This window comes from Phyllostomus hastatus, unplaced genomic scaffold (assembly GCF_019186645.2).
Source record: "Phyllostomus hastatus isolate PE091 unplaced genomic scaffold, TTU_PhHast_1.1 phas_contig_34, whole genome shotgun sequence".
Taxonomy (NCBI): domain Eukaryota; kingdom Metazoa; phylum Chordata; class Mammalia; order Chiroptera; family Phyllostomidae; genus Phyllostomus; species Phyllostomus hastatus.
In genome coordinates, this window is record NW_025333857.1 from 7517782 (window position 1) to 7661960 (window position 144179).

The following is a 144179-nucleotide window of genomic DNA, read 5'->3' on the forward strand; positions in this document are numbered from 1 at the left end:
TTTAATGTTGTTAAATGTGAGGCAGTAAATATTTTATTGAAATCGGTAGTCAGGAGTTAACTCAGTAGAGCTTTTCTAAAAACAATGAGAAGAAAAATTCATGTAAAAATGTGTGTATGCCTAATGTTTGGATTGCTTGAAAGCACACAATCTGACAATGTTTTAAGGTACAACAAGTTGCCCAATGTAATACAAAATATCTACTATAGTGAATGTCTCTTTCAACCAATTTCCCAAAATCAACTTTATCTGATATTTATTTATATTGATCATCTATTCCTTGCCTTCAAAGCACCCTAGGTCATCTTTCATACTGGTTTAGCCAAGTGAACCCATTCATTGGAAACAATAAACCTTCTAAGTGTCCCCCATACACTGCATTTAGTCTGCTGAGGCACTGATATGAAGTTGCATGATTTTAGCCTCTCTTTCCTGCTTCTCCCACAAGAATGGAAGGAGTTCAGGTCCAAAGGGAGCAATAAATAGACTCACAAACTAGTTTTAGCTGTAAGTCAACAAAGGGGCTTGCATCATTTACTAGAACCACCAGGTGCCCCTCAGCGTTTCCTCAAGTTTTCATCACATACTAGTTAAAGACATTTACACAAAACTAAGGGGCTTAATTTTAAATGAAAAGAAACAAGTTGGATTTTCCACTTCCTTAGGCAACTACTTCCCCCTTCCTTATGATAGTGAGTTGTGTTCATCCCCAGAAGTCATCTCTGTTTGGTAGGTTCATCAGACCTGAGTTAGCAATGTTTACAAAAGTATTCAATATGCTTCCACTGTTCTTTTCCTGTCAAGTTGGTTGAAATATTATAATTTGAAGTCTCTTAAATTTTTTGCTGATTTTTTCTATTGTATGCAATAAGTTATTATAGTTTTACTCATATATAGCAAATAGAAGAAAAATTCCTTAGAAAAATTAAAAGAATATTAAACAGCTGTCTAAATGAGTTTCCTTCCAAATGTAAGTATAATCATATATTAAGAATGAATTTTAGAAACCTAATGTATCTCCTCTAAAGTTCCAATTACAGAATTAGAAATTCTCAAATTTCCAATTCTATAATAATCACATTTATTCTAATCATTTCTCCTTTGACATTGCTGCCATAAAAATTCACTTCCTCTGGAGCATTTCTAAGTAATAATAACAACTCCTTATAAATGCCTTACGAATAATTACTTAGAAATCTTGATTTTTATAAGAATCTTTTGATAAACTCTTGATATCCCCTAAATTTCAATATAATATTCTGTATTTGTACACATTTTACTTTGAAATTAAACATTTGTAATTAAAATAGGGTTTGCTTCTACAAGTTAATTCAACATCTCCAAGATGTTTGGATTTTGGAATTTATAATGCATTCCAATGTATTTAACCTATTAGAGCTTATTCAAAACTTGGGTCTAAACTCTGGTCGCAAAACCAAGAGTACTTTGTGTTCAGACTTTGGGATAGATAAATCTCTTCTGGGATAGATATAAAAAGGTTTTTTTTTTTAAACCTACTTTGTGGAGTCATTTTTATTCCCAAGTTAGCACTGCATATCTGACAGACTTTTAAACAAATTTCATTCACTAACCTCCCAAAGGTAAATGTACAAGCTTACCTTCTGTATTTTCTGTAACTGCAACTGAAGCTAGAATTCTTCTCTCTCTTGCCCTCTAGTGCAGCTTGTCAATATAACATTGCTTATCCCTCATGCCTCCTTCACAAAGTTTACCTACACTGCATTTGCTGGGGCTTATTATTTATACACCACCCATGGCAGACAAGGGCCCAAAAATTAATGAAATGTGGTAGGAAAAAAAGAAGGGAGATTTTGCAAAGTAAAGGCACTGAGAGTTCAGGGGTAAAACATTCTGGTTGAAAAAAGTTTGTGTCACTCATTGTTTCTAAGAATACTGCTACCTACATGAGGGAAAAAATGTAAAGACTACAAATCAAGAAACGTCTGTTTGGATTCCACTTGTGTGAATAAAGGAAACAAAAGAGCATACGCTTGCAGAGAAGCAGGATCTCTCCTGGTTGCTACTGGTGCCACCACAACCACAGATTTCAACTGCAAAATGTTACTTTTGAGGATAAAAAGTCATGCTGATGTAACATATGAATATTTTGGACAGTGTTGATATTTTAATAAAGGTAAATAAATAGATAAATATCTCAGATTCTTCTGTTTTCTTTGATTTTCATGCAGGCTATCTCTGTCCTCTTGTTTTTAAAGTTTGCAATCTTCAAGGCATGGCTAAAATACATGGATATTAAACAACAACATAAAAACAGCTTTTATCTTCCTTAAAAGAAAGGTAAACACACAATTGTCAATTAAGCTGACATTAGGTCTTTGTCTCATCTGTGTCCCAGTGTAAATCAGTCACTTAGAATACTTTGACTACATTCCAGTTTCAATTGATACGAATAAAATACATGAGCTTATACAATAAATGATATAAACTCAAACTAATGTTTATAACAAAAGTTGTGCTAAGCTGAAGTAATTATGCTTTTAGCCATCCCTTGCAGCATTGATTCTCCATAATCCCTCTCATTTCCTGAAAATAGCTAAATTGAATGGTGGTGCGAAATACAAACCACAAAATAACTAATTCAGGTCAATGGGAGCTTCAGTTCTTAACTACTTAGCCAATTTGATTAAGAGGCAATTATAATTCAGACACTATATGACTCAAATGGCTGGAAATTTTGAGATACTTCTACTATGTTATGTTAAGGGCAGAAGCCATTTTCTTTAGCCTAAGACAAGATAACATAATGGAAAAGATATTCACTCTATTAAGTATAGATGCTTGTATCTAAACTTCTTGGAATCTGAAATAGTTCATTTGCATTACAAGTTTTGTTTTTCAAGAGAGTAATTTGACTCAAAATAATCTAAAGCAGGGTTTCTCAGTCTAAACACTCTTATAACCTTGGGCCAAATACTTTGTTGTTGGGGATTGTCCTGTGCATTGTAGGATGTTTAGCAGCATCTCTAAACTCCATGTACTGAATTCCAGTAGTACCCTCATCCCTCACCCAACTTATGACAACCAAAAATGTCTCCAAATATTAACAAATGTCTCTGAAGGGGGGGGGGGGGTGCATAAAAGAAAAAGAAAAAATAAAACAAACAGCAATAACAACCACAAATACCTCTCCAGTTTGAGAACCACTGATCTAAGTCAATATTTTCACTTATGCTAATAACAAGGACTTTGATACTGGTAATAAAACAGTACATGGAATGAATACAATAAGTATATACCATACTAGTCACTCTGCTTTTATGTCCTCTCATTCTCCTCATAATCTGATGTGAAGATTTTATGTTATATTATAGATAAGCAACGTAGAATATGAGAAACTGTTTCAATGTCACATGGTAAATGGAAAAGCCAAAAATTGAATCTAGGTCAGACAGACTCCAAAGCCAATATTTTTCCTACATACTTTTTAGACAATTGATGCATATCAATTCATTAAGCACCAAATATTATGAGGATCTCCAACTATAAATGAGGTCAGTACTTGGTACTGTCTCTGTCATTTTGAAAAGAATAAGGATTAAACAATTTCAAAGGGCTAATCCATAGTCAAGCATAAGTAGAAAGTCTAACACTTTATTCTGATTATAACCAAATATAGCAGCAGTTACCCAAAGATTTGAGGTATAACATTTATCAGGAGGGAGAGAGTGCTTGCTATTTAACTGATCCCACTCATTACCCTAATACTCAAACACAGAAGCTAATATGGGGAATGCTTACACTACAAATAAATTGATCAGTGTAAGAGGCCTAAAATAAGACATGCTTACAGCAGTTTTATGTAAAAATATTCCATCACCTCTGCTTCATGACCCAGAATTTGTGGTGTAAATAATTTACAATATAAAAGTGAGATAGCACCTGGTGTGTGTGGACCAGATATAAAATCTGTGTCCAAAAGGAGTGGCAAAACCCTGAGTGGCAGAGGAACATTCTATTTCTGATTCCTCTTTTCTCTGATATTGTCTGTTCCCAAAATTTCTGTTCCCCAAATCAATATTTTATTGATATTTATATACAGGAAATGGACAACCATCTTTTTAAGAGTCATCTGTTTTGATTTTGTTATTTCAATCACATATGATAATCTGTAGAAAAGCCGCATATATACTTGTGTTTATTGTTTCGTATTTCGCTTATTATAAATAATTCAGAGACTAGAAACTCATCTTTATATAGCATTTACCTTATCTTATGCATTGGCCCAAGTATAGAATTACATAAATTGTTATTCATTCATTTATTGGCTTATCTGAACACAGGTTAGGAAACATGTTAATTGATAGGCTATAAAGAAAACTAAAATGAAGTTTACTTTCACTGTATAAAACTCTAGTCCTTGCAGCAACCAAAAGCGAAAAAGTCAGGAATGAGATGAGTTGTTGTGCAAAGCTAACATGGTAACAAGTATCTTTCCTACCACATTGGCCTCTATTTCCACTGTTTATAGGAAACATCTTTATTTGACTACTAAACTGCAAGTAAGGATCTGCCCCTAGAAAATGTCTGACACAAACAGGGACACTGATGAGACAAAGACCAAATGTCATGACAATTAGTAACGCGATTTTACTCTTTATTTCAAAGTGTTATTTAAATATCTTCATGTACTGGCAACTAACTATCCATCTTAACTGACCTAAAGAACCTGGGCCATAAATATACAGGGATGAAGATGGCAAACATAAAATCAAAGAAAAACTGAAGATCCATCACTCACATAGGTTTTGAAAATTATGCCTGTTGCATGAAAGACTGTGTTTCTTCAAAATACAGAGACACAAAGTGATACACATTTTAAACACAAACACACACACAGGCCTTTAATGCAAATGAGTTTATTGACATTCATCCCTATGTTCTTCTATTATTCAAATCAACTGCAGAACAAATGGAGAAAGAGTAGAGTAATTGTTTCTGTATGTCATGTTTCATTCATTTAGAACATTAAAAGTAGTTCACATTAAATAAGAGATATGTTAATACATATATCATAGAATTTCTCACTGAAAGGAACTTAGCAATTATGTAGTCTAATTGTATTTTAATAATTTTGGCCATCTGAACATCTATCTATTAAAAAACATTGTTCATAGTAAATCTTACATGAAACAAATACAACAAATTATACCACAATTGCTATGAGAATAGAGACCCCTGGTCTACATTCTCTCCCTCTATGCCTCTCCCTCATTCAGAGAGGGAATGTGCAGAACCCCTAGTCTTCAAAGTGATGCTCTTTGACTATCAGTGATTCTAGACTTGATATTGCACTTTGTAATGGGAGACAATAATGCTCAGAAAAGTAATGGAGAATACCCAAGGTCATTCATTAGCAAACATAAAGACTGTAACTTAAATCAAGTTCTATTAAAGTTCGCTGTAATGTTGACTCGATTTACCCTGTTGCAAACCTGCTTTTAGAGATTATATGTCTAACATATGACTCAACAGTATGCCTTGTATTTTACCAGAGTCCAAAATGAGAATGGTCAGAATCATAAGAACCTTTCATTTTTCTTTATATCCAATTCCAAGTGTGTTCCAGGTCCAGAACTGGCCTAAAAGTTGTTGCTTCAACGTATAAATACTGAATAGTAGATCCAGGGATAGTTCTGATATCAGAAAGATCTCATAATCCAGTTGTTTTCCTGTGCTGTATATCATTTCTTATGTGAGTTATTATTTGTCTTGTTATTTTAGGGCTGGTTTATCCAACTGACACAAATATTAAGATAATACTCACTAGTGAGGATAAATCATTGCAAAGAAATAATATCTATATATCTTAGGAAGAAACACACATGTACACACATAGCTACCCAACCAAATCACATTTCTAACACCTATTCCATGAGTTTGAGTATTTGTCTTAACCCTCTCCAAATATAATTTAAATTGATTTTTTGGTTGTTTGTTTTGCTTGTTTATAAGTAAATTCCCCAAACTGAAAATAGATGTGTAGGAAACAAATATGACATTCAGACTACTCACTACAGCATTTTTCTTAGAGGAAAAAAAATGCTTGTTAGGAGTTTGTGTTCTAATAAACTATAGAAATTTTACTTCACAAATTTTTAACAACACCAAACTAAATTATGAAATGAGTGACAAATTAATCTTTTACTGCTACAGGGTATAGTGAGTTGTTGCCATTGGGCACTAAGAAGAATGCCCTGTGCTTTTGTGAGTGTGTGAGGGTGATGTGCATGAGTGTGCACATATACATGTCCATCTGAAGTTCACATTTTTCCACTTAAAGAAAACTCTCTTCTTCAGGTTTATTAAATTATATAAGCAGTTAGACATATATTTTCTTTCCCAACATTAATGTCAGGAAGAACATTTTGAAGTCCTCTAAAAGAATAATTTCTGCTTCAAACCAGAAGATCAAACTCTGACCAAATTCAACATCAGCCAGGAAATATAGCTGTTTTAGACACAGCACTGAACTAGGTAGAAAAACAAAAGCCCAATTGTTTCCTTATACTCAAGAGGGAAAACGTGTGTGTGTGTGTGTGTGTGTGTGTGTGTGTGAGAGAGAGAGAGAGAGAGAGAAAGAGCGGGGGGGGGGGCGAGAGGGGAAAAGAGGGAGAGGAAAGGTGGAGGGAGTGTGGAAAAAAGGCAATTAAGCTAATGCAAGTTGGGTGTCACAAGGTTATAGATATTTCAAGAGCTGAGCAATTTACCGTCTGGAAAAGGAGAAGAGCTCTTGCATAAAATGTCCCCCAGTTCAGATTTATTATGCTTTTAGTTGTGTTATATGTGATACAATTAGCAGGAGGTGCCAATAAGGCGTTCTCTCAAGGACGTGGTCATCCTGTGCCATCTGTTATTAATTGCATTGTCCTTTCCACATCCAGCTAGAGGGGAAAAAGTTCTCTGAGAAACACCTGCAAATTCTCACTGCACAATGACTAGAATTTAAAAATACTTAAACAAAGAAAGAAGGATAGTTTTAATCTCTAAAAACTGCCCACCCTGAGTTGAAAAAGAAAGAAAAATTTATGTAGTGGATCCTGATGCAGCAAAATTCTCTGTTACTGGCATTTTTTTTTCTTTTTTGTCACTGTATTCTGCTACATCAATAGCTTTTCAGGCAACATAACATACTATGTAAGTGAAAATGAATAATTAGAATATTCTCCTTGAAATACAGCCATCCTCTATAGGCATGAGTGAAAATTCAGATGTTTATGTATATTTTTTATAAAACCAAGAAGCAAAGATAGCAAAAATTAACTGCGAGATATATTTTTGTTTTCATTTTGTTTTTGTGTCAGATTTTGGCATTTGTGGTGATTCATCAGTCTCAAGAATCTTGTTCTGAAAAATTAATATTCTTATAAATATGCAAATATTTTCTCAATTTAGCATCTATTTTTATAGATATAATTTCAAAATATGAATAATTAAATGATGCTATTAAAATATAAATAGCTATTAAAACAATTTAAACTGATTTCAGAAGCACTAACTTGCTTTTAACCATCTGTGCTATCTGTTCTTTTCTGATTTCCACTGGATTTGAATCTGTGAAAGCAGGCAACTGCTACTGCCTGTCTTCCTTCCTGTTCTCATGTTTGAACAGGAACAAAAACTCAGTATGCTACAGGGTGAATCCCTAAAACACTTCATAAGAATGTTTTAAATCTCCTTTATGACCAGTAATTTGAAATATTTCTAATAATAGCATTGAAATTCTTTTCAGAGGTTGAGGAGAGGAGGTGTTTTAAAGGAAATGACTGCTATTTAACTGATACTTTTCTGGAAAAGAAACAAAGAGTTGTTACATAGCTTAACCACCTACAGGTTGCTTGACAGTTAAATTACCTACTTCATCTTGTGCACCTAGTTGTACCAAATCTATTTACAGAAACTTGACAAGGGAAAATAAAACCCTCCTCAAAAAAGTGTCACAAGTTATAGCTAATACAAGTAAATGTAAAACAAGAAAACATTTTCTTTATACAAGGTTTCAAATACCAAATTAGGAAAGTTCTCAATGCTTGCAACACATTGTTATATTAAAAATCTACAGTAAACTTAATTTCATGTATTAAAAAATCAAATATTAAAAGATTATTTTGAAATTTGCGTACAATTGATCATTTTATTGAAAAAGGCAATTCCCTTGCACCAGCATCCTCAGAAACTGTTCAGTTTCATATACTGAGCATAGTTTTCTGTTTGAGTATATTGATTATCTCTAGCTTCTCTCATCCATTGATTGGTTCTTCTGATATGTTTCATTTTTCCCTCAGTTTAAAAAAATATCTCTTTGCTGTCATAATTCCTATTATTTATTTCATTGTATATAATTTAAATAATGTGATTTAATGGTTATAGTATTAAATAATTCAAGGATATAGATAAACATTTCTCAATAAATATTAACAAATGAAAGACTCCTTTTCTCATGACCTGTATTTTAGATAGAATTATTCAAATTGCATGCCCAAACTGCTTTATACTGTTACTGCCTGTCTTTAAGAAAAAGAGTACATCAATTCCTTATCATTATTTTTTAAAGATAAAGAATATCTAAATAAAAAATTACATTCAGGAACACACTGCTTGAGTTAGTAACCACATTAATGCTGTCTAGATAATGATTTTCATTGGCATGGACCCTGCAATGATCAATCAAAATATCAGAGCATTAAATATTCTTCATTTCCTTTTCTTTGCTTCATGCTTGTATCCTGTTGCTATTTGGTACTACTTTCAGTTGATCTCAGAAGTGAATTAGTATAGACTGAATATGAATCTCTCCTAGGGGAAGATGCACATTACAGCAATGAGCTGATAAATTATTCTCTTAAGACCTAGTGTATAGATGCTTAGTCACAGAGGTACAAGATCTTAGAATGTCCACTGAACAGTTCATCTAAAAAATGTGTTTTAGTCAGCATGGATTAATATGTGACAATACTATGCCATGCCATTAAAAGTGCTAATGCAGTCTTAAATAGTATGCACAAATGTGGAGCAGACCTCTGATTATACAAATTCAATATCCTTGCATTTGCAATTCATGTATGACCAGGGAGGTACATGATGTGTATTAATTTAAATCACAATGCTAACACCTACCTCATAACTGAGAGTTGACTGAAATAATATATTTAAAGCCCCCATTCTGGATCGAAATCCTATTTAGTATATGGAAGCCTAATCCAATACTCAAACCCAAATTCTACTTCTTGGGAATTTTTTTAACTGTTGGTGGATTTTTAAGGTCTTAATCATATCTTCCAAAAATATAAAAGTTTACATTGTGATACCTAGAAAAAGGCAGAAAATATAGCAATAAAGTGAAGAGGTAAAAGCTAATTTTTTCTTGTCAGAAGAGACAAGGTTTTGAGATCTGGCTCTCTCGTGGCAATTTGCAAGTCCTTAGGCTAGACCTTAGGCTAGATATAACCAGGCTAGATCTCAGTAAGTAGAATTTCTGTAATGAAATCTGCCTTATGAGAGTTCTGAACAAAAGAAGAACTAAATCATCTACAGTCTCACCACAGTGCCTAGCACATAACAAGTGTTGAAATTTTGTTAGCCAGTGTAAAAGTAGTTATTAATAATTCCACTGGGAGTGTCACAGGTTCGATTCCCAGTCAGGGTACATGCCTGGGTTGCAGGCCATGACCCCTAGCAACCACACATTGATGTCTCTCTCTCTCTCTCTCTCTATCTCCCTCCCTTCCTTCTCTAAAAATAAATAAATAAATCTTTAAAAAAAATAATAGTAATAATAATCCCACTGGGCACTACTCAGATCTTTCTGAAATCTCTATTTTGTTCTAGCCAGGGTATACACAAGAAGACATTTACAAATTAAAATGATTGAGTAATTAGTTCTTGGAAAAAACAGGTTGATTGAGAACAAATGAAGGTTTTACACAGATAGTACTTTATGGAAGACTGATAGTCCCTGCATTCCAATGTTTAGGGTTAGTCTATGGTCAGTAGAAAGTGTAGACCAACTCAATGAAGTTCCAGAGGTTAAAGCTAGCACCAATAAGCAAATGCTGAATTTGTTCACATTTTACTTTAATTTTGCAGGACAATATTAATCCTTACAAGTTAGAGTATTGCCATATTAAGTAAGAGAATACAATAAACAACTTCTAATTCTAAATTTCTATAATTCCCTTGAATCTCATTCTTATGGAGATGCTGTGGACATTTTCTTTGTTCATCCATTAATTTATTGAGCATATACTAACAAAAGGCCCAACACTAGTGGGGGCTATGTCAGATAATATTAATATTTCTATAATATTAAGCAATATTTACTCTGCAATTACTAAGCAGGTATGCTTAATTGCGTTATATGGATTCATTAATTATCACAATATCCCTATTATTATGTCCATTTTAAAGATGTGAAATCTTAGGCACAAAATATTTGAGAAGCCCCTTGGCCCAAGCTTGAAGTTGGGAGACTGGAATATTTTAATGAAATTGAAAAAAAAATCTTGTCTGCAAGTTAACAGTGATCTGGACAGAACTTAATAGAAAATGCCACTTTCCCTAGCCCAAACCTACATTTAATATGGAATGCTCTTAGCTAATTTCAATTTTCTTCTGATTTATTTTGTTTTCCCCAATAGACAGATCTTTACTAAGAAAATATTTTTTGGTGTTAACCTCAACTTTCACAAAAAAACCCTGTCTTTTTTAAAAGTAATTTTTGAAAAAAAAAAACTTCTAAGATTTTGTTAAAGTTCCATTTTCTGTACTGTACAGAATGTATTAATTACTAATACATTGTTACAATGGCTTCAAGGTCTTCATTACAAACATCAATGTACATTAATGTAGTAAGATCTCCAGATGTTTGTAAATTTGTTCCTGAATATTTTTATTATTTCAATATTTTGTTTATTTTTTCTACTTGTTTTTTCAGGTGAAGTAAAGTAGAAATAAAAGTAAAAGGAATTTTAAATTCAGCTTCTGTTCCATACACTGAAAGTTTCCAGTATTCTTTGCTTTTCTGATTAATCCATTTTCTGAATTTTGTGGCTACCTCGCTTTATTATCTCCCTTTTATATAATAAGCGGGTTACAAGGCTCCCACTGCTCCCTTTGCATAAGCTCTGTGCATACTCTGCTTTTATTTCTTCTACACAGCTAGTTAAAACTTAAAGCCAGCCCTAGCTGGCATAGCTCAGTGGATTGAGCACGGGCTGTGAACCGAAGTGTCGCAGGTTTGATTCCCAGTCAGGGCACATGCCTGGGTTGCAGCCCATGGCCCCCAGCAACCACACATTGATGTTTCTCTCTCTCTTTCTTTCTCCCTCCCTTCCCTCTCTAAAAAAAAAAAAAATTAATTAATTAATTAATTAAAAAACATTAAAAAAAACTTAAAGCCAATTGAAGTTCACTAGAAAAGAGAAAGAGAAGAAATAATACTATGTCTGAAAAATATCAAGAATTTTATGACATTTATTTACTTTTTGTTTTATGGGTTTTGATTCACAAAAATCCCATACTGTTCTAGGACAAGTCTGTTTTTACCTTTCCCTCCTCGAACTAAAATGCCCTTTGATGGGGTTTTAGTATCAAGATTGAGGTTGGCATCTGGAAAAGGATGATGTAAAAATTAACCTCTGACTTTAAATAGATGCAAGTGTTGAAATGTGACTCGAAAATAAATAAATAAATGAATAAACCCAACTGGAACAAAAAGAAATGCTTCTGTCCCAAACGAAAAGATTGTTTAAGGACTAACACAGGAAATGAACAAGAGATCAATCAGTCCATTAACACAGAAGGAGCAAGTGAAATAATGTGCTGCAGTGAATGTACCATAGTGAATGTGCCACAAGGGACCAGAGGCGAAGACCTCGCTGTTAACATAGATAAGAACAAGCAACTTAACACCAGAAATACACGGAGATGAGCAGACATGAAATAGATCGTATCCCTATTCCTAACATTAACTATACACAAATCCTAATCATAATTCCTTACACAATAACCTCTCATTCTAACCCCAATAGAAATGCCAGCTTCCTGAACTGGAACACTAATTTCCCAAACAGATGTCAGACATTAGCCACTGGCCTTAGCTGCCATCAATATTAATCAGCTAATCTTAACATTAGCAAAACATATGCATCTTAAGGTTGACTTGTGCTACCATGATGTGGAGGACAATTATCAGCAAATTCAAATAATTAGGATGATGTCAGCACATATATTGTCAATTATAATAATCTTTTTTCTAAAAAAACACAAATGTCTCTCCTTGTTTTATTAAGGCCATTATTGTCACAGAGTTTATATGCTTGCATTTCCCAACTCCATGATACTGACATGCAAAACATTTCTTTCCCTCAATTAGTAAAAATCCTTTCTTGACTATAGCAAGAATATGTTTGTGTGCAAAAAATTTGCTACTCATCTGTGTATCGTTTTCTGTGTCTTTTCATTAATAGTTACAATTAACTACATGTTAATGTGTCCTGACAACTTTCACATAAAATATTAAGAAAAAAAATGAAATCACTTCATAGCACAGAAATGGAAAATTTTATGTGTTTTTAATCATAATGACCCAAATTTTGCCTTTCATCTGGTCTACCATGTCTAATTTGACATCAGAGGGATTTGTCATACTCCTTATACTTTGCACTTTTTCTTTACTTCACACACAACCATATATATGGGCAATCAAACACTTAGAAGTACTTCTGTGGTTATTGCTATTAAGGGCAACAATAAGCATAACACCGTTTCCTCTCATGATAAAACATGAGTAACATCCTAGTGCAATTCGCAGGCACACCCCTTAGTGGCTGCACTAAATAAATAGCCCTTGTTATTTGGAAGTTTGACATGTAATGAAATCACAGACAGTTACATTCATCCACACAACCAGTATATACTGAATGCTTACTATATGTTATATACTGTACTAGGCTCTGGGAATACATCAAATATTAGGATAAAAAAGCATTGCCTTACAGGACTTAGTCCAGAGAGCACAAGTTAAATACAAATGCAGCCCTCATTTCTACCATTCTGAACATCAGCTCTGCATACTGGAGGATTGGTCTCTATTAGGGATGATACAAAGAAAAGGCAGGTGCAGGAAGAATGTGTACAAAGGTTGTAAAATGCAAAGCAAAAAGGAAGAAATGGGCTAATAGTTTAGAATGGAAAAAAAGAATAAGAAGATGGTGGTAGATTAATGTGTATTCATAGGACCTATTCTTTTTTTTTCTTTTAATCATTGTTCAAGTACAGTTTTCTCCCTTTTACTCCCAATCCAGCCCACCCATCTAACCCTCCTATAGGACATTTTCCTGCACAGAGGAATTTGCTCAAATCAGAACAAGGTTTTGAAATAAAATCAAGGTCAAGTTCTAAGAGAAAGGACAGATTGGGTAGGCTTTGGTGTTCTCTGTCACAGTAAGTTTGGAGCCTCCCATGGTTTTCACTTATGCTAAAAATGCAACCTCAATTACTAGAGTGATAATTGAGAAGTGGTTTTATCTATAAGCATTGCAAGAGTCGTTAAGGATGGCCATAGTCTCAGGATGGTAGCAATACTAATTTTGGTCCTATGAATACAGCAAAAGCTAATAGGCTATCTATAGAATGTGTCACCTACCTCTGTGTAACCAAGTAGAATTTGGGAAGTGAAAAAGACATATTATAGCTTTGGCATTGTGCTATTCTGTTTCTTTTCTCCAAGAACATTGGTTTCAACTTGGAGTATATAGATGGCGAGGAAAGAGAACTTTGGGATTTCCTAGGCAATAACAAGGCACGGGCTTATGTAACACCTACCAACTTATTACACACAGCAATAAATTTTCTACTCCTGAAGTGTTTTCATTTGTAAACTTGTGTTTTATATATATAATTTTATTTACATATGTATATATATATTTATATATTTACTTTTATTTACTTTTACTCCCAGACTGGTAACCTTCTCTGGAGAGAAAGACTTAGGAAGGGTATATTTCTCTGAAGAATATTTGCCTGCTCTTACAAATGCTTCGATGTATCAAATATATGTTAATAAGCACCTACCTACAAAGGCAGAATGGGTTATATGGGCATTAGTCAAAAAGTCTAAATCAAATTAGGATTCAGAAGTCCTTTGAAAACAATAGGGAATAAAGTAATCTAACTTACCTTTTCTGATAAATGCATATTCGTCATACCAGTATTCTCATAAGAGTGTCAGCCTAAAGGTGCTGAGAAATTCTAATCTTTCAAGAGGGACAAGAGGAATGTTCAGATCTGTTTCTGTTTTCTGTATTCTTTAACAAGGCATTTCACAATCACCTATGTAAATTTTTCAAGAATGTAATTGTACACAGTTGCCTGACAGTGGATTTATTCAAATCAAAGATGGCTGTCTTCTACCAGGTCATATTCAGAGTCACTTCTTAATTAACTACCACATATCTAAGAACCACAAAAAGAAAAATACTCTTGCGACTTCCCATTTTTCAGACAAAAAAACCCAATCACATCCAAATACTTACTAGTGTCATAGAAACATGATATAAATATGCTTACAGTAGATAAAAGTAGTTCCTAGAATAATTAAGTGTAAACAGCCTGCCAAATCTGGTAAGATGATTAAGTATAAAGCTAATGAAACTGAATAGGTAAATAGCAATTGTCCATCTGTCCATCCACTTGCCAGATCGACAGAAAAGTCTGCCCGTATCACATTCCACCTCTGCATTTTTAATCTTTTAAATTGGAAACACATGGAGTCTTCTAAACAGACACCTAAATATTGCATGGGTATTACTTTTTGAAGTATTTATTCATTGATTTATTTAACACATATTTAATGAGCACTAATTATGTACCTGACACAGTTATAGACCACGGGTATGAAACTGCAACTAAGATAGTCATACACCCTCTCATCGTGGAGGTTACAATCTACTTAACACAGTTAACAAATTTTAGTTCTAGTTAAACACAGTTGAATTCCTATGCAAGTTTATTTAAAAAAAAATAGGTTCTTCAAATGTTCTACCAAAGTGATAGTAAAATGTAAACCTGAGAAAATATGAGAACAGAAAACAACAGACAAGCTATTTCCTTTGTTAGAAGGCACAAAGTATATGGAGAAGTAGCTGATTAAAAGAGCAGAAGAAATAATTCTATAAATGCCTAAGGAACAAGAGAAGCCAAGATATCTACCTTCTCCTTTTGGAGGAAATTGAGCTGGAGAGGCCCAGACTCATGGTAACTGGCCCAGTTAAGGGCAGATTTCAGCAGCAGTGCTGAACACAAAAAGATGAACTGAACAGTTACATTTTGAATTGCAGTAAATTAGTTTATTTTTCCTTAACCTCTTACCAGAATCTTGGCAGCAAGGTACTAATTCTACCTCACTAGGACCTGATCCAACTTCACCATCCAACCAGCACACACTCAGGAGATGGACTAAAAGATTATTTGGCAAGAAAATATGTAGCACTTTGGAAAGAAAGAAAGAAACAAAAATAACCAGACTCATACTGAATTTGAGTGCTCTTAATAAAAAGACCAACTCAACAATCTGTCATTTTACTGAAAACCTACACGATCAGACCTATCTCATGCAAATAAAGCTTCGATCAGGAAAATGCCCCACATGAAAGAGAAGATCCCCAGATTAAATAAAAACAAATAAATAAACTGAATAAAAGCCACATCACAAATATAAACTTTAGATAGATTCTCAGTTTCCTCAGAAAAATAAGATGAAAATGCAGCCGTAAAATAGAAATATGGTTATATAAGAGAAACATTCAAAGAAGAAGGAGAGGAGTGCTGGGAAATCAAAGATAAAACTGTATATATATTCTTTAAATCAGTTGCAAGTTTAGAAGATAAAATCAAGGGAATACTCCAAAAATAAAACTAAAATACAAGAGAAAAGATAAATCTTAACTGAGAAAGTCTAAATCTAAAAGACAGGGCTTCTAAAAAGAGCAAATAAACAAAACAGAATAGGGCAGTTGCACAAGACAAAAAATAATGTAAGAGAAGTCCTGGAAATATAGCATTTGTATTTGCAGAATAAAAGAGCCTATCATAAACACAACACAATAAATGAGAAAAATGCCTAAAAATTCCATTGTTGTGAAATTTCAAAGCCCTGAGTTTAAAGAAAAGTTTCTAAAATATCCCATAGAGGAAAAAAAGTAAGCTTTCAAACAAATGAACATTCTGAGGAAAAATAATTTTAACCCAAACTTTCTCTATTTGTCAGCTATTGTCACAATAATGCCTTGTTACAAGCTGTGCCACAATTCAGGGTTTTTACAAAAGCATTTATTTTTCACCCATGCTTCTCTAAATTGTCATGTCTATTGGATCAAACTCCTCTTAGCTAAGCTCAGTTGGGCTCATCATACATGTCCCTCATTTTTGAAAGAAAAAGACTACCCAAAGCATGTTTTTCTCAAGTTGCAGGGGGAAACAGAAAATCAGTTTCTACTGTAGGCAATTTTATATCCTTTACTTGAGTCACATCTGCAAAATCACCATTGGCCAAAGCAAGGAACATGACCAAGCCCTGCATCACTGAGGTAGAGGAATAAATTCTGTCTCTGATGAGAGGGATTGCAAAGTCAAACAACAAAAGGCTTATATACAGAGAGGTATAAAGAATTGTGAATGACAGTGAAATTTATAGCTGAAATAGGAGGGCATGGAAACTCTCAAAAATTTACTTTCTTTGTACTGCAGAACACTAGCTTTCAAAGTGTCATTCCAGAATCAGCATTATCGCCTGGAAACTGGTAAAAAAAAAAAAAAAAAGCAAATTCACACTCCCCATGCCAGAAATACTGAATGAGAAACTCTTGGGATTTAAGCTGGTAATCTGTATTTTAACATGTCCAGGTGATTCTGACATGCCTTAAGAATGAGAAACATTATGCACAAAAGTGTGTTTCAGCAAACGTAAAGACATAGGATTCAGAAAAGGGGAGAATGTAATATGTGAGGCAGGTGACAGAGACACAAATGACATCTGTGTGTCAGACCTAGACTTCAACCAATACATACTGGAATAATGTAGGCAAAAATATATCTAGAAAGAGGAACTCTGATAGACTGACAGATAGATTGATGTATTTGCAAAAAAAATCATATACAGAAAAGTAATACAAATGAAGCAATTATTAAGTCCAGTGTGTCAAGGAAGAAGAGAGGCAGTGGGAAAGGAAAGGTTATCAAAACAAACTACATCATTTAGAAGTAAACTGTATTTATACTTATCAAGAAAAGAACACATTCTATTAATTCACTAATCAATTTACAGATATCTAAGTCAAAAGGATGAGAGAAAGTAAAGCAGAGATATGAGTGTAGGTTGAGAGCTAAGTCTTCATCTACCATACCACGAAAGCAATAGTTACTAAAATCAGTAAATAAAGTAACTGAAACAAGCTCATTATTTTAAAATATGTGAGTAAATACTACCCTTTCCTAAAAAAAAAAAAAACCCTAAAAAAAAGTTGGAAAAGTGACACTATTTGGAAAGTAACCTGAAGGATAAAAAGACAAAATGCCAGTGGCCAGTGACTGACCTTTCTGACATAAAGTTCTTTAGTATCATTTTAATTTAAAAAATAAGACATATATAGTTTTGATAAAATTAGAAATTAAAGCAACTATAACCAACGAATTACACTGTGACATATACAAACAGAGTTCAGCACACTATGAGATCAGAGAAAATTCCAGTGAAGTTTAGGCCCCAAACTCTAGACTTGTCCTAGACTCATATTCTGTACCCAACCCATAGCCAGTTTCTACTGGCTTCAAGTTGAAAATATATCCCGAATCTGACCGTTTCTTACTATTTTCACTGCAACCATCCATCAATTCTTATCTGGATTTATTTCAACTGCTTTGGAACTAAAAACCTTAATTCTTTCAACTGTTTTGCAAGCTGTCTTCTCCCTGTGCAGGTCTCTCTTTTATTGTTTCCCTCCTACATGCCCCTCTAGGAATAAGACAAAGGCAATGGGAGTTAATATGGCTTGACTTCTGCCATTTGGCTCACTCTTTGGGTTGCTCTGTTTGTCATTCTCCATTTTCCTCCTAATCCAGCTTTCTAAATACAGTTCTATAGTCTATTTTCCTGCCATTCTTCTTAAAGCTCAAAAATATAAGTCAACCATCCTGGTTATATCTGAACGGGTAAATGTTATACTGGAAGTCTTATATTCTTCCTTAATAGATTATGTGTGTGTACATACACACACATACATATAATAGATTATGCACACACACTCAGTGCAGTGGGATAGGAAGTTTATTTGGCTATAGATGAAGCAGTGTGAATAATAGCATCCATATTCTTATCTCAATTGTTCTGATTCCTCTGTTTCTGTTATAAACAGGTGTAATTAATTATCATTATTAAACTCCAATATATAGCATAAAGTTTGACAGCTAAAATATCATATTTTTAATATTCTAACTAAATAAGGTAGAGGCAATAGAACTAACATTAAAAACAATGTCCAAAAAGCCTCATAAAGTGAAATTTTTATCTGAGTTTACTTTATATGGTAATTTTCTTCTATTCAATAACCATGTTTTGAAACATGATACACATCGTCCATTTTATAGTCTGCCAAAGAATGAGGTATAAATATTTAAATATAAAAGGAATTAAATAATAACATTAGTTAAATAGCATAAGTATTCCTAGAATACTAGCCAGATCCCACTTGACTTTAGTTTTATGATTTGGAACTGTCACACTGGGTTTATTCTTTTACATGGTATTGCAGAAGACCTTTCCAGCCACATAAGTCAGTGGGCCAGGCCCAAGCTAACCCCCTCAGCATTTGATAGCCTACATACATTTCCAACTGTTCCCCATGTCCTCTTGTTCCTGAATCTACTACAATCTGTCTTTTACTTTCTGCCTTCCCACAATTGTTTTCCATATTCAAAAATAATCCTTAAATTTCCCAATTATAAGGAATATTTTTAATTCTTATCTTACTGCCCTTCTCAAATTGTGTATATCACCTTAATCACAGCATTTATATTGAATGGCTCCCTATTCTTTTAGTTCATATGGTATCACATTCCTTAATTAAAATAGTTTAAATCTCTGCCACAATGAAGTGACAGTCAAGAAGTCCAATATGCAAAGTTATTGCGAACAAAGTAAAAGAATGCCTTTATTTTTCCCTCTTATCCATATACTTTAGAATTACAATCATATTTGTACTTACAACTAATCAACATACTACTTTTGAGATGTTGAGGATTTCTATATAGGGCATATTTTATAAGAACTAACAGAATAATCAACATCACTTGAAAATAGTGGACACTGAGAAAAGTTATGTTATGGTATGTTCTGGAAGTTACCATCAAATGTCTCCTTTTGGGAGTGAAGTGAATGTTAAGTGTTTTTAGTCATATTAGGACATGACATATTGGGGCATCTTTGGAATTGAAGAGTTTTTATATTTTTTCAAGCTAAATGATGAAATGTGTAAATTAGTGCAATCATTCAGAAAGACAGCTTTCTTAACTTAGTTTAAAAAGCCAGTTTATCATCAGATACTTACACTGGATAAATACACACTTTTTTCTTTTCTTTTTTTTTTTTTAGATTTCATTTATTTAATTTTAGAGAGGGTGAGGGAGGGAGAAAGAGAGGAAGAGAAATATCAATGTGTGCTTGTCACTTGATCGCCCCCTACTGGAGACCTGGCCCATAACCTAGGCATCTACCTTGACTGGGAATCAAACTGGTGACCCTTTGGTTTGTAGTTCAGCACTCAATCCACTGAGCCACACCAGTCAGGGCTAAATACACACTTTCTGACTTATGGATTCTAGTACTCCAAATACACCCCCCCAAAATATATATGTGTTTATTCCAAAAAACATTATAAAAATGTTGCTAGCTATATTTTATGAGTTTCTTAATGGAAACACTCAATGTCCATGAATAAAAAGATAAAGGTATATTAGAGAATATTCAGATAATACAGTAGTAATATAATGAAAATAAATGGATTACAGTGACTCGAAACAACATACATGAAGGGTAAAAATATTTTTGTATGAAAGAAACCAGACCAAGAAAATATATCCTTATAATTTCATTTATATATTCTTCAAAACCATATACAACTTTAATAAATGAAATGTTTGTAGTGTTTATGATTCATTGTCAAAACATCGAGGGAAAACAAGTAACATCACGAAAGTCAGGATAAAGCTCACCTTTTAGGAAGGAATAGAGATTAGAAGAGACACAATGGAGGCTTCTAGACATTACAGCTATTTTAATTCTTGACTGAGAATTTATCTGGCTGTTTACTCAGTGATAATTTATAACCTGTATTTTGTGGGGGGCATTTTTCATAAATTTATTATATTTTACAACCAAAACAAGTTTTAAAATATGGTTCCATTTACTCTTTTTTTTATATTTCATAAAAGGATTAAAAAGAGTTAAATAAAGATAAAATGTATTCGTGTTTGTTAATGTAAATGACTGAAGAACTGCGTTTGAATCAGAAGAGCCAGTAGAATATAACCTTTGATCACTTCTGTGTGGTTATGTGAAGCTTAGTATCTGCCAATTTCTTAATAGGTATTTCTAAATTCCAAAGGAAAATATTTTTCAAACTTTTTCAAGTATATTGACTATAGAAATATTTTTAGAGTTATTTCTAGAATACTCAAAGTATTTTAGCTATTTTAAAAGATGTGATTTGCAAGAAATGTTTTTATCAAAATGTAAGAAGTCTCACAAGTAAATGCAAACTTGGGGAAAGTATAGTTGGTCATTGAAAAAACGTGAATTTATGATATTTTAAAAGGTTATAGGATTATTATTTAAGTCAATTATTATGAAGCTGGCAATACTTTACTAATAGACTAAAATGCATCATTTGTATATATGCAAGGATTCATGAAAGCTGAAAACATTCTCCTTAGGACGAACATCCCTCTAACAATATGAAATTTCAGGTTGATCTCTGGTTAGGCTATGAGTAGGCAAACACATGTGCAAAATATAAATTGTTAGTGTTGTATTTAATATTTCATTTCATCACAAATATACAAGTATTCTTAATCTCCACAGAATTTCATTACAGTCTACATCTTAATACAAAACACATACTTATGTTTTTCTTTGAGGTACTTAATAAATTAGTAAACAATTAACCAAAAGGCATGTATAGATAGTAATTACCTGTGTTTAAATAAACAGCATTTGTGCACACACACATAAACACATTCACATACATATATATTTGGTAACCATATATATAAACTGTAAGCTAGAGATGGTAAGAAATTTGCCTGATTAAAATTAATATCCCTAACTATAAGTAATTCAATAAATTCAATAAAAATAACTTTTTTCTTATTATGTTATAAAGGAAAAACCTCCAACAAAGTGATGAATACCTTCTTGACTAGAATTATTATTTTGGTAATGAGCAGTGTTCTATGAAAATAAGGATTTAATATGTAACCGATTAGTAAAAAAAATAAGCCAATTAAGAAACACAATTTTCCATGTTAAACTTTAATTAAATTCTCTAGTGTTTTTAAATAAATATAATATAGAAAAAATGAATTAAAAGAAAAGGGAAATTTAACCTATTAATCAAAGCAGTGTTTATCATTCTACATAAATATATTTTTATCAGAAAACTGTTATACATGATAAATTACTTATGCATTATTTCTAAGGGGTAATTTACTAGTTGGAGTTTTAATCATAGTTTATGCATCAGAAAAATAGATGTCTTTTGTAATTAATGTTTAGATGACACACGGCTAAATATTATATGGAGTTATATGGTAGAAAGGCAACATGAACACTAAATCAAAACTTCATTCAGGTTAGTGAAAACTATGATATAATTACAGAAATTTGGACAAGGATCAAATATTACATTTCTGCTATAATGTATATGAGTGTAGCCACACACACTTGTACATAATATTAGTAAATAAATTTACATATACACACTCAAAAATTAGTCTATGAAGTAAGTATAAGAAAACTATGATCAGAATTAGTGGTGGAGACTAGTTGAAAGACGACGAAGGAACTAGCCAAAGAAAATACATATATATATATATATATATATATATATATATATATATATATATATATATATGCATTACCCATGGACATGGCCATGGTTTGAGGATCGCCTCAGGGAGGCAATGGGAAAAAAAATGGGACAACTGTAATAGTATAAACAGTAAAATGTTTTTTAAAATTTTAAATAATTAGTGGTTCTCAATTCTGAGCATTAGAAGCAATTGGGGAGAAACAAAAAGTGTGTGCCTCACCCTCATATTTCTGCTTTAGAAATCTCTAGAAGGGCCTGGTGAACTGGTATGTTTTACAAGCTCCCATCTCACATTTTCTAATTCAGAGGATAAAGATCATGACTGATTCATGGTAAGCCATCTACTCATCTGTAGTCCAGGATGCTGGAGCCTAGAGTAGCCATACACTTTTCGACCGGACCTGTGGGAGAAAGGGTATGGATAAGGCCGACATGAGGATGTCTGCTACATTATCATCAAAAGCAAACACATAAAATAAAACATAAAGAGAAACACAAGCTTGATTAGAAATAGCACAAATAAACCAGAAGAATAAACCCTCATATCATTCCTGCTTTAACAGTAACTACATAAGTGGCCTCAAAGCAAATCCTGCACAAACCTCACTACCTTTAAGTAGAAAAGGGGGCTTGGGTGATTGCCAAGGTAATCCCTACTTTGATATCCCCATTGATTCTATAATCCTAGGGTAGAAAAAATTTTTTAAAATGTTGCATGGCTGATGACTTTTGACAAGGAGGAAGCTGAAGCTCAGTGGGTATAAATTATAAGTGCAAGAGAAAGTGACTTCTATTAATTTGCTTTTCTATATCTAAACCTTGACGCATGGGAATGAAAGTAGATTATTTTGGAGGAGAGAGGTTTTCATTTGGGCAACATATGCATTTCATTTTATAGCCCAATGATATAAATGTTCCCCAGCAAACTTAATGTTATATATCTTTGTCAATTTTAATTTAATTCCTTAAGTAGTGAGTTGGCTTTCAGCAGATATGAAGCACTTTAGAAATTAGTAGCTTCTATAGAAAGATGAATGACAATTATGTTGTTCTCTCTGAGATCAAATTAATATGGAAAAATAGCTGGTTTCATTAAAATAGGAGAAAAATTAATCTATCAAAATTGGATTGATTTAATACACAGTGGGATTGTTACTGGGGATATTCTTTTAGATGCTAATCAGAAACATTCAAATAGCATGCAATACTTTATTAATTAGAAACTTTAGAAACAGGAATTAAAATGTGATAGATCTATGCATATTTGGCATAAAGAAACATTATAATTGAGTAGGACTGGGTAGGGGCTTGCTACAAGATTTTGAATCAATTAAGGTTGAATATTTAAATCATATTGAAGTACTAATATTTTGGAATAGTAAATAAAGATTCATTTATTAAATAATAGATAATGAATGCATTTGCAAAAGAACAATAAATGGGTAACTTAATTTTGGAATTTAAGAACTAAGTGAGAGAGAGGAGATGAATAGAGAAAATATTGCAAAGATCATATAGCAAAATAACACAATGTCAACTGTAATTGAAAAATATTTTTTTAGAAAAAAGATCAAGTTGGTAATTTCCTGAAAGTGGTTATTGAGTATAAGGTAAATATGTAACTAATAGAACTTATTGAAGATTTCAGCATGGAGGCAGAGTCAATGAAGAGTGACAATGGGCTCACTTTTTAAGCTTTTTTTCTTTGAGACTTTGGACCATGTCGTTATTTCCCATTTTTCAAATTTGCATAAAGCATTATCAAGATATTTTGTTGAACACCCCTAGTTTATTCTCAGAACAGTTATTCAGTCATTTTCTTTACCTTTTATAACTTTCTGGTTTACCTGTTTTTATTTTTAGTTATTGTTTGTAGACAAGAGTAATATTTATTCCTTTGAAACACATTTGTAAAAATGTATCAATAAGTCTAGAATCTTCAGAACACATTTTTTGTACACAGCACACACAGTGAGCTAATGTGGCATATATCTGTAAACAAACATCTTCCAGGGAGTTTATATGTGACACAGACTCCATTGTGCAGGGCATGCAGCTGAGTCCCTCCTTCTGTGTAGATTTTTGTGGTAACCAAAAAAATATCAGATTTTAGCAATAAAATATCTCAAGAGAAGTCAATACATTTTTAAAGGCTAATTAGGCCAAATTATAACTATGTATATAAAAATGGCATGGGAATTGATTTCACAAAAATCCTAACACAAAATATCTCAATCCTATCTGTTTAGAGAAACAATGTTTGACTTGTGGCTTGAAATGGGGGGAAATAAGTATTTTGGCATGAATCCTATCCTAAAAAACAACATATTAATTTCTAGTTCTACAAAAAGACTGTGGAAAATCCATACTACCCTAGTCTACAGAATGCTTTGGCACAACTTCATTAAAATCTTGTATGCTTCAATTTAAGCTACATGCAACTCATATTGCGTGTTGCTTTTTAAAAGAGTAATATGTAGGGTAAAAACCAACTCTCAAATTCTACAAATTCTGACAGTATATTTCCATAATCATGTCTTCTGAAATCATTATAGGTTACCAGGTTTATCTATTTTTAGATATCTGGGCTCATAACATTTATATTTTATTTTTTTTATTTTTTTAAAATTTTATTTATTTATTTCTAGAGAGGGAAGGGAGGGAGAAAGAGAGAGAGAGAAACATCAATGTGCAGTTGCTGGGGGGTCATGGCCTGCAACCCAGGCATGTACCCTGACTGGGAATCAAACCTGCGACACTTTGGTTCGCAGCCTGCGCTCAATCCACTGAGCTACGCCAGCCAGGGCTACATTTATATTTTAAATAAATAATAAACAATTAAGATGTAAATTTCTACCTGAATCTGATATATATTTTTAATAATCAAATATATTTGTAAATTCAATAAACATTTCTGGTAATTTAGAGATAAAATATAGATTTTCGTATTCAAGTGTAATTAAGATTAGGACTAAAGTTGTTATAAATATTACCAAAAGAATTAAAACATTATGCCAATTTGTACTGTAGGAAAACTGAGGAATCTGCATTTAAAACATGAGCAGGCAAGTAACTTTTAAATAGAACCTGATAAAATTGTATTTTCAGAAGTTAATTAATATAGTGTAATTAGAAGCAAATGGCATTTTCTCTCAAAAATTGAGAAGAAAAGTATAATCCACATATATCAAATATTGTTTCTGTGTGAAAATACACTCGCTAAACTTGTTAATTCTTATGTAGACTCTAGTTTTCTATGTACACAATCATTAACTGCAAATCACCACAATTTCAGTTTTCTTTCCTATCGCTACATTTTATTTACATTTCTCATCTTATACTGTATAGACTTCCAAAAAATATTTACTAAGAAGGGAACATACTGAATACTTGATCAGACCTACAACAAAAATATTCTAATACTTCTTCATTGCCATGTTATTTGATGAAGGTTTTTGAAGATACTCAAACAGACTAAATAAATTTATTTCTAGTTTACCAATAGTTTTTATAAAAGTTTAATGAATGAATGTGTCTGATCTCCGTGGTTTGTTTTACTATTCTCTTAATTTCTACTCTTTTACGTATTGTGCACTCCATTTGACTTTCATTATAGTTTATTCTTCTTCCCTAATTTCTTAAGGATACTTAGCTAATAGATTTTTCAACCTTTTCCCCCTTTAATGTATACATTTAATTCTGTAAAGGACCTTTAATTATGGCTTTTCCAGCATCATTCAAGTTTTTATTGGTAGTACTTTTATCATCCTTAAAAGTACAAAATATCTTCTACTTTTTATGGAGAGCTCTTACTTGGGCCCCAAAGCTTTGGGTTTCTAAGGCTGAATGGTTTCAAGAGTATCGGGAAGGAGAGGAAAATGGCCTTGGAGTAGGAAGGAGCAGATTTGGCTTCCCTCTGCACAGGAGAGAGAATCCTGGCCAATCTATGGAGTGGAGGAGCAAGCAACCAACACACCTCAGCATATGTGAAAATGGGGGACCAAGGATTGTGGTGGAACCAAAAAACCAGTCGGTGAGAGGAGTGCTGCAACACAGTAGGGTCCCAGGGACCAGCATGGGGTCTGGGGGCTGCAGCCCCAGGCCCAGTGCACACTGCTGGGTTTGACACAGAGTCCTTGGGAGAGAGCCAGGAGAACTGCCCCCTCCCCAGCCAAACAGGGTCCGAGTGGCACCGAGAGGAACCCAGTTGCTAGCAAACACACAAGGGCTGTGAGCACCCTCAGAGTCTGTGGACACCGGAGGTTGGGTTGCATAACAGGCCCTGACCCTCAGGGTCACCAGCCTGGTTGGAGAGTTGGGCTGCGGGAGAAGCAAAGCTGTGGTGTGGAGTGGCAAACTTGAACAGGAGGAGTTTCTCAAGAGGAAGGAGTGAAAAGACAGACACTGTTTGGGGAATGCTCCTACAGCAATTTCAGGCCTCCTTGCCACCCAGCCAGGCAGCAATCCCAAGTTAGCACAGAGGGTTGTGCTTGTGTGGAGGACCCTGTGCACCCCCATTGCGCTGGGAAGGGTGAGGCAGTTGGCCAAGGGTGTGCGTGCTCAGGCGTGGGAGCACATGGCCGCACCCAGTCCACAGCAGTAACCCTGCAGAAAGACCTGATTCCCACACCCAGGGCACAGGGCCCAAGAGCCATGATAGCTCCCCGGACAGTGCACGAAGCTGACCAAGTGTAGATCCCAAAGGAAGAAAAGCCATACCAATCACCCCTCAGTCTGCTGCAGCCAGCAAGACCAGAAAAACCGGTTTGGCCACTTTGAAACCAAGAGACTTTTTAATTTAATTATATTTTTTAACAATATTTAATTTTTTAATTTTTATTGTTTTTATTCTCTTTTAATTTCCTTTGCCTCTCTTTCCTGCTTTCTTCTTTTATTCCTTCCTTTTTTCTTTCCTCCAATTTTATCTCTCCTTCCTTTGTCTGCCTTTTTTACTTTTATTTTTTAAATACCTACAAGTGAGACAAAAACCTGGATCTGTGAAAAGACCAGAGTTGAATCCAAAGAAGGGGAATTACAACAGCAGTGAGACAAATTTCACTCTGCTATTAGAGAACCTGCAAGTTATTGCTTATTTGTATTATTACTATTTTTCTATTATTCTTACATCTTTTTAAATAGTATTTTTGTATTCCTCTTTTTTCTGTATAGTATGCTTTGCTAGGTTGGTATATTATATCACCTGACAGGTTTCCCCAATATCTCTTTTATAGGGTATTGCTAATGTCATGTCCTTCACCTCACCTGTGTCCCATTAGCACATTACTCAAGGTTCTATACTCCCTATTCTTGTTACCTAGATCTCATGGATTCTGTCATATGACTGTTGCTTTAATATTATTGTAAATAATTGCTGTTCCGTGCAATTGTAAATACTTCACAACACCTCTCCCAGACATTAGCCCACTTCAAAATTTCCTGAACTCTATTACTGTAGTGGTTAACTCTATTCTCTCACACACTACATCTATTTACTATATCCTTTACTCTCACCTTACCTCAGAATCTGACCTCCCACAACTTCACTGCTTTCTAGATCCAACTCACAATCCTTCCTTCCACAACAAGAGCCTTATCTTCTTCCCATCCTTTCTAAAAATCAGCTAGCTGGGTGGAAAATCACAGTTAATACTATATATAGCCAAAGGATCTCCTGTCTCTTCTCTACTGGCTGCTACTGTAAATGTCATAGAATACTCTCTTGTTGTCTTAAACCATTTTGCCTTCCACCTCCAACTGATCACAAACAAGTGTAGGTAGAAGCGGTGAACACCAGGACATCCACTGGAAGAGGAAACCCAACAACAAAGGAAACACTCACAGATAACAACAGAAGAAGGTGAAGGAGGGAGTAGTAACCACACAAACCTCAATCCAGGACCTATCTGGAAATACAACTAAACAGTAGAGACAGTGCCCAGTACAAAAAACTGAACAAGAACAAGAGAGAATCCTCAAAACCTTATACACACGGAAGAACCAGCTTCAACACAACCTGCCCTCACCAGCACAACAAAATACAAGAGGTGGTGGACAGAGTGACACTAATTTAACCAGCTGGTGAAAAGGAACCACCAAAGAAAGACCCAACAACAATCAAAACCCAAAGACAAACACAGAGCCAACTTAAATGACAGCCCAAGACCAGTGAGCTCAGGAGATCAAGGAAACTGCACTACTGAAACTCACTGGTATTCTACCACAGAACTTCACACCACAAATCCAGGGAGCAAGAACAGATCAATTTAAAAAGCTGAGGCTAACAAGAAGAGTCTCACAAACAATGAGAAAACAAAGAAACAATCCCCAATTGAAGGGAAAGGAGGAAGCCTCAGAAAGAATGCTAAATGAAATAGAGGCGACTCAACTATCAGATATTGAGTTCAAAGCAATGATTGTCAGGAAGCTCAATGAGCTCACAATGAGCTACCAGAAACTACAGGGAAGCTACAATGAGCTCACTGCAAACTATATAAACATGAAAAAGGAAATAGAAACTCTCAAAAAGGGCCAAGAGGAAATGAAGAATACAATTTTTGAACTGAAGAACAGAGTAGAAGGAATGAAAAGCAGGATTGATGAAGCAGAAGATTGGATCAGTGAGCTAGAGGACAAAGTAGAAAAGAACACCCAGAAAGAGCAAGAAAAGGAAAAGAGGCTCAGAAAGAATGAAGAGGGATTAAGAGAAATGCAAGACAATATGAAACATAAAAATATCCGTATAATAGGGATACCAGAAGGAGAAGAAGACAAAGAATAGAAAACGTATTTGAAAAAGTAATGAAGGAAAACTTCCCTAATTTGATGAGAAAAAGTCACACAAATCCAGGAAACACAGAGAGTCCCAATCAAGAGGGACCCAAAGAGGGCCACCTCAAGACACATCATAATTAAAATGGCAAAATTTCAAGACAAAGAGAGAATCTTAAAGGCAGCAAGGGAAAAACAGGAAGTAACATACAAGGGAGCCCCAATAAGGCTAACAGCTGACTTCTCAATGGAAACACTCCAAGCCAGAAGAGAATGGCAAGAAATACTTCAGGTAATGAGAACCAGAGGTTTGCAACAAAGGCTACTTTACCTAGCAAGGCTCTCAATCAAGATAGAAGGCCAAATAAGAAGCTTCCCAGACAAAAGACGTCTAAAAGAATACACCTCCACCAAACCAGCTGTGCAAGAGATTCTGAAGGGCCTGCTTCAAGGAAAAGAAGGAAAAGAGAGAGAGAGAGGTACAGAGGTACGAAAATGGCAATGAATAAGTACCTATCAGTAATACCCTTCAACATAAATGGATTAAATGCTCCAATCAAAAGACATAGAATAGCTGAATGGATAAGAAGATATGACCCACACATATGCTGCCTACAAGAGACCCACCTCAGAATAAAAGACCTGCACAGGCTGAAAGTGAAGGGCTGGAAACAAATCTTCCAAGTAAATGGACAGAAAAATAAAGCCGGGGTAGCAATACTCATATCAGACAAAATAGACTTCAAAAGAGGGCTATAAAGAGAGACCCAGAAGGTCACTTCGTAATACTCAAGGGAAGAATCCACCAAGAAGACTTAAACATTATATATATAATCACCCAACATAGTAGCATGCAAATACATAAAGAAAATCTTAGACGACTTCAAGAAAGATATTGACAGCAACACAATTATAGTAGGGGATTTTAACACCCCACTGTCAAAAATGGACAGATCTTCCAAACAAAATATCAACAAAGATACTGTGTCATTGAATAATGCCCTAGAGGAAATGGACTTAGCTGATATATAGAGCCCTTCATCCCAAGGAAGCAAAATACACATTTTCTTCAAATGCACATGGAATATTTTCAAAGATAGACCACATGATAGGATACAAAGCAAGCCTCAACAAATTCAAGAAAACTGAAATTATACCAAGCGTTTTCTCTGACCACAAATGACTGAAACCAACCCCAAGGGAAGAAACCCAAAACACTCAAAATCATGGAGATTGAATAGCATGCTATTAAATAATGAATGGGTCAAGAATGAAATAAAGGAAGAAAATAAAAAGTTTCTGGAAACAAATGAAAATGAACTCACAACAACCCCAAACTTATTTCCCTCACAGCAAAGGCAGTCCTGAGAGGGAAGTTCATAGTGATACAGGCTGACTTAAAAAAGATAGAAACATTGCAAACAAACAACCTAACCCTATGTGTATAAGGACTCAAGGAAAAACAACAAATACAGCCCAGAGCAAGCAGAAGGAAGGAAATAACCAAGATCAGAGCAGAATTAAATGACATAGAGACTAAAAGCACAATTCTAAGGATGAATGAATCCAGGAGCTGGTTCTTTAAAATGATAAACAAAATCGACAAGCCTTTAAGCAGACTCATCAAGAAAAAAAGAGAGACCTAAATAAACACATCAGAAATGAAAGAGGAGAGATTACAGCTGACATCACAGAAATACAAAGGATTGTAAGAAATTACTATGAAGAACTGTATGGCAAGAAATTTGAAAACCTAGGTGATATGGACAAATTTCTAGAAAAATATAATCTTCCAAAACTCAATAAAGAAGAAGGAGAAAGGCTGGACAGACCAAGAACAGCATATGAAATTGAAGCAGTAATCAAAAAACCTGACACACAGAAGTCCGGGTGTGCATGGTTTCACAGGAGAATTCTACAAAGCATTTAAGGAAGAGCTAACCCCTATCCTCCACAGGCTATTAAAAAAAAAACCAGAATGATGGAAGCCTCCCAGATTCTTTTTATGAAGCCAGCATCATCCTAATCCCAAAACCAGATAAAGACACAACAAAGAAAGAAAACTTCAGGCCAATATCACTAATGAACATAGACACTAAAATCCTCAACAAAATATTGGCAAACTGCATCCAACAGTACATTAAAAAGATCATACACCATGACCAAGTGGGATTCAGCCCAGGGATGCAAGGATGGTTCAATATTCACAAATCAGTAAATGTAATACATCACATAAACAAAAGCAAAGACAAAAATCATATGATCATATCAATAGATGCAGAAAAAGCATTTGATAAGGTACAGCACCCATTTATGATGAAAACACTCAGCAAAGTGGGAATAGAGGGAGCAGTCCTCAACATAATAAAGGCCAAATATGAGAGATTTACAGCCAACATCATACTCAATGGGCAAAAACTAAAGTGTTTCCCACTAAGATCAGGAATAAGACAAGGCTGTCCACTTTCACCACTTCTATTCAATATAGTACTGGAAGTTTTAGACACAGCAATCAGACAACAAAAGGAAATAAAAAGCATCCAAATCAGAAAGGAGGAAACAAAACTGTCACTGTCTGCAGATGACATGATAGTGTACATAGAAAATCCTATAGACTCCACCAAAAAACTGCTTGACCTAATAAACGAATTTGGCAAAACTGCCAAATACAAAATCAATATCCAGAAATCAAAGGCATTTCTGTACACCAACAATGAAACAGCAGAAGCAGAAATCAAGAAAAAAATCCCATTTTAAATAGCAAAAAGAAAAATAAACTACCTAGGAATAAATCTAACCAAGGAAGTAAAAGACCTGTATACAGAAAACTACACAACACTGAAGAAAGAAATTAAGGAAGACACAAACAAATCAAAACATATACCGTGTTCATGGATTGGACAAATTAACATAATCAAAATGTCCATACTACCCAAAGCAATTTACAGATTCAATGCAATACCTATTAAAGTACCAATGGCATATTTGACAGACACAGAACAAACTTTTCAAAAATTTATATGGAACCATAAACAACCTTGAATAGCTGCTGCAGTTTTGAGAAAGAAAACAAAGTAGGAGGGATCACAATACCTGATGTCAAACTGTATTGCAATGCCACTGTAATCAAAACAGCCTGGTACTGGCATAAAAACAGGCACATGGACCAATGGAACAGAACAGAGAGCCCAGAAATAAGCCCAAGTCTCTATGGTCAATTAGTATTTGACAAAGGGGGCAGCAACATAAAATGGAGTAAAAACAGTCTCTTCAACAAATGGTGTTGGGAGAACTGGACAGCTAGGTGCAAAAACATGAAACTTGAGCACCAACTTACATCATGCACAAAAATAAATTCAAGGTGGATAGAAGACTTAAACATAAGCCATGTCACCATTAAAGTCCTAGAGGACAACATAGGCAGGAAAATCTCTCATATTTCAGGCAGAAATTTTTTTTGCTGATATGTCCCCCAGAGCAAGGGACATAAAGGAAAGAATAAACAAATGAGACCTCATCAAAATAAAAAGCTCTGCACAGCTAAGGAAAACAGTATTAAAATAAAAAGAGAACCAACTGTATGGGAAAACATATTTGCCAATGATACCTCAGACAATGGTTTAATCTCCAAAATATATAAAGAACTTACATGACTCCACTCTAAGAAGGCAAGAAATCCAATTAAAAAATGGGCAAAGGACTTTAACAGACACTTCTCCAAGGAGGACATACAGAGGATCCAGAGACACATGAAAAGATGCTCAGTATTGCTAGCTATCAGAGACAGGCAAATTAAAACCACAATGAAATACCACTTCACACCAGTCAGAGTGGCCATCATAAACAAAGCAACAAACAAGTGTTGGAGAGGTTGTGGAGGAAAGGGAACCCTAGTACACTGTTGATGGGATTGCAGACTGGCACAGCCACTATGGAAAGCAGTATGGAACTTCCTCAGAATACTAAAAATGGATCTGCCTTTTGACCCAGCAATTCCACTGCTGGGGCTATATCCTAAGAACCCTGAAACACCAATCCAAAAGAACCTATGCACCCTAATGTTCATAGCAGCACAATTTCCAATAGCCAAGTGTTGGAAGCAACCTGGATGCCCATCAGTAAATGAATGGATCAAAATCCTGGTACATTTACACAATGGAATTCTATGCAGCAGAAAGAAAGGAGTTCCTACCCTTTGCAACAGCATGGATGCAACTGGAAAGCATTACACAAAACAAAATACTCCAGGTGGTGAAAGACAAATACCATATGATTTCACCTTTAATGGGAACCTAAGGAACAAAACAAAGAAACAAGCAAAATGTAACCAAAGACACTGAAATAGCGAACAGTCTGACAGTATTCAGAGGGTTGAGGGGAGGGAATTTCAGGGGAAAAAGGGAAGGGTTTACAGGAAGAAATATAAAGAACACATAGATAAAAACTAGGGGTGGGTGGAAATGGGAGGGAGAAGGGGAGGGCTGGGAGGGTGGGTTGGGATGGGAGTAAAAGGTAGAAAATTGTACTGCAACAACAATTAAAATAAAAAAATATTTAAAAAAGAGTATCAGGAAGTTTCCCAACAGTGTTTCTGCAAATGTGACTTCTGCCACAGTCTCCTCTCCTCTCCTTTGAGCCTCCAATTATACACACATAAGCACACACACACATAAACTTTTTACTGTATATTTATATATTACTTATAGATTTATAAACTTTATACTGTTTTCTGTGTTATATCTATTTTAATATTTTTCATTTTTTCAACTTTTAGTTTCATTTGGATAATTCACTGTTATATCACCTCTGTCTACTGGTTGTTAAACTCCCCTTCTAAATATTATTAATTATATTTTTTCATTGCTTCATGTTTTGCCATGTTCCTTTAACATAGTTTTTAGTTATTTGTCAAAGATTTGGGTCTCAGAATAATCTAGCTCTTGGAATATATTATAGTATTTTAGAAGTTGTGTCCAAAATGTCCAGTACCTGAAGGCTTTTTTTCTTCATTGCTTCTGTTTATCATTCAGGTTGTTTTGTCTATTTATCTGCCTTGTCATTTTTTGTTTTACCCATTGTACTTGAAAAAATATTTTTGATATAAGGACAGGAATGATGTTATCTTCCTCCAGAGAGGACTTTATTTGCATTGCAAGGCTCCCGAGAACAATAATAATCTGTGATCACCTTAGTTGAATTTCAAGCACTGAAGTCATTTCATGCTAGTCTTCAGAGTCTCCAAGTGCTTACCTACTTGTCATGGAGACTTACTTCTGTGGAAAAGCGCTCTGAAATTCCACCTCAAAGCACAGGTGTGTTAGTAGGACCCCACCAGGCCCTGAATTCTAACTCTGTGCCTGTGTTTTCACGAGCCTCTCAAAAGTACTTTTCTGACCCTTAAAGATCATAATCCCTTTTCAAAATCTGGACACATACCTGGACAAATTCCAGGTTCATCTCCCTGGCTTTCTATCTTCTCCCAAATTTTAGCTAAATTCTTCAACACATTGTTAGCTCTCAGATATCTTCAAACATATGTACTTTGTATGTTGTCTAGATTTTCCAGCTATCTTCTGGATATTTTCAGAACTAGAAATCATTAAACCATTTTGAACAGTCTTGTGTACTGTTAAAAATTAATATCAATCCTCTGTGCAATGAGGAATCACATATAGCCTATAATTTTTGACAAATTATATGAATAAAATATGTAGAAAAATGGTTTCAGAAAAGGACCAGAGGCAGCAGCTGTAAGTTGTAATCATCAATAATGGTCTAGGTGGAGGGTGTAAGAGAGAGGGCTGAAATCAGCATTCCAGAAGTCACTTCAGATTTTGGAAATGCAGTTGACCCTTCAACAACATATACTGAACCACATAGGTTCTCTTACATGTGGATTTCTTTCAATAAAATAAATATGTACTGTATTTTCATTTCAAAATGATTTTAATGCTATTTTCTGTTCTCTAGTTTACTTTATTGTAAGAGTACAGTATATAATACATATGACATAAGAACATATGTTACAAGGGGGGACCCCCAAAAACCCGGAATGATCTGGAAGGCAGGCCTCTTGTAGTACAGACTTCCCCCACAAGATGGGTGTTCCAGGAACCCATTCGTATCAGTGTACTAGCTGGTGTTGTTGTGAGAGGCTGGATATGGCTTCAGTGATTTTTTTGGAAAACTCTTCCAACATATCATGATGGGTGATTTATGAGTGCACCTGTCCACATCACACTCAGTATTCAGCAGTTTTTGACCAAAAATGGCATGGCCCCTTTGTCCCATCCTCCCTATTCATCCAATCTTACCACGAGCAACATTTTTTGTTTCCCTAGATGAAAAAGCCCTCAAAGGGAAACATTTTGCTGATGGGGAACAAGTGAAACAAAAACCAGCAGAAGCATTAAAAGGCATCAAAATCAGAGTTCAAAAAAACTTTTGAGCAGTGGAAAAAAGTCTGAATAGGTAGGTGTATTGCATCAAGTGGAGAGTACTTTGAAGTTGACTAAAGTGTAAACATGTAAGAATAAATATACTGTTTTTTCATAAATAAATTCTGGATTTTTGGGGTCCCCCTTCTTATTTGATTGTTATCAGTAAGGCCTCTTGTCAATAGTAGACTGTTAGTAATTAAGTTTTCGGGGGAGTCAAAAGTTATATATGGATTTTCTACTGCATGGAGGGGACATCTGGACCCCTAATTCCCACATAGTTCAAGGGTCAGCTGTAGATGAAGTTAAATGCAACAAATTTTGAAACTTTGTGACTACAAGAATGAGAAATCTAGATAAAAATATAAAGGGTATGGTGCATTGGCATTTTAATATTTATTACAAACAGCTATGTTTTTAATATGTTGTATTTGTAATACTAGTGTAATATTTTATAGAAATGTTAGCAAGGAATTTGAAATGAAAATCTAAAATTTTTAAGGAGTTGGATTAGTAGATCTGGAAATTTACTTTAGAGGCAACAGCTGAAATCATGGAAGTAGAAAAGAACATAGTTTTAGCCCCAACTGAACAACCATAAAACAAGTTATCCCCAACAATGAAATCCATAGGAAAATTGGACTACATGTTTCTAACCTGCACTGACTCACCTATAAAGCAGAATGTTCAGCTTTAATTCACAAATAATATGCTTTTCTTAGCACACCTGAAAAAATAAAACTCAATATTTCTATTATATAGATCATTCAATAATAGGAAACATTGATACTTCAAGTGATATCATTAATTCAGTGTTGTGATGTAAGACTATGCAGATTGGGATCATGGATCCTAACATATAATTTCCTTGCCATATACATTTGGCCTTATAACTTTGACAACTACATATATCAAAAAGATTTCCCTCTCCTCTGGAGTTCTTATCTCTTTAATAAAATGGCAGCTACTATTTCAACAAAACCACTCATTTTAATGCAATCATTTTTACTTTTTATTAAATTTATTAGGGTGACATTGGTTAATAAGATTACATAGTTTTAAGTGCATTTCCATGACATACTATCTGTATATTGCATTGTGTTCCCACCAACCAAAGTCGAATCTTCCATCACCACGTGTTGGACTCCTTTTCCCTTTGCTACCCCCAAACCATTCATAATTTTAAGTGATGTAACAGTTTCAAAGTGGTTAAGAGACTTGTTCAATGGTTAATTGATAGAAGTTTCAGCTCCTTGACCCAAATGTTGATGTACTTTCCACAATATCAACATAAAGGTGATGAGACTTGAGCAATACTTTAAAGCTGACAATGTGTGTACTGTATAGAGTAGATGGAATGCTTATATTAACAGAGACATCAGCAAAGGTGTGGACACCTGCATGTGCACAGCATGCTCTGGGGAGTAATTATGGGTGAAGGCCCATCAAACATGGAAGAGAAAAGTTTGTAGGACTTGCTCATTGCCTGGTTTAAACTGTGCAATAAAATATATGTGATAATAGCAACCATGAAAATAAGTTTAGGTTAAAAGAGCAGGAGAAACACATGAATATGCATCAGTTTAATTGTAAGTCTCACTTCTTTCAACACTCAGGCTTAAATTTTGAAGTCAATCTTTACTTATGGCCAATAAAAGACAAAATGAGCTAATTAATTATCTTCTTTAAAAGTGTTTTTATTGTTATTCTATTACAGTTGTCCTGAATTTCCCCCCTTTACCCTCCTCTGACCAGCCCAGCCTTGCTCCCACAGCCAGTCCCCACACTGTTGTCCATGTCCATGGGTCATTCATACATGTTCTTTAACTAGACCCTTCCCCTACTTTCCACATTACCCACCTCCACCCTCCCCTCTGGTCTCCGTCATTCTGCTCTGTTTCCATGCCTCTGGTTCTATTTTTCTCATTTGTTTATTTTGTTCATTAGATTCCTCATATAGGTGAGATCATATGGTATTTGTCTTTTACCAACTGGCTTATTTCACTTAACATAATATTCTCCATTTCTATCCATGCTGTCACAAATGGTAGGAGCTCCTTCTTTCTTTCTGTTGTGTAGTATTCCATTGTGAAAATGTACCACAATTTTTGATCTACTCATTTATTGATGGGCATTTAGGTTTTTTCCAGCACTTGGCTATTGTAAATAGCACTGCTATAGACATAGGAATACATAAGTTATTTTGAATTGGTAATTATCTTCTTTAATTTTCTGTTTTCATTTCATAGAATTAGGAGATTTGTATTCATGACTGCTATATCTTCTTTGCTCCCTGACATTTAATGACAACTTATTAGTCTTTCTCAAAAGCTGATGACCATTTAGAGTGCTCACCTGTGTAGTTCACACTTCCAACACTGACTGTGAATTGCATAATTACACTAGGAAAATAAACTTTCCCTAGGCTCCATCCTCTTAGTTTCAATCCTCCACTGTTGTATTCCAGACAAATCTGAAATGGTTTGGAGTTCTGTGTGTTTGTCTTTCCTTTATCCTCTTTGAGTTTCCTTTGGAGAATAAGTCACAGTTACTCATCCCTTATGGCAGGGTGTCATTAAAAAATATTTCATACCTGATGACCTTTCAGCATTTCTTATTCAAAGATTCATAATCCCTGTGTAAACACACTGAAAGCTCCCTCCTACAAAGGCACAGGCAGGTGGAAGACATTTTCGACACTCTATCTTCAATCTAAGCATCACTGGCAGGGCCTGACAGGTCTCATTTGCTAAATAAAGTACACTGTGTCAATTTGAAATAAATGTAAATTATCACCTTTCTACCTAGTTAATTAAGGTCTGATTAATGCAATACAGGCAGTTGTTGAGAGTACAGTAAGAGAATGGCTTTTGTTTCAAAAACAAAACAAAAACCCACAAATATAAATCATGGTCTGCTCCATCCACTGAACTTTGGGTTAAAAAGGTTACTTGAAATGATTTGTTTAGTTGAAACACAGACAGATGTTCACATCTCAGCCTTTTAATAAATGATTCCCAACAAGTACATAGTAAAAGGCACTGATGTTTTGGAAGTGGGAGTTGGCACTACAGAGACCTAGACTTATGATAAATAACAAAGGACTAAATTCTAAGCTCAGTTTTACGAAGAAATATCTAATAAACTTAACTCAAGAACTATGTTTTTATGTTATTTAAGGCACATTCTGGTAGGCTAAAATATTAATTTTTACATGCTTTAGAAATTATATATGAGTGAGGGCTAAAATGGTTACTGGATAGAAAGGCTAAGCTAGAGGCTAATTTTAAAAAGATTATCATTAAATGAGAAAACTTAATTCATTATAACCTAGAATTCCATTTGGTTAGTTGTATGATCCTAAAGTAGCTAACAATGCAGACAGAATATGTTCTTTGAGTCAGTGAATTTTTAGAAGTAAAAAAATACTTCCTAATTTATTTCTAATTTTGCTACTTCCCTGTTTTATAATTTTTTGCATAACTTGAATTTTTTAAAATATCACTTTTGAAAAACTATTTAGAAATATTCTAACCTTTTGTTAAGATATGTTCATATGTGAATATATCAGACAACTTCCTTAAAAATAAGATTTTATATGTAATAGTTAATAGGTTGCTTTATTTATTAGTATTATTTCCTTGGATAAAAAGGTATATTTTTACACCAAAATACTACTCTTTACAATTTTACATTAATGATATTTCATCTCTAATTTTTCTCTTTGTATTTCATATAATCCTTGTGAATTATGATCATATAATTATAATCACAGAAGTAGCAAAACCAGGCTTTAAAATTCAGATCTTTTGGAACTCAGAGCTGACAAAACAATAGCTTCACTTCAATTATAATGGATCATATTTTTGAACAATGAAAAGGTAAGAAGTATATTCATCCATTCATTAAACGAATAGGGCTCGAATATTAGAACCATGAAAAGGGTTCTGAAATTCTAGAGAATAATCAGTTGTAATGTTAGATATCTTTTATAGTGTAAATCCTATTATACTCCTTAGCAACATCATACATACCTTTACCACATTCCTTCTAGGTTTTCCTTAAAACAGTAAGAGGTAGTGAACCACAAAAGCAGTTGTCATAGGTTCTAAAAAGAAAGATGTATATGAGGATGGTGACCCTATAGTAAGTTCATTTAATTTGTTTGCTTCTTCTTTGGGGACATAAATATAATACATAAAAGTGGTCACAGATTCAGAGGTCTGCTGACCTTGGAAGCAGTTTCTTTTTCCAAAATGGCACCATATTCAATAAGTAGAAATGTTGATAGTGTTTTTAAAGTATCTATTAATAATAATGTTAGAAGTGGTAGAGATTTCATCCAATAAAGACTAAAAACTTATAGCAATTATAGTGCCTACAGAGAATAGTTCAGAACTATTCAGAGAATAGTTTTAATGACTCAGAGATGTATAGTTAAAAAACTCACCTATACCCACCCTTAACAATCATTTGGAAAAATAGCATGGTACTCTTAAAACAGTACAGACTATAAGGTAAAAAGTACTTTTCAGGGATTGATTCAAAATCCACTTCCACCATACATGAACTAGGCTTTCTTTTTTTTAATGTTTTATTGTTGTTCAAGTACAGTTGTTTCCATTTCACCCCAAAACTCCCCTGCCGCCCCACCCATCCCCACCTCCCATCCTCTATCCTATCCCCTTTGGCCTTGTCCGTGGATCCTTTGTATGTGTTCCAACTGGGCTTTCATAAAGATCTCTGAGAGAGGAGGAAATTAACCAAATAAATGTCTGCAACTTTACACTGATTACATGTTTCAATGCTCTGAAACACCTTGTGAAGTTGGTAGTGTTATTCACATGTTAACAATAACACTATGAAGGTTCAAATGAAGTTTAATAAATCCAGTTGAGAGGTTTGGGGAGGAAGATACTAATACTAACCATTTTAGGCCTATATCTCTTGAGAAAATTGTTTATTATGATCGACTTTGCAAAATAAGGACAGTGCTACATAGTTCCAAAGACTATTATATAACTAAATAAATAAGCAAATGAAAATGTTACCATTCCTTTTCCTTTCCTCAATCCAAATCCAAACCCACTTTCCTTGAAAACATGCATATTCCAGTCATTTGACATGGCAAGTTAACAGTTGGTCTGCCCTGAAGGACAGAATGTGTGAACTGAAGAGATAAGTAAAGAAATCATGCTAGTAATTGTTAAAATATTAAGGCAAGGGGAAGAAAAACAAAGAAATGTTGTGTAATAGCTATGATTCTTAATATGGTTGAAAAATTCTGTATCAAGGAGCTAAAGCACCGAGTCTAAAACGGAGATCCTTGGAAAAAGGACAGCAAACATAGATTGAATTTTATATAATATGCTGAGCTTCTTTTCAAATATGCATTTCACATTTTAAAGTTCTAGTTAATAATCATCTAGTTGTTGTTTATTAAGGACCAACTGCATGCAAAATATTCTTTTAAAGACCCAGAAGACATGTCCATTTGCTAAAATGTTCCTATTAGAAGCATGACACCAAAAGTAAGTCAAGATGAATCTATAAGAAAATAATGAGTTCCAATTCTGACTATGGTGTAATAATTTGTATTGAGTGTGTATTCCCACCAACTGTAAAAATGAACACAATATATGAGACAACTCTTATCAAACATTATGCACCAACCAGAAAAGAATGATGACCCTTGAGAGAGAAAAAACAAACAAACAAACATACATCCAACTTCTTTAACTGGGAATACCTTCTTTACCAGAGTGGGGAGATGGAGCCAAGAATCAGTCTTTTTAAGTGAGGGAAGAAACTCTTGAACCTGGTGGAATTTGTGAACAAACTATTGGCGAAGGTAAAGTTGGCAGAGGTGAAGAGCGTGGAAAACTTCACAGTGGTAACAGCATGTCATTTGCCAATGTGTAGATTGCAAATGTGTAAGTCAAAACTCTGCAAAAACAAGCAAAGTATACTTTGCCAGAAACAGAAACTGAAAAAAATATACCAGAAGTCTCATAGTGCTAGGAGATATTGGACTCCCAGCTCTGCAAGAGTGAAGAGACCCCTAGGAGAATTTTGTGTATGCAGTTGAGACCTGAGAAGTAAGGACCATATCCTGGAGAATGGCATGCAGTAGTACTAAATACAAAAGCGAAAATGTACATGCTCTCAAGAAATGTAAAAACCAAGCCAGCTACAATAAACAATTGCTACCAGTTTGTTAATTTCTTTTCAGAACAAAATTCAAACACATTTCATGGAAAATGAAATAATTCAGACTACCTACAACAATGATCATTATATTATATGATCATTATATTATATTCAATGATCATTATATTATAATTATGCAGGTGTGAAGAAACAGAAAAGGACAAAAAATCAAGAAAGGAAACAGTAGATAAAAAGATACTACAGAAAATAACTTTGAAACAGTTCATGTAAATATGTTTAAGGTCTTAAAAATGCTCATCATATACAAGCCCATGTAATTGGTCCTTTTTGTACAATTTTGTGATTATATGTTCATTAATAAGTGAAAATTTTAAAAGTCATTGCCAGCAAGCTGACATTGGAAAAAGCACAATGGTTAGTTCTGTAGGCTGAAAAATAATAAAATAAAATAAAATAAAATAAAATAAAATAAAATAAAATAAAATAGATAAAAATGTGACTCTACAAAGAAAAAATTAAATAAGGGAGCATTAATTCTCTAATTAATTAAAAGATAACTAGTTAAAAAATAACATTTTGGAATTTATAACATAATAAAATAACAACAATAACATAAATGAGAGGTGGCTAATAGACTACCACTGTTGTAACACTGTTAAATTTGATAAGAAGTATTACACTACACATTCTACATAGAACACACTAAGTTAGGATTGCATATTACAATGCTCAGAGTAATCTCCCATGCACACACACAGGCATGTAGGTTTAAAAGAAAATATAACAATGAAAATAAAGTAGTAAAAAAGAAAACTATTCAATTAATCCAGAAGAGAGAAGAAAAGTTGGAAGAACTAATACAAGTAGAAAACAATAGAGATAGTCAACATAAAAACAAATATATCAATAATTGTCAAAATACTCCAGTGAGAAGGTAGATTATAATATTAAATAAAGTGATTCCTAACTATATGTTGCTTGCAAGAGATTTACTTTCAGAAGAAAGAATAGAGAGTTTGAATACAAAGGGATGGATAAGTTATGGCATGCAGATGATGTAAAACAAAACTGGACATACTATAATATCACAGAGGGTAAACTTTTCAAGACACAAAATAGGAAATTTTAAATGTTAAATGTGTCAATTGTTCAGGAAGACAAAATTATCAGTATGTAGGCCATTAGCAAGGTTTCAAAATGAAGGAAGCAAAATCTGACAGTACTAAATGGATAGAAGGACAAAGCTTTAATCAGAAGAATAGGTTTCAGCAATTCTCTCTAAGTAATTGATAGGAAAATTAGACAAAATATGCAGTAAAGATGTAGAAGATTTGAACAACACTATCAATTAACTTGAACTGACAGACACGTATAGGACCACACCCTCAATAATGACAAACACACATTAGCTTCAAGTGTACACTGAATAATCACCAAGCTGGACAATATCTTGGGTTATAAACATGTCTCAACAAATTTAAGTATATGAACTCAATATGTACTCTGAACTGCTAATCTTATAGAAGTAATTATAGAACAATGAAAAGACAAAATGTTCAAATATTTGGAAATAAAGCAAAACATTTCTAAATTTATGATGGGTTTGAGAAGAAAACACAAAGAAAAATTAAAAAAATACTTCAAACCATGATAGTTAAAATAAGACTTAGATAAAATTTTATTATAATTTAAAATTTTATTTTAGAAAAAAGAACTTAAAATGAATAATCTAATATTCTATGTTAATATGTTTAAAAAAGAAGAGCAAATCAAACCTGGACTGGAAAAAGGAAATACAGTACAGATCAGTGATTAACAAAATGCAAAAAGCAAGGGAGAAAAATGACAAAAGTAAAGCTCTTTCTTCAAAATGATTAATTAAATAACTATTATAACAACAGTTATCAAACAAAACACAAACATAACACATTACAAACTGAGGAATGAAAGAGATTACAACAAAGCTTAAAGACATTCAATGATAAGGCAATATTATAAACAACTTTATATGAATAACTTTGAAAATTCAAATGAAATAGATTGTTCTTCAGAAGCAAAACAAAAAACTAGCATAAAAAGAAATAAAAATACTAATGTTTCATACCTATTTTTTAAATTTAATTTGTAATCAGATCCTCCCCATAAAGAAAACCCTAAGCCAATATGTTTTTACAAATGATTACTTCCCAAATTTTAAAAAATTAGAAAAATACCATGTTCCCTAATTGAAGGCAGAGTATATCCTATGACTGCTTTTATAAGCTAATCATAGGTCTGATACCATATTTTTAAAAAAATATATTAGAAAAAGTGCCCTGGCTGGTGTTGCTCAGTGGATTGAACACCAGCCCAGGAACCAAATGGTTGCCAGTTCTGTCCCCAGTCTAGGCACATACCTGGGTTGTGGGCCAGGTCCTCAGTGCAGGGTGCACAAGAGCAATCACACATTGATGTTTCTCTCCCTCTCTTTCTCCCTCCAACCTTCTCTTGTAAACAAATAAATAAGATCTTTAAAAAAATAGAAAACACAAGCATAGATTTACATCACTCTTGAACATAAACATAAAAATGTTTAAAAATCAAGAAATTATATCCAGTAATATACAAATGGGATTAGTAATATATGAAACAATGTTTATCCCAGTATGTAAGATTAGACTAGCATTAAAAGTCAATGTATTTTACCATTTAGAAGAATGAAGGAGAAAAGAATATAATCATTGAAATAGATGCCTATAGCTAATATTATATTAATGGTGAGGATTTTAATGTTTTTCCCTAAGACTGGAACAACATAAGAATTTATGGTCTTGCCACTTTAATCAATAATGTATTAGAAGTTTTAACCAGGTAAATAAAGCAAGTTGAAGAAATAAGAACTAAGCATATTTGAAAATTATAATAGTCTCTATTAACAGATGACATGATTATATGCATGGTACATCCAAAGAAATCTACAGAAAAAAAAAATATCAACAATTAATCAGTCAACTTAGCAAGAGTTCACTATAAAAAGCCAAACATTTTTAATCCTCACCTGAGGATATGTTTATTGATTAAAGAGAGAGAAAAAGTAAGAGAGAGGGAGAGAATATTGTTGTCTCTCTTTCTCTCTCTTTCCCTCTCCCCTTTCCTTTCTCTCTCCTTTCCTCTCTCTAAAATCAGTAAATGTATCTTTGGTGAAGGTAAAAAAAGAAAAAATAATGCATTCCAAATTAAACTCACAAAAGATGTTTTGTAGGAATAGATGAGTGTTATACAAATTGACATGAAAATTCAAAGAAACTAAAGACTGTCAAGACACTTAAAAATGTTCAAAATTAGAGTACTCACATTATCGTAAGTCAAAATTCAATGTAAAACAACATTTATCAAAAATATTATATTGATTAAAAAATAGACAAACAGGTGAATGGTGTATAACTGAATCTAGAAATATACTCACATACATGTGGTCAATTTCCTTGTTCCCAAGATCAATAATTAAAAAGGCAAAGACTTTTCAATAAATGATGCTGGAATACCAGGATAAATATATGAAAAGAAATTACTTTTGCCCCTACCAAACACTGAACCCTAAAATTTATTTGAGATAAACTAGAAAACTAAACAGAAAGCTACATTTTTAGCATCTAGAAGAAAACCTAGAATATCTTGATGACCTGTAAGTAGACAAATATTTCTTAGATGACAAAATGTATCTGAAAATGGATTGCATGCCATCAATATTAATAAGTTTGTCATTAACAAAGTATTCAAATATAGAAAATAGAAAAAGTAGTATAAACACTTACAGAAAATATTTGCAAAATACACATCTAACAAAAGGTTTTTAATTCACATTAAATAAATTGTTACAGCTCAGAACTACTTGACCTAATAAATGAATTTGGCAAAATAGAAGGACACAAAGTTAATTTCAGAAATTGAAGACATTTTCATACACCAACAATCAAATATCAGAAACAGAATCTAGGAAAAAAATACCCTTTACTACAGCAACAAGAAAAATAAAGTACCTAGGAATAAACTTAAACAAAGTAAAAAAAAAAAACTGTACTCAGAAAACTACACAACACTGAAGAAAGAAATTGAGGAAGATACAAATGGAAGTATATGCCATGTTCATGGATTAGAAGAATCCTCATTAAAATTTCCATACTTCCCAAAGCAATCTATAGATTCAATGTAATCCTTACTAAATATCAAAAGCATATCTCACAGATTTAGAACAAATATTTTAAAAATTTATATGGAATTAAAAATGACCCAGAATTGCTGGGAGCCAGCCCAGCCCTGCTGTCTGACACAGTCACAGAAGGAGCTGCACATCTGCACAGCAGACATGGAGGGGGAAAGTACCTGGCACTCCTCTGCTTAATCATTGTATTACTACCCATGCTTAGGGTCTATGTGATTTATCATGGGACCGGGACAGATGGCATTCTACAGAAGAAATATAGTTCTTCGGAAGTAAGCAAGAAAATGACAGCTCATTGGAAAGTGACTCCCCACCAGAGTGTCCTCCTAAGTGGGTTAGGAAGTTCCAAGAATGGGAATGGAAGAGACTTCTAGCATTACTCCCTACAAAAGCCCCTATACCCACCCTCATTACACAATTTCTTAAAACCAGGGCTCTGAGAACAAGAAATAGGTCCAAAAAATACATTTGGTCAGCATTGTATCAGTATCCATGGTCTGTTCCCCCTCAAACTCCTAGGCCCACTGATCCCTCTTGACCCTATACCAGAATCTATCATAAAGGGACACGATGGATAAATATAAATGAATATTGGAAAGATTATTATACACTCCCTTTCTCTGAGGCACTTAAGCAATCAGGGCCCCCATGGTGTTTGTTGCCAAAAAAGGTCAGACATCAAAGATGGAAACTAATAGAAATGCATCAACACTGAGGTGAATGGCAGGCAGATGAATGGACTGACCAACACAAAGATTATTACTTGCATAGAAAGACAGGGTTCTGGTGCTGAAGTGAGAAGTGAAAGACAGGTACTAACCACATTGACCATGAAAGCCCTCCGCATGACCTTTGCCAATGAGCCAAAACAATCCTGTGCCCATCTACGTGCCCAGCTTGTGGCTTTAGAATATATAGATTAAAATTAAGTTAAGCTTTAGGAAATTAAGGTGTTGTATAATGTGGTAAAACATGTTACTGATTAACTGCAAAGATTAGGAGCTAAAAGCTTGCACAGACAGCTACTATAATATGCAACAGACAGCTACTTCCTATTATGTCTGTGTCATATTTTCTGCAGAACAATGACAAAGCAAATATGCCCTGAGAACCTCATTTTGATTGCTTTCACATATGCCACATGTACACACCCAACTATATAAAAATAAAGAACTCAAGAGCCCAGCAGGGATGCCTGGCTGTTGAGCTTGAAACTGCACCTCTCGTGTCATTCCTGTGCCGACACCGTCCCTCCTCTGGGAATCGCTGGACCTGCTGGAGCTGGACCCCAGCACAGAATGACCCTTGAGAAAGAACAGAGTAAGAGGGATCACAATACCAGATTTCAAACTATATTACAAGGCCACTGTAATCAAAACAATCTGGTACTGGCATAAAAACAGACACATAGATGAATGGAACAAAGTAGAGGGCCCAGAAATAAACCCATGACTCTATGGTCAATTAATATTTGATGAAGGGGGCAGAAGCATACAATAGAGTGAAAATAGCCGCTTCAACAACTGAAGTGATACATGCAAAAAAATTAAACTAGACCATCAATTTATACCATACACCAGAATAAACTCAAAGTAATTAAAAGACTTAAACATAAGCCATGACACCATAAAAGTCTAGAGGAAAACATAGGCTGTAAAATTTCAGATATCCCATACAGTAATATTTTTGCTGGTACATCCTTTAGGGTGAGGGAAATAAAGGAAAGACTAAAAAAATGGAACTACATCAAATGGAAAATCTTCTGCATGGCCAAAGAAAACATCAGCAAAATGAAAAGGGAACCAATGTTATGGGTAAACATATTTGCCAATGATACCTCAGACAAGGATTTGATCTCCAAAATATTTAAAGAACTCATATGACTCAATACCTTGAAGACAAGCAACCCAATTAAAAAATGGGCAAAACACCCAAACAATTATCCAAGAAGAACACACAGAGGGCCCAGAGACATGTGAGAGGATCCACAACATCACTAGCCATCATAGAGATGCAAATTGAAACCTCAATGAGATATTGCTTTACACTGTTCAGAATGGCCATCACTAACAAATCAACTAACAATAAGTGCTGACAAGGACATGGAGAAAAGGGAACCCTAGTGCACTGTTGGTTGGAATGCAGACTGCTGCAACCACTGTGGAAAACAGTATGGAATTTCCTCAACAAACTAAAAATGCAGCTACCTTTAGACCCAGCAATTACACTGCCGGGATTCTACCCTAAGAATCCTGAATCACCAATTCAAAAGAACTTATGCACTTCAATGTTCACAGCAACACAATTTACAATAGGCAAGTGCTGGAAGCAACCTAAATGCCTACCAGTAAATGAGTGGATCAAAAAACTATTTACCCCTGGCTGGCGTAGCTCAGTGGATTAAGCACGGGCTGTGAACCAAAGTGTTGCAGGTTCGATTCCCAGTCAGGGTACATGCCTGGGTTGCTGGCCATGACCTCCAGCAACCGCACATTGATGTTTCTCTCTCCCTCTCTATCTCCCTCCCTTCCCTCTCTAAAAATAAATAAATAAAATCTTTTAAAAAAACTATTTACACAATGGAATACATTTACACAATGGAATACTACTCAGCAGAACAAAAGAAGGAGCTCCTACCCTTCAAAACAGCATGGAGGGAACTGGAGAATATTATGCTATGTGAAATAAGACAGATAGCAATAGACAAATACCGTATATGTCACCTATAACAAGAACCTAATGAATAAAACAAACAAATGAGTAAAATAGAACCAGAGGCATGGAAACAAGGAACAAACAGGGACCAGAGGAAAGGGGGGAGGGGCATAAGGCAAGAATGCATAGGAAGAGATAAGTATAAATGACCCATGGACGTGAACAACAGGGTGCGACTTGACTGTGGGAGCAGGGGGTGGGCAGGGCAGGGGAGAACAACAGGAAAACTAGGACAACTGTAATAGAACAACAACAACCAAAAATCTAACAGCTCCATAATAAAATGCAATTCAATAAAAAAAGTAGATTAACACGAAGAAAAAAAAATCAACCATGACCGTATAGGTACTTCATATATGAAGATATACAAAAGGCCAGTGGGTACAGGAAGAGGTATTCAACATCATTAATGTCAGGGAAACACACAGCAAAGCCAAAGTGAGGTACTACTTCACACTAAAGTAACTAAAATTCCAAAGATTGTCGATACCATAACCAAAATCCTTAATCATCTGGAGCAACTTGTATATCCCTGATGGTGTGTAAAATTATACACAAACTTTAGCAAACAGCTTGCAGCTGTTTTCATGTACATATCCCAAGACCCAGCAATTCATTCTTTTCCATCTGTCTGAGAGATTTAAAACATTTGTCCACAAAATACATATCCAAAATTACCATCTAAATGTCCACCAATAAGAATGGATACTCAGTGTGTGGTATATTCACACAATTAAATAATACTCATACAAAAAAAGAATGAACCACTGACATATGCAAAAGGTATGACTATCTAAACCATTTCTCTTACCAAGAGAAACAGATAGAAAACAGCACATGATTTCTAATTGTGTTTAAAGTTCAGTAACAAGCAAAACTCTATGGCTGTAGAAATGGGACCAGTGGCTGCCTTAGCATGAGAGTAGAGAACTCAATGGAAAGGGCCCAAAGTAACTTTCCAAAGAAAGGGAAATATTCTGTATCTTCAGTGAGGTATAGTTACACTTCTACATGTTTTTGTAGATGTGTACACTTAAGATCTCACCTTTTCTAACTCCATGTTCAGTGATATCATTTTGGTAGCTTGAAAAAGGTCATGGTGAAAGTATTCATACTTGGAACTCTAGAAATGCTACAAATCAGGGCTTTGTTTCATCAACAAACCACTGTGAAGATCCCTCTCTCTCAAAGTGATTGATATTATAACAAACAGAAGTTTGGGACTATTGGCAATTAGCTACCATATGGACTAAACAGAAGAAAAATACTGTCTGCAGCCAGTGAGGGGAGAAAATTGAAATATTCAAACACAACCAAAGAAACTGAACAAGATATCCAACAACATTGGGGAAAGGATAACATCACTGATAGAAAGGGGATGAACAGGAAATCCAGTACAATGACTTTGTGGTTAGCTGCTATCTTTCTTAACTCACTAAAATACCTCTGAGGAACCAGTAAAAGGTGACTTATGAGACTGAACACAGTGCTCAGAGAATAAAGCAATCAAATGCTATTACTATGTTATGAAAGGATCTAATTTTATTTTGGTCATGTCATTTTCTTTATAGCGTCTATCATTACCTGATATAATTAGAGTGTACTTGTTTGTTTTATTGCTGTCATACCTTTAGTAAGAAGGCAGGATCTTTGTCAGAACTTCACTAAAATAATGCCAAAACTTAACAATATATCTATTACATTGGAAGTGAACAATTAATATTACTGGAATGAATAATAAATGAAAGGGGGGAAAGAACTAGAGATGGGCACACAGATCCGTAGTATACATGAGAGTTGTCATCTAAGGGGGACTTATGGCAACAATTTTGTTCATTTTATTTTATTTGTCCATTTATCCTTAAAAAGAGTTTTGGGAGACTGATATTCACCCAAGCCCATTTTTCTTTTCTTTTTTTTTATTTTGTTTAATTAAAGAAGAAAACATTTTGAGCATGCACTGATGTGAGAAAATAGCTATCAAGTGATTCACTGGAAGGAATTTTTAACAACAAAGGAAGGGAGCAATCACACAGACTCATGGGACTACTAATTCTATGTGAACTCTAGAGAAAAGAGACTACAATAGAATCATTGGTGCTGCCAATTTGACTTTATACCAAAAGGGGAGAGATCTTGTTTTAAAGTAGACTAACATTTTCCTTAGCCTCAAGTGCAATTAATATTCACTTCAGGCATAACTTCACTTCCTGACAAAAAGCAAGTCAAACCCTAAGAGACAGTTAAAATTCCCAAATTTTCCAACATTGTGAAACAGTAATAGGTCAGTCTCTCCTATCCTTTACTCCCTATGTAATCACTTCCATTGCAAATCTCTCAATAAAAAGAAATCTTCTAGCAAAAAACATTCACTTTATTGACCCTAAGCTATGTTTTTGTTATTGATATTTGTTTTCAGTAAATATGTTATACATTTTTCAAAGAAAAAAATTGCCTCCAAAAACTAGAAAAAAGTTTGAGTGGAATATTTTCATCTTGAATAAATCATCTTATGTTACAAATACTAGAACTTTTCTGAGCAATATGTACATTTTATCATTTAATGGTGGGCTTGTGCTTTTTATATAAACTCAATAGAGAAGGATAAAAAAGTAAAGTTCACTTTTTCCCCTTCATTCAATGGTGAAAAGAGAAAAGTCTGATTCTGTGTATACTTTAATATCCTGGGCAATAGGTGGGTCACAATGAATGGACATTACCAACTATTATCTGAGTCAACTTCCTAAATTTCACATATGACACAACAGCTCATTCAATCCTCACAGTGAGTGTGTAAGGTAGTGGATAAGAGCATATGTCAAAATGGTGATGTCCATTGAGATATTTTATATACAGAAACATGGCAGAGATCCAGGAGCCCTGAAACAGTGTTTGATCTGCAAGCAACTACCCCTAGTGCTGACACCGGGGAAACATAAACAGACAGTAAAGTGGAAAAAAAACTCATGTTATATCTAGCAAATGTTTGGCTCCACATTCCAGGATACAGGATATTCTCTAGGGTGACCTAAACTAGTCCCATGTAGAAAAGTATTTTGCTTACACAAGCTGCAGAGAAATAATAAGCCAGAAAGAAAATTTCTCTATAGTCCTGGATTTTAACTGGCTTCATACCCTCTGAGGTTTTGGACCTGTATCCAGCCCAGTTACCTCCACATTTAAAAGACATGAAAAACTGCATAGATAGTCAAAGATGTCTGGATTTGTATCCAGAGAGAATTGGGTACATCTCTGGCTCACATCTCCATCTCTTCAGAATTAAGAAGATCAATAGGGAGGAAAATGATTGTGCAATTTCCAAAAAAGAGAAACTTTTTACATCCAGCCTCATAAAGAAAAGGATTAGAAAAATGACCCTCCCTTATGAGCTAACTTTTAACCTTTCCAATTATAAGTAAAATGATTTCAAACATATTTTAGCCAAATAAGTTGGGTTGGTTTTATTTTTACTACAAGCAATGTAATCACTGGATGCCTGAAATTAAGAACATTTATAAATTCATTGGAAAGATACCCTGATATTATATAGCCAAAACCCATGAAAAGATGAAATATGCCTGGTTTTCCAGTACTCCAATACCCCACAAGGCTCTTCATGGTCTGACTTCCACCATTCCCTCTTGAATATTTTTCTCCAAATTTATGGAATTCCCTGCAGAACTCCAAATGTTCACTATGCACTTTCAGCTATCACACTAACCTTTGGCTTTCTCTCTCTTATTTTTTTTGCCTTTACTAATCTCTCTTTATTTCTCAAGCACCAAGATGCTCACTACTTTGTCCCTTATTTAGAAAGTTTTCTGTGACACTTCACCTCTAATGTCCTCTCCCTTGTCCCACGTCACAATGTGTATGCCTCTATTATAGAATAAATGCCCACTTCAACAATAATGCAAGCTAACTTATTATGTCATATATTCACATTTATCACTATTTATTATAATTTTCTGCTTATTTTTCTGTGTTTATCCAGTAAATTGTGATAAATTTGAATGCATTAACTATGTCTTTTATATTTGGATTCCCAGTAGCTTGTGCATTACCTTGCCCAATAGATAAACATTAAAATATTCAGTATAAAGGAGTAGATTAAAAAATAATACTCTATTTCTTAAGAAATCTATTGCTTCAACTATTCTATTATAGAGTGTTAGAGGGAAATGGCGAGAACAAAAGAGAAATACATTAGGTAAAGGCAACAAGATCTACTTGATATTAAGATTCATATGTAGCACCTCTGGCCTGATTCCACCATTCTCTGAGGTACTGCCGATGCTTGGTGCATTGTTCCCTATCCTCTCCTTGCAACAGCAGCAGCAACAACAAAAAAAAAAAGCTGAAGAAGAAGCAAATGAGATAGAAGCTGAGGGGACTGTAGAAGAATTTCTGTCTCAAGAGAAGGAGTGCTAGAGATAAGGCAATGACCAAAAGAAGCAAACTCCTTCTCTTATGAGGCATCGCTATGACTGGGAAAAATTCCTGGAATTTGAATATGAGCAGTAAGTACAAGTTACACTAACTCCTTCCCAAGATCAATCTGGAATTACACTGGAATTACAGAGAAATCATCCAAAACAACCAACTGAACACTAGCTGGAGAAAAGCCTGATAACCATGGACAGACAGAAGAAAGCACTTCACAACATGACTGCAGGGAGTGCAGAGGAGATGTGTGAAGGATGACTGGAATCCCACAGCTGGCAGCTGAAGTGACTAGGGGTTCCCCCTGAGAAGTGTGGTATTTAAATCCCATTCTGGGCACCACAGCCTACAGAACTAGAGCTGGAAATGAACCAAGGTAACTCCCTGATGTGAAAAGCAGCAGGGATTCTGTCTGCAATGGACAGAAAGCTGGAGACACATAAAACCTCTTAAAGGTCTAAAGCACAAAATTTCATTTGCAGCCACTTACTGTGAGCACTGGCAAAAGGAGGGCAGAGTGGACTAGAGGGCACAGACACTTAAGGAGAGTTTGGTTGGTGGCTCTGGGGAGAAAACTGAAGGAATAGTCACCAGGATCCCTATATAGAAACATTTCCCATACTTCATGAGCCATTACTCTCAGGCAGAGGGGAAGTAATACCCCAGCCTGAAAGAATTAGTATACCCCACCATGTGGTACTTAAGCCAGACTGCTGAATGAAGTTTGATTAGGTTAACAACTGCTAAGTTCAGCAAGTTATACTTTAACAACTAAGCTGGAAAATACAAAGCAGCCAAAATGGGAAGACAAAGAAACAGAACACAAATGAAAGAATAAGAACATTCTGTACAAGAAGAACTAGATGAAATGGAGGCAAGTAATTCATCAGATGGAGAGTTTAGAGTAATGATTATAAGGGTACTCAACAGCATGAAAAGAGACATAGAAACCATAACAAAGGACCAGTCATAAACAAAGAATGAAATATGTAAAATAAATAATACAATGGAAGGAATAAACAGTGGGTTAAATGAAGCAGAGGATAGAATCAGTGTTTTGGAAAACAAGGTACAAAAAAAAACAGCTCAGTGGAGCAGCTAAATGTGGGGGGCAAGAATTTAAAAAATGAGGAGAATTTAAGATACATTTTGGACATGAATCAAAACAACATCTCCATCATGGGAATACCAGAAGGAGAAGAGAGAGAGCAAGGCATTGAGAACCTATTTGAAGAAATAATGACTAAAAACCTCCTTAATCTGGTGGAGGAAAATGTCACACAAGTCCAGGAAACACAAAGAATCCCAAACAAATTGGACCCAAAAAGTCCTACACCAAGATACATCATAATTAAAATGATAAGGCTTAAAGATGAGGAGAAAACCCTAAGAGCCTCAAGAGAAAAGCAGGGAGTTACCAACCAGGAAGCACCAATTAGACTGGCATCTGATTACTCAACAGAAACATTTCAGGCTAGGAGGGAGTGGTGTGAAATATTTACAGTGATGAAAAGCAAGGACGTACAACCCAAGCTATGTTACCCTGCAAGGATATCAAATAATTTGGAAAAATAAAGAGCCTCCAACACAAGAAAAGCTAAAGGAGTTTGTTAACCCCAAACCAGTACTGCAACAAATGTTAAAGGGTTGAGAAGAAGAAGAAGAAGAAGAAGAAGAAGAAGAAGAAGAAGAAGAAGAAGAAGAAGAAGAAGAAGAAGAAGAAGGCGGCGAGGAGGAGGAGGAAGAGGAAGGGAGAAGAAAGAAGAAGAAGGAGTGGGGGAAGAGGAGGGGGAGGATGGAGGAGGAGGGGGAGAAGAAGAAGAAGAAGAAGAAGAAGAAGAAGAAGAAGAAGAAGAAGAAGAAGAAGAAGAAGAAAGGAAAGGAAAAAAGAGAGGAAAACAGTTTAACAATAAAATAGCATTACATACATATCTATCAATAATCACTTTAAATGTAAATGGATTAAATTCTCAGACCAAAAGAGGATAGCTGAATGGATAAGAAAACAAGACCCATATACTGCCTCCAAGAGACCCATCTCAGATCAAAAGATACACACAGACTAAAAGTAGATGGTTGGAATAAGATATTTCATGGAAATGGAAAAGAAAAGAAAAACGAGGGTAGCAGCTTTTTCTTATATCCAACAAAATAGACTTTAAAACCAAGGTATAGTAAAAGGCAAAGAAGGACACTACATAATGATAAAGGTAACAACTCAAGAAGAGGATATAACCCTAGTAAGCCTTTACAAACCCAACATAAGAATACCAAAGTATGTAAAGCAAATCTTGAATCATAAAGAGACAGATAGGCAGAAATATAATCATAGTTGGGGACTTTAACAGCATATTGACTTCGATGGATAGATCTTCTAGGAAGACATCAGCTTTAAGTGACAAACTAGATCAAATGGATTAAATTGATATCTTCAGGGCATTTCACCTCAAATAAGCAGAATACACATATTTTTTAAGTACACATGGAATGTTTTCTAGGATAGACCACATATTAGGACACAAAACAAGTCTCAATAAATTTAAGAAGATTGAAATCATATCAATCATCTTCTCTAACCACAATTCTATGAAAGTAGAAATCAATCACAAAAAAACCCCTGAAAAACATGCAAAGACCTGGAGCTAAATAACATGTTATTAAAACAATGAATGGATAAATAGCAAGGTCAAGGAAGAAATTGAAATATAACTTGAAAAAAAAGAAAATGAGGACATAATAATCCAAAATCTGTCAGACACACGGAAAACAATCCTAAGAGAAAAATTCGTAGCATTACAGACTTATTTCAAAGAAAAGTTCAAATAAACAATCTAACTTTACACTTAAAAGTACTTGAAAAAGAACAAAAAACAAAGCCCAAAGTGAGTAGAAGGAAGGAAATTATAAAGCTCATAGCAGAAATAAATGAAATAGAGTAAAGAAAAAACACTACAAAAGATCAGTGAATCCAATAGGTGGTCCTTAGGAAAGATAAACCTTTATCCAGACTTGCCAAGAAAAAAGAAAAAAGGAAAATAGGCTCCCAAGTTCATTTACAAGATGAACATTATCCTAATTCTAAATCCAGATAAAGATACTACAAAAAAAGAAAATTATAGTTCAACATCTCTGATGGACATGGACGCCAATTACTCAATGAAATATTACAAAACCGAATACAGCAATGAATCAAAAAGATCATACACAATGATCAAGTAGGATTTATTCTGGGGTAGCAAGACTGGTACAACATTTGCAAATCAGTAAATGTGATTTACCATGTAAACAAAATGAAGGATAAAAACCACATAATTATATCAATAGATTCAAAATAGGCATTTGATAAAATTCAGCACCCATTTATGATCAAAACTCTCAGCAAAGTGAAAATAGAAGGAGCATACCTAAATATATATCTAAATATAATAAAGGTCATATATGACAAAACCACTGCCAGCATCATAGTTAACAGGTAAAAACTACAAGTGTTCCCCTTAAGATAGGGAACAGGACAGGGATGTCTTCTCCCACCTCTCTTGTTCAACATAATACTGGAATTCCTAGCCATAGCAACCAGACAAGAAGAAATAAAAGGCATCCAAATTGGAAAGGAAGAAATAACACTATCTTTATTTGCGATGACATGGTAACATACGTACAGAACTCCAAATATCCTGACAAGAAACTACTAGGACTGGTAAATGAATTCAGCAAAGTAGCAGGTTATCCAGAAATCAGTTGCATTTTTATATGCCAATAATGAACTAAAAGGAAGGAAAAATTTAAAAGCAATCCCATTTACAATTGCTTCAGAAAGAAGAAAATACCTAGGAATAAATCTAACGAAGCATGTAAAAGACCTATATCAGAAATTTATAAAACACTGAAGAAACTGAAAAATACACAAATAAGTGGAAGCACATACGGTGTTCATGAACAGAAAGAGTTAACATTATTAAAATGTCCATATTACCAAAAGCAACCCATAGATTATATGCAATTCCTATCAAGAATCCAATGACGTATTTCACAGAACCAGAACAAATGTTTCAAAAATTAATAGGGTACCACAAAAGGTCCCCCATAGCAACAACAATCCTGAGAAAAAAAAGAACAATGTTGGAGGAATTACACTATCTAATATAAAACTATACTGTAAGTTGAAAGCAATCAAAACATCATGGGACTGCCATAAAAACAGACACAGAGATCAATGGAACAGAATAGAAATCCCAGAAATAAAACCACACCTTGATAGTCAACTGATATTTGACAGAGGAAGTAAACACATACAATGGGCTAAAGATAATTTATTCAATAAATAGGCTTGGGAAAATATACAGAAAAATAAAACTAGACCACCTTCTTAAACCACACATGAAAGTAGATTCCAAATGGATTAATGACTTAAATGTTAAACCCAAAATCATAAAAATTATAGAAGAAAACATAGGCAGCAAATCTTGAACAGTGCTTGTAGCAATATTTATCAGATGCATCTCCTGAGGCAAGGAAAATAAAAGAAAAACAAATGGACTACATCTAATTAAAACATTTTTGCACAGCAAAAGAAAATGTAAACAAAATAAAGACAACCCACATAATGGAAGAACATATTCATTGATACACATGATAAAGAGTTAATATCCAAAATGTACAAAGACTTATAAAACTCAACCTCAAAAACAAACAAATAAGCAAAAAACAGACCAATTAAACATTGGGCAAAGGAGCTGAATAGACACTTCTCCAAAGAGGTCATACAGATGGCAAATAGACACATGAAGAAATACTCAAAGTGGTTAATCATCAGAGAAATGCAAATTAAAACCACAATAAGATACCATCTCTCAACTGTTGCAATGATTGTCATCAATAAGTCAACAAGAAATAAATGCAGGTGAGGATGTAGAGAAGGAGGAATTCTTCTGCACTGTTGGTAGGAATGAAGATTTGTTCAACCACTGTGGAAAGCAGTATGGAGATTCCTCCAAAAAGTTAAAAATGGATGTCTTTTGACCCAGAGATCCCACTTCTGGGAATATATTGAAGGAACCCAAAACACTAAACAGAAAAAACACAAACATCCCTTTATTTGTTGCAGCATTGTTTGTAATCACCAAAATATGGAAGCAGCCCAATGGTCCATCAGTAGATGAGTGGATAAAACAACTATGGAACATTTGCACAAAGGAATGCTACTTGGCAGTAAAAAAGAAGAAAATCTTACCCTTTAAGCTTGGATGGACCTGGAGAACATTATGCTAAGTGAAATTTTCCAGTCAGAGAAAGACAAATTCCAAATGATTTCATTCATAGTGAAATCTAATAAACAAACTGAACTATAAGAATAAGAAAGATGCATAGAGAGCATAATGACAGCTAGGTGTTGAGGGCAGGGGGGTATTTAGGGGGTAGAGGGATTGAGTAAAAATGAAAAAAGGACTCAAGGACAAAGGCAACAGTGTGATGATTGTGGAGGAAGGAGGTAAAAGGGGACTAAATGTTAGTGAAAAATTACAATAAAATTATTTTTTAAAAATTTAGTTATCCAAAGAAAGTTTTAAAATTATTTGTTGGGATTGAGTATGTCACACTATACCGATATTGCTTTGTTTTCTTCCCAGCAAGGTGAGAAGTGAGGTGTCCAGAAAAAGGTCAGACCAATGACAGAATATGAAGTTATGTCCCCGTTTTATATCTGAGAGTAGTGTTAATAAATGTGTGACCTTGCAACATGAACACCATAATATTTAGTTCTCAAGACAAGCCTGCATTACTATTTCTTTTTCATAAAATACAAGCCTGATGTTCAGAGACTCTAAGGAATGTGTTGAAGGTTTTACACTCAGTAAGGGAAACATTTGGTGTTGTAACACAAATTTGTCTGCTTTTCAAGTTCATGTGTCTCCAAATACCAGGATTTTTTTTTTAGTAGAGTTAATCTAGGGTATAATTATCACTGCCTCAAATTAGCAAAAACAAGTAACCTCAAGCAAATTATTTCTGATAGAAAAGAAAAATGATGTGTTACTTTACATTTTAATAAGTGGAGTTTATTTTAAATAACTTTTAAATAAATGGTGTTTATAATCTCAAACATCTTTCAATATTTCCCTCTACACCCAATTCTTCTTTTCTTCCTCCCCAATTACTTGTATAGAGGATTTGAAGACTATATAAGTCAGATAAACTGACTATATAAGTCAGATAAACATGAAGACCATGTTTATCTGACTTACCTTAAACAAATACTAGGCAAACGTAGTATTGCTTTTTTTCTATCTTCAAAGGAAACTGAAATACAGTCATAAAACAACTATAAGAACATAATAGCCAAAAATAATAAGTAATACATAGAAGTAAGTATTGAATACACAGTCTGTGTCAAATAGTGTGTTCTCTTTCTTACATGCATGGTCTTATAAAATCCTCATGCTAAATAGCTGGTGCTATCATTCCCATTTAGAGATGAGAAAACTGCAGCTAAGCAGTTCAGCATTTTGCTCTGACTCACAGAGCTCTCGCTCTCAAGTGGTACAGCTAGAATTCTTGATCCTGTTTTGAATGAGTCTTTATATATATTCTTTTAATTACTAAGCTCTCTCACCTTTCATTAATCCTCTGCCCGCCCCCAAACAAAACAAAAGCCTCTGCCTCAGTGCCTAATGAATTGTCAATTTTCTGAAAAACTAGCGCTTTCAGTGAGTAGGGCATTGTGGCCTGCAATATGGCACTATATTCAGTTCTAATTCTGGTGCCTGTAGGAATAGATTTCTCTTCCAAATATAGAGTCAAGGTAGAAACTTGTAGTTGAATTTGAACTTCATGGTCACTACCCTTTTAAAACGAATCTTATTGTTGATTTTTCCTTTGCTATCTTTCATTAGTAAAAACTTTTACACTTGGACCTTTCTGTATTTGCAGAGTTCTATTGTGTCCTTGAAATGATTGCATTTCCTCTTGATTATTTTATAATATTCTAGTAAATGTATTTTGCTTAAATACCTCTTTTCAACACTATAGCTACATTAGGTTATTTATCAGTCCATTTGGGAATTTAATTAAATTCCATTATATCTTGTAGGGTCTTCTGAAAAAGACCTCAATGAAATTTACTACCTATCTGTTTATTACCTAATGACATAGGAAGAAACTGAAAGGGTCAACTGTGAGGCAGAAAAGTTTCAATTCAATGGAGGAAAGTAAGTCTTGGTGGAAGGGGTTATTGACTTCATTGGAATAACCCACCAAAAAAGGTGTGGTGTCTCTGTTTCTAGAGATAAGAGGTCACCTTCTAGTGTTAGGCTGTCTTCCTAGGGTTTTAGGTTGTTCCTACTTGACACAGCTGCTATAATAAGCAAAATGAAAACTTAAAAATGTATGTTTCATATTGATTTTTCCTTAAATTTACTACAAATTTAACAGAAATGTTAATGCATTTTTTAAAGAATGGAAATTGTGGTATTACACATAATGATGGGAAGAATTTTTCAAGTTTCATATTTGATTAATTATTGCCATTTTTAGCATAAATATATTCACCAGGATGGATTTCAGGGCCTAGTCCAAATCTGTCTTTAGAAGGTAAGGGGAAATTTTGGAGAAAAATATAAAATGTTTTTCAGCTTGAGAATTTTATAATTTTATTTTTCCCCTGGTGCTCTAAGAAAAAACCTTTACAAAGTTTACGTTGACCACTTTTCACTTATGCCAGGTTTAGCTCTGTGTCTAAAGGGCATGTGTGATAAATAGGTCATACATTATCTCATTTGCAGTCTGAGGTTTATGAGCTCCCGTAAGACAATTACCATATATACACTTTACAATAAATGAGCAAAGTGGTTGCAAACAATATGGAAAAGTCAATAATTAATTTTAGATTTCCAAATGTAGCAGAAACACTATACTTTTCTTTTCCAAAGAGATGGTTTCTTTGTTAGGAATATGCAAGCATGTTAATTCATTACTGTGTGGTTTCTCTTTTTCCAAAGCATGTCAAAGGCCTAATTTATGTGCAAGACTGAAAGCTGTTTAAATGGATAATATGCCTCCTTCATGAGAAATACCACCCCTTTATGCTCCATTAAATTCAGACGTTGACTCTATAAGCTACATACCAATTATTTCTTTCCAGAAACAGCAGCACAGTTTTTTCCACAAAGGACAACAGATTATCACAGGCTGCTATTAATCTCCACATAGTCCACAAAATACACAAGATGCTAGGAAGAAAACAATTGAGTAGCTATTTTAACATTTGCAAAAATGCTGTATTGAAAGGAAATAAAAAGAAGATGCTTGTCTATTCGCTACTTCTAAATTATTTCAAATCACCCAAAGGAGATAGAAAAGGCCCTTAGGATAATCACCACTGACCTGCTGATGTTAAAGCAATGCCACGGATGAACACAGACAGATCTCCGTCTGCTTGATCTCTGCTTTCTTCATCATGTGTGGCTGACCACTGTGCAGTCCTACTACATGTTCCACTGGTCAGAGGGCACAGTGTGCAAAATCCCTATTAACATCCTAAAATAGGTTGTTTATTTATTTATTTACTGTGGAAGCTAGTCAAGTGCCCATCAATAGATGAGTGGACAGAATGGGTTATTTTATGATACAGCATTGATACATAAGAATGGGCCAATTCTCATAGTAAAAAAACAGAAAAATACATTAGTACCTTAGAATAACCTGCCATAAGCTAGAATTTAATGTATATACTATGGATCATTTGGGAGATGGGCTCTGAACTATCCCCAGGTAGCACAACTGTTTACAAAACTATTAACACATACTGGTTCATATACCAAAATCCAAGGAGAATTTCAACAATGAGAAGCCAGTAACTAATTATCTGTGTAAAAAAGTTGACTTTTCTCATTCATTCAGTCAGAAATATTTTAGTTTCTACTTTTTAACTGTCATTCAACAACTATTTATTAAACATTTATTAATAGTATCAATAAAAGGCAGCTGAGGACAGAAATGCCCCTACCTTCATAGAACTTGAAATTCAATATTGTGCTGATATTTTAATCTAAATTTTTTAATATGCTTTGGCGGCATTTTTCCTTCTCTCTTCCCTACCTCATTCTTTTCTTCCTTTCCTGCATTTATCTTTTTAAATTAGCAGTTTCCTTGTTTATGAACAGGAATCTCACTTCATTTTATTCAAATGGAGAAGTATTTGAGTGGCCTGGTCCAGAGATCAAAGAGATAGCTATGGACTAGCTAAAGCCAATTAATTTATTTCATTCCTCTAGAAATTGCATCATGATGTACTGGCAAATACTACAGGCAGGTTTTGTGGAAAAGGCATTTCCTATTCTTTCTTCAGGAGTTACCAGAAGAAACTCTGACTATCCCCCAAGACTTTGTGATATAAAACTATAAACCTTGAGCTTCAATTACCAGAGGTAAGTTGGAGCTGGCCTTTAACTGCCTCATGAGAGTGAGAGTTATACAATCCACTTTAAATTCAGTGACATCAGATTGGTAGTTTGAAAAGGCCATCTTGGAAGTATTTACACCATTTTAATAATGAATTCTACAAATGGAGGTGCGCTCTCTCTCTCTCTTTCTCTCTCTCTCTCTCTCTCTTCCCCCTCTCTCTCTGTAGCTGCAGAGATTCCATGGTATAGAAACAACGTAAGGCTAATGGGCCAATGGAAAGATGAGAGAAACTGAGTCTTGGTGATATAATTTATTCAACTAAGCTTTACTAAAACCCTCCCCTTCTTCTGGAATTTTTAGTTTTGCAAGCGTAACATTCTCACAAAACTATGACAGGTTTTATGGTCAGTATACATTTTTGAAGGTAGAACATTTTTTTTTATTTTTAAATATTTTATTTATTTATTTTTACAGAGAGGGGACAAGAAGGAGAAAGAGAGGGAGAGAAATATCAATGTGTGGTTGCCTCTCATGCGCCCCTTACTGGGAACCTGGCCTGCAACCCAGGCATGTGCCTTGCCTGGGAATCCAACCAGCACTCAGTTCACCAAGCTACACCAGCCAGGGCTGAAGGTAGAATATTTTAAATTAGCATTACTTAAAGTGTGTCATTAGACACTAACTGAACTTTCAGGAAAAAGGAACATGAGAAGGATTGACAAATTTGAATATGTAACTCTGTTTCTCAAGGTACATCTGATGGGTTTTAGGGGTTTGATAATTTGGGAAAGACAGTTTAATTGCTGAAGGCACGTATTTCCTACAGAGGTAAAGGTTAAATAATTACACAAAATATGTCATTGATCTAAGAACTGAATCCAGTAATCAGATATACTCCAGTAGAACTTAGAACATAAATTTGCTAACTATCACTTCAGTAAAATTTGCAAAGCCCAATTTGGGATTCTATACTAGTTACTAGCGATCTAGGCAGTGAGCTTAAGAGCTGAGACTAAAGGGAAAGAACAATTGAAACTAACAGTGTGGTCAAATTAAACCTTTTATTTCAACATGACCAGGAAGCAGCAGAGTCACTTGATTCAATGGAGGCTAAAATAAAATATTTATGAGTCTCAACAGTGAACAAATAACTTCCATCATATTTTTACTAATTTACTAAATGTCAAAACTAAAGAAACAAAAATTATGATTAACAAATAAATTACTAATAAAGAAACATTGGTCCACTTTCTAATGCTAATTTTGCAAAAAAAATTTCTTGTGAATTTATTGACAATGTTGGCACTAGAGTTAGATCATAAGTATTTTATGAAGTCTTGATATGTGTCAGTCACTTTTAGAAATAGTATGCCATTTCATTTTCATGGCAGCCTCATGGACAAAGATCTGATGTTCTCCATTTATTAAGTAAAGACATTGAACCTTCAAAAGGAAAAATTACTTGTCATAGCTCATGTGTCCTGTGAGGACAAGCATTTGGTTAGGTCCAACTCCAATGTACATGCATAGCTAAATTAGATCACACAAAATGAACCTCTTGATGCATGTATAATCTCTGCCCAGTCAACAGATAAATGGGTTCAAAAGGGAAGAAACTAAAGAAACTAAGTTTCTTAGTTTCCCTCCTATCTGACAGCCATCAAAATGCTTTCCATATCTATGATTCTGTTTCTGTTCTTGTTTGTATTTTATTATTCATAGTTGTGATCTTTTTTCTTAGGCAAGTCCCTTTAACATTTCATATAATAATGGTTTGGTAATGATGAACTCTTTTAGTTTTTTTCTTGTCTGGGAAACTTTTTATCTTCCCTTCAATTCCAGATGATAGCTTTGCTGGGTAGAGCAGTCTTGGCTATAGGTTCTTGCTTTTTATGACTTTGAATATTTCTTGCCAATCCTTTCTAGGTCACAAAGTTTCCTTTGAGAAATCAGCACACAGTCTTATGGCAACTCCCATGTAGATAAATAACTGCTTTTCTCTTACTGCTATTAAGATTCTCTCTTTATCTTTAACCTTTGGCTTTTTAAATATGGTGTGTCTTGGTGTGGGCATCTTTGTATCCATCTTGTTTGGGGCTCTCTGTGCTTCCTGGACTTGCATATCTATTTTTTTCACCAAATTAGGGAACTTTTCTGTCATTATTTTTTCAAATAGATTTCCAATTTCTTGCTGTTTCTCTTGTCCTTCTGGCTCCTCCATAATGCAAATGTTGGAGTGCTGAGAGTTCTCCCAGATGCTCCTTACACTATCCTTGTTTTTTTCTTTTGGGGACGGGATTCTTTTTTCTTATTGTTCTGATTGGTTGTTTTTGTCTTCCTTATGTTCCAAATCATTGATTTGATTTTCAGCTGCAAGCACTTTACTGTTGTTTCTCTGTATATTGTTATTTATTTCAATTAGTGTCCTTCATTTCTGACTGATCTTTTTTTATGCTGTTGGGATCCTCACTAAGTTCCTTGAGCATCCTTATAACAAATGTTTTGAATTCTGCACCTGGCAGATTGCTTATCTCTATTTTATTTAGTTCTTTTTCTAGAGTTTTGATCTGTTCTTTCATTTGGGCCATGTTTCTTTGTCTCCTCATTTCAGCAGCCTCCTTGTGTTAGTTACTATGTATTAGGTAGAGTTGCTGTGACTCCTTGTCTTGGTAGAGTGGTCTAATGTAGTAGGTGTCCTGTAGAGTCCAGTGGCATAGCCTGTTCTATCACCCAAGCTGGATACTCAAGGTATACCCTCCAGATGGGCTGAGTACACCCTCCTTTTTTGGTTGAAACTTGATTGCTGTTGGAGGTCAATAGGAGGGATTTACCCAGGCCAGTCAACTACAAAGACTGGCTGTGACCATTGACCACCAACCTTCACCCTCCATGGAGGATCAGCTATACAAGGGCAGGGTCACGGTGCTCTGACATGGTCTGTAGCTGTCCACTGTGTGAGCAGGCTCTGGGTTTTCCAGGGTGGTGCAGGCCAAGTTCTGCTGCCACCTGTCTTCTGCCTCTGCTACCTAGCATGAGCAATCTGTAGGTGGCTGCTACTCATTCTAGGCATAGAAATCTGCAGGAGAAGGCAAGTTGTGAACCTAGGCTGGCTGCTGCTAGTGCCAGGCTGGTGCCCCTTAGCAAGAGGTACTGGTCAAGGTGGAGGCATAGCTAAACACTGCTTGCCTCCTCACAAAGCCACATCAAAATTACAACTAAACTATAGGGCCACCATCACTCAGAAGTATCAGAAATCAATTCAATTGGAAGTCAGACAACTATGGAGTTAAAGAAACCACATCCATCCAGACTGACATAAGGTGGGTTGTGGAAACACAGTGACACAGGATGCACTGGTCCTACAACCATGTGGTGGATGAAACTTTGGGAGAGATATCTCAGGAGCAAGGAGTCCCAGCCCTACACCAGGATCCCCAGCCCAGTGTTCTAGTGCCACAAAGATACATTACCATAACTTCTGGCTGCAAAAACCAGCAGGAGTTGAGTCAGTGGAGGAAACTGATGGATTCTTAACCCACAGATGGACTTACTCAGATTCATTCCTTCTGAGCTCTAGCACTCAAGTAGCAGCTTAAAAGGCACCAGTGGCATACAGAGAGGAACTAAAGTGTTTGGCAACAAGGTGAGAACTGGAAGACAGCTTTCTCCTAGACAGAAAGGCAGGCAGAGGCCATTGTTTATTTTCTGAACCCTCCACCCACAGAGCCACAGAGCTGGCAGGCAGGTGCCATATCTCAGACTCCATCAACCTGGCTAAAACTGTTTGCCCCACACTATAGATCTCCTGAGGCTCTGCCTATCTCAACTTATGGATCCGCCTAAGCTATTAACAGTGGCTTTTTCATATGAATCCCTGGTCTTGTCTCATGCTTCACAACTTCCTAAAATCTCTCAAACAAGCAACAGCTAAACTCAGCGAGCTCCCAGCCCATCCATGCACATGATCCTTAATGTGTAGAATAAATAGGAAAGGTTGTTGTTGTTGTTGTTATTGTTGGGATGAAATAATCAAGTACTTTTATCTGACATCATCAGGCAAATAACACAAGGAGACAGAGGAATTTGGAAAAGCAGTATTGTTCCATCAAAATAACTTTTAAATTACTAGCTGTATGACTTTAGATAAGTCAGTTCACCCTTAATGTCCTAAGGTTTTGCATCTGAACATGGGGATAATAAAATATTCCTCATAAAGCCATTGTGAGGATTAAATGAGAGGATAATGAGCTAAGTATCTGATACTTATTAAATATAAACTTTCATATAATGTTGTTGTTATTGTTATTACAAGTAAAGCAAAAAATGTTTTCCTGGTTTTTCTTACTTAGTAACTGTAAGACCTTGAGTAAATCATTGGGTCTAAGTCTTAGTGTTGTTTTTTCTTGTTTTGTAAAAATTGTTCTAATATACCATCATACTGATCTTGTAGTATTTTGTTCTGAGAATTAAAGTGAAAAGAGGCATATAAAAGTATTTCATAAAGCACAAATTAGGGAAGGATGTCCTCACAACAAAGCCTTATGGATCTTCTCAATTCAATTTTTTTTTTTGGCTTCTGCACATTTGAAAAAAAAATAGTATAATTCACTTCTTTTTTTTTTTATCCTAACCCAAGGACAATTTTTTTCATTACTTTTTTAAAGATTTTATTTATTTTTAGATAAAGGGGAAGGAAAGGAGAAAGAGAGGGGGAAAACATCAGTGTGTGGTTGCCTCTTGCGCACCCCCAACTAGGGACATGGCCTTCAACCCAGGCATGTGCCCTGACTGGGAATTGAACCAGTAACCCTTTGATTCACAGGCTGGCACTCTACCACTGAGCCATACCAGTGAGAATTCATTACTTTTTTAAAGAGAGAAGGGAGAGAGAAAGAGAGAGAGACAGAGACATCAATATGAGAGAGAAACATTAATTGGTTGCCTCCATATGCACCCCAATTGGGACTGAAAGCGCAATCCAGGAATGTGCCCTGACCAGGGATCAAACCTGCAAATTCTGTTTATGGAACAAGTTCCAACCAACTGAGCCACACTGGTCAGGGCATAATTCACTTCTCAAATGGTATAATTTACTTTTTCCTTAATTTTATTTACTCATCTCTCTTTTGTTTTCCTATCTAACCAGTTTTTTATCTTCTTTTGCAGAATGTAGTTAGTTCCTTGTTTGACTGCTTAACTGCAAATGTTCCACAGGCTTCTCTCAAACTCCTACTATCCTAATTCTGCTTAATCTCTTCTACTCCTATGACTTTGACATCTAAATTCTTTTTTTATAGCCTACTCCTAGATCTGAATATCTTCAACTTAAGATTAAATTTCCCAAATGGGGATTGACAAAGACTAAATGGTTAGTGATTATCAAAATATATTGAATATAGAAAAGAAAAAAAATATGTTGAATAAATTTAGTAAAGTTCTTTCCAACCCCTTTATTACACTAGATATTGATAAAGAAATAACTTAGCTGTAGTATTGGGCACCATTAAAATGAGAAAGTTATCAAAATTTTAGGGTATAGATTTTGGGAGAAATGAGTAGCCTCAGAAAATAAACTATGCAAATCCAATCCAATTCAGTGATGGCAGAGTTCAGCCTGGCATTAACCTATAGCACCCCATTCTTTCTCATTCACTTTCTTCTACATGAAATACTTATTTAGCATTAATTGTGTATAGAGTACTGTGTGGAGAAACAGAGTGGTGACCCTCGGGTATGAAGATTATTTTAGTTTCAAGTTGTTCATATATTTAAAGTCCTATCCATACTCTTTGCTCTATCTTTAGTTTTGGGGGTATCATAAGTGTGAGTTACACTGAGAAACAAGAGTTCATTGATAAATATTCAAGTTGACAGACATTTTACTTCTGATTGAAGACAATGTGAAAAAAGAAAAAAATTAACTCCATCAATTGAAAATTGATACACAGGTATGAATTTTTTAAAAAGTTATTTTCTTCTAAATTGGAGGATAACTCCTTCCAGAAATAATTACCATTTGGAACCTGTTGACTTAATACAAGTTCATAATAAGAAATACATAAAAGTTAGATCAATATACAAATAACTGATCTGTCTAGTATACTGGATGTATCTTACTTCCTATGTTTAAAGAATTGAAATGTAGTTTTCAAACAGTTTCCTCATTTCAGGCTGCAAAACTCCGCAGACAGAAAGGATAACAAAATTGCCTCAGAAAAATCTGCCTGATCAATTTAAATTGAATTCCAAATGTGGGAGACTATCTATTTTTACTTAAATCTATATACACTGTATTTCTGTTCTCTTTCATGGGAATATTTTATAGAAAGTAGTTTTAATTTTTGTTACAAATTGGTAGTATATTGAAAAGAGAGATGTTAGATTATTTATTTACTTCCTTATTTATTTAATTTTATCCTTACCTATGGCCATTTTTAAATTGCTTTTAGAGAGAGAGGAAGGGAGTGTGGGTTTTACAGAAAGGAGAAGAGAGGAAGAAAGATAGAGCAAGAAATGTTGCGCGTGGGTCACCGGCCAGCAGTGACCACGGAACGCTGTGGATGGCTCGACAATAAACACGCGAGAGAAAACTGTGGCAGGAAAAGAAAACTCCAAAGGTTTCTTATGCTCTGTAACTATAACACTTGCAAAGTTTCACACAGGACTGTAGAAGCTGACAAGTCGTAACCAAAGCAACGGCCAGTTACTCAAGGTCGTACACACACTCCCATGATAAGCTCCTCGCTCCTTGCTTCTGCAAATTCCTCCTGAGTTTTCTCTTTGTCTCCCATATAAGGTAGCTGGACCTAACTTCCACATTTGGCTTCTGTAACCTTGCTTCGCCACGTAGGTAGGAAGCCTGGGACTATTTAAACCCTGGGAGAGTGAGGATCAGTGCTCAGAGGATTTGGATGTTAGCCACCCCCTCTGGGCCCCCGGGTAATAAAGTTCGTGCTTCATTATCTCCCCGCGTGTGGGTGGATTTTCCACAACAAAACAACACATGCACAGAGACAGACTAGTTTCTGTGGGGAAGTAGGGATGAAATGGCCACCCCCCCTAGTGGGGAGCGCGCTGATTTACCATCCATACCTGCTTTTATTAGGCTCATTTTGCATAATAATTCAGTTAAAGTACAGTACTCATTAGGGGAAGTAAGGAACTATAGAAAACAAAGAACTCTGCCGGTCTATTGAGTTGGGGGTCAAAGAGCTGTAAGACTGAGGAACAAAATAACTTCCTCCTAAGACCCTTCTCATTCAACTGAGAGCATTCTAAACAAAGGAGGTTTCACAGTAATTTACATGTTCTTTCTTAGGCCTGATCACCCAGGGAATCCACACTTCTCAGTACCGAGCTGCACCACCCTGTCATTGTTTCAGGCTTATGTGGAGCAAGGGAACTAGGTAACCAAGAGATAAGGAGATTTTCTTCCAGACGCTGAGAACTCAGACTTTGTCAAAGCCGAGGAGTGAGGGTCCATCACCCCCTTTTGCTGCAGCCCCCCAAGTCCTTCTTTTGGGGGGCCTCCCAAAAGTGATCGTGCCTGGCTTAGGTCGTTCCCCCGTGGGGAATCTTACCCGTCTTTGGCTAACCGACCAAGCTTTTTGGGGGTTCAGTCATGAATAAAGCAGCAGAAGCAGCATTCCTGCCAGGGAGATAAGCTTTTGTCTCCTTGCTGGCTTACGGTTCCAAGGGCGTTCCCTTAGCCTTAGCTAGGCGGGGGTTTCAGCCTCTGATACCAGTCAGGGCGGTTCCCAACAAAGAAACATTAATGTGAGAAAGAAACATTGCTTGATTACCTTTCATATAAGCTCCAAGCAGGGATCAAACCCCAAATCCAGGCATGCACCGTGACCAGAATCAAACTAGTGATCTTTGGTCCATGGGTTAATGTCCAACCAACTGAGTCACACTGGTCAAGGCAGAAATATAAGATTATCTAAAGAAAAGAAACTGGCAAAAGAAACTGGCAAAATATAATCAATTATTTGAATTTTTTGATAGAAAATAAAGGTTTTAATTGCTGCAGATGTAAATGGAAAAGTATCAATATGGGGACTGAGGGGTTAAGATAAAACCAAAGTCACAGCTAATCACTGATTGATTCAGAATGATAGAATCTACTATGGATAATTTTATAATTGTTGGAAAAATCAGTTATAATATTAGGTTTTATATCTCATTTAACCTTCTTTATAATTCTGAGAAGAATGTATTTCCATTCTTTATTTTTGCAGGTAAAACATTAGGTTTATGAATGTGAAGATTCTCTCTCATGGCTATATGATTGGTCCATGGCAGAGGCAAGGTTCAAATCCAGGACCGTCTGATCCCTGGGCATGTGCTCTTCCCACTGTTCTGTACTCACATCTCATTACCTCTCTATAGAGTAAAGCAACATTATTAAAATATTTTATATGATTTTGTGTGATTTAACACTAAGTAGTGAGTAATTTTGTATTAATATACTTGTAAATTACTCTCTCTTCCCTATGGTCCAGGCTATGTCTTTATGGGACAGATGATGTGATCTGAGGTCATGAAAGAATGATGATGACTGATTCATGCAGGAGTTATCAAGATGTATGACTAAAGAATCAGTCCTTAATAGAGTTTATGAGCATGAAAAAATATAATTTGTACACAATTTTTTAAAGAATATATTTATAAAAATATTTTTAACCTTTCTAATTAATATAATTCTGAAATGTTTAACATTAGGATCAGTTTAAGGATGGTTTTTTTTAATAAATAGAAAGTTATATTAACAGGTATTATTGCTTAAAGAACATATTATTGTGGTTAATTTATTCAGTGGAATGGAATATTCATTTGCTTTCTGTAATACATCAGCTGTCAAACTAGGTTCTGGGGATATATAAATGAGTGACCATGCAGAACTTCCATCACAGTCTATACAAGGAAATAAATAATTAAAACTGATGTAAAGACCCTAAAAGATAGGAACCTGGTTTTAAGAAAGCACAGGAACCTTGTTTATAATGCATCCCGAAGGGAGTATTTTCATGATAGAAATAGATTTGAGCTGAATGTGAAAGTTGAAAAGAGTTAACTAAGATAAAGAATTTTGAGAGAATATCCCAGAAATAAGGAGAAGTTTGTGCAAAGATTCTGAAGCAAGAGGAGTGCAATTAATTCAAGGAACTAAAAAAAGTTTGATTAAATCAATGCAGAGGGTAATGTGATGAATTTGCAGAAAGAGATAAGGTCTAGACTACACAAAGCCCTACAGGACAAGTTAAGGATTTAGGCTTTGATCTTGGGATAGTGACTGTCCACTCAAATAATTTAAGCAGCAGCTAATCTGATCAGATTTATGTTTGAAAAGATTACTCAAATTTCAGTTTAGGAAACCTTCAAGAGTGCCAAGGTGTATGGAAGGAAAACAGTAAGTTCTTGAGTAATAATGAAGGTGAAAGAAAATGTTAGATTGGACCAGAGTTGTGGAAATGGAGGTCATGAAAGTGATTGAGTAGATTTTGATTTTCTAACTATGACTTGGGCTTTGGTATTTTAACTAGTAAAATTAGATTGTGTGTGTGTGTGTGTGCATGTGTGTGTGTCTTGAGTGAACAAATAAGTTATGGAGTAAACTGGATATTTTTCCAAAAGAATAAGAAGAAAATTGTTTCTACATAGCATAGTTGAACAAGCAGTTAAACAAAGTGGAGGAAGAATGAAATTATTTCTCATTGAAACCTATGATAGGTTACCAGCAAAATACCATTCATAGATATGAATAATATAGGAAGAAGACCAGATCTAGATAGGAAGATTTGTAAATGATATAGTATAATGGTTAAGAAATTGATCTGTACCCAGGAGGCCTGGGTTCAATTCTTGGATCTGAGATTTGTTAGTTGTATGGACTTGGACAATTTATTTATATTTTTGTGCCTCATTTTCCTCTCTATAAAATAAGGAAGATCATGAAGATATTACCTAACTTACTGAGAGTATTACATGGACCAAGACAAGAATTTAATAGGTTACCATTATTATTATGAGTCATTGGATGCATTAAAGTTCAGGTCCTTTTAAACACCCATACAGAGATACTGAGTAAGCTTTTAGATATAAGGGTGTGGAGTTCAGAGGAAAGTTCTGGACTGCAGATAAATTTAGGAATCAAAAATTGTTTAGATAGTAATTGAAATCATGGTTGCAGCTGAGACTGTGCTCTTAAAAACATGAAGTGAAAACAGGAAAGGAAGTAACAGTAAGATTTCACTCCAAGGAGCACCAGCATTTAATGGCTCAGTAGAAGAAAATGAGTCTTGTTAAGAGATAGAAAAAAAATAACCAGATAGATAGGAAGAATATTTTTTTAAATTGTATCATATATATCAAGGAAAAAAATGTGTGAGAAAAAGAGGGGATGGTTACTATTGTTCAATGTAAGTTAATATGAGACAAAAACAGAAAGATGGCTATTGAATTTAATCACATGGGGATCATCATGTAAAATCAAGGATAAGCTCACTAAGGGTCATTTCTATGGACATACAAGGTCAGATGTCAGAGTACAGTAATCTGAAAAATAATTTGGAGGCAAATAAAAACAAAAAGAGAGGAGAAAAAAGATGGCAGCTTTGCTCCAGGGAGCATGATTCTCGGCTTCTGTGCAGGGGAGGAAAACTCTCAGATCAGCGAAGGGACAGAGCAAGTGGCCTAGGTTACCGAAACATTTTTGAAAACAGGACATCAAAAATTATAGTGGACATTGAAAATCCAGACGGTAAGGAGACTGCTTCAGGACAACAGGGACCCAGGGATCAGCACGGAGACCAGGGGCGTTGCAGTCCCCAGGCCCGGTGCTCCCGGGCCTGCTTCAGGGCACAGGGGAGAGTGGAGTGCTGCTCCCTTCCCGGACTATGGGGGTTGAGCAACACCAGGGGCTTGAAGGCACAGAGAGGGGAGTTGCACTGGGAAACAATTGCGCAGGGGCTGCAAGCACCCACCCATAGCCCAGGAGAGGTGAGGGCCTCCAGCCGGCAGGAACAGAGGCGGCCTGGAAGTACGCCTGCACTCCCAGCCTGGTGGGAGTGTGGATTGGTGAAAAACCCAGACCTCCTAGCCCCTATCAAGGAAAGGGTGTGGGCACAGCTTAGAGCATTCCTAGAGCCCAAAACTGAAAAATTTGGTGGATGGGCACACCCCTTTACCATCCCCAGAGATTGCACCATGAATCCAGAAAAGTTACTGGTGCTTCCCGAGAATATAGCGCCTGCCACGGTGAAATTTAAGGGAAGGGTATGTCTCCCTGGAGCTTGCATCTTGAAACCAAAAAGACACAGGAGCCATATGGGCCCCCGGAGCCCGGAGACCCCGGCAGTGAGCTCCAGAGAGAGTGCTCTGGAGCGCCCTGGGTTCTGTAGGGAAAAGTCATATTGGCTCTAGGGAGAGCGCCCTGCTGGCCCTGGGGATAGTAACTGAGAGACTTACTGATTTTTTACAGGGAAGAGTGATTGATAAGCATTTCACACGCCCCACAGCCTACAGAAGTCAGCAAGACCAGAAAAACTGGTCTGGCCAGTTAGAAACCAACAAGAGGTTTGTTTTGTTTTGTTTTGTTTTGACTGTTGTTGGTTGATTGATTTTGTCTTGTGTTTTAAGGGACTTTTTATTTTTCAATTCTTATTATTGTTATATCTCTCAATCCCTTAGGTTTCTCTTCCATTCATCCTAGTATTACTCCTTCCACTCCAAATTTATCTCTACTGCACTCCATCTTCTGCTTTTTTCCCTTTTTTTTAAGCTTGCAAGTTACTGCAAATTTGTATTATCTTTTCCTCACTCGTCTGACATTTTTTATTTTAATAGTATTTTGGTATTCTTTTTCTTTCTGTATAATCTTCTTTGCTTGGCTGGTTATACCGTCATTTGATAGGTTCCCCCTGGTATCTCAGTCACAGTGTGTTGATAATTTACTATTCTTCATCTGTGTTCCATTAATCCACCACTCAAGGTTCTATACTCCTTATTCTTGTTATCTAGATCTCACAGATTCTGCCACAAGATTTTTGCTTTAGTATTACTGTAAATAAGACCTAGTTCATACAATTGTAAATACTACTCAACACCCCCTACCTGATCTCAGCCCACTTTGCAATTTCCTGAACTATACTATTGTGGGGGTTGTCTCTATTCTTTTACACACTACACCTATTTACTAATCTTTATTTCAACCCTACCTCAAAATCTGACCTCCCACAGCTTCACAGCTTGCTAGATCCAACTAACAATCCTTGCATCCCCAATAAGAGTCTTACCTTCTTTCCATCCTTTCTAAAATGTGGCTAGTGGGGTGGAGGATCACGATTAAAACTGTAAGGAGGCAAAGGATAACCCATCTCTTCTCTACTGGCTGCTAATGTAAATATCATAGTATACTGTCTTGCTGTCTTAAACCATTTTGCCTTACTCCTCCAACTGATAACAAATCAGAGTAGGGGGAAGTTGTGAACACCAGGATACACGAAGGAGACTGCACCAATGAATCTCACAAGTATTCTACCACAGAGGTTCACACAATAATTACAGGGAACCAGAACAGATCAATTTAAAAAACAGAGGCTAACAAGAAGAAACCCACAAACACTGAGAAAACAAAGAAACAATCCCCAATTGAAGGGAAAGGAGGAAGCCTCAGGAAAAATGCTAAAGGAAATAGAGGCAACTCAACTATCAGATAGTGAGTTCAAAACAATGATTATCAGGAAATTCAATGGACTCACAATGAGCTATCAGAAACTAGAGGGAAGCTACAACAATCTCACAGCAAACTATATAAACATGAAAAAGGAAATAGAAACTCTCAACAAGGGCCAAGAGGAAATGAAGAATGCCATTTCTGAACTGAGGAACACAGTAGAAGGAATGAAAAGCAGGATTGATGAAGCAGAAGATCGGATTAGCGAGCTAGAGGACAAAGTAGAAAACAACACCCAGAAAGAGCAAGAAAAGGAAAAGAGGCTCAGAAAGAATGAAGAGGGATTAAGAGAAATGCAACACAATATGAAATGTAAAAATATCCGTATAATAGGGATACCAGAAGGAGAAGACCAAGAGCAAGGGATAGAAAACCTATTTGAAAAAGTAATGAAGGAAAACTTCCCTAATTTGATGAGAGAAAAAGTCACACAAATCCAGGAAACACAGAGAGTCCCAATCAAGAGGGACCCAAAGAGGCCCACCTCAAGACACATCATAATTAAAATGGCAAAATTTCAAGACAAAGAGAGAACCTTAAAGGCAGCAAGGGAAAAACAGGAAGTAACATACAAGGGAGCCCCAATAAGGTTAACAGCTGACTTCTCAATGGAAACACTCCACCCAGAAAAGAATGGCAAGAAATAGTCCAAGTAATAAGAACCAGAGGTCTGCAACCAAGGCTACTTTACCCAGCAAGGCTCTCAATCAAGACAGAAGACCAAATAAGAAGCTTCCCAGACAAAAGAAGTCTAAAAGAATACACCTTCACCAACCCAGCTCTGCAAGAGATTCTAAAGGGACTGCTTTAAGGAAAGGAAGGAAAAGAGAGAGAGAGAGAGAGGAAAACACATACATAAAAGACACTGAATAAGTACCTATCAATAATACCCTTAAACGTAAATAGATTAAATGCTTCAATCAAAAGACATAGAATAGCTGAATGGATAAGAAGACATGACCCACACATATGCTGCCTACAAGACACCCACCTCAGGATAAAAGACCTGTACAGGCTGAAAGTGAAGGGCTGGAAACAAATTTTCCAAGCAAATGGACAGGAAAAATAAAGCTGGGGTAGCAATACTCGTATCAGACAAAATAGACTTCCAAAAAAGGTCCATAAAAAGAGACCCAGAAGGTCACTTCATAATACTCAAGAAAAGAATCCACCAAGAAGACATAAATATTGTAAATATATATGCACCCAACATAGGAGCACCTAAATAGATAAAGAAAATCTTAGAGGAATTCTAGAAAATATGGACAGCAAAACAATTACAGTAGGGGATTCTAACACCCCACTGTCAAAAATGGACAGATCTTCCAAACAAAATATAAACAACAATATTGTGGCATTGAACAATACCCTAGATGAAATGGACTTTATTGATATATACAGAGCCCTCCATCCCAAAGAAGCTAAATGCACATTCTTTTCAAATGTACACGGACATTTTCAAAGATTGACCACATGATAGGACACAAAACAAGCCTCAAGAACTTCAAGAAAATTGAAATTATACCAAGCATTTTCTCAGATCACAGGGGACTGAAGCTAGAAACCAACCCCAAGGAAAAAAACCCAAAACACTCAAAATCATGCAGATTAAATAGCATGCTATTAAACAATGAATGGGTCAAGAATGATATTAGGGAAGAAATCAAAAGGTTTCTGAAAATAAATGAAAACGAACTCACAACAACCCAAAACTTATGGGACACAGCCAAGACAGTCCTCAGAGGGAAGTCCATAGCAATACAGGCCTGCCTAAAAAAATTACAAACATTTCAAACAAACAACCTAACCCTACTTCTACAAGAACTCGAGGAACAACAACAAATACAGCCCACAGCAAGCAGAAGGAAGGAAATAACCAAGATCAGAGTAGAATTACATGACATAGAGACTAAAAGCACAATTCTAAGGATCAATGAATCCAAGAGCTGGTTCTTTGAAAAGATAAACAAAATAGACAAGCCTTTAAGCAGACTTAAAGAGACTTAAAGCAGACTTTTTTTCTCATCGAGAAAAAAAGAGAGAAGACCCAAATAAACACAATCAGAAATGAAAGAGGAGAGATTACAACAGATACCACAGAAATACAAAGCATTGTAAGAAATGACTATGAAGAACTGTATGCCAAGAAGTTTGAAAACCTAGATGAAATGGACAAATTTCTAGAAAAATATAATCTTTCGAAACCCAATGAAAAAGAAGCAGAAAGCCTGAACAAACCAATAACAGCAAAAGAAATTGAAGCAGTAATCAAAAAACTCCCAACACACAAAAGCCCTGGACCAGATGGTTTCACAGGAGAATTCTACAAAGCATTTAAGGAAGAGCTAACCCCTATCCTCCACAGACTATTCCAAAAAATCCAAAAAGATGGGAGAGTCCCAAACTCTTTTTATGAGGCCACCATCATCCTAATTCCAAAACCAGAAAAAAGACACAACAAAGAAAGAAAACTTCAGGCCAATATCACTGATGAACATGGACACTAAAATCCTCAACAAAATACTGGCAAACCGCATCCAACAAAACATTAAAGAGATCATACACCATGACCAAGTGGGATTCATTCCAGGGATGCAAGGATGGTACAATACTCACAAGTCAGTAAATGTAATATATCACATAAACAAAAGCAAAGACAAAACCACATGATCATATCAATAGATGCAGAAAAAGCATTTGATAAGGTACAGCACCCATTTATGATAAAAACACTCAGCAAAATGGGAATAGAGGGAGCATTCCTCAACATAATAAAGGCCATATATGAGAGACCTACAGCCAACATCATACTCAATGGGAAAAAATTAAAATCTTTTCCACTAAGATCAGGAACAAGACAAGGCTGTCCACTTTTGCCACTTCTATTCAATATAGTACTGGAAGTTTTAGCCACAGCGATGAGACAAGAAAAAAGAAATCAAAGGCATCCAAATCGGAAAGGAGGAAACAATACTGTCACTGTTTGCAGATGACATGATAGTGTACATAGAAAATCCTATAGACTCCACCCAAAAACTGCTTGACCTAAAAAAATGAATTTGGCAAAACAGAGGGATACAAAGTCAATATCCAGAAATCAAAGGCATTTCTGTACACCAACAATGAAACAGCAGAAGCAGAAATCAAGAAAAAAAATCCCATTTGAAATAGCAAAAAAGAAAAAATAAAATATCTAGGAATAAACCTAACCAAGGAGGTAAAAGACCTGTATTCAGAAAACTACATAACACTGAGGAAAGAAATCAAGTAGACACAAACAAATCGAAACATATACCATGTTCATGGATTGGAAGAATTAATATCATCAAAATGTCCATACTACCCAAAGCAATTTACACATTCCATGCAATTCCTATTAAAGTACCAATGGCATATTTCACAGACATAGAACAAACACTTCAAAAATTTATATGAAACCATAAATGACCCCAAATAGCTGCTGCAATTTTGAGAAAGAAGAGTAAAGTAGGAGGGATCACAACACCTGACACTAAACTATACTACAAGGCCACTGCAATCAAAACAGCCTGGTACTGGCATAAAAACAGGCACATGGACCAACAGAACAGAACAGAGAGCCCAGAAATAAACCCAAGTCTCTACAGTCAATTAGTATTTGACAAAGGAGGCAGCAACATAAAATGGAGTACAAATAGCCTCTACAACAAATGGTGTTGGGAGAACTGGACAGCTACGTGCAAAAAAAAATGAAACTCAAGCACCAACTTACACCTTATACAAAAAATTAATTCAAGGTGGATAAAAGACTTAAATATAAAACGTGACACCATTTAAGTCCTAGAGGAGAACGTAGGTAGGGAAATCTCAGATATTTCACACAGAAACTTTTTTACTGACATGTCCCCTGGAGCAAGGGACATAAAGGAAAGAATCAACAAATGGGACCTCATCAAAATTAAAAGCTTCTTCACAGCGAAAGAAAACAGTATCAAAATAAAAAGAGAACCAACTGTATGGGAAAACATATTTGCCAATGATAGCTCAGACAAGGGTTTAATCTCCAAAGTATATAAAGAACTTACACGACTCCACTCTAAGACAAGTAACCCAATTAAAACATGGGCAAAGGACTTGAACAGATACTTCTCCAAGGAGGAGGTACAGAAAGTCCAAAGACACATGAAGTGATGTTCAATATCGCTAGCTATCAGAGAGATGCAAATTAAAACCACAATGAGATACCACTTCACACCAGTCAGAATGGCCATCATAAACAAAGCAACAAACAACAAGTGTTGGAGAGGTTGTGGAGAAAAGGGGTCCCTAGTGCACTGTTGGTGGGACTGCAGACTGGTACAACCTCTGTGGAAAGCAGTATGGAACTTCCTCAGAAAACTAAGAATGGATCTGCCTTTTGACCCAGCAATTCCACTGCTGGGACTATATCCTAAGAACACTAAAACACCAATCCAAAAGAACCTATGCACCTCAATGTTCATAGCAGCACAATTTACAATAGCTAGGTGCTGGAAGCAACCAAGATTGCCATCAGTAAATGAATGGATCAAAAAACTATGGTACATTTACACAATGGAATTCTATGCAGCAGAAAGAAAGAAGGAGCTCCTACCCTTTGCAACAGCGTGGATGGAGCTGGAAAGCATTATGCTAAGCGAAACAAGCCGGGCAGTGAAAAACAAATACCATATTATCTCACCTTTAACAGGAACCTAAACAACAAAACACAGAAACAAGCAAAATATAACCAAAGACACTGAAGTGGAGGACAGGCTGACAGTGACCACAGGGGAGGGAAGAGGGAATTTCAGGGGACAATGGGAAGGGTTTACAGGAACATATGGACAAAAACTAGGGGGAGGGTGATAATGGGAGGGAGTTGGGGAGGTTTGGGTGGGTGGGCGGGACTGGGAGCAAAAGGGAGAAAACTGTACTCGGACAATGATTAAAGTAAAAAAATAAAAAATAATTAAAAATTTAAAAAAAGAGAAAACTTTAAAAGATTAATAGAAATAAAAGGAGAGATAGAGTTAATAAGATATGGAATAAAAAACCTGAGAATTTTAAAATATAATATGAAAAACTCAAATTATTCCACTAGTAATGGGCCACATATTATAATTCCAATTAGGAACTGACAGTTTTACAAAAAAAGGAAGTCATCAGGGTATCCGTACTGAAAAGACAGAACTCAAATATTAGCCTTACATTATTAAACTTGGTCAGCTGCTGATTCCTTTAGGTAGCTAGCAGTCGAACCAGGCACACATATGTCTGTCTTGTTCAAACATCTGCATATACCAAGGTGCTGTTCACCACAAATATATTAGACTAACTTGATCCTCTACAGGAAGGTTTATATGACTATAGGAATTTCCCTACATACAAGAATAAATGACTACTCTGATTCCATATCTTAGCAAGTTCCTGCTTGCTTCTACCTAATTCTCTATTAATAGGTCTTTATTCAAGACTCAATACAGATTTTGACCTTCACTCCATTTTACCCTTAATAGCTCCCATTCTTTGGCTGGCAATTTTTTTATGTTTCATACATTTACATTTCCTGAGAAGCAGGCAGTCTATTACCATATGCTTATAGAGTGCCTAATGTGTTGCAGTCATTTTTCTAAGCACTAGGACATAGGGAACAGAAAAAACAAATCCAAGGCCTCAAGAAACTTACTTTATAGTGAGGAAGACAGGTAAACATATACATATCTATATGCATAACTCTGTGAAGTAACTTATTCAAGATCACACAGTGGTTGAAATTTTTGTACACTTGTGATTCTATTTCATTCTACTTAGGAGCTTTAGAATAATATCCCAACAAAGCCCAGCAGCAATGCCTACATTTTATGAAATTCTAAGAATTACGTACAAAAATTACTTAGAAAATTATTCACATTATACTTATATAATTTTTGTGGTGCCATTGAAACATCTTGCAAGCCTGTCAGAATATGAGGTCTGTCCAGAAAGTATCCAGCTATGTACTATGAAAAATAGAGACATTTACTGAAGATGATACAAGATACAAGAAACATTGTACAGAGGACAATGACACCTTAGTCCTCTTCAAAGTGGGCACCTTGGGACTTCACACAGTTCTCCCAATTGTCATAAGCTGCTCCATCATATTTTCCTGAATCTCACCTACGGTCTGAAACCTCTTCCCTTTCAAAGGTGATTTTGGTTTGGGGAAAAGCCAGAAGTCACAGGACATTAAATCTGGGCTGCAGGTGGGGCTGAGTCATGTAGGTGATTTGATGTTTTGCCAGAAAACCTCTGCATGAGATGTGATGCATATATGGGTGTGTTGTGATGAAGCTGAAAATCACCATTTGCCTATAGCTATGGTTTTGTGAATTACTGAATAATTTCTCTGGAGAAATGCTCAAGCTTAAAGCAAAATTTGATGTAAATTCATTGCTCTGCTCCGTCATTTTGAATGTGACAGCCACACAGTACACATGCTCCATCAATGGTGTCTACCACCCTCACTGACTGTGAGGTCATCATTCTTCATGCATGCACATTCCAGTCCATTCTTCTGAGCTGCCAGTTTACATTAATGTCACGTAACCCTTTCTCATGAAATTAACAATGGTTCAACTTTTTCCAGATAGACTTCATATACTTATAGTTTCTTTGCGTCATTTGCTATATTTCCAAGGCTGTTTCACCCACAATTTACCCAAGTAGTCTGACCATCTTTAACCTGGTCACAAAATAAAGGCAAATTCTGGAAAATGGTCTTTTATTAAAGATATTTTCCTGCTGCTACTCTAATGTAGTTCTGAGTATGCTCCTGTTTTATGTCATGTACCAGCTTGGAGCCTGGGTATGGGAGTCGATTGCATCTCACTGGGTCTGATAATGTGTTTTCTAGACCTTCAACAACCATTCCTTTAACTGTTTGTGAGTGGAGAATGGGAAGGAATGGAGATGAGGATTCTGGGTGAGCCTAATTCTAATGTTTAAGCTACTTGACTGTCCCAGTTTGCTGACAAATATACAGTGATGGGAAAAAAGAAGGTGCTTAATGCTGGCCTACACATGAACATATAGAGCAGCATAAATATATATGTGTGTATATGTATATATTATTTTTTATTCAATCCTTATTGTATTTTTCCATTGCCATTTAGTACCCTTATACTCTCTTCCCTTCAGCAATCACCACACTGTTGTCTATGTCCATGAGTCCTTTTTTCATTTTTTGTTCAATCCCTCCATCTCCTACCTCCAACCCCACAAGCTTTCATCTGCTTTCCAAGTATGAGTCTGTCTGTTTTGCTTATTAGTTCACTTTGTTCATTAGATTACACACAAAAATGATATTATATGGTATTTGTCTTTCTCTGACTGGCTCATTTCACTTAGCCTAATATTCTCCAGGTCCATCCATACTGTTGCAAAGGGTAAAATTGTCTTCCTTTTTTTTTGAAAAGTAGAATACAATATGTAAATGTCCCATAGTTATTTTATCCACTCATCTAATGATGGGCAATTGGGCTGCTTCCATATATTGGTTATTGTAAATAACACTGCAATGAACATAGGGTGTTTATATTCTTTCAGTTTAGTGTTTTGGGTTCCTTCAGATATGTTCCCAGAAGAGAGATTGTTGGTTCAAAAGGCAGGTCCATTTTTAGCCCTGCTGGTATGTAACTCAGTGGACTGAGTGACAGCCTGAAAACCAAAGGGTCATGGTTCAATTCCCAGTCAGGGCATTTGCCTGGGTTGCAGACCATTTCCCCAGTAGGAGGCATGAGAGAGGCAACCACACATTGGTGTTTCGCTCCCTTCCTTTCTCTTTCTAAACATAAATAAAATTTTTTCAGAAAAGATAGATCCATTTTTAATTTTTGGAGGTACATCCACACTGCTTTCCATAGTGGCTACACCAGTGTACATTACCACCAACAGTGCAAAAGGGTTCTCTTTTCTACACATCCTCACTAAAATTTGTTGTTTGTTGATTTATTGATGACAGCCATTCTGACAGGTGAGAGATTACATCTCATTGTGGTTTTAATTTGCATTTTTGTGATGATTAGTGACACTAAGCATGTTTTCATGTCTGATGGCTACTTGTATGTCCTCTTTGGAGAAGTGCCTATTCAGGCCCTTTGCCCATTTTTTAACTGGTTTTGTTTGTTTTTTTGGTGTTGAGTTTTGTCAGTATTTATAAATTTTGGATTATAACACCTTATAAGTTGTGTCAGTGAATATGTTCTCCCATTCTGCTGGTTGTCTTTTTATTTTGTTGATGATTTCCTTTTCTTTGCAAAAAATTTTTAGTTTGATGTAGTCCCATTTGTTTATTTTTCTTTTGTTTCTCTTTCTGGGGAGATATATCTGATAAAAAAATTTCTATAATCAAAGTCTGAGATTTTGCTGCCTATGTTTTCTTCTAGGATTTTTATGGTTTCTGGTCTAACACTTACGTCTTTGATCCATTTTCATTTTTTAATTTTATTTTAATCATTGATCAAGTACAGTTTTCTCCCTTTTGCTCCCAGTCCGCCCACCCACCCAAACCTCCCCAACTCCCTCCCATTATCACCCTCCCCCTAGTTTTTGTCCATGTGTTCCTGTAAACCCTTCCCATTGTCCCCTGAAATTCCCTCTTCCCTCCCCTGTGGTCACTGTCAGCCTGTCCTCCACTTCAGTGTCTTTGGTTATATTTTGCTTGTTTCTGTGTTTTGTTGTTTAGGTTCCTGTTAAAGGTGAGATAATATGGTATTTGTTTTTCACTGCCCGGCTTGTTTCAGCTTAGCATAATGCTTTCCAGCTCCATCCACGCTGTTGCAAAGGGTAGGAGCTCCTTCTTTCTTTCTGCTGCATAGAATTCCATTGTGTAAATGTACCATAGTTTTTTGATCCATTCATTTACTGATGGCAATCTTGGTTGCTTCCAGCACCTAGCTATTGTAAATTGTGCTGCTATGAACATTGAGGTGCATAGGTTCTTTTGGATTGGTGTTTTAGTGTTCTTAGGATATAGTCCCAGCAGTGGAATTGCTGGGTCAAAAGGCAGATCCATTCTTAGTTTTCTGAGGAAGTTCCATACTGCTTTCCACAGAGGTTGTACCAGTCTGCAGTCCCACCAACAGTGCACTAGGGACCCCCTTTTCTCCACAACCTCTCCAACACTTGTTGTTTGTTGCTTTGTTTATGATGGCCATTCTGACTGGTGTGAAGTGGTATCTCATTGTGGTTTTAATTTGCATCTCTCTGATAGCTAGCGATATTGAACATCACTTCATGTGTCTTTGGACTTTCTGTACCTCCTCCTTGGAGAAGTATCTGTTCAAGTCCTTTGCCCATGTTTTAATTGGGTTACTTGTCTTAGAGTGGAGTCGTGTAAGTTCTTTATATACTTTGGAGATTAAACCCTTGTCTGAGCTATCATTGGCAAATATGTTTTCCCATACAGTTGGTTCTCTTTTTATTTTGATACTGTTTTCTTTCGCTGTGAAGAAGCTTTTAATTTTGATGAGGTCCCATTTGTTGATTCTTTCCTTTATGTCCCTTGCTCCAGGGGACATGTCAGTAAAAAAGTTTCTGTGTGAAATATCTGAGATTTCCCTACCTACGTTCTCCTCTAGGACTTAAATGGTGTCACGTTTTATATTTAAGTCTTTTATCCACCTTGAATTAATTTTTGTATAAGGTGTAAGTTGGTGCTTGAGTTTCATTTTTTTTGCACGTAGCTGTCCAGTTCTCCCAACACCATTTGTTGTAGAGGCTATTTGTACTCCATTTTATGTTGCTGCCTCCTTTGTCAAATACTAATTGACTGTAGAGACTTGGGTTTATTTCTGGGCTCTCTGTTCTGTTCTGTTGGTCCATGTGCCTGTTTTTATGCCAGTACCAGGCTGTTTTGATTGCAGTGGCCTTGTAGTATAGTTTAGTGTCAGGTGTTGTGATCCCTCCTACTTTACTCTTCTTTCTCAAAATTGCAGCAGCTATTTGGGGTCATTTATGGTTTCATATAAATTTTTGAAGTGTTTGTTCTATGTCTGTGAAATATGCCATTGGTACTTTAATAGGAATTGCATGGAATGTGTAAATTGCTTTGGGTAGTATGGACATTTTGATGATATTAATTCTTCCAATCCATGAACATGGTATATGTTTCGATTTGTTTGTGTCTACTTGATTTCTTTCCTCAGTGTTATGTAGTTTTCTGAATACAGGTCTTTTACCTCCTTGGTTAGGTTTATTCCTAGATATTTTATTTTTCTTTTTGCTATTTCAAATGGGATTTTTTTCTTGATTTCTGCTTCTGCTGTTTCATTGTTGGTGTACAGAAATGCCTTTGATTTCTGGATATTGACTTTGTATCCCTCTGTTTTGCCAAATTCATTTTTTAGGTCAAGCAGTTTTTGGGTGGAGTCTATAGGATTTTCTATGTACACTATCATGTCATCTGCAAACAGTGACAGTATTGTTTCCTCCTTTCCGATTTGGATGCCTTTGATTTCTTTTTCTTGTCTCATCGCTGTGGCTAAAACTTCCAGTACTATATTGAATAGAAGTGGCAAAAGTGGACAGCCTTGTCTTGTTCCTGATCTTAGTGGAAAAGATTTTAATTTTTTCCCATTGAGTATGATGTTGGCTGTAGGTCTCTCATATATGGCCTTTATTATGTTGAGGAATGCTCCCTCTATTCCCATTTTGCTGAGTGTTTTTATCATAAATGGGTGCTGTACCTTATCAAATGCTTTTTCTGCATCTATTGATATGATCATGTGGTTTTGTCTTTGCTTTTGTTTATGTGATATATTACATTTACTGACTTGTGAGTATTGTACCATCCTTGCATCCCTGGAATGAATCCCACTTGGTCATGGTGTATGATCTCTTTAATGTTTTGTTGGATGCGGTTTGCCAGTATTTTGTTGAGGATTTTAGTGTCCATGTTCATCAGTGATATTGGCCTGAAGTTTTCTTTCTTTGTTGTGTCTTTTTCTGGTTTTGGAATTAGGATGATGGTGGCCTCATAAAAAGAGTTTGGGACTCTCCCATCTTTTTGGATTTTTTGGAATAGTCTGTGGAGGATAGGGGTTAGCTCTTCCTTAAATGCTTTGTAGAATTCTCCTGTGAAACCATCTGGTCCAGGGCTTTTTGTGTGTTGGGAGTTTTTTTGATTACTGCTTCAATTTCTTTTGCTGTTATTGGTTTGTTCAGGCTTTCTGCTTCTTTTTTCATTGGGTTTCGAAAGATTATATTTTTTCTAGAAATTTGTCCATTTCATCTAGGTTTTCAAACTTCTTGGCATACAGTTCTTCATAGTCATTTCTTACAATGCTTTGTATTTCTGTGGTATCTGTTGTAATCTCTCCTCTTTCATTTCTGATTGTGTTTATTTTGGGTCTTCTCTTTTTTTCTCGATGAGAAAAAAAGTCTGCTTTAAGTCTCTTTAAGTCTGCTTAAAGGCTTGTCTATTTTGTTTATCTTTTCAAAGAACCAGCTCTTGGATTCATTGATCCTTAGAATTGTGCTTTTAGTCTCTATGTCATGTAATTCTACTCTGATCTTGGTTATTTCCTTCCTTCTGCTTGCTGTGGGCTGTATTTGTTGTTGTTCCTCGAGTTCTTGTAGAAGTAGGGTTAGGTTGTTTGTTTGAAATGTTTGTAATTTTTTTAGGCAGGCCTGTATTGCTATGGACTTCCCTCTGAGGACTGTCTTGGCTGTGTCCCATAAGTTTTGGGTTGTTGTGAGTTCGTTTTCATTTATTTTCAGAAACCTTTTGATTTCTTCCCTAATATCATTCTTGACCCATTCATTGTTTAATAGCATGCTATTTAATCTGCATGATTTTGAGTGTTTTGGGTTTTTTTCCTTGGGGTTGGTTTCTAGCTTCAGTCCCCTGTGATCTGAGAAAATGCTTGGTATAATTTCAATTTTCTTGAAGTTCTTGAGGCTTGTTTTGTGTCCTATCATGTGGTCAATCTTTGAAAATGTCCGTGTACATTTGAAAAGAATGTGCATTTAGCTTCTTTGGGATGGAGGGCTCTGTATATATCAATAAAGTCCATTTCATCTAGGGTATTGTTCAATGCCACAATATTGTTGTTTATATTTTGTTTGGAAGATCTGTCCATTTTTGACAGTGGGGTGTTAGAATCCCCTACTGTAATTGTTTTGCTGTCCATATTTTCTAGAATTCCTCTAAGATTTTCTTTATCTATTTAGGTGCTCCTATGTTGGGTGCATATATATTTACAATATTTATGTCTTCTTGGTGGATTCTTTTCTTGAGTATTATGAAGTGACCTTCTGGGTCTCTTTTTATGGACCTTTTTTGGAAGTCTATTTTGTCTGATACGAGTATTGCTACCCCCAGCTTTATTTTTTCCTGTCCATTTGCTTGGAAAATTTGTTTCCAGCCCTTCACTTTCAGCCTGTACAGGTCTTTTATCCTGAGGTGGGTGTCTTGTAGGCAGCATATGTGTGGGTCATGTCTTCTTATCCATTCAGCTATTCTATGTCTTTTGATTGAAGCATTTAATCTATTTACGTTTAAGGGTATTATTGATAGGTACTTATTCAGTGTCTTTTATGTATGTGTTTTCCTCTCTCTCTCTCTCTCTCTTTTCCTTCCTTTCCTTAAAGCAGTCCCTTTAGAATCTCTTGCAGAGCTGGGTTGGTGAAGGTGTATTCTTTTAGACTTCTTTTGTCTGGGAAGCTTCTTATTTGGTCTTCTGTCTTGATTGAGAGCCTTGCTGGGTAAAGTAGCCTTGGTTGCAGACCTCTGGTTCTTATTACTTGGACTATTTCTTGCCATTCTTTTCTGGGTGGAGTGTTTCCATTGAGAAGTCAGCTGTTAACCTTATTGGGGCTCCCTTGTATGTTACTTCCTGTTTTTCCCTTGCTGCCTTTAAGGTTCTCTCTTTGTCTTGAAATTTTGCCATTTTAATTATGATGTGTCTTGAGGTGGGCCTCTTTGGGTCCCTCTTGATTGGGACTCTCTGTGTTTCCTGGATTTGTGTGACTTTTTTCTCATCAAATTAGGGAAGTTTTCCTTCATTACTTTTTCAAATAGGTTTTCTATCCCTTGCTCTTGGTCTTCTCCTTCTGGTATCCCTATTATACGGATATTTTTACATTTCATATTGTGTTGCATTTCTCTTAATCCCTCTTCATTCTTTCTGAGCCTCTTTTCCTTTTCTTGCTCTTTCTGGGTGTTGTTTTCTACTTTGTCCTCTAGCTCGCTAATCCGATCTTCTGCTTCATCAATCCTGCTTTTCATTCCTTCTACTGTGTTCCTCAGTTCAGAAATGGCATTCTTCATTTCCTCTTGGCCCTTGTTGAGAGTTTCTATTTCCTTTTTCATGTTTATATAGTTTGCTGTGAGATTGTTGTAGCTTCCCTCTAGTTTCTGATAGCTCATTGTGAGTCCATTGAATTTCCTGATAATCATTGTTTTGAACTCACTATCTGATAGTTGAGTTGCCTCTATTTCCTTTAGCATTTTTCCTGAGGCTTCCTCCTTTCCCTTCAATTGGGGATTGTTTCTTTGTTTTCTCAGTGTTTGTGGGTTTCTTCTTGTTAGCCTCTGTTTTTTAAATTGATCTGTTCTGGTTCCCTGTAATTATTGTGTGAACCTCTGTGGTAGAATACTTGTGAGATTCATTGGTGCAGTCTCCTTCGTGTATCCTGGTGTTCACAACTTCCCCCTACTCTGATTTGTTATCAGTTGGAGGAGTAAGGCAAAATGGTTTAAGACAGCAAGACAGTATACTATGATATTTACATTAGCAGCCAGTAGAGAAGAGATGGGTTATCCTTTGCCTCCTTACAGTTTTTAATCGTGATCCTCCACCCCACTAGCCACATTTTAGAAAGGATGGAAAGAAGGTAAGACTCTTATTGGGGATGCAAGGATTGTTAGTTGGATCTAGCAAGCTGTGAAGCTGTGGGAGGTCAGATTTTGAGGTAGGGTTGAAATAAAGATTAGTAAATAGGTGTAGTGTGTAAAAGAATAGAGACAACCCCCACAATAGTATAGTTCAGGAAATTGCAAAGTGGGCTGAGATCAGGTAGGGGTGTTGAGTAGTATTTACAATTGTATGAACTAGGTCTTATTTACAGTAATACTAAAGCAAAAATCTTGTGGCAGAATCTGTGAGATCTAGATAACAAGAATAAGGAGTATAGAACCTTGAGTGGTGGATTAATGGAACACAGATGAAGAATAGTAAATTATCAACACACTGTGACTGAGATACCAGGGGGAACCTATCAAATGACGGTATAACCAGCCAATCAGATCCATTTTCAATTTATTTTTTTTGTGGTGTAAGAATATGGTAGTTTCACTTTTCTGCACATATTGATAGTTGATACATAATTAGTTCCATTATATTGTTTGACTATTTTTCTTTTTTTCTCTTTCTCTCTTTCTTCTTAAACCAAGCCCTTTATCATTTTTTGCAGTATTTTTTTGGTGTTAACAAACTCCTTTAACATTTTTCTTGTCTGGGCAGCTTCGTATATATCTTTCCATTTAAATAGTAGCCTTGTTGGTTAAGTAGTTTCGGTTGTAGGTCCTTTGATTTTTATCACCTGAATATTATATCCTACTCCCTTCTGACCTGAATGTTTCTGTGAGAAATCAGATGACAATTTAATTGGTGCTCCCTTGTATGTAACTACCTGCTTTTCTCTTGCATCTTATAGGATTTTCTCCTTATCCTTAAGCCTTGATGTTTTAAATTATGATGCATTTGAGTGTAGGCTTCTTTTGATCCAACCTGCTTGGGATTCTCTGAGCTCCCTGGACTTTTGTGACTTTTTCCTTTTCCATATTAGGGAAGATTTCAGTTATTGTTTTTTTTCAAATATGCTCTCTATCCCTTGCTCACTGTCTTCTCCTCCTGGTATTCCCATGATGAGGATGTTGTTACACTTCATGTTGTCCAAAATGTCTCCTATTCTCTCATTTTTCTTTACTTATTTTTTCTTTTTGCTGCTCTTTATGAGTGTTTTTTTCTACCTTGTCTTCCAAATCACTGATTCCATCCTCTCCTTCATTTAACCTACTGTTTACTCCTCCCACTGTATTATTTACTTCAGTTATTGCATTCTTTATTTCTGACTGGTTCTTTTTTATTGTTTCTATGTTTCTCTTCTAAACTATTGAGTATTCTTATAATCATTACTCTAAATTCTCTATCGAGATAAATTGTTTGCCTCCATTTTATTTAGTTCTTGTACAGAATGTTCTTGTTCTTTCATTTGTGTTCTGTTTCTTTGTCTTTTCATTTTGGCTGCTTCTTTGTATTTGTTTCTATGTATTAGGTAGATCTGCAATACTATGGTGATGTCTAAGTCAAACCCTGCCTGTGACTGGCCCTGGGCAACCTGTTCAGAGCTATCAGTGATCCACAGTGTGTGGCTTCCTCTGCTGGGCCTTGGTGTGTGCACAAAGAACCAAGCTGTGTACCAAGACCTGCTTTTACCAATACCAAGCCTGGAGGTAAGTCAGCTGAAGCCTCAGAGTCCCTAGTGATTTGCCCCTGCCTGTGGGATTTCTGTAGGGTTAAATAGTGAAAGTCTTCCAACTATACTGCTCAGCAGCAGGGCTTAAGCACCACAGGGTGGGGCAGATTAATTACTGTGAGCAGGACCACTGCATCTCCTCAGGCTAATGTTACTCAGAGGGGAGTGCTCTGCCTGAGAAATATGGCTCCTACAGTATGGGGAATGCCTCAGCACAGGGATCTTGGCAGCTGTTCCTTCAGTGCTATCCTGTGAGCCACCATCCCTGGATTCTTCTCATGTGGCTCTAGTCCAGTTTGCCCTTCCACCACCAGAGTCCAGGGTGAGTGGCAGCAAATAGAATTTTGTGCATTGGCCCTCTAAGGGGCTCTCTGAGTCTCCAGCCATCTCTTCCTTGCAGATAGAAACTGCACTACTTTCACAGCTTTGTTATTTTAGTTCCTTTCCCAGTTATGGTGCTGCAGGCTGGGGAGCTCAACTTGGAGTTTAGACCCCACACTTCTCTGAGGGAACCCCCAGCCACTGACCTATCCCTTCATGACTTCAGCTCCCACCCGTGGGAGCCCAGCCAGCCCTCTTGTGCCTCCTTTGCACTCCCTACCAGTCATGTAGTGATGTTGCTTTTTTTGTCTGTCCATGGTTAGAAAGCTTCTCTCCAGCTAGTATTCAGTTGATTATTCAAGGTTATTTTTCTATAATTATTTGTTATTGTAGTTTGATCCTGGGAGGTGATTAGTGTAGCTTCTACCTACTCCTCCACCATCTTGGGTTCTGTCCTAAAGTTCTTTGGAAGAATAATTCTTTCACACTCACATTCCCTTCCCCTTCCCTGATTCTTTCTAAAATAGGATATGAGAAATAGGGGTAGGAAGTTAGGCTAACTCCTGGAGGCCAATGTTTGTAGAGCATGCAAAAGAAAGTTTTCCACTTATAGAAGCACTTGCCTAGGAGACATGAAACTGCTATTTCTCAACATTGGCACTAACCTGCTGAATCTGATAAGGAGTTATGATTGCTGGGTAACTCTGGGATGCTTCATCTCCATTGGACTTAATTAACATATCTTCCTAGACCTTGAAAATCAGGCTTGTTTTAACTAACTAGGAGTCCAACAATAAACTCAATCTATCTTATCTATCACACTAAAATTATATTAAGTACAGCATAACCACCATGAGCACTTTCCAGTATTTAAAATGCCAAGCTTTTCCTCCTGAGTGAACTATGTAGTGAATTTCCTCACTGATGTGTGTTCCCTTTGCATGGCAAGAATCCTTTTTTTAATTTTGAGGATGTTTATCTTATTCTTTGACAATGTGTTCATGTCTTCTAAGGTTACTATCACTCCATCTCTGACTCTTCTTGTGGTGTTGGCTGGGTAGTTCTGTGTGAGCCTATTCTATATTTGCTCAGGGTCTGGTGGTGTTTCCTGACAATTAGGCCCCATTAGAGTCCTGGGGCTGACTGTGGGTGTTTCTTCTCCCAGTCTGGAAGTTTTCTGTCCAGCTCTCAGACAGGGACCCTTTGCCTGAAGTTTTGATTATATATACTAACGAGTTTCCCAGTCATCTACTGACTTTATTCACACTTCTGAGATGTTGATACTTTTCCTCAGATACAGTCTCTGTATGTGATTAACTGATGTAGATTTCAGGGATTCTAAAGGATGCAGGGCCAAAGCTTCTCCTACCTCAGAGTTTCCTTTAACCCATTTAAATCTAATGAATATTCTGGAACACTATTCCAGAGAGAAGAGGTTATAACACACATCTGCTTCCATCTTGCCTTTCCCCTCATTCTCCTGACAGTCTCTACGATGTGATTGCCTTTCCTTTCAGTTTTATTTCCTATCAGATAAAGATTCCCTCAAAGTCTTCCAGGCTCCAACCTTATAGGACTTTTCCTAAAGGATGAATGCAATATATATAGAGAAGATATTATGCAATAGCTTAATGGCAATGGAATATAAGTGAACAGCTATATAGGAAATGTTGAAATTGTTTTATGTATGACATATATTAATTATTTCAACATTTATAACTATGATCATTATGCTAACTAGACATACAGCTTATAACATGGCCCAAAACCAAGTAGTGGTTTCCTGCTCTCCGATTGCAGTCAAGAAAGAGGTTGATCTCACCTTGACTACAAGAGGTATCATGATTATTTACCAAACTTCTAGGGAATACTGTGAAGTGATAGAGGTAGAAAGCAATGTATCAGGGCTCAGCTGGAATAAGTAATCCACAAAAAAAGAAGTTATAAGAAACTTGAGCCAGAGAAGTCAATTATCTTTATTTTTTATGAATCTGTGAAGAACATCTTCGACAGAATAAGGGAAAATTATAAGAGGCTTCTTGCTCTCTATGAAACTTATTATTCAGATTTTTTAAAATTATTGAGTTTATTAGGGTGGCATAGGTTAATAAAATTACATAGGTGTCAGGTGTTCTATTCTAAACTACATCAACTGTATATTGTACTGTGCATTCATCATCCGAAGTCAAGTCTCCTTCCATCACCATTTATCCCCCTATAACCTCTTCTACCTCCCCACTTCCCTGTTTTTCTGGTGATCACCATACTATTGTCTATGTCTATGAGGGGTTTTTTTCTGCTTAATCCCTTCACTTTTTTCAGCCAGTCTCGCAATCCTCTGCCCTTCTAACAGCTGTCAGCCTGTTTTCTGAACCAATAAATATGTTTCTATTTTGTTTGTTTTGTGGTTAGATTCCAAATATAAGGGAAATCACATGGTATTTGTATTTCTCTGAATGGCTTATGTCACTTGGCATAATATTCTCCAGGTCCATCCATGCTGTCAAAAAAGGTAAAAGTTCTTTCTTGTTTACAGTTGAGAACTATTCAATTGTGTAAATATGCCACAGCTTTTTTATCCATTTACCTACTGATAGGCCCTTGGCTATTGTACATAACATTGCATTGAACATAGGAGTGCATATGTTCTTTTGAATTAGTGTTTTGGGTTTCTTTGGATATATTCCCAGAAACACAACCAGTGGGTCATAAGAGAGTTCCACTTTTAATTTTTAAGGAAACTCCATACTATTTTCCACAGTGGCTGCATCAACCTGTGTTTCCACCAACAACGCAAAAGGGTTCCTTTTTCTCCACACCCTCACCAACACTTGTTGTTTGTTGACTTATTGATGATAGCCATTCTGACAGGTGTGAGGAGATATCTCATGGTGGTTTTAATATGCAATTCACTGGTGATTGTGATGTTGAACATCTTTTCACATGTCTATTGGCCATCTGCATGCCCTCTTTGAGAAGTGTTTATTCAGGTCCTCATCTATTTTTCAATTGGATTGTTTCTGGTGTTGAATTTTAAACGTTCTTTAAATTTTTGGATATGAGCACCTTATCAGTTATATCATTCACAAATATGTTTTCCTGTTCAGTGGTTTCTCTTTTCATGTTTTTAATGGTTTATTTTGCTGTGCAAAAACTTTTTAGTTTGATGTAGTCCCATTTGTTTATTTTTTTCTTTTATTTCCCTTGCCTGAAGAGACATATCAGCAAAACCATTGCTATGAGAAATGTCTGAGATTTTACAGCCTGTGTTCTCTTCTAAGATTTTTGTGATTTTGAATGTACATTTAAGTCTTTAATCCATTTCAAGGTTATTATAGTGTATGGTGTAAGAAGGCGGTCTACTTTTATTGTTTGCATGTGTCTGTCCAGTTTTATCAACACCATTTATTGAATAGACTATCCTTATTGCATGCTCTTGCCTTCCTTGCCAAACATTATTGATGATAAAGATGTAGGTTTATTTCTGGACTCTGTATTCTCTACCATTGATCTATATGTCTGTTTTTATGTCAATACCACATTGTTCTGATTACTATGGCCTTGTAGTATAGTTTAATATCAGGTAGAGTGATTTCTCTAACCTTGTTCTTCTTTCCCAAGATTGCTCTGGCTACTTGGGTTATTTTGTGTTTCCATATATATTTTTGGTATGTTTGTTCTAGTCTGTGATATATGTTATTGGCATATTAATAGGAATTGTGTTTAATCTGTAGATTGCTTTGGGTAGTATGGACATTTTAATGATGTTAAGTCTTCCAATCCATGAACATGATATATGCTTCTCATTTGTATCTTCTTCAACTTTTTTCTGCAGTGTTGTAATTTTCCAAGAACATGTATTTTACATCTTTGATTAAATTTATTCCAAGATATTCTTGATATGATTGAAAGTGGGATCATTCTAGTTTTTCTTTCTGATAATTTATTTCTGTATAAAAATGAAAATGATTTCTGGATCTTTATTTCGTATCTGTTACTTTATTGAATTCACTACTAGACTGAATTCTAGTAGTTTTTTGGTGAAATCTTTAGGGCTTTCTATGTATAGTATCATGTCATCTACAAATAAGGACTGTGTTACCTCTTTCTTTCCAATTTGGATGACTTTATTTCTTTCTCTTCTCTGATTGCTGTGGCTAGAATTCTTTTCAGCACTTTGATAAATAAGAGATGTGAAAGCATACATTTCTGTTTTGTTCTGATCTTGAGATAAACACTTTTATTTTTTGCCCATTGCGCATGATGTTGGCTGTGATTTGTCATCCATGGCATTTAATACATTAATGTATATTCCCTTTATTCCCACTTTGCTGAGGGTTTTTCTCATAAATGGATGACGGACTTCATAAATGCTTTTTTGTATCTATTAATATGATCATGTGATTTTTATCCTACATTTTGTTTATGTGATGTATCACACTTAGTGATTTGTGGGTATTAAACCAACCTCGCATCCCTGGAATAAACCCTACTTGATCATGGTGTATGATCTTTTCAATGTATTACTGGATTAGCATGCTAATGTTTTGTTGAAGATTTTAACATTTATGTTTGTCATGGATATTGGCCTATAATTTTCTTTGTTTTTAGTGCCCTTGTTTTTTTTTTAAAATAAGATAATACTGTCCTCATAAAATGAGCTTTGGGATTTTTTGCAATAGTTTAAGAAGGATAAGTATTAATTCTTCTTTGACTGTTTAATAAAACTCACCTTTAAAGCCATCTAATCCATGACTTTTGTTTGTTGGGAGGTTTTTATTTTTTTAATTGCTTCAATTTTATTACTTTTGACTGATCTATTCTAATATTCTAATTCTTCCTGATTCAGTTTTGGAATATTATATGTTTCTAGGAATTTATCTCTATTTTGTCCAGATTGTTCAATTTGTTAGCATATTGTTTTCCATAATATTTTTATTGTTTTTTTAAGATTTTATTTATTTATTTTTAGAGAGAGGGGAAGGGAGGAAGAGAGGGAAAGAAATATCAATGTGTGTTTGCCTCTCATGTGTCCCCCACTGGGGATCTGGCCAGCAACTCAGGCATGTGCCCTGACTGGGAATCAAACCAGCAGCCTTTTGGTTCACAGGTCAGTGCTCAATTCACTGAGCTATACTAGATGGGGCTGTTTGTAATATTTTCTTACAATCCCTCTTATTTTTGTGGAGGTAGTTGTTAATTCTCTTTCATTTCTGATTTTACTTACTTTTTTTAAAGATTTTATTTATTTATTTATTTTTAGGGAGGGAAGGGAGGGAGAAAGAGAGAGAGAAAGAAACATCAATGTGCAGTTACTGGGGGCTGTGGTCTGAAACCCAGGCATGTGCCCTGGCTGGGAATTGAACCTGCGATGCTTTGGTTCACAGTCCGCGCTCAATCCACTGAGCTACGCCAGCCAGGGCTGATTTTACTTATTTTGATTCTCTCTCTTCTTTTCTTGATGAGTCTAGCTATTCTTCAGAGTTTAAATCTCAATACATTATACCGGTGATTTTCAATCTTTTTCACCTCATGGCACATATAAACTAATTATTAAATTTCTGAAGCATACCAAAATTACACTTTTTACTTTTCTGACAAAAAATAGTTATGATTTTGATTCAATCAAATTGCATGGCTATTGTATTGGCTGCTGTCATTTTTTTTATTTGACAATCTAAGGGAAAAGAGGTCTGTGTCCCTAAATAAACAGTCAGGTATTACATGTTTTAAAAATTCTTGCAGCACACTGGTTGAAAATCACTGCATGATATGATCTCTAATAAAGCCCAAACACTGCAAACAACTTATTATGGCTCTTTAAAAGCAGACTTGAGTTGTTAGGACTGTCTAATTGTTTCATAGAACAAAAACAAAAAGCATATACAACATTGCCCATGGATATTTTATTCATATAAGCACCACAAATTAGCAAATATATATCTGGGATAATATTATGAATGCATGTTCTACTTTGTATGTTATACCATTTTAAGCTATTCTATAGATTCACACTGACTATATACTTTCCATGCCAGTCCAAACCAAATAGTATAACCGAAGGAGGATTTGGGTGTTAGTCTTTTGCCTCCCATGCAAGCTTTCTCTTTAATCTATCCAAACCATAAGTAAAGATATGTAGTGTTAAGTGAAAAGTATTTCATTTATAATGTGTATGTCTCTAGAAGAACAGTTTTTCCTTACACCTTTCCACCTGCCTGTCAAATTTCTGAGCCCTTTAGTATCCAACTTTGGTATCCAGAGTCAAATATTCCCATTATTTTCATTATTCCCATTATTATGTGCCTATATACTTCAACATGTGAAAACCATTTGGAGGACCATCTAAATATGAAGCCATCTAGCCAAGAGCAAATAAAATCAGAACAAAGAGGTGCTGATTTTGGAGCATCAAAGGATTTGAATTGCCCCCTCTCCAATCTTCTGATTATCAGATTCCAAGCGTTCATTTTTGGTATCATCCCAGAAAATTTTGAGAAGCAATGGTTGAAGGTTATAGAGTCTGAAATCAGACAGATTTGAGTTTGAATCTTGATTTCGTAACTACTAAATTATCTAGCAATGAGGTTTGTTTTACATCTCAAAGCCTCAGTTTCTTACTATAAAATAAAGATAATTTCTCAAAGTGTTTCTGTGCTATGAGGACTTGTAATAATCTATTTGATATGTTTGGCACATATCTGACACATGGTAGACACAATAGTATTGGTAGTTCTTTTAACTTGTCCCATAACCTTCTGCCCCATGAATCTCCCATACCTTAGCTCTAAATTCTACTACTTTTAGGATTTCCTAGTTTCTATAAGGGTTTCCTAGTTTCTTTAGTTCATAGCTATACAAGGAAAATATTAGAAAAGAGGTAACCAGTGCTCTAAAATGTCTGCCAAGCAGCCTCAATTGCTTCAAGTAGCAAAGAATATTCCTATTCAAATAGCCTTACATGAAAGGAAACAGATGTTTATTTGGCCACTTTCCATGTAGGTAGCCTAAGAGATCAGTCCCTGATGACTTTGGTTATTTCCTTATGCCACACACCTTATCATTCATGCTTTCAAGATGAGCCTGCAAAAGTATCCTGAGTGTTACTGTATTTTTACTTATCATATATCCCACCACTGTTGTTTCTAGCCTTCTTTATTCAGGCTCTTTACAAGACAAATTATATAAAAAGGTTATTTAGCATGACTAGAAATATCATCTTACAAACAAAGGCAGCTTAATCTAAATTTCTAAAAAATAACCAATGATATCAAAATTATTATCATCAATGATATTAATTTTATCCAGTCACCTACTGCTAATGATACTGCTGCCATCAGGGACTGGGACTCCAAGGAACTCAATATTCTGGGCTTTTCTTACCTCCTCCAGAGAAGCAGAGTTTTGATCAAATGGTCTCTGTGCTTATATATCTCTCTTCCTTGAGACACTACGCAATGGACAGGAGGGATATGGGAATTTACTAAGGACACAAGTAAGGGTGAGACCTAAAGAAAATCTTTTTCTAAGCTACCATCTTACACGGAACTAGGCTTGTGTGAGCTCAAGACTTTCCCTTTGTGTTCCATACTTGGAACTCATGTATCTGCTCTCTAGCTGGCAGTTCCTTCTCTCAGGAATGAAGGCTCAAATTCAGAAAATGACTGAAAATCCATAGGGAAATAAAATTATCCACAGGTGGGATGAAAAAGGAGGGGAAAGTGGAGTCAAACTATTTAGCACAAGGCTCTTATTCCTGGATTTTTGAAGGGAAGGGAACTAAGTGGACTAGTTGCCGGGACAACCTACTGTTGATGAGAGTAAAGGTCATGACAAGGAAATGGGAGACCTATGGTTGTTGCTGCTCCTGCCTCTGTACCTGGCAGCCTTCCATGGAGTCAAAGGCTGCCTGGAATGTGACCCCAAATTTAAAGAGGATATTAAATCATTGTTGGAAAAGCTGGTACCCTCAGATGTCCCTGGCCGAACTCAACTACTTGAAGGGCAGATTAAAGAGGTGATCAACTTAAGCATCAAGGTCACCCATAGAAATAAGATGTTTCGGGTGTTAGGTGAGGGAAGCTTGAGTCTCTAAGAGTTTTAGGGGTTAAAGGGAGGCAGGGAAGAGAGCACCTGGATCTTCATAATATCCACTACAGATATAATTATTCCCCCACATGTACATTTACCTCTCTTTTCTAGCTGTTCAAAAGGTTGTCAGTTTTAAAACATGGCTGAAGAACGAACTTTATAAAGTGGGCAATAAAACATGGAAAGGTGAGGTACTATTTCAATGTCAAAAGATTGTATTACACAAGAAAAAATGAGAAAAGATCACTGGGGAAAACAAGGCAAAATGATCAGGATTAAATCCTGAAGAGAAGGGCCAACTTTATATTCTATCCCTTCCACCCCTTCTTAGGTGTCTTTATCCTTCAAGGCAAGCTTCTCAATGTCTGCCAAAACTTGGAATCCAAACTGAAAGAAATATTAAAGCACTTCCCTGAACTTGGTAATAAAACATGTCTATCTAACAACACCAAAACTATGTGAAAGGAGTAAGGAAATGAAGGATGAGAAGAGGAATGTGGTTTCATATTACAGTGACTTAGAATGTGGGAAAGAGTAGTTGGAGGTTAATGGGTAACTGAATAACTACTTAGGTATAAATGTGACAAACTCCAAGTTTATTGATTCTAAACTCATTAGACTTTCTGATTCTCTTTTAGCTTGTTCTGAAGATTGCAGTGAGTATATTACACGTGATGCCTTGTGGTTTTACTTCAATTTTCCCATCTCCTCTTCTCTCTATGACTCTACTCATCTCTCCTACTTATCTCACTGAGAACCCACGTCCTAGAGTTGTGGTTCTAAGAAAGAATGTCAATGATATCTGACAACAAAATCTAGCTTATAAAACCTTAGATCCCTCGCAGAGTTTGGAGGTGCTCAGAGGCCTTCTAAAGAATAGTTTACAACCCATAGCACCTGTGTAAACTAAGCCATCATTTTTCCCTCTTATTTCCCTAAGACCGAATTTAACTTATAGAGGGTTTTGATCCATCAGAAAATTTGATTGCTAGGGGAGAAAGGGATTCACAGATGTCTGACCTAAGAAAAAGCCAAGCCATGGCTTTTCTCTAATTTATTTCTTCTCTTCATCAGTGGTGACTGAAGGTCCTATCCTGGATTGTTGGAATTGTCTTCATATCAACACCCGGTGCTTCAAAGGAGAGTATTGTGGAGGTAACAAAGACTTTGATGTGGTACTTTGAGGGGTCAGTGACCAAGGTAATGAGCTGTTCATTTATTCATTCAATAAACATTTGTTGAGCATCTTCTATGCATATCATGCTTTTGTTACAAATGTTACAAATAAAAGCTAAAATGTTGGGTAGAATGTGTATACCAGTATGAATTACTGGGCACTGGACCAACTGAAGGGATGAGCAATACAAAGTCTGTACTAAAGACAGGGAAATTATGCTAGCAGGATCAAGGGCAAAATTTTCATAGAGCCTAAGGATCTAAAAATAATAAAGATCACAGTAATCAGAAACAGTGATGGAAGTGGTGAACAGAGCAAACAGTTTGAGATTAAAAAGAATCTTCTATTTGTGTAAAGTTCTCAAGTTATTATTTTTCTTCTCTAAAACTCACTTTCTAATTTCCCTTTTCTCCTTCCAGAAAAGGATTCAAGGAAGTCTGAGAATCGAGAAATTGCATTATTTCTGATATTGATAGCAGAAGCTATAATATTGGGAACTGCTGTGTTTCTGTGAGTTTTCTTCTTTCCAAATGAACACTGGGTCAAGTATTCCTTTGGCAAAAAGACTCCCATTGCAATCTCCTCCTTCCTTCTGATGGAAGTAAGGGAAAAATCATTTTAAACTTTAGAGTATGATACCAACAGGGAGGAAGTGAATGTAAGTTTGATGGGATAAAAGTTGAAGCAAGAGAAATGAAGGCGGTTCAATGAAGTATGAGGAAAACTTTTGGAGAGCTGCCTAGAAAAAGGAGAAAAATAATTGTATAATTATTTTTGGAGAATTAGGATACTGATATTAAAGTTGGAATTATCTTGTTTCTCTACTCCAGATTCCATATTTGTGTAACTCATCAGAAGAAAATGAAGACAATAAGAAGGTTATTAGAGAAATATTCAGAGAAGAAACTTGAAAAATTAATGAGGATCAGAGATGAGAAGAACAAAGACTTTGGAATCTGAAAATAAATATATATAGAGAGGAGGTCTTTCATAATTCTCTAAAGTGTTGACCCAGAGTAGAAAGCTGGGAATTAAGTTGTTTTGTGGTCATACAATCAGAGTATTTTGAAATTGAAATAGAACTTAGATTTTCTCTAGTAAAGATCCTTATTGATATCCTGAGGCAATGTAACAATGAGATGGCAAAGTATTTACCTGGTGATGTACAGAAAGTAATGCTGGTATGTTGCAATGCACATTAAAAAATGATACTTTGTATGATTTAATAAAAATACATGGTTGGTAGCTCTCATTTATGGTTATAATTAGAATAACTTTAAATTTCTAAGGCTACTTTTTATTTCTATATTTTCATTTTGTTTCTGTTTATATATATATATATATACACACATATCATTAGGCTTAGTATAGAAAATTTTCCTGATAATTCATAACATTTCTTCTTCTTTATGATATCATACACAGACACCACAATGTCCAAAACATTAGTTCTGAGTAGGTAAGGTTTACCCAGTCATTTTCCCCTAACTCCGTGCTCCACGATTGAATTGTATATGAATTTCTGATTGTTTAAATTGTTTCTATTAAACCCTTTTTTGTGTATAGTGCTTTAATTTGTGCTTTGCATCTTACCTAATTGATTTTTTGTAATAACCTTGTGAGTAATATTATTAATCTCCACATTAGAGATGAGGAAACAGGAAATGTCTAACTCAAGGTCACACAACTACTAATCTGGGCTATGACAAACTCCTCTGGTGGCTGATCATCTGATTAGTACTGACAGCTATCACCATAGACACAATAACTGGATTAATGGTGAGAATAAATATGGGTTTATTGTCATAAAATATTATTTATTATGGATAGTAGTGGCAAAGCCTAGAGTAAAACTGAAAACTGAAACCCAGCTAAGTCTAAAGCATGAGAACTTTCCACTCAATTTTGTTTGTTTTTATTCTGATAGCTTATTTCAAAAGATAAACACCACAGTATAGCAGCAGGGATAGTTTTAGCAGTCTTGCTTCATTGGTGGGTAGAATTGTTTATATATCTTTCACCCCTCTAGAACTTTAAGTGCTTACTTGATGTGCTGCTATATTAATGAAATACTGAATGAATAAGAAGGAAACTGGGAGGGACCTGAACACTGATATCTCTCAGTTACTAAATTTGAACTTCATGTAAAACATTCTTAGAGTGTTGTTTACCAAAATTTAAAGCTCATTTCATCAAAAAATCTTGAGACATTAATTTCATTCATAGTATTAATTAAATTATTGTCAGTACATTGTTTTATTTTTCATTGTAAGTAATTATATAAATGGGATAGCATACTTGCTAAATTTTGTGTGATTTTATGTTTGTCTGTTTTAGTACAACCTTTAAAATTTATTGTCCCATCAGTTTATTGTCCCCTCCCCACTCCTTTCCTACTCTATTCTCATCATTCCACTCTAGAAAATATAGGTGAACAAGTTAGAATATATATTTCATTGTTTTACAAAACCTAAATAGCTATAAATTAATGTATACCACATAGACAATATATTTACACCTGTAAATTTTTGTAACAAAAAAAATCATGCACACTTTAATGAATGTTGATTTTCACACCTACTTTGTAGAAAGTATTTAAGGCTAACTGGTATAAATCTATTCACTGTTTTCGGCAGTTGTATACAATATCATTGTGTGATGGCACCATAATTATTCCAACATTCTTCTCTTTGGGATACTCTTTTCATTTACTTTTTTGTCACTATGAATAATGCTGCAATAACTTTTATATAGGCATATTCTAACGTATTTTTTAAAGATTTTATTTATTTATTTTTAGAGAGAAGGAAAAGGAGGGAGAAAGAGAGGGAAAAAAACATCAATATGTGGTTGCTTTTCATGTGCCCCCTACTGGGGACCTGGCCTGCAACCCAGGCAAGTGCCCTGACTGGGAATGGAACCAGTGGCCCTTTGATTCACAGGCCCATACTCAATCCACTGAGTTACACCAGCCAGGGCCATATTATAACTTACTGATACTTTCTTTTATAAGAGATAGTGTTATAGAATTCAGACACCTGAAGTGAATGTTGTACACATTTCACAATGTAATAAATATGAGAGAAGGCTGTAATAATTTTCAAACATACCAGTAATATCCAATAATCTATTTTTGCCACACCCCCACTAGCAATAGGTTGTATGTGTCTCATGTTTTGCCAGTTTGATTAATTGGATAATCTACCTCTATCTACTAGTGCTTCCACATCTTTTCAAGTGGTTCAGTGGCTGTGTCAGTAGCCTTACAGTGACCTATTTATGTATTCTGCTAATTTTGAGTTTCCTTTGTCTTGTCAACTTAAAAGAGGTCCTAAATTCTATCATATCCCTTGCAAATATAAGCATTTTCCAAAACTTATCCTTTGTTGAATGTTTTAAGGGTTGTTTTAGCTATCTACCTACTCATTTTTTCTACTTCTAAGACTTTAATACTTATATAACATAAACTGAATACTCATTGATTTTTGGATAGTCATTCCATATCCAGTTGCTTAATAAATCTGTTTCTTCATTTTCTTTTTTAAACTAAAATCTTATCTATTTTCTAGGTTTTTAAATTTATTACAGAACAAATGTTTTATATTTTGTTTTCTACTATTTACTCCAGTTATTTGGCTTTCTTATCTTAGTGCATTTGCAAGAACTTCTAAGAGAGTGCAGAAAATAATCAACAATTATTTTAATGACAATAAGAACTCAAACACTGCAAAAACACAAGTATTTAATTAAACAGCAACTGTCAGAGAAAGTTAACACATTGACTCTTAAGGAAATTACAAATTGTTATATTGCACTTAATCCTAACAACTGAAACTGTATTTGAATACTCATTATGATGGCTTCTTTGAAGTTAAAAAATTTTAGTCCTGTAGAAAACTCTGATATGCAATTTTATTTGGATAATTTCACTGCCTTTATAAAGCAAAATCTCAAATCCCTTCATTAACTGGCTAAAATATTTCAAAATAAGGGAAAGGAATTCTTTTCAGTAACATTGTCTTCTTGGTCCCAGAAACTACAAGACTATCCAGAAAACAAAATACCTTGGAAAATAAGAAAGAAGCACCCAGGAAAGAAAATATCACAAGGAAGAAAAACTTTTTTTTTTATCCCTTGAACTTGCCTCAGATGTTAAGGATCTCATTATTTTTCTTTGTGGCACAAAAGTTTATGTAATTATAAAATTATAAGGTACAAAGTTTCAGAAACATAAACATATGTTAATATAATTAAATATTTACTATAAAGTAAAATCTATGTGTTTAAAAGAAAAGGGAATTAAATATTTGCATTTAAAAAGGAAACAAAATATAATGAATGATCAGAGGCATTTAGATAAAAGCAATAATTGCTAAGAGTATGGATCATACACAAACATCTGATAACTTTATACTTTGTTATGAAATACTTGTGGTTTGAGTGTTGTTCTTAATCAAGGAAAATGGAATAAACAATACCCACATTTGCAAAGAGAGAAAAAGGGGATAAATAAAATTCCATTCATCCAACAGAAGTAATTAATACATTTGTAAAAAGTAGGGTACAAGGCAAATAGAAAACACTATAAAAATAAAAACAAATTAAAAATAAAATGAATAAATTAATCAAAAGATCAAATATTAGACTGAATATTTTACATTCTAATTATAAGCTACTTATAAGAGATGATGCTAAAAAACATATGGTGCTAAATGTGCAATAAAAGAATTGACTACCAAGCAAAACCTAACCAAAAGAAAGCAGGTATTACATCATTGATATTAAGTATAAGAGCATTTACACCGAAGAACATTAACAACAATAAGGAATGATATTATATAATAATAAAAGTAATAAATAGCAGAATGTATAGCAACAATAAATTGTATGAACCTAATAACAAGACCTTGGTATAAAGAAAGGAAAAAAATATCAACACAACATCCACAATCATCATGGGAAAGTTAGGCACACTTGTCTCAGAATCTGATAAAGCCAAAGAAAAAAGGTTAACACAGTTATAGATTTGTAGAACACAATAAACAACCTTAAACTATTTTTTTAAATTTTATTTTAATAGTTGTTAAAGTACAGTTTTCTGTCCTTTACTCCCATCCCAGTCCACCCACCCATTCTTCCCCACCTCCCTCCCATTTCCACCCCCCCTAGTTTTTGTCAATGTGTCCTTTACATTTGTTCTGGTAAACCCTTCCTATTCTCCGCTGAAATTCCCCTAAAATTCCCTCCCCTCTCCCACCTGGTCACTGTCAGCCTGTTCTCTATTTCAGTGTCTTTGGCTATATTTTGCTTGTTTGTTTTGTTGTTTAGGTTCCTGTTAAAGGTGAGATCATATAGTATTTGTCTTTCACCACCTGGCTTATTTCACTTAGCATGATGCTCTCTAGATCCACCCATGCTGTTGCAAAGGGTAGGAGCTCCTTCTTTCTTTCTGCTGCATAGAATTCCATTGTGTAAATGTACCACAGTTTTTTGATCCATTCATTTGCTGATGGGCACCACCTAGGTTGCTTCCAGCACTTGGCTATTATAAATTGTGCTGCTATGAACATTAGGGTGCATAGGTTCTTTTGGATTGTTGTTTCAAGGTTCTTAGGATATAATCCTAGCAATGGAATTGCTGGGTCAAAAGGCAGATCTATTTTTAGTTTTCTGAGGAAATTCCATACTGTTTACAACCTTAAACTATTAATACTAGTCATATTAACCCTGAATCCATCTCTTTCTCTCTCTGATTTGTATTTTATTTATATATAAATTTTCTTCATCCTAATACAGGTGGATCATTTATAATCATTAACAATGCACTTCACTTGACTTGGCAGACAATAGCAGATTTTCTCCTAAATTCCCATTTCCTCTGAATATGTAGCTAGACTACATCTCCTAGTCTTCTCTATAGTTAGGTGTGGCTACATAACTGAATTCTGACACATAGACTGTTAGTTCAGGAAGTCATATAGCTGTTCCTAGGTCTGGCATGTATCAATTTAAAGGAACAATCCTCCAGCCTCTTCCTTTCCTGTCTAATAGTGGGATGTCAATATCCAGGGGTGTCTTAGAATACCTAAAACACCTCTAATTTGATGCATCTATTTTTGTATTTCATAAAGTTTTCATCTGGAAGCTTATTTCATTAAGCTTCTGAGATTTTAGAATTAGCATTTTATATTTACATAATTATATTACACAAAGACCAAAAAGAAAATTTCAGCAAATTCCAAAAAATATTTTGAAGAATCGTTTTCATATTGTGGGCAATAAAATTAAAAACTAACAGCAAATGATAAAAATAGTTCATATATTTAAATTGTAAAAATCGTATTTCTCAATAACTCACAAATTGAAAATTAAACTACAAAGCATTAAACTACCAATTGTATACTCTTAGGTCTGGCCTACAGAAAGCGATCACAGCTCCTCAGGGATGCTGAGGCCCCCACACAAGTTGGTTCCTCAAACAAAGTGTTGGTGAAAGTTTGTCTTCAGAACCCATCCTGCTGTGGTTTAAGGAAATCAGTTTTGCTGTGGGTGGAGAGACCCACAGACACTGACAGAAAAGGCTCATCAAGATTTAAGGGCTCAATGTCCCCAGTTCAACCAGGTTTTCTCACACATCCCCACACCACTTTACAGGATCTATTCATTCCTAATTAATGTCCTCGCTTTAACAATAGAAACCTTGCAAGGCTGGGAACTCAACTCTCCTTGTAACTCAGTCAGTGTCAGAATGAGGTGTTTGCTTTTCAGCAATTTCATCCCTGCTGTTACAGGAAATAAGGTTTTTCCTAAGGGCACACCTTGAAGCTCTTAGGTCATGTATGCAAGGTGTGAGCTGAGAATTTGAATCCCTGAGCTCATCCTTCCTTTCACTCCATTGTTCGGAAACATAGGGGCAACCATTCAACATCACTGGTTTCCCTATTATTCAAAAAGATGTTTGGAGATATTATATACAGAATCACCTGACTTCTTGTTTCTTATACACACTTGATTAGGAATATCTAATGCAGATATTTTACATGTCTCTATAAATAGTTAATGCCATGGACTATCAGTGCTCTTTTTACTCCCAGAAAGTCATTAGTGTCTTTACATCTAATCAGATTGCAGTCAATTCCAGAAATCCCACAACCAGTTCAGAAAACTCATCCTTATAATTCTGTTACTCTAAATCTTTCATTACCCAAACCTGTATTAGTCTGAGTTCTTCAAAGAAATAGAACCAACAAGACATGTAGACTTAAATATGCATGAGGAGTTATTACAGAAATTAAATCACACTATTATAGAGGTGGAGGTATGCCACAATGATGGTGTGACCTCCCACATTGGTGAAAGGAGGTACTCTTTACTCAGGCTATTGATTCAAATGGTAATCTCTTCCAAAAACACTCTCAGAGACACACTTGGAAGGAACATTTTACCAGCTACCTGGGCATTCCTTAGCCCAGTCAAAATGACACATAAAAATAACTACCACAGAAACATGACCTATCAAATCATAAAGATCAAAACAGCACAAAAATATTGAATAGGACATTCAAAGTAAGAAGCTAGGAAAACAACAAAAATGTATAACTAAAAAATGTATAAAGAGGGAAAATTAGATTACATTATAAATCAATGAAATAGAAAGCAGAAAATACAGAGATAAGAGTAGATGCTAACAAAAATGTCTTCATACATGCCAAACAAAAAAGGTATAAAAATATATAATAAAAACAGGAATAAATACAGCAAAATTATAGATAAAATATTTTTTATCTTAAGAGATTCTTTTAAACAACTATATGGCTAAAATATTAAGACTTGGATGAAATGGATACTTTTAATGAAAGTACAAGTTACCAATATTGACATAGGAAAAAAAAGTAACCCTAAATTGTCAATGTTCTTTAAAGAAATTTAAAAGTGCTATGAGCACAACTATTGAAAACAAATGTCATGCTTAAGGAAAAGTGTGAGATGAAATATAGCATTTTGACTTTGACTTGAATAGTGAAACTATGATTTATTCCCAACTTAAGTGTCTGTTGCTTAGTTGCATCCTTCATTAAAGTATGAAATACATGAGTGTTACTGAATGGGCCCATGGGGGGCCAAAAATCTGTTACTGAAGAGTACCCATTGGAAAGCCCAGATACTGCTACCAAAACAAATCTCCTCCCCCAGGGTCTGTCTCTTCTGGGTTCCTCTCGCCTGCCACCAGGTATTAGGAACTGTATCTCTCAATGCCAGAGTCTGGTAAAAAGGAAAGGAACTATTAGTTCAAAAGTTACACAGTTTTAGAACAATGGCAGAATGTCATCATTAAAATCCCAATGTCCTTTAAAACACACACAGTCCTTCCTTCCTTCCCATGCCCAGATAGGGATACCATATCTCAGGAAAAAGAAATAGAAGTCTATACCTTGGCTAGACTCCAGGTTCCTCCCATTAATCTGAGCTCAACTGGCAGGTCTACTGTGGTTTCCAGAACCATCAGCTGTGTTGAGGTGATCTCCAGTTCTTAATCCAAAATCACTTCCTTATGGTGAGCTAGGGAATCCTTCTGTGTCTTTTGAAACTGCTACATCTTGCTTTCCTTCTTCCTAAACTGTATGGTCAAGGGAGTCCTCTCTCCACTCCCGAAACTATGTAGGTCAGCTCCAGCATGGCTGCAACACCTGGGTTTAAATTCTGGTGTAGATCTTGCTCTGTACCTCTATTTCTGACTCCTTCCAAAACCAGCTATACCTGCCATCACTCCCGCATTTTCAGCCTTTCTTGGCTGCCATAGTTAGTCCAGGCAGGCGTGGCCCCATGGTATGGAAGGAACCATCTCCAAGCTCTCACTCAGGTGCTGTAACCAGGGGGAGCTGCCTCCCAGTTACATCACAGGTCAAAGTCACCCCCATCTTCCTAGCTAGACTTGTTGATATGCAAAATAATTCTCAATGGCTCTGTTCCATGTGCCCCATCCCCCAGCCAGACTTGTGGGGGTGAGGATATCCTATATTCCCTGACACCCCAAGTTGTGGACCCCATTAAAAAAAACCCCTTTGGAGGGCATTGACTGTACCCCATTACATGAGGACAGGTAAGTTTGATAAAAAGGACTCAAGCTCAGTTTTGAAAATACTAAATATCGATACTGTTGGTGCATCAAAACATCAATTCTGTGTTTAGATTTATATAAAGGAATATAGCAAGAAGAGTGAAGCTAATGAAACATTTCAAGCACTTAAACAACATAAGTAGGGAACCTGAAATCTGACACAGAATACCAGGTAGAAGGCAGAGAAGTGATGGAACCAAGGATAGGATAAAAAAGATCCCCACATTATGGTAAAATTAAAATAATAAGTGGAATGAGAGGAGCCACCAGCAATATTATGTTATTAAATATCTATAATAAGTATTTAATATTAAAATCCAACTTGTTCCATATAGTCCTTTGAAAGCCTTTATTTGAGATTCTGACTTTGGATTGATTCCCATCAACTTTAAACTATATGTTTCAAATGTGTGATACTTCTATCTGCACATTTTACAGAAATTGTTTTATTATTAAATACAAAAGGTGGTTTTTATTATTTCTAGAATCACCATTATGAGGAGGGGCTGGTTGTTTTGTATTTTTAGTGTTTTGTAATACAATAAAATGGACATGATCTAATTAAACTATGTGCTCATCTACCAGGAAAGGTCTTGCTGTACTTCTGTTTCCAAATGTAAACATAATACAAAATTAATTGCTTACAATCCCAATTTAAGCTTAAACTAACAGTTAGCATAGAAAAATAAAAATATGTAAAAATATCTTTCCAACAAGGAAATGCTCCACACCAAATTCATTTATACCAATAGTGAAACAATGCAAATCATTTTATTACTGGAACAATTATATACTAAGAGCTAACATATACTCCAATGTTCCAAATATCAAACATGCACAAAGTTAAGTTGTAAAATTACCCTAAGATATTTAAGTCATTAGAGGAGGATATTTCTCAGATAGTCTGAGACCCTGGCACCAATGGAGCAAATTTTTAAAACCTCATCATTCTTGGGGTTACTTTGTTTAGAATCAGTATTTTTCAAGGTTTTCTTTTTTTCTTCAAATATAAAGATGATAGAGGTAAGTTTTTACTTAGCTTTTTTACTAAACAAAAATTTATTAATTCATTTTATCTAGAGATAACATTAAAAGGTGTTAGCCAATCTAATTGAGGTATTCAAAACATAAGTTATTAGAACACACACACACACACAAAGAAAAAATAACAGGATACAAACAACAACTGGGTTAACAGAGGAAGCTTCCTAATTTCCATTTATTAAAAGTCTTTATAACTTTATTTCCTTTCTTTCTGACTCAGAGAGGTTTGTGCCTTCTTTATCTGAGGCAAATGCTTTCTTTCCTGACTTATATTTCCTGACCTTCAGCCTCTTCCAGCATATTCCTTCATTCTTTATCTATCATCCTCTATCTACCTCCCCTTCCTCAATAGTCAGTCTTTAGCCTCAGTGTCTACTACTATAAATTAAAACCTCTTTTTCTCATCCTGTACCACTTCCATCAACCACCCCGCCCTCCACACCAAACTTCTTAAAAGGGAATTCTGTGCTCCATGCCTATTTCTTAATTTTTAGTTCTCCCCTCAATTCACCACAATCTGCATTCTGCTCCTTACCACCATAAGGACACTACTCTGAGGTTATCAGCGGCCTGTTAGTTGTTATATTCAAACAGGTCTCTTTATTCCTTAAATTACTTGTCAGTTCTAAGACTTGTCCGAGTTCCCTCATTAAAGTATCCCACCTGTAAAAGGAAGATTTCATTTTAATTTTCAAAGTTTTGTTCCACTTCTTCTTCCTCTGCCTACTTATTTATATATTAAGCACCAGAGAAAATTCACTTAAATTCTTTTCTTAATTTATACTTGGTAGAATTTCATTCATGCATATTATTTCAACTGTCACCTAAATAATTTTATTTCCAGGTTCTTAGGCTTTCATTTGCACCATCCCCAAAATCCTCTACCTCTATTTCTGAATACATACTAGATATATCCATGTACACATAAAAAACACCAACATTAAATTTAGCATTCCTGAAACTGAACTCATTATCTTAAACCATTTCTGATTCTATAAAATTTATCCTAATCCAGAATGTCTTTCAATTCTCATGAAGAAAATATATATTGAATGTAAATTATAGATAAGGCACTTTGCTAAGCACTTTCATAAATTTCTTTCCATGAATTCCACAAAAATTATTAAGCCATGTTTGATAAGTAAGAAAACTAAGTCTCAGTTAGTTTAAATAACTTCTTCCAAGCAAGTGGTTAATTGGTGGTAGAGCCAGAATGCAAACTCCAACTCTTAAGACTTTCCATGAGCTAGCACTGGGTCCATGGACACCATAAATTATACATAAAGTAGAAATCTCCATGTATTCTGTGCTCCTCTCTCTTTCATCTAACCTAGTCAGTCACTCTGCAATCAGCATTGATTTTCACTCAAAAATATCTCTTAAACGTCCCTGGCTACTGTCAGAACTGCAGTCCTCTCCTCTCTCAGTTCCTACTGCAATGGTCTCCTAATCAGTCTTCATGAGTTCAGCCTCCCCAGGAGCCAACTCCATCCTCCCCTTTTTCATTCAGATGATCAGTCTAAAAACACAAATGGATTTCAAACTTCTAATGAAAGTACTCCAGTGGCTTCTCCCCTCTTAAAAGAGAAGTACAAACTCTTTCTTTTTTTAAGATTTTATTTATTTATTTTTAGAGAGGGAAATGAGGGAGAGAGAGAGAGAGAGAGAGGGAGAGAGGGAGAGAGGGAGAGAAACATCAATGTGCGGTTGCTGGGGGTCATGGCCTGCAACCCAGGCATGTACCCTGACTGGGAATCAAACCTGCGACACTTTGGTTCACAGCCTGTGCTCAATCCATTGAGCTATGCCAGCCAGGGCTAGAAGTACGAACTCTTTCATACAACACTTTGTATGCCTTAAATTTTACCATCATGCTCTCTATGTAATCTCACCTTTGGCCAATTGTCTTCAACTCTTCTCTTCTACTTAGGGTTTGCCAAACACACTTTTTTTTCTTTATACTAGCCATTCCTTGCTATTCTTCCCCATCTCAAGATTGCCTGGTAATCTTACTCAGCCTTCAAAACCCACATCTAAAGAAATTTCATCTCATAATGCTTTTTTTGAGATGATCAGATACAATTAATCACCCACAACCTTTAGGATTCACCACAACTTGTTAGCTTCTATAGAGCACTTATCACAGAAGACTGTTATTACTGGTTTGTGCATATCTTTCCTAGACACCAGAAAGACATATCTTTCCTAGGAGTTTGTATTTGTTTACTAGAAGAAACAAATTCTAGTTTCATATTTGTAGTTTTCTTCTAGTAAACAAATACAGACTCCTCAGGGACAGGGACTATGCCTTGCTTATCCTCGTATTGCCAACATCTAGCAACATATCACAAAACTATTCATCAGCTTAAATATCACTTACTCACGGAAGATTTCCTGAAACCTCATGTTATTTTAGCACTTCCAACTACTCTGAATCATCATCCATTCTTTTTGTTTTTTAGGAGTCAGGAATATTATGAGGTCTGCCCAAAAGTTATGCAGCTAAGTAATATGAAAAACAGAGATATTTATTGAAGAAGACACAAGATAAAAGAAACATTGTACAGAGAATGATGATGCCTCAGTCCCCTTCAACGTAGGCTGTTAGGAACCTTACCTGGTTCCCTCCAATTGCCCTTCAGCTTTGTATCTTCCTGAATCTCCTCAATGGTCTGAAATCTCTTCCCTTTCAAAGGTGTTTTTAGTTTGGGGAAGGCCAGAAGTCACAGGGCACCAAATCTGGGTGTAGTGGGTCTGAGTCACCTGGGTGATTTAATGTTTCACCAAAAAACTCTGCAGAGACATGATGCATGAGCGGGTGCATTGTTGTGGTGAAGCTACCGATCACCATTTGCCCATAGCTTCGGCCTTCTGAATCATCCAAATAGTTTCCACAGAGAAATGTGCAAACTTAATGCAAAATTTGATGCAGATTCATTGTTCTACTCGTTCAGTCATTATGAATGTGACAGCCACGCAGTACACAAGCTCACTCAGTGGTGTCTACTGCCCCCACTGACTAGTATAGTGAAGTTGCCACTGTATATGCATGTGCATTACAGCCCATTCTCCTTGGCTGCCAGGTTACATCAGTGTAGCACAAACTATTCTCATTATATTGACAATGGCTAAACTTTTCCTGGACATACCTTGTATATGTAACTATGAATTAATGTCTTATTCCTAGAAGTCAGAAATCATATCTGCTGTTTACTCAAAGAGCTCATCGCAACACCTGGCACAGAAAAGTCAAACATATTAGTTTTTTTACCATTGAATAATGAGCTCATGAATACGTAAATAACAACATTGATGAATGCTGCTATTTGGAATTAAGTATACCCTAAATATTCTCAATACTACTATACAGACTTTGTCTACCCTATTGTCTACCTTTGTGTCAATCTTCATCTTTAAAATCCCTTGGAGCTTTATGTCCAACACTGCCATTAAATAAGGGCTAACTTAATGTTGTTTGGAACTAACACATTCCATAATGTTTAGATAAGAACTGGGTAAGTACTAAATTCCCAGATCAAGCACATTGATTTCTAGTGCAAAACCTAGTTCAAGAGCATCCATGAGTTCTCAGGACTTCATTTGTACCTTAGTGGAACTCAATTAACAATTCGCCACCTGCCTTCCTTATTGCAAATAGTATCAGAAACTTGAAGAAATCTCAAAATTCCTTAGAGTTCTCAGAATTTTTGGCATTGATCTAAATCCAGAAGTTATCTTAGAAATGCTACAAATTCCTTAAGTTATCCTGGTTGTGAAGAAAAGGTAGGAGCTGAGTAAGGGGTACAGAAGTGTTAGCATTCAGGTACTTAATAGTCTTAAAATCAATAAACACAGAAGGAACTGAAACATTATACTGGGCCTTTGCTTTTCCTAACTTCAAGATGCATGTCTTTCTTTTTCAACTTACCTAAATATAGGTTGAATAACAAGACTGAGCAAAAGGACAATAGCTAGAGGAAAGTCAGAGAATGGAAGTAAATATTGTATCTGAAGAATAGATAAAAGACACTTCACACTCCATTTCATCTCAAAGAGCCTGCCTACCTTCAGGTCTCTGGGTTTGCAACCCCAGATGTAGCACTACTAAAATTGTCAAGTGATTTTACACTAGCAGGCATATTGTCCTCTTAAAGAAGAAACAAATACAAACTCCTTCCAATCAAAGGGCAACATTGGCAGACACACATGTTTGTATAGCGCCCACTTTGGACCATTACCGGTCTTTCTATGAGGCACTTCTTTCAAAACACTTTAAACTTGACCTAACAAGGCTTCATCAATCTGCCTCATGAGGTGGCCCCTCATTATTTTGGCTGAAAACACTAATGAGTAAAGGCTCTTCATGACTCAGAATTCATGCTTTCTGTCATCCACATTCTCTTTATCTTACTAATAGTGTCAAAAATGTTCAACAAGATTTTCTAATGCATAAAACAGTTCCTGGCTTTATCTTTGGCACTTTGGAAATCTATGTGAGTACTTCAACAAGTCATCATTTATTAGGTTGTTTCTCTAACTGATAACCTCACCTCAGTCAGAGCTATGAAAACAGTCCAAAGCAAGTTCAAAGAAAAGAAAGAAAATTATTAAACACAGTTTGTGATGCAGTGCTTATTAAAACATACCAAGCCATGTCTAAAATCCAATGGTATCTCCTTGAAAGAAAATGCAAGGGAAATTTACAGTCATTATTTTGGGGTGCTATAGGTTAGAAATGATTATTTTCTCTTTTTGTTTGTTAGTGCTTTTGATTTTTCTACAGTGAGCTTGACTTCAACATGAGGGCCCAATTTGTTCCAGGCTGTCCAGTGGATCAATTTAATCTAGTACTTGGTTTATGGAATAGGTTTTACATAATGAAGTGGCCCAAATTACTTCTTTATTAGATTTCTACTCTTAGAAGTGAGCTCAGGCTTAACATTCTTTTTCCTGTCCTAGAAATCTGATATCTTTTGTTTTAAAGGTTTATTGTGGTAAAGATCTTTCAATGCCTCTATGTAATGCACTCGATACCATATGGGAGGCTAAAAGAGATGAAATGTAGTAACAATATTTTAAAAAATAAAACATACATAATTCAAATTATTTATAATTACTTATATTTAATTATACATTAATTAAAATTATCATTATTAAAGCAGCAACATATTTGTAATTGATTATGTGTTACAAAAAACTGAAAAGTCATTTTCAATCCTGAGCCCTTCAGCCAGTTTTGGCATTACATACTGCTCACTTGCCAACACAGTAGGTCAGCCTAGGACCTGCTTCTCTTTTATCTGCCACCTACTTTTACTGTCTTGTCATTAGTTTCTCACTCTTGTTGCCATATGCCTTTTATAATCCTGGTACCTGAAAGATATTTCCATATATTTTCCTCTTTGGTTTAGACAGCACTGTCCAATAGAAATATAATGTAAAACACATATATAACTTCAAATTTTCTAGTAGTCACAATAAGAAAAAATTCTCAAGGTGAAATTAATTTTAATACTAAATTTCAATACAAATATCCAAACTAAACATCATTTCAATGTATAATCTTTATAAAATATTAATAAGTTATTTATTTGTTTGAGTATTAAGTCTTTAAAATCTGGCTTGTACTTTATACTTTTAGCATATCTCAATTCAAAATTTGGAAATACTTGATTTGTAGTTATATAGCATAAAATATATAGGTGGAAAACTAAGCCCAAAGGTGTTCCAAAAATGCTTAATTTTGCCTTATTTAAAGCCAAGGACCTATATCCAAGATTGTGCTATCCAGCAAAGCTTTCATTTAGAATGGAAGGCTGGATAAAGTGCTTCTCAGGTAAGGTCAAGTTAAAGGAGCTCATTATCACCAAGCCCTTATTATATGAAACATTAAAGGAACTTATGTAAGAAAAAGAAGATAAAAAACATGTATAGTAAAATGATAGCAAACTCACAATTATTAATGACCACACCTAAAACAAAAACAAACTAAGCAAACCACTAGAACAGGACAGAACCACAGAAATGGGGATCACATGGAGGATTAGCAACAGGGGAGTGGGAGGAGGAGAGAGCAGGGAAAGGTACAGAAAATAAGTAGCATAGGTAGAAAATAGACAGGGGGAGGATAAGAATAGTATGGGAAATGTAGAAGCCAAAGAACTTATGTATATGACCCATGGACATGAACTAAAGGGGGGTAATCCGAGTGGGAGGGGCTGTGCAGGGTGGAGGGGAGTGAAGGGGGGAAAATGGGACAACCGTAATAGCATAATCAATAAAATATATTTTAAAAAATAAAATAAAATAACTAAACAGAAAAAAAGCTAAATAAAGTTAAAAACTCAGTTTCTCAATCACACAAGCTATATTCCAAGTTCTCAATAGCCTCAGGATGCAAGTGGTTGCTCTTTCACCAGCACAAGTTCAGAATTCACAACTGTTTCTGTTTCAAATTTTCAAATGTGGTTAATTTCTTCTAGGACCTAAGGTATTAACCTTCAGATCGAGCCTACACACCAAAGCCCAGTGATGGCTCTCACAAACACCTTCACAAAAGACATATTCAGATAATAACCACCCCCAATATACACACGCACTTTCACAAGGAAAACACTTTAGAGCACATCTCTGTCTGATGGGGGCTCCTGGCAGATGTCATTCCCTGCCTCAGGGAGCAACTACTACACTCTGAATTTATATGGAGATAAATCTTGGAAGAGAACAGTATTTTAAAAATATAAATGAAGGACTAATCTTAGAAAATGCAAATGAAAACCTAAAGGGCTTATTTTGGGATATATATGAACTCTTTCAGGCAATAAAGATTGATTTATTAAGTCATCAACCCAAAGGCAAATTGTTGTAGTGCCCCAAAGCAGTAAATCCCCAGTCACCTATTGTGTCATTCTTGCTCAGGACAGTGTTTGGGGCTTCCCCACCACCCTGCTCAAATGATCCCGTTGTCGACAAATACATTTCTTAAGAAAAAAGAGCAGATGGTTTATACAGCCTTTTTGTGAGAGGATAAGTACTGTTTTATTTTACCTTGTTTTTGCAGAGATGGATGGAGAGGCTTGGGCAACGATTCTGGTATAATTGATTTGCAATGATTCCATTTAAAATTTTTCAGTGAGAAAAAAATTCCATAAACTCTCAGGCTATCTGGAAAAATAGTTTCCTTTGTAATCACAATATCTGTATTAATATGGTTGCAAGGATCAGAGGCAGGACTTATATTTCAGAAAAAAATTTGTAACTAAAAGATACTTTGTTTTAGAATTTACAATATTATTTTCCACACATACATAATTATAATTTATTTTTCTTGTCCCTTTGTAACAAATAATGTATTTGAATTATATGATTTATATATAATCATTTACATACAATTTAAATAAGTTTTGTGTCAAGAATGAGAGCCATTTTAATGTAGTCCTGAAGAGGTCAATATTCTTTGTTCAGAATTTTATTTTTAATATAGTTTATTTCATTAATCTGATAGGACATCACTATACAACAGATATATAATGCAAGCCATAAATATAAATTACATATGTAATTTAAAAAGCCATAGTCTACTTATAAAAACAAAAAAACAAACAGGTATGTGACAAATTATATTAAACCTTAAATATAAAAATTAGTTATTTTTCCTTTTTTCTTAAACTAAGGCATTGAAATCCTGTATTTATTTTACAATTAAGGCTATATCAATTCAGACTAGCCACCTTTCAAGTACTCAATAGCCACATGTGGCTAGTGGCTGCCATATTGAAGAGCACAGGCATAGACAATATTTACAGTGTGAAATATCAGTGTAAGGTGCTGAATACATTGCTTTGTCAAGCAAGTTGGAAACACAGGAGTAGGTCAAAATGATGTTTACCAATGAGTTAAAAGTTAAGTTTTCATATTTACTAAGATAAAATTAAAAGAAATCTGTCATGGTTTTCTGTAAAAAGTATTGCTTGGCCTATAGAATGTAGCACTTGTGTTCTTTCCTATTTGTGCTATCAGCAAATTTTGAGGTTAGGCCCATTAGATCCACACAGCACTAACAGTTAAATATCCCTGATTGTGGTTTAAACTGGTTCTTGAAATTAGTTTTCATAATTACCTGTCAGTGGAATATGTCATTAGTTTTACCTTGTTCTAAACATTTTTTAATGTAACACTTTCAGAGCTCACTTAGAAAATTAAATGAAATATTGGGATGACACATTTTGAGTAAAGACTGTTCATTTCTATCTCACCCTTTCTTCTATTTAAATACATCATTTTTCCAGTGTTAAAATGTCTGTAACATTGATCTCTGAGAGTTAAAGAATAACCTTATTTTATAGCACAATGCAGTAAGCCATTGGATATGCTGTAGACATATTTACAAAAAGAAAATATCCACAAGCTATTACATTGTCATACTTTGGTACACTTGTCTGACTATGTGATATTTTTTCCATGTTTGATGGTGCATATCAAGTTAACAACCACAATTTATTATCTAATGTATTGTGTGATTAATGAGAGAGCTCATATTTTCATCAGCCATAGATTTCTTTTTAATAAGGTCTACTTGCCTTAAGCACAATATAGTCATACAGTCTTAACTTTTTTCAGTAGTTTTTCTTCTATAATAGCTTCCTTTCTATTTAAACAAGAGATTTTATGTGAATGTTATTAATAGATTTAATAATTCATTTTGTAATACTTCTATATTTTACTTTTTATTGTATTTTTCCATCACCATTGGAATCCCTCATAACCTCCACACCCCGCAATCACCGCATCATTGTCCATGTTCAAGAGCCCTTACTCCTGTTTTCTAGATCCCTCCACACCCTAAACCCACCCCCCATAGCTGTCATCCTGCTCTCTATGAGTCTGTCTCTGTTTTGCTTGTCAGTTCAGTTTGTTCATTAGATTACACATATAAATGATATTATATGGTATTTGTCTTTCTCTGACTGGCTAATTTCCCTAGGTATAATATTCTCCAGGCCCATCCATACTGTGACAAAGGGTAAAATTGTCTTCCTTTTATTTTTGGCAAAGTAGAATACAATATGTAAATGTCCCATAGTTATTTTATCCACTCATCTACTGATGGACACTTGGGTTGCTTCTATATCTTGGTGACTATAAATAACTCTGCAATGAATATAGTAGTGCTTATGTTCTTTCAAATTGGTGTTTTGGGTTTCTTTGGACATATTTCCAGAAATGGTATTGCTAAGTCAAAAAGCAGATCCATTTTAATTTTTTTGAGGTACCTCTATATTGCTTTCCACAGTGGCTACACAAATCTTCATTCTCAACAAAAGTGCAAAAAGGTTCCCCTTTCTCCACATCCTTGTCAGCATTTGTTGTTTATTGACTTATTGATGATAATCATTTTGATCAGTGTGAGGTGATATCTCCTTGTGGTTTTAATTTGCATTTTTCAGATGATTAATGATGTGAGAATCTTTTCCTATGTAAATTGGTCATCTGTATGACCTCCTTGGATAAGAGTTTATTCAGTTGTTTTGTCCACTTTTTAAATTGGATTTTTTTTGGTGTTCTGTTTTGTAAGTTCTTTATAAATTTTGGATATTAACCCCTTATTAGATGTATCAGTAAATATGTTCTCCCATTCCGTGGGTTGTCTTTTAATTTTGTTTATGGTTTCCTTTGCTGTGCAAAACTTTTTTAGTTTGATGTACTCCTATTTGTTTATTTTATCTTTTGTTTCCCTTACATGAAGAGATATGTCAAAAAAATGTTGTTATGAGCAATGTCTGAGATACTACTGCCTATGTTTTCTTTTAGAGCTTTTTTGTTTGTTTTTTTGGTATCAGGTCTAACATTTCAATCTTTAATTCATGTTGAATTTATTCTTGCTTGTGGTGTAAGAAGGTAGTCGTTTCATTTTTTCTGCAAGTATATGTCCAAATTCCCCAATACCTTTTATTGAATAAAAGGTACCTATTGAATAGGGTACCTTTTGAATAGGGTACCTATTGAAGCAAGCATATGCTTGCTTCATCTGTCAAATGCTAATTGACCAGAAATGTGTGAATTTATATCTGGGCCTTTTCTTCCATTCCATTGAACTGTATGTCTGTTGTTATGCTAGTGCCATGCCATGTTGATGTCTATGGTCTTATACTACAGTTTAATTTTAGGTAGCATGATTCTTCCAACTTTGTTCTTCTTTCTCAGGATCACTGTTGTTATGCAGGATCTTTTGTGGTTCCATATAAATTTTTGAAATATTTCTTCTAGTTCTATGAATATGTCATTGATAACTTGATAGGAATTGCATGGAATCTGTAGATTTCATGGGGTAGCATGGACATTATAATGATGTTAATTCTTCCTATCCGTGAACACAGTATGTGCTCCCACTTATTTATATATTTTCCAATTTATTTCTTCAGTGTTTTATAATTTTCTGAGTACATGTCTTTTATTTATTGCTTAGGTTTATTTCTAGGTATTTATTCTTTTTGAAGCATTGTGAATGGGATTGTTTCCTTAAGTTCCCTTTCTGATAGCTCATTACTGTCATATAAAAGTGTAACTGATCTCTGGATGTTAATTTCATATCTTGCTAATTTGCTAAATACACTTATCAGTTCTAGTAGTTTCTAGATGGAATCTTTGGGGTTTTCTATGTACAGTATCATGTCATCTGCAAATAAAGACTATTTTACTTCTTCCTTTCCAATTTGGATGCCTTTTATTTCTTCTTTTTATCTGGTTGCTATGGCTAGGAATTCCAATACTATGTTGAATAAGAGAGGTGAGAGAAGACATCCCTGTTTTATTCCCTATCTTAAGGGGAATGCTTGTAGTTTTTTTAGTATTATGTTGAGAATGGGATTGTCATGTATGGCCTTTATTATGTTTAAATATGTTCCTTCTATTCCCACTTCACTGAGTTTTTATCATAAATGGTTGCTGGATTTTATCAAATGCTTTTTCTGCATCCATGGATATGATCAAGTGGCTTTTATCCTTCATTTTGTTTATGTGGAGTATCACATTATTGATTTGTGAATGTTATATCAACCCAGAATTCCAGGAATAAATCCCACTTGATCATGGTGTGTGGTCTTTTTGATGTATTGCTTTATTTGGTTTTCTAATATTTTGTTGAGGATTTTAGCATCTATGTTCATGAGAGCTATTGGCCTATAATTTTAATTTTTTGTAGTGTCTTTATCTGGTTTTGCAATTAATTTAATGTTGGCTTCATATAATGAGCTTGGGAGTCTTCCCCCTCCTCTTAAGTTTTTTTAACTAGTTTGAGAAGGAAAGGATTTAGTACTTCTCATAATGTTTGGTAAAATTCACTGTAAAGCCATTTGGTCCATGGTTTTTGCTTTTGGGAAGATTTTTTTTTAGTACTGCTTCTATTTCCCTATACCTAATTTGTCTATTCAGATGCTCTCATTCTTCCTGATTTACTTCTTTTCAGAGAACCATTTCTCAAATTCATTGATCTTTTGTATCATTTCTTAAGACTCTAGTTCATTTATTTCTGCTCTGTTTTTTCTTATTTCTTTCCTTCTCTATTCACTTTGGGCTTTGTTGTTCTTTTTCAAGTTCATTTAGGTATAAAGTTAGGTTATTTATTTGAGCTTTTTCTTGTTTCATTTTTTGTTTCATTTTGTTAATATTTTATTTACTTTTTCTTAGAGAAGTGGGAAGGGAAAGAGAGAAAGGGAAAGGGAAACATCAATGTGTAGTTGCCTCTCATGTGTCCCCTCACTGGGGGGACCTGGCATACAACCCAGACTTGTGACCTGGCTGGAAATCAAACCAGCAACCCTTTGGTTCACAGGTTGGTATTCAATATACTGAGTCACACCAGCTAGGGCCTTTTTCCTGTTTCTTGAGATAGGTCTGTAATGCTATGAATTTCCCTCTTAAGACTGCTTTCTCTTTGTCCTACAGATTTTGGATTATCATGGTCTCATTTTCATTTGTGTCAAGGTATCTTTTGATTTCTTTTTTGATGTCCTTGTTGACCTTTTCATTGTTTAATAACATGTTATTTAGTTTTCATGTCTTTGAGTGTTTTTCAGTATTCTTCTTGTGTTTGAATTCTAGTTTCATAGCATTGTGGTCAGAGTAGATGCTTGATATAATTTAAATCTTCTTAAATTTATTGAGACTCATTTTGTGTCCTAAATTGTGGTCAATCCCAGAAAACATTCCATGTGCACTTGAAAATTATGTATATTCTGCTGCTTTGGGATGAAACGTTCTGAAAATATCGATTAACTCCATTTGATCTAGTGTGTCATTAAGGCCATTGCCTCAATGTTTATTCTCTCTGGAGGTTCTCTGTTTAAGTCAATGGGTGTTAAAAACCCCTACTATGACTGTATTTCTGTTGTTCTCTCCCTTTATGTCTGTGAAGATTAGGATTAATGTTTACTAGGGTCCTATCCTCTTGTTGGATTGTCCCTTTTATCATCATATATTGTCCTTCTTTGTCTCTTACTATATAGACTATGTGTTTTTTGTTTTTCTTGTTGTTTTTTGTTTTGTTTTGTTTTTTTAATTTTATTTTAATCATTGTTCAAGTACAGTTTTCTCCCTTTTACTCTCATTCCAGCCCACCCACCCAACCCTCCCCACTTCCCTCCCATTACCACCCTCCCCTTAGCTTTTGTCCATGTGTCCTTTAAATTTGTTCCTGTAAACCCTCCCCATTCTCCCCTGAAATTCCCTCTTCTCTCCCCTCTGGTCACTGTCAGTCTGTCCCCTATTTCAGTGTCTTTGGTTATATTTTGCTTGTTTCTGTGTTTTGTTGTTTAGGTTCCTGTTAAAGGTGAGATCATATGGTATTTGTCTTTCACTGCCTGGCTTGGTTGACTTAGCATAATGCTTTCCAGCTCCATCCATGCTATTGCAAAAGGTAGGAGCTCCTTCTTTCTTTCTGCTGCATAGAATTCCATTGTGTAAATGTACCATAGTTTTCTGATCCATTCATTTACTGATGGGCATCTTGGTTGCTTCCAGCACCTAGCTATTGTAAATTATGCTGCTATGAACATCAGGGTTCAAAGGTTCTTTTCCTCAGAAAACTAAAAATGGATCTGCCTTTTGACCCTGCAATTCCATTGTTGGGACTATATCCTAAGAACACTAAAACACCAATACAATAGACTATGTGTTAAAGTCTATTGTGTCAGAAGTAAGTATTTTTATCCCAGCTTTTATTTCCCTTTCCATTAGTATAAAGTGTCTTTTTCTATCTCTTTATTTTTAGTACGTGTGCTTCTTTTGATCTGAGGTGAGTCTCTTATAAGGAGCATATATATGGCTGTTGTTTTCTTATCCATTCAGCTACATTATTTTTTTGGCTGGAGCATATAAACCATTTACATTTATGGTGATTATTGATAAATGCAAATTATTGCCATTTTTAAAGTATTTTCTTGTGTTTTGTTTTATTTTTATTTTTCTTCTACTTTGTCTTAAAGCAAGCCTGTTAACCTTTGTTGCAGTACTGGCTTGGCATTAACTAACTCCTTTAGCTTTTCTTTTATCTGGCAAGATCTTTATTTTTCTTCCAATTTTAAAAGATAACCTTGCTGAATAAAGTAGCCTTGGTTGTAGGTCCTTGACTTTAATCACCTTGAATATTTCATGGCAATCTTTACTGATTTCTGTTGAGAAATTAGATGACAGTCTAATCAGTGCTCCTTTGTATGTAACTGCCTACTTTTCTCTTGTGGCTTTTAGGATTCTCTCCTCATCTTTAAGCCTTGACATTTTAATTGTGATGTCTCTCAGTGCAGGCCTCTTTGGCTCCAACTTGTTTGGCACTCTCTGAGTTTCCTGAACATTTGTGTCTTTTTCCTTCACCAGATTAGGGAAGTTTTTGGTCATTATTTCTCTATAGGTTCTCAATCTCTTACTCACTCTATTCTCCTTCTGGTATTCCCTGATGCAGATGTTGTTACACTTCATGTTTTTCAAAGATTTCTTAAGCTCTTTTCATTTTTTTAATTCTTTTTTTTTTTTTTGCTTCTCTGCTTGGGTGTTTTTTTCTGCCTTGTTTTCCAAATCATTGATTTAATCCTCTGCTTCATATTACCTATTGTTTATTCCTTCCAGTATATTATTTATTTCAGATATTGCATTGTTTATTTCTGACTGGTCCTTTTTCATGGTTCCATATCTTTTGTCATGTTGTTGTTTAGTATCCTTATAATCATTACTCTGAACTCTATGTCTGGTAAATTGCTTGCCTCAATATCATCTAGTTCTTCTTCTGGAGAATTGTCTTATTCTTTAATTTGGGGCCTATTTCTTTGTCTTTCCATTTTGGCTGCTTCTTTGTATTTGTTTCTATGTATTAGGTAGATCTGCAAAGACCCTGGTAAAGTACTACTTCACACACTGCCTGTGATTGGCCTTAGGCAATCTGTTTGGAGCGATCAGTGATCCACTGCTAATGGCTCCTTCTGCAGGGCCTGTTTCTTTGAAGAAAGAGTCAAGCTGTGCATAAAGACTGTATTTTACCAGCACTGAACCTGGGGGGTAGGTTCAGTTAAAGTCTCAGAGCTCTCGGAGATCCACCCCTCCTGTTGGCCTTGGTGACTGAAATAGCCTCCATCTGTACTCAGCAGCCTGGGTTAAGCTCCACATGGTGGGGGAAGAGTGATTCCTAAGGGCAGGTTTATTGCTTCCCCTCAGGCTGATGCCGCTTAGAAGAGAATGCTGTGCCCAAGAAAGATGGCTTCTGCTATATGGGGAATAATTCAGCACAGGGGTCCTGGTGGCTTACTGTTCAGCTCTCTCCCCAGAGCCACCAACCCCACACTCTCCTCAGACATCACTAGTCCACTCTGCCCTCACTTTGCCAGAGCCCAAGATAAGTGGCCATGAATAAAATTTTGTGCATTGGCCCTCTTTAATAGTCTCTCTGCATCTCCAGCTGTCTCTCCCTGTTGGACAGAAATCCCACTGGTTTTCAGTTGCATGTTATTTGGTTTCCTTTTCTAGTGTTGGTGCTCTAGGTTAGAGAGCCCAACTTGGGTTTAGACTTCACACTTCTCAGGGGAATCCCCACAGTCACTGAACTATCCCTCCAGAATTTCAGCTGCCACCCACAGGAGCCCAGCCAGCCCTCTTGGATCTCTACATTCCCTACCAGTCTTGTTGTGGTGAAGTGGTTCCTTCTGTTTGTCCTTGATTATAAGGTTTCTCTCCAGCTAGTTTTCAGTTGGTTATTCAGGATGACTTTTTCTTTTGGTTGTAATTCTAGTTTGGTCCTGGGAGAAGGTTAGTACATCTTCCACTTACTCTTCTCCATCTTGGTCCTCCCTGATACTTCTGTATTTTAAAATAAGTATTTGAGTAGCTCTGTAAAAGTGACTTAGACTTGCAACTAGCAATAAGTATTGTAAATATAATAACTATAGTTTATTGATTGCCTCCCTTTATATCAGAGGTATCTTTTTTTATTTTCTTACCATCAGAGAAAAAATTTCCCCTTGATCTTGCCTATCACGTTATCTTGCATTACAGTTACTTGTGAATAGCCACTCTATTCCCTGCTTGAGTTTAAGCTATATAATCAAAAAGGATAAAATATTTTTAAAAGGATATTATATTGATGCCCTATATTTCAAAACCAGCAGAGTAACTTACATATAGTAGATGCTTCATAAGATGTGTGGGCTCTGTTTTTGAATGTCTATATGTATATGACCTCATTATTAGCTATTATTAGTTAAAAAATAAGTTAACCAATTCATAACTAAAATATGGAGTTACAATAGCTATATTGGCTATTATATATTATACTATAATAGAAATATTCAATGGTTCCTTTGTTTAGGCATTAAATACATTAGCTTCAGTGTTTTAATTATCATCTAAGGATAAATAAACCCTATGAAATAGGCATTATGATATTTCTGTTGGAAAAAAACAGGAAAACTGAGTTTCTGAAAGACAAAAGGAAGGTACTTGTTTCAGAACAGTGTGACTGAGTCAGAGTATCTGAATATTAAAGATCTTAACCCTGGCTGGCATAGCTCAGTGGATTGAGTGCGGGCTGGGAACCAAAGTGTCCCAGGTTCGACTCCCAGCCAGGGTATATTCCTGGGTTGCAGGCCATAACCCCCAGCATGTCTCTCTCTCTCTCTCTCTCTCTCTCTCTCTCTCTCTCTCTCTCTCTCTCTCTCTCTCTCTCTCTCTCTCTCTCCCCCCCTCCCTCCTTTCCCTCTCTAAAAATAAATAAATAAAATCTTTTAAAAAAAGATCTTAACCATTACATCATAAGACTGCCTGTTGAGGACTCAGGTTCTAGGGATATTAAATCACAAGACCTTTAAACAATGGAGTTCCTAATCCTGGGTATGATGCCACTGAATATTGTGCATCAGATACATTAGGAAAATACAAAGTAAATGTCACTTCATAAGTATAAGAATGTTGACACAATATTACTGAAATCACATCTTCAGCAGTAACTTTGTTACTGATATTTGGTAACTTTTTCATTTATTTTTCTGAGTAGGTTTTATGTACCTACCATGAAATGTCCTAATTCTCTTTGAGGTTTTCATTCATTTGCTTTCCTCCCAGATTCTGGCATATTTATGTTAGACTGAAAATTTTTCTGATCTTTGAGAATGTGTTCAAGCTTGTTGATTTATAACTAAAGTCAAATTTGGAGTAGCCACTATTTATTTTTAAACTTGTCTAAACAATTGAATTTTCTCACTGACCAGAAGCTATTAAGATTTATTTGATTAAAGTTTGTTTCATTTTTGTTATACGTTCTAAGCTCATTTGTTATGAAACTGCTGCAGCATCTGCTGAAACAAGTTCTGAGAGAAACAACAAATTAAACAAGTAAACACACACAAAGAATTTATCCTATACTTTCATTTTCATATTTCTCAAACTTGTTTGACAAATTGCAAAATGTCCTCCTTTTATTATAGTTGCATTTTAGTTATCTCTATATAAATAAATATGTATTTTACATGTGTAATAACATTAAATATAATTATATATTTGACATATAATAATAAAAATAAATATATATTAAAATAAAACCTCATCAGGATGTAGATTAAAAGTTGAGAATCACAGTAGAATCTTTTCCTACATATCACAGTAATATCTGATTGTTACAGTGCAAGTTCCACTGGTTGTTTTAGGGATCTTAAAAGCATGATTCTTTTAAATGTCTCCATCTGGACTAGTAGGAAAATTAGAACATCCATTTTCTACATCCATTTCCTTTGTCCCTCTGTGTCCCTTGCCAGTTCCAAATTGAGCAATACAATTAAATTCTGAAATCAAAGAGGTTTTTAATTCCCAAGTACTTTGGTTTCCTTTCCATAATGTAGAGAGAGAGTTGAATATGGAACATATTGACAGCTTTCTGGCTTAATCAGTTTCCACAGCCTGAATGGACAAATGGTTGTATGTTATCAAATAAGTATTTCTAAGTAAGCATAAAGTAGTTTGTTTGCCAAAGTTCAGATTTCTGTCAAAAGGGACTCTTAGATCAGTTAGCACCCACACTGATTAGGTGGGAGGAAGGAAGGAAGGAGGGAAGGAAGGAAGGGAGGGAGGGAGAGCGAGGGAGGGAGGGAGGGAGGAGAAAGGAAGTGATGGAAGATATATGTGTGATTTGAATTTCAGATTAGAAAATTCTGAAATCCCCCCATAAGTAACGATGTCTTTAGTATGCAAGTGAAATGAGAGATAAAGGATCAAAGGTCCAGAGAAAAAGCAGTGTTTTCTGAGAATAACTATTTTACCAAAATTACCATCTTTTCATTCTTTGAAGCCCTTCAGCCAGGCCTATGAGTTAGTCTAGCTGCCTATCTGCCTTATTTCCTATGTAATGCAAAATGATCTCAAGTTGACTGCAATGCTGAGCACTTGAGAAGCCCTAATTGTATCCTGTACATTCAGAGTTTCATATTTTAAAAGCACTTTATTTATTTCTCTTTCCCACTGTTTGTCCCTTTAATCAGACATCATCAGCAAGATCAGTATTAAAGTATAAAGAATTCCTGGGGAAAATATATTCATATGCATTCATTTCAATTGACTTCCAGGAAGATTTTATGCTACCTTGACCCTCTTTCACTATTCTGACACTTGGAATACACACCGCTTTTCCTATATGGCCACTTGGAGGAGTACCTCTACAGTGCTCTGGGTAGGTATATCTTACATACATTGTCTGGAATCTTCACCAAACACCTGTACCATGGAATTTAGTGTGACTCCAATTGCACAACAAAGAACTAAGACTCACACAGTTTCATTACTTCAATATTATGAAACACATGAGTGAAAGAGTTAAACTAAATTAAACATATTTCAAAATGTTAATGGAGGCACATCTTTTACCCCAGTATAATCATGAACAGGAAACAAAGTGGATATTCTCTTCTCTAAATATCCTTCATTGTCTTAGACTAAAGCCCCTGCACTGAGGTGTTGGAATGTAACACTATTTAAAACACATTCCAGCATCTTTCTCCAACTGATGACTTTAAAAGGTATCTCAGAAACATAAAATCCAGCTCACATACAGTGTATGCTGCCCTGTTTTCCATGCCAGACAATACAATGATCCACAAATGATTTGTCCTATTTCCTAAAGGTTAGTTTAATTTGAATAGAGACAAAAATCCTGAACGGGAAAAATAATAACCACAACAACAAAATAAGTCACTTAATCTGAATTCAGAGACACTGGTTAGTTCAAACAACTAATAAAGAAAATGGAAAGAATACAATTTGCAGCAATTTTGCAAAAGAGGAGAAAACCTTACTTTACAAATAGCTCTGGCTTCATATCTAGCCAAGCAAGCAGCAAGGCAGAGGCAGATAATAATGTGATTACTCTGGTAATGATATGCATTAGATACATTATGGGAAACAATAATGCTCCCTACTGAATGCAGTCAGTCCAGTTATTGATTTTTCTTAATGTTAAAAGTGCTACTCTAAAACTGAAAAGAGATATCCTTTATTTATTCTCCTTCCCTTTTAGTTTCCAAGTCCACAGATCCTTTGATGCAGAGTAGTATACCAAGATAATGAAGTAATATATATCTAATCTGACACCTACTGGGCCAGGCTAATGTTTCAGATAAAAACTGCTAGGGTACTGCTGCTTGTGGAAAAAGCAATGTATGAAAAGAAAAAAATCTGAACTTCCCTTTCATTTTTATTTGGTTTTGTTCTCTAAAGCATCCTTAAGGGCCAAGCAGATTTTTCTTTCGCATTATAATGGTAACATATTGATCAGCCCACAGATTAGATCCAATCAATAGATGTACATTAAAATGTCCTCTTCAGAATACATGTTTCATCTATTTAAGCTTTCTATATATTATGATTGTATGGAAAAGAGGTATGTACATATGCACCTTGATATAGTTCCCTTCTTCCGTCTTCTAAAACAATAGTTTAAATCACTTTCTCCTGCACACACACACACACACACACACACACACACACACCATGCACCCATCCCTCATTCTACACTTTATCCCTCCTCTTAATTAACACTCAGTACCTGAAGCTGCAAATTTCTAATGATCATCAGAACAAGTGTCTCAATAAATATAAGACAGCATGGCAAATCCTGACTTTCCTTTGCATTTCACAAAATAGAGGAGGTTTTTTTTTTAATGTTTACTAAATACTAAACACACTGTCCTTGTCACATGAATAATTAAGTAAAATGATAGACAAATGTCAAAAGTTTTTGTATGACTGATCTGGTCCATCAGAAAAATCAAGCAATGTATTTGTACCAACCTTTTGCCAGATGTCTTATAGTTATTTGCTTCATTTATCTCATGTTCCCACCACCTTTCTTTTTTTAACTCTAGAGGGGAATAAAGAGCTTTTCTTCTTGTCATTTTCACTTGACCAAATTCATTTAAGCTGGCCCCAGAGGACCTGAAACAGCATGTCCAAGGCCACAGACCTAAGATCAGCAGCACAGGAAATAAAAAGCATCTCAGTACCTTCTTCAGTTTAATCAATGGAAATCATATGTACATTTCTAATGAATCTTCCCATACACTTTAAGAATGGAAAGTCAAAACTAAAAGATAATTCAATTTTGTCAATAGACCTAATCTTCTCCAGGTCTCTTAAAATTAATTATTAAGAATGAGAAAATTGCTTAATTGTTAAAAATTTCTCCATATGACAAACTTTTCACTTAGCATATTGCTTCCTTGGCCTAAAGCCACTTAGGCAAATAAAATAAAATATTTTTGCCTGGTATAAAAAACCCCAAACAACAATAAGAATTAATTATTCAGTTTTTCTAAATGACTCTAGGCCTAGTTATGATTACTTCTTCCAAATTTTTAATAAGGAGATGTGAAGTATAAAACAGAATGAGAAATAGTTATTTTTTTCTCTGTCCACCAAGACCACTAGAATTTCCCCCATTTTACCCAATAAGCCTTTGTTAGAGACTCAGATATCTTGTCATCTAAATGGTTTTCTACAGTGAATCTTTTTCTCTATCTTTCCTCACACTTTACACTTAAAGCTCTTCAACACAGCTTTCTGAGACCTGAATTTATGTACCTGAATTGGCCAAAAAGGCTTGGGTATCAGAAGCATTTTCCATCTAAGAAGTTCTTGAACATTTGCCAAACCTTACATTAGAAGGTCTTTAAGATATTCCAAGAGGCCTATAAGTCAGTATGTTTATGAAAGGTAGTCTGTATCCTGAATATAGAATATGTCCTACACCTATACATTCTTTTAATTAATTAATTAATTAATTAATTTTTTAATTTAAATTTTTTTATTATACCATTACAGTTGTCCAATAATTTAAAATTATACAAAAGTGTACAAAGTAGAAATTAATTTCAAAGAACCATCAAAATAATAGTGGTAACTTGTCCTAATTTTTCCTTTGCTGAAAAGAATTAAGTAAGTCTGAAAAAATCCATTATAAAATATAAAATGTTTAGGGAATTGTGCTCTCAAATTGTAACATATCTCTATAAAAACATGGTAACCATAAACTTTTAAGAAGCTAGTACCAATGGTAACATATCCAAATAGATTGTTTTTGTTTTACTTATTCCTTATTCATACTTAAAGTTATCATAAAAATGGAGAAACTAACCTAACCATATATCATTTCCATCTAGCAAATGATAGAATGGTTTTATCCAAAAATAGCTATTCATTAATTTCTTTGCCAGTTTGATGGTTATAAATATGTCTTATATTAAAAAGATTTTTATATCATTAGTATTTATTTTACATACTTATATTGGATTTAACAAGAGTCAAAAACTTTTTTAGCTTTGTTTTCCTACTCTGCAAAATGGGAATAATAATACCCATTCATCAGTTAGATTCCAAGCTTGACAAGCAAGTTATTTGCAGCAAAGTTTTTCCAAAAGTAGGTGCTCATAACTAATAGTTTCCTCCTCTTCCAATTACTGAGAAAAAAATAGAATGTATTATCAATGCTTACTTACAAGTGATAAATCAAAACACAAAAATAACTGACAGATTTTCCATATTTATATTGTGAGGAAGAACTGGAACCCAGATATTTTGTTTCTAGCCTAATTTATTCACTTATTTACATCCGTATACTATAGCTTTTGGGGGGATGGCAATAAACAAATAAGGTAAAGTTCTTGCTTTCATGAATTTTGTGCTTTAATGGGAAAAAACTTAACAATCAAAAGGTCATGTGATAGTTAAGCAAAATAAAGCAGGCTAAAGAGATAAAAATTGATGTGGCTAAGAAGGGTGAGACATTTTATGTTGGATCATGGAAAGAAGTTTCTGCAATGAAGTCCTATATGATCAGAATCATGAAAGACATAGGGGATTGAGGCACAGAGGTGTTTGGAAGATATTCCAAAGATGACTAGTATGTTCCAGAGACAGCACAGCAGCCAGTGGGTCTAGAACAGAGTGAGGCAAAAAGATGAGATCAGAACTGTCTGATTAGAGAGTGTATATATACTGTAGAGCTCTGTGGCCCTTTTCTTCTTGCCTCATTGCTGTCCATCTCTAATTGGAAGGCTTTGTCAATTCTCCAAGCATAGCAATGCAAAATTTGAAGTTTACAATGCTTGTCTATCCTCACAGTGAAGGCATGGTTAACCATGTTTCACATGGTTACATGTGAATGTAACACAATGAAACAATACACATAAAGTATTCAATAAGTATGACTGTAAGTATATGTTACAGAGAAGTATTATATTGTGAAGTATACAATGGAATGGAGAAACTGAACAGCTGGCTGACTTTGCTAGAGCCCCAACACCAGAAAGCAATACACTTAGCTTTGAAACACTGATTCCATTCCTGGTACCAAGCAACCTCTATCCCACCATCTATTTCTCAATATGCTCTTAGAATAAAACTCCATTTATAGTCTTTTGTGATTCCTAATTTTGTATGGGGTGAGGAGAGAAATAAATTCCATTAAAAATAAAATCTCCAGCTGATTTTTATGTATCACTCATTTAAAATGAAACAACTTTAAAAGCACATTTTTATAGAACATCTCCACTAACCTTGACCATACAGGACTATCACACATTTCTGATTTACTGTTAATAGACATGAACCACATAATAGCAAGGAAACATATAATTTGTTCCTCAATTCTAACCCTCAAAGTTAGAAAATTTGGGTGTCATAAATGAACAGGATCTTCTACAAATATTTTGTCCACAATCAGAAAACATGCAAGTTTTTTCTATAGCAGAAATAATCTACATGCAGGCCAGCCATCACACTTAATTAAATTTGTAAGGGTCACATCAGAGGTAAGGAATATTATCCACACGGGTAATGTAACAGGAATACTAATTCACTCAGAGGGTCTCAGCTGCCCTTTCAGCTTCACCCTTCCTTATAGAAATTCTTATTGTCAGAATAAAAATATCAAGCTAAGCAGATCCACTAACTCATACCCTTGTTTAAGTCCAATTTGAATGTCTCATAAACAGCCATTACTATGAGCAATAAGTATTTATATTGAGGCTTCATCCATCTGTTCTTATTCAAATAAAGGAGGATATTCTTTGTATACCGGGAAAAAATTATATCCCAAGGAAATGTGTCTTTGCCATTTGTTCACCACAATAATACTCAGAGTATAATTTTGGAGTGCTTCCTACCTATAGGGCATGAGATACTGAGTTAAATATTACAATTAGCAACTGTAAAAACCCTCATCAGAATTTGCCACCATACTCTGGTAATTCCTTTAAGCAGGTTGCCCTTTTATGGTATCTTCTTCCTGTAAACCTATTCCAGACAAGCTGGTTCTATCACAGACCAAGACTGGCCATAATTTCCTACTGAACAGATGAAGCTCGTGTATATCTTGAAACTGTCAACATTGCCAGTGGATTATTATGTACTTGCTTGATTTCTTAAGCAGAAAGTCAATGAAAACGAGCAGACTGAACTTCAGAAATGAGTAGACTTCAGATAAAATCCTAAATTTTACTAATTGTGTGAAGTAATGCAGATTAATTGCTTAATCTCATTAAGCTTCAGTCTTCTCAATGCTAGCATGTTAATAACATTCCCTGCCTCATATCATTGTTTTTGGCTCAAATGAAACAATACACATAAAGTATTCAATAAGTATGACTGTAAGTATATGTTACAGAGAAGTATTATATTGTGAAGTATACAATACTTGCCCTGACTGACACAGCTCAGTTGGTTGAGCTTCATCCCACAAAGTGAAAGGTTCAGGGCACATGGCTGGGTTGCAGGCCTGTTCCCCACTGGGGCATGTGAGAGGCAACTGATCTATACTTCTCTCACACATCAATGTTTCTCTCCCTCTCTCCCTCCATCCTCCCTCTCTAACAATGAATAAATATTTTAAAAAGAAGTATATAATATTTATTTATATGTAAGTGTTATTTTGTGTGTGTATGCACCCTTTCATTTCCCTCGGGTGCATCCTCTGTAATACTCTACAGTACTACTAAAAAATAACGTTAAACCCATAAGCTCCAAATGAATTGACTTAATATAATCCTAAACCATTAAACAGTGAAGTCAGTGAGTTAAAAAGTTACTGTATCCGCCAGCTATCTTGTCATTAATCACAACATGCAAGTTTGGTTCCTTACCTACAACCTATATCATTCATAGCACTAACTTCCATACTATCCAATATTTTTTCTCAAGTCCAAATTAATTTGACTAAATAGATAACAATTGAAAATCAATTTTATACAAGGTATTAATAAGTGGTAGGGAATGTAGAAAAATTAAGAAAACATTTAATGCTAAAATATAAGTAACTCTGGTTTGGAATTTTTGTGTATTTACCCAAATATTTCACATCACTAATATCAAACAATTATGCACATAGAAAAATGTTTATCAAAATTCCCCCAAGCTCCTTCATATTAATTTCAACCTGTTTTGAGGGAACAATACAAAAGGGAATTCTTTTGTAACAATTCTTGATACAAAAGAATTCTAGGCTGTAACATTTTACTGCTCTAGACCTCAATTCATACATGTGGAAAATAAGGGGTTTAGTCTCCGATTTATCTTATTTGTTTATTTATAAATATAATTATCTTCCACAAATTTCAAAATTTCACCAATTAATAAGTAAACTTATTAACTCTAGGCTACTGAAATGTTGTAGTATCTCAACCAAACATGTTGACTGGTTATAGTGTTTCCTGAAAATAATTTTTCTGGAAGTAATCATATGGCTACTTTTATTATAAAGTGAATCAATGTTCAGTAAAAACAGAGGGAAAGCAATTAAAACTAAAAAAGGACAAGATAAGACTCTTCCAGAAAAATATTCAAGTTAAATATGTTGAGATATTTCTTATTCAAGTGTGTTGGAAATATGCATGTACACTCAGACACATCTTTTCTTCTAAACGGTTATAATCATATTTACTTTATACAAAGGACTTCTTAAAATTTGCTTTGTGATTATCTCACTTTGAGAGTAGGAATGAAAAGTGTTTGTTGGGAAATTTCTTGGTCAGACTGTATGCAAAATAAAAAAAAATATTGAACACATTTTAAATATAAATAAATCCATTTACTATTATTTGCATTGCATACAAATAAAAGATATGCTAGAGTTTCTCTTTCATTTTCATTGTTAGGAAATACAAAATCCTTGTATGTACAAAGTTTAGCATAAACGTGATGGAGACTGAATTCTATTTAAAGCTACATTCTTTCCCAACCGTTAAATGTGTCACACACACATATAGATACACGCCTAAGAATTGTAAGAGTGTGAGTGTGTGTGTTTGTTTGGTTGGTGGTTGATATGAAAAAAAGAAAGAAGTGTCAGGAAAATAGCCTTTACTCATAAGCTTTGGGTAAAAAGAGTGACTATTTCATTATACTTGCAATTGTCATTTCAAAGCCCTGTTTCTAGTTTTTTAAGGCTCTGCTAGTTCTGTGATATAACTAGATGGAGAGCATTCTACTGTGACCAAGTTACATCTCAATACCAAACCCTCATTTTTCATGTCTCCTGTTTAAAAACAAACAGCAAGCTTCAGAGAAAGACATGCCGTTAACTGATATGAACCCAGACTAGAACAGTGACATTTTCAAATATGAAATAAACAATTCTCAAAGGATTCACTTATGAAATTTTTATCTGCAAAGAATTTCCTAAAATCTTGCTGTTTGAGATATGACTAGATTTTATCTCCTACAGCAGGTCAGCACTAAACTGTGAATCTGGTTTCATGACTATTTGAGAGGTAAGAATTTTTTCTTCTAAATTTGACCTAATGCCTAAATTCCTTGCCTCTCACGTGAATATTTCTGCTTAAGATTTTTGTCTAGCTGTTGATTAAAAAAAAGATAAATCCAATTCTGGCACTTTTGGCAACACTGACCTCTGGGATGCTTTTTCCAAAAGAAGCATGCATTTGCTCCTACATTGAGAACCGTGCATTTCACCAGGTCTTAACCCTAACTCCAGCCCCTTTTCTTTAGGCAATCTCAAACACGGGGCAGGAATTCCCCAACTGACCTCCTTCTGAGTGTTGCTGACATAATAGACTGTTGCAAGTTCCACACTTCACTGGTTTAATACAAGTGAACTTTTCCTTGGTATAGTGTTGTTTTGTTTTGTTTTGTTTTGATTTGATTTTTAATTCTTTGTAACAAGATACTTATAGTTTCTAAATACTTAAAGACACTAAGCCGTGGGATTGGTTGTGGCTAACTATAGGCCTTGGAGCTGGGATTCCTTTTTCTCTCCACTCATCTCTGGGAATTGTATTTTAATGTTGTGGCTTTCTGTAGTATTTGGATTTAGAATGCCTCACTCTTCATTCCAGATCTAGCATTTACTAACCTTGTGATGTTAAGCAAGTTATTTAGTATTTCCCAGCATTAGTCCTCTCCCCTCTAAAACAGGCATGACAACATCTCCTGAAAGAATTTCCATTCATCTCCATTGCCTTAGTGTAAACTGAGATAATGCATGTGAACTTCTTAGCTAAATGATTGGCCAATGTATGTGATCAATAAATATTAGATATTACTATTGTCAAATTTTAAAACCATGAAAGGCAATAATTTATTTTTTGCTTTAGACTGTGTAAACAATAAGAGGAATGCAATAATAAACTTATGCAGTAAACTGCCCAACTCTGATTGCTTGAAGTTTTCTGATAATCTTGGTCAGAAAGCTTACCATTTAAAAATAGAATAATTCAAACTAATAATAAATTGACCTCAATAAGGTGGCTTGGTAGAGTGAGTATACAGTTTATTTCTTTATGTCTTGTCTTAAAGTTTCTATATTTAAGTAAAATCATTTCATTTTTCCTTCCATCTGGCTCCTGGGTGTGAAGAGAGAAAGTGAGCAAAGCCAGAGAGTGATCAGGAGATGATGGGGTTAATCAGGGGACACTTCTCTGAAGAAGGACATGCCTTGCTGAATTCTATAGAGAATGATGGCTGCATTCACCTTGGGGAAAGAGGAGGAGAAAACACAGGGAATGGGCAAAGGAGTACAGATTAAAATCTCTCAAGGATCCCAAAGGCAATATCGTTCCTGAGCTCAGTGTGGTAGTAGCAAAATCTTTCCTGCCTGTCTTCAATCATATGAAGTATTTGGAAGCCCAATCTTCCCATTTGTTGGCTTGTCTGATATGACAATGAATTGGAGACCGATTTCCATGTTTAAGGCTGCATGTCCCAAAGTTATGCCATACTGGATAATGAAAGATGTCACATTATGCCATCTTGTAAAATGTCATTCTAGCCTTCAAAAAGGAAAAGAGATGACCTATTTCCATATTCTTTAAGGTGTAGGCTTTCACATAAGTGACAAACATTTAGCATCAAGCTCTTTACCTCTGATGTCACTTGAGTTCTCATCACCACATATTAAATAGCTCCACCTCTCATACCTTCCTATGCCCACTCCCCCAGTTCTCATTCCTTCATGGCACTTAACATGAAATATATTATGCAATAATTTGGTTGTCTTTACTTCTATATTCCCACACTGAAAATTAAACTTTGTAAGAGCGTGGCATTATCTGTTTTGTTCACTCTCTCCCACCCAGTCCCTAGAAGTATACCTGGTACACATAGATATTTAATAGACATATGAACATAAATCAATAATTTCATGAAATAGGAGAAAATCACTCTAATCTTTATTTCCATAAAGAAACCATCATTATGATGACTCAATGTTTTATCTAAAGCTAGATGGTTCTACCAAAAAGTCATTGTAGTATAGAGTGGATTAAAGCCAAAGGGAATGAAAATACTTAGGAAAATTTTTAAATAATCAAAAATTCTAAACTAAAATGTATGGCTCCCTACCAGTACCCTCATTCAAATCATCCACAGATAAAATTAATTCAAAATTTCAAAACAAAAACATTAAAAATCTAATCACTTTGTTTATTTGCTTATTAGAACAAAATACCCAGATATTTAGAAATATATGGAAAGTTTTTTTGAATCTTTCGTTTTACCTGAATAAATGTGATCTTGCAGAGACAATGACTAGAACAACTATTCCAATGACAATTTTCACACTTTGAAAAGTGCATTTTTCCAAAATTTGTTATATTTTTAAATCACCACCAAGAAGAACAACTACATTTTTTTCTAATTTTTTATTTTCCCAACAAACGCCAAAGAGGGAAAAAAAGAGTCCAGTTTCTCTTGTGAGAGCCCTGGGTTTGCAGAAGAAATAGTTATTTTTAACAACATCAATTTCAATGTGCTCTTCACAGAAGTCTCACACCCAGCACTCGATTCTGTCCTTTGTCAGCGCACTGGATTTTAACATGCACAGCAACATTAGCACTAATGGCTGTGCTGCACACATCAATCCCCTGGCTGTCAGTGACAGAGCAGACCCAATAGAAGACACTTGTTGAACAGCAGAGAGGATTGTGTCACAGTTGTCCTCTACAGCATGACTGATATCCTTTCATTTTTCCCTTTTCAGCTCAGAAAATCAATGGCTATAATAGTCTTATTGCAACAAACAGAGAGCAGTGGGATCTGAGCCCATCTGACCTCTCCCAAGACACATATTCCAGAACATTTGGGGGAGGTGGGTCAGCAGTTTAACAAAGAGCATGTTCTCAAATCATGTAAGTGGCCTGCTACATGGAGCTTAGTAATGGGCTTTTTCAAAGGAGTCCTTGTCTTTGATATCCTCTGTGTTTCTTATAAATATCAAATATTTCTCTTGCAGATTTTGCCTTAGTCCTTTAATTTAAAAAAAAAAAGCCATTTGCCACTCAGGAGAGCTGCATTGCACAGAGATGCTATGTGGGAACGAGGTAAATCCCATTTCCAAGTAGCTACTAACACTACTAAGGACACCAAGACATGGTCTTAAAATTATGTTTCTAATACCAATCATTGAGAACAAACTTACAATAAAGAATGAATGGGTTCTGTATAAAAAAGACCAACTCCAAAAGATGTATACTACTAAAGAAAGCAAGGATTTGTCTGATCTCTCTTGTCCATGAACACTAGACTTTAACATTGCCTACATTAAAAATCCTGCCAAATAAAATTAATTCATTAAAGAAATGGTCAGCATGCAAATTTTGAACATATATATAAATAATATTCATTTGTAGCACATTGAAATAGACTTCAAACATTTACCTTATAATACACATTTAACTAGAGAAAGCACATGGCAGTATTCAAAGAGTTATGACCTAAGTTAAAATTCCTGGCTCTATCATTTATGAGCTTTGTAACCTTGGAAAATTACCTAATCTCTCTGACTCAGCTTTTTCACTAATAAAATTAGTATAGTAGTAGTGTCAAAACTTCATCTTTCAATCTCAGTCAGAGAGGATGCTCCATACATAAGAGGTTTTAGCATTCATTATTTAGTTTCATTAAAGTCACTATAAATAAAATTTAAGTGACCTTGAGAGAATAGAACATAAATGGTGTATTTGTGCATATACGAGTGGGAACCCAAAAAACCCAAAATTTATTAAAAATTGTGTATTTATTCTTACATGTTTAAATTTCAGTTGCCTCAAAATATTCTCTATTTGATGCAATATACTTATGGAGATTTTTTTCCACTGCTCAAAACAGTCTTTGAACTCATCAATTTTGATGCCTTTTAGTGCTTCTGCCATTTTTAAAAATTTATTATTGTTCTGTTACACTTTTCTGTGTTTTTTTGCCATTGCTCACCCCACCCTGTCCCCCTATCAACTCCCACAGTCAATCTCCCTCGTTGTCCATGCCCATGAGTCCTCTCTATTCATGTTCTTTAGCTTGCCTCTTCCCTTTCTTTCCTTTGTTATTCCCTTTCCTTCTCCCCTGTGTCCACCTATCAGTTTGTTCTTTACTTCCAAGTTTCTGGTTCTATTTTGCTCATTAGTTTGTTTTGTTGATTACATTCCATTCATAGGTGAGATCATATGGTATTTGTCTTTCACTGCCTAGCTTACCTCTTTTACATCAGCAAAATGTTTCCCTTTGAAGACTTTTTTTCAAACAGAGAAACAAAAAAAAGTAGCTCCAGGCAAGGTCCTGTGTATGGAAAGGGTGGGTAACTGGGGTCATGCCAGGTTTTTGTCAAAAACTACTGAACACTCAGCGTTGTGTGGGCAGGTGTGCTTGTAAAGCACCCATCATGAAATGGGCAAACTTGTTGAGTCTTCAAAAAATTCACTGAGGCTGAATGCAGCCTCCCACAACACCAGCCTGTATACTGATACATATGGGTTTCTAGAACACTCACCTAGTGGGGGCAGCCTACAAACAAAGGGCCTACCCTCCAGAAGATAATTCTATTTTTTTGATTGGATCCTCCCTCTTATATCCATGTATATGAAACAAAGACATATGTATGTGTGTGCACATATAATAGTACATACATAAACATGTAGCATAAAAAACATTTTAAAATATTTTAAAGTATCATTACCTTCATAGGACCAGGATTATTAAATAAAATATGAGGAAATAATAAATATGTAAGTAAAAACCTCAAATGCTGACTCATTCAAAAATAGTCAAAATAATGAATTTTTAAAAAATAATTATTAAGCAGTGTTTATAGTAATTTAAAATAAAATTGTTCATTCTGTGTCTAGGAAAAGTCACTTGTAATCATTAAATATATTTTTCATCCACATTTACTGTTATTCACCCTAGGAGACTTCAAATTGGTTTTTGATTTGGAGTGGGGGTAATTTCTACTAAAACATTGTGGTAATTTCTCACACTGTAAGTCAGCCATTGAGCTCTTCATAATTTTTTGCCCTAAAACTATTTTCCCTTCTCAATCCCCATCCTGACAAAATCAGTATGTTCCCAGAATGGATTTCACAGAAAGCAGCCTCATAAATGCAACGAATCCCTAATGTAGCTTGAACTATAGTGCAAAATATACTGTGCATGTACCTTGAAATGCATATCTAATGAAAGAAAGCACATGACTGAAGCCTACAATCCTGACTGTGGAACTGGCCACCTTTCGGTAATTAACTCGATGTTGGTTCATTTCCTGTGTTTGTCTTTCAACAGAAGGGGATACAATGCAATAGCTTGAAAAATTAAAGACCTTCTCATTTACACATGAAAAACCATCTTATGTGGTAGCTCCACAGGGCTGTCTGCAAAGCTCTGTGTATACATTGCATTTAAGGGCTTAGATCTCTCTGCACCTGCTGTGTCACTACAGACCCCCACTAGTCTGAAGCCTGTTAGGGCAGGAGACTTTTCAGACTGTGTCTACAGGACGCCAATACAGCTAGCTGGTCAACTCAGTTCTTTTGATGAGGAAAAAAAGTCAATCCTTCCAATAAGGGAAAATTCATCAAGCCATTTTTGGTGTTATGTAGACAAATAAATTGGTTACCTTCATTTTCCATTTTTGCCACCTGTTCTGTGGGGCTATGTAGACTCAGCTACAGGCTCATCATTTGTTTTAATCCCATTAAATGCAGCATTGAATTAACTTTTCAATCTGAAAGCTGCCATCTGCTCAACTCCAGAGAAGAGATTTAGAAGATGCTACTGGTTGCAGCCCTACAGAAGCCTGAGGCAGCTTTTCCCAACAAAAAATGCAATCCTGTGTCCTATTTGTGTAAGATCGCCCTTAAGAAACTAAGTATTTTGTGTATTACTATATGAAAAGATTTATGTCACTGACCAGTGGTTTATAATGGGGATGTAGTGTTGCTGAGCTGATAAAAGGAAAGTAACCATTATCCAGTTAATAGAGTTATTAACTACAGCCAAATCGGTCCAATCATCTGAAAGCAACAAGGAGTAGCTCAGAAATTCTTTGACCACCCACACACTGTGAAGGACTTTAAGGGTTGTCATATAAATAGTCTATGGAACAGCAGAGAACATTTTTGTGCATAGGCTCATCTGTGAGCCACTTGGAGTGTGTATTTCTCTTCAAAGTTTTTTCTTAGCAACTTCATCACTGGTATCAGCTCCTGGCAGTAGAAAACTTACCCATGGATGATCACACATTAACAGAACTGTAGTATCATTTAATATAAAGGGAAAATATATTATTATCTAGCTTCATAAATTACTTACAATGCACAAATTATTATTTGTATAATAAAAATGTACTTTACTATATATATCTAAATGTTATATTAATATTTTCTACAAAACCAATATTAAAAAGATCTAACCATTGATTTTCAGTAAATCAGACCTTAGACATGTCCTTAAATATGCTACTGTTTACTACTGTATAGGAGGAAAAAATAAACAGTATCACTTATTTTTAAAAAATCAGCAGTAAAAATAAAATTTGATTGAGCATCTAAAAACATAGTCCTGTAGTCATAGCAATAAACCAGGATAGGAATTTCTGGGAAAGTAGTCTGTTGCAAAGGGCAAAAGGCTAAATTTTTAAGACTTTCAAGGTCAGTGAATGACCAAATCCTCTTCACATTTACAAAATGCAAAGAGCCATTATGCTGCACAATTTCCACATCAGAAGACTACAGAACTGGCTAAAGTTGTGTGAAATTAGCTCCCAAACTAGTTTCCATTTTGTTTTCAAGATGCCATGCTAGGTTAAGACAAAAACTTTTCAGCCTCAATTTGAAGTGATCTAGATGAGAGAGAGAACCTTGCCCAGCTGATATAGTAAAGAAAAAAATGAACTTAAGCAACAATTCAAATGATTTAACTGAAACATAAAGAAGAAATTCTTAGCAGAGGGGAGTTAAGATAGGTCACAGAGGGAAAAATAAATTTTATTATAAAAAACAGACACTAATTTGTCTAGAATGTTTAAGCACAATTTTGCCAGAAGGCAAGAGGATGAATTCTCAGGGTTTTACTGATTAACAATTTGCTTTAGCAAAACTGGCAAGTAACTCAGTACTATTATATAAACACCTAATATTTATTAAACCTGATATATCCTGGATTTTTAAAATAGATAATCTACAGACCAAGTCCCTGTGTTCAATAAGCAAATACCTGTCAAATTGGAGAGGAGGGTTAGGAATGTTTTGTGATAGTCTAAAATACTCCCCAGCTGTGGTAGTATTTATCCATTGAAGTTTTCTAAGACAGGATACATGGAAAGTAAATTGTTTTAATTGTGTATGTGTGGAAACATCTTTACCTGTCCTCAGACTGAATAAAGCTTGGCTACAAATGGAACTATTCATGGAAATAATTTAGCCCAAATTTTAAAGAATCATGTTCAACTTTTATTATTGCTTCTGAGAGGTCTTGCACCAATCTGATTATGATCCGTCACATGTAATCAATTTTTCTAAAAAATCTAGCTCCTTCTCTTTATTTGCAACATTTAAACATGTTATACTGCCTGGGAAGCAGTCATTTCTCAATCATTCTGCTAAGCGCTTCATGGACCCATTCTAAAACCTCATATTCCCCACCTTCCGGGAAGTCATCTCTTATTTCTCTGATATTTACTATTACCTGATTCTTTCCTTCCTTTTCTCTTTCTGAAATTCCTATTAGTTGAGTATTGAACTAATACTCTCTTTGTCTGTTAGATTACATTATTTTTCTTTTAACTTTTCAATTTTGAACTATTATATTTTTAATTTCAAAGACTTCTTCAATCACTGAATGTTTCTTTACCATACTGCTTCTGTCTGATGAGTAATTTTTCTCTTATTTACAGAGAGATAGGAGAAAAATTTCTCTTTATCCCTGTAGACTTTTGCTGCTCTTATTCTTTTCTGTTCTCTTCATTGTGTTTTAAGAGGCAGTGCCTGATCTTAATGTAGCAAACTTAACCAAAGTTCAACTCTGTTCAACTGTGAAATTAAGAGAGATGATATCTAT

The 144179-nt window shown here is 35.2% G+C and overlaps 1 protein-coding gene across 1 annotated transcript; it reads left to right on the forward strand.

Annotated features, from left to right (window-relative positions):
* The first annotated feature begins 98734 nt into the window (after positions 1-98734).
* Positions 98735-101122, forward strand: IZUMO3 (IZUMO family member 3). Its single transcript, XM_045840470.1, has 7 exons — positions 98735-98966; positions 99097-99171; positions 99317-99406; positions 99624-99641; positions 100060-100140; positions 100582-100672; positions 100993-101122. The coding sequence occupies exons 1-7, from the start codon at positions 98735-98737 to the stop codon at positions 101120-101122; spliced, it is 717 nt and encodes a 238-aa protein (XP_045696426.1).
* The last annotated feature ends 43057 nt before the right edge of the window (positions 101123-144179 follow it).

Coding starts and splice junctions, on each gene's coding strand:
- IZUMO3 (XM_045840470.1), top strand. CDS start 98,735: ATGGGAGACCTATGGTTGTTGCTGCTCCTGCCTCTGTACCTGGCAGCC. Junction 99,172..99,316: donor GGGCAATAAAACATGGAAAG/GTGAGGTACTAT, acceptor ACCCCTTCTTAG/GTGTCTTTATCCTTCAAGGC. Junction 100,141..100,581: donor CAAAGGAGAGTATTGTGGAG/GTAACAAAGACT, acceptor TTCTCCTTCCAG/AAAAGGATTCAAGGAAGTCT.